At 56.6% G+C, this 102,494-nt stretch overlaps 1 protein-coding gene across 1 annotated transcript; it reads left to right on the plus strand.

Annotated features, from left to right (window-relative positions):
* Positions 1-7,976: 7,976 nt before the first annotated feature.
* On the plus strand, positions 7,977-72,145 carry LOC137457365 (5-hydroxytryptamine receptor 2A-like). The gene is made up of 3 exons (XM_068169257.1): positions 7,977-8,181; positions 55,524-55,724; positions 71,205-72,145. The coding sequence occupies exons 1-3, from the start codon at positions 8,058-8,060 to the stop codon at positions 72,035-72,037; spliced, it is 1,158 nt and encodes a 385-aa protein (XP_068025358.1). The 5' UTR covers positions 7,977-8,057; the 3' UTR covers positions 72,038-72,145.
* Positions 72,146-102,494: the final 30,349 nt, after the last annotated feature.

The raw sequence follows: 102,494 nt of genomic DNA on the forward strand, positions 1-102,494 counted from the left end.
AAGAAGGACATTGAGAGACTTGAAGGTGTCCAGAGAAGGGCAACAAGGCTGGGGAGAGGCCTTGAGCACAGCCCTGTGAGGAGAGGCTGAGGGAGCTGGGGTTGCTTAGCCTGGAGAAGAGGAGGCTCAGGGGAGACCTCATTGCTCTCTGCAACTCCCTGCAGGGAGGTTGGAGCCAGGTGGGGGTTGGTCTCTTCTGCCAGGCAGCCAGCACCAGAACAAGAGGACACAGTCTCAAGCTGTGCCACGGGAAGTTTAGGCTGGAGGTGAGGAGAAAGTTCTTCACAGAGAGTTGTTCGCCATTGGGATGTGCTGCCCAGGGAGGTGGTGGAGTCCCCATCCCTGGAGGTGTTCAAGAGGGGATTGGATGTGGCACTTGGTGCCATGGTCTAGCATTGAGGTCTGTGGTGACAGCTTGGACTCGATGATCTTTGAGGTCTCTTGGTGATCCTGTGATCCTGTGACTCCCAGCCCCATCATTTCCTTGCTGAGAGGGCAGTGATCCAGAGCTGCAGCATCAGCTTCGTGTAGAAAGGGCTTTCACAGAATCACAGAGTGGCTCAGGTTGGAAGGGACCTCAGAGATCATCTACTCCAACCCCCTGCCATGTCAGGGACACCTCCCACCAGCACAGCTTGCTCAAGGCCTCTTCCAGGCTGGCCTTCAACACCTCCAGTCAGGGGACATCCACAACCTGTGCAGCCCCCCTGCTGGGTCAGGCCACTGCCCCCAGGCCTGACTCTTAGAGCATCACTGAGGGGATGCTGTGTGCTCTGCCAGCACACGCTGGGGAGGAGGCTCTGATGGGAGAGCTCTGCTTGCTTGGCAATTCAATGGGAGTTGCACTGATGAGAGGGAGGCCACATGCCCCTTGCTCTGCCTTGCACCAATCTGCTGCTGCCTGCTCCATGCTCTGCAGCCCAGGGCTGAACAGACACCTGGCAAGAGAATCAGAACCTTGGCCTCTCTGCAGCAGATCCCTGTCCCTCCTGAGCTGGGCAGCCCAGAGCTGGATGCAATATTCCAGGGGAGGTCTCAGCAGGGCAGAGCAGAGGGGGACGAGAACCTCCCTGGCTCTGCTGGCCACACTCCTCTCAATGCCCCCAGGACCCCCTTGGCCTTCTTGGCCCCCAGGGCACATTGCTGTGCCCTGCAGACCTTGCTGCCCAGCAGCACTCCCAGCTCCTTTCCTTGGGGCTGCTCTGCAGCAGATCCCCTCCCAGGCTGTGCTGCTGCAGTTGATTCTTCCTGCCCAGCTGCAGGACTCTTCTCCTCTCCTTGGTGAGTCTCAGCAGGTTCCTCTCTGCTCAGCTCTCAGCCTGCCCAAGTCTCAGACAGCCTTCAGGTGTCTCAGCCAAGCCTCCCAGCTTGGTGTCATCAGCAAAGCTGCTGAGCAGCCTCTGTCTGTCTGTCTGTCATTGCCATCAGTGTCATTGATGAAGATGTTGAGCAGGACTGGACCCAGCACTGATCCCTGGGGGACTCCACTGGTGCCAGCTCTCCAGCTGGGCTTGGCCCCACTGAGCACCACCCTTTGGCCTCTCTAGTGCAGGAGTTGCTCTGCTCTTTGCCTGGCACCCAGCTCTGCCCAGGCTGCCACAACAGCCTCCAAAGTGGCACAGCAGCAGCTGCCCCTGAGGGGAGGAACATCTTCCTGCTAATGAGGCAAACTTCTGACTGCTGCTTGGAGAGGATAATTTGCTCTTTTCCCTGGAAATTCATGAGCTGCCTGAGTTCAATGATTAGTCTGTCAGTCTGTCTGTCTGCCTGTCTGCCTGCCTGTCCCCTCATCAATGCCATTGCTACATGGGGGTGTCCCTCACAGCACAGCTCCAGTACCCCCAAGCTGCCTTCCTGCAGGATAGGGGGGTTTGGGAAAGTGCTTAATTGTGTCTGCAGCTGTAAAGCACAGCCCTGGGCTGGACGGAAACCACTCTGAAGCATTTGGAAACTTTTTGCAGGCCTTTTTCTTTGTTGTGGTTTGGTGTTCAGAGCAGCTAAGTTGGAACAACAACTGGCTGCAGTGCCTGCTGCTCATTCATCTGCCTGTGCAGCTGCAGCATTATTTTCTCTGCACATAGTGTGAAACTTCTTCCTAAATAGGAGGTTTAGAGACCCTTGGGGAGCAATTAGCCATCATGCTGAAGCAAATTTGTGCTCTTTGTCTGCACTGCTCTGTGAGGAGCTGGGTTTGTGCACAGAGCCCATTAGTTAGTTTCCAACAGCTCCAGGAACGTTCAATATGTTTTTATTATTATTATTATTGCAGGGCTCTGAGCACTTCTGATTTGACAGGAAGTGTAATGGGATCCCCTGCGCTGCACTCAGCTTCTGTTCCCTGCCCAGCAGCCAGCTGTGCCACCCCCCGGGCCACAGGGCAGCCCAGGGACAAGCTCTGGCTCTTCTTTAGTTATTTTCTCCTGAGAGTGCAAGAAGGGGTTTTGGGGTTTATTCACAAGCTCTCCTGAGCATTGAATAAACCTTCATTAGAATAAACCAAACCAGGTTGGAAGAGACCTTCAAGATCATCGTGTCCAACCCATCAACCAATCCAACCCACCCAAACAGCTAACCCATGGCACCAAGCACCCCAGCAAGTCTCCTCCTGAACACCTCCAATGATGGCGACTCCACCACCTCCCCGGGCAGCCCATCCCAATGGGCAATCACTCTCTCTGTGTAGAACTTCTTCCTAACATCCAGCCTAAACCTCCCCTGGCACAGCTTGAGACTGTGTCCTCTTGTTCTGGTGCTGGCTGCCTGGGAGAAGAGACCATCATCAGCCTGTCTACAACCTCCCTTCAGGGAGTTGGAGAGAGCAAGAAGGTCTCCCCTGAGTCTCCTCTTCTCCAGGCTGAGCAATCCCAGCTCCCTCAGCCTCTCCTCACAGGGCTGCGCTCCAAACCCCTCACCGACTTTGTTGCTCTTCTCTGGACTCGTTCCAGCAAGTCAACCTCCTTCCTAAACTGAGGGGCCCAGAACTGGACACAGGACTCAAGGTGTGGCCTAACCAGTGCAGTGTACAGGGGCAGAATGACCTCCCTGCTCCTGCTGGCCACACTGTTCTTGATGCAGGCCAGGATGCCATTGGCCCTCTTGGCTGCCTGGGCACACTGCATTTCAGAGTGACAGAGCAGCTCTGCTCCTGCACACTGCACACAGAAGCTCAGGCAGTGCTCAAAGTGAATGGCTTGGGTTGGAAGGGACCTTAAAGATCATCAACAGCTTCTTCTTGTCTCATGGATGCAAAGAATGCTTTGGTTTGTGTGGTGCTTTGAGCCTTCACTGGGACTTAAGAGCTCAGATGGGGCCAAGGCTGAGAATCCTTCCCCTGCTCCCCTCTCCTCTTTCCTGATTGAGAGAAGAAAGAAAGGGAAGAGGCAAATCTACCAAGAAAGAGTTTGGAGTTGGTTTGGAAGTAGAGAGGGGAAAAAAGGTCTTTAAACAATACATATATATATAACAGGAAAGGTTCACAAGGGTAAGGAACAAGGATGGTAAGGAACAAGGAAATATGTCTACAAAACCAGTCCCAAAAGAGTCCTTTGAAGAGGTGTGGATGTAGCAGGGAGAAGGAGGAGCAGGCCTGACCACGTGGCAGAGAAGCAGGGAGCCAGCAGCAGTCAGTTTCCCAGGGGGAAACCCCCTCCAGGGTAGAGCAAGGCTCACACAAGCCCTCCTCCCCACTTTCAGGATGTGCATGACCCACCACAGTTTGGAAGGGACCTTCCAGTTCCAAGCCCTGCCATGGGCAGGGACCCCTCCCAGCAGCACAGGCTGCTCAGGGCCTCATCCAGCCTGGCCTTCAACCCCTCCAGGCAGGAGGCAGCCACAGCCTCCCTGGGCAGCCTGTGCCAGAGTCTCCCCAGCCTCACTCTCAACAATTTCTTCCTCATCTCCACGCTCAATCTCTCCTCTCCCAGCTCAAAGCCACTGTCTCTTGTCCTGGCACTCCCAGCCCTTGTCACAAGTCCCTCCCCAGCTCTCCTGGAGCCCCTTGAGATACCTGTAGGCTGCTCTGAGGTCTCCCTGGAGCTTTCTCTTCTGCAGGCTAAACAGCCCCAGCTCTCCTACCAGCATGCTATTGATTTTATTCTATTTGGTTGACTTCCATATGGTTGCTGGAGGTTTTGTTGTTGCTCTACTAACTGCCTTCCTTCTGTGCTTTTAGTCCCCTGCTGTACATGGCTGTTAGGATGCTGACTCTGATGGGATGCAAACACAGAGCAGCTGAAAGCTGCTGTTGCCATCAGTTGTAGTTATTGGCAGCCAAAAGCATTGAGATCCTGAGGAGACAACCCAGCTGGGACTGGGAATACAGGAGCTGCATTTAAGAGTGTGTTTGGGGAGATTGAGATTGGATGTCAGGAAGAAGTTGTTCCCCATGAGGGTGGTGAGAGCCTGGCACAGGTTGCCCAGGGAGGTGGTGGAAGCCTCCTGCCTGGAGGTGTTTGCAGCCAGGCTGGAGGTGGCTGTGAGCAACCTGCTGTGGTGTGAGGTGTCCCTGCCCATGGCAGGGGTTGGGACTGGCTGAGCCTTGAGGTCCCTTCCAACCCTGATGAACAAGAGGACACAGTCAGAAGCTGCACCGGGGGAGGTTTAGGCTGGAGGTGAGGAGAAAGTTCTTCCCAGAGAGAGTTGTTAGCCATTGGAATGTGCTGCCCAGGGAGGTGGTGGAGTCCCCATCCCTGGAGGTGTTCAAGAGGGGATTGGATGTGGCACTTGGTGCCATGGTCTAGTCATGAGGTCTGTGGTGACAGCTTGGACTCGATGAGCTTTGAGGTCTCTTCCAACCTTGTTGATTCTGTGATTCTGTGATCCTTGAGGTCCCTTCCAGCCCTGACAGCTCTGTGATTCTATGATTTGCTGGATGAGGTCAATGTGTGAGGCTGGTGGACTCCTTCAAGGCAGCAGGGTGATGCTTTCCTGCCTGAACCACAGGGCAGGGAGGGGCTGTGACCTGTCCTCGCTGTCAGCTACTCTGTGGTCCCTGGAGATGTTCGAGAATCGTGTGGCCACGGCAGGTTGGGACAGAGTGTGGTGGTGGTGGGCTGAGGGCTGGGCTGGTTCTGTGAGGTCTTCTCCTACCAAGAGAATTCTGTGGTTCTCTGCATCATGTGGGAGACTTGGAGGAAATCTGTGGCTGTGTTGAGGCTGCTGAGACCTGCTGGGCTGTAGTGCTGGGCAGCAGGCTGGGGGCATTGGGCTTACTGGCCCAGCTGTGAGCAGCACAGCAGCACAGCTGCACAAAAATGGATGGAGAGCAGCAGAGACAACTGCTCAGCTGTGATGAGAGTTTGTTCTTTCTCTTCTGTTAAGCCTTTGTTATATGTTTATCATTCAGTGTCACCTAGAACCACAGAGCTGTGGAGGTTCAGAGACCTTTGTGGTCACCAAGTCCAAGCCCACCCAGAGCTCACAATCCACCACTGCTGCTGAGCCACTGCCACTGCACCACAGCCCTCAGCACCACATCCTTGCAGCTCTGAAACACCTCCAGGGATGGGCACTCCAACACCTCCCTGGGCAGCCTGGGACAGTGCCTGAGAACCCTTGATGGGAAGATATTTTTCCTAACATCCAACCTGAACCTCACCTGGCACAGCTTGAGGCTGCTTCCTCTTGCCCTGTCCCTTGTTGCATGTGAGAAGAGACCAGTCCCACCTGCCTCCAGTCTCCTCTCAGGGAGCTGTAGAGAGCAATGAGGTCTCCCCTCAGCCTCCTCTTCTCCAGGCTGAACACCCCCAGCTCCCTCAGCTGTTTAAGACCCTTCCCCAGCTTTGTTGCCTTTCTCTGGACCTGCTCCAGCTCCTCAATGTCCTTCTTGGAGTGAGGGTCCCACACTGAAGTTGGTATCCAAGCTGTGGCCTCACCAGTGCCAATCAGAAGGGGATAATCACATCCCTTGTCCTGCTGCCTACACCACTCCTGATGCAAAGCAGGATGCTGTTGACTTTCTTGGCCTCCTAAGCACACTGCTGGCTCATGTAGAGCTGCCCATCAATGAACACCCCCAGGTCCTTCTCTGCTGAGAGCTCACCAGCCCCTCTGCCCCACACCTGTGCTGCTGCATGGGGTGGTTGTGACCCAAGTGCAGCACTCAGCACTCAGCACTCGATCCTTTCAGATACAGAGAGCTATACAGACACAGACCTATGCATACCTGAGGTACAGTGCATCTTCTGCACCATTGGTCTCCCAGTAACACCCAGCCCAGGGCCCTCATTGCTCTAGGGGAGTGCACCATTAGCATCTGAGGGTTTTGACCACAACTGCTCTGCTTTACAGATTGGATCCATGGCCAGCGTTACCAGGAGGAGCTTCCACAAGGCCAAGTGCCAGGGCCTGCCCTTGGCCACAACAACCCCAAGCAGTGCTCCAGGCCTGGGGCAGTGTGGCTGGAAAGCTGCTGGCAGAAAGGGACCTGGGGTCTCTAAGGGACAAGCAGCTGAACAGGAGCCAGCAGTGTGCCCAGGGGGCCAAGAAAGCCAAAGGCCTCCTGGCTGGGGTCAGCAATGCTGTGTCCAGCAGCAGCAGGGAGGGGATTGTCCCCTGGCACTCAGCTCTGGGCAGGCCACACCTCGAGTGCTGTGGCCAGGTTTGGGCACCTCCAGCCAAGAGAGAGGTGGAGGTGCTGGAGCCAGGGCAGAGCAGGGCAAGGCAGCTGGGAAGGGCCTGGAGAAGAAATCTGATGGAGAGAGAGTGAAGGAGCTGGGGCTGGTTAGTGTGAAAGAGGGGAGGCTGAGGGCAGACCTCCTGGCTGTCTACAGCTCCCTGAAGGGAGGTTGTGGAGAGGCTGCTGCTGGTCTCTGCTCCCAGTAATTAGTGACAGAACAAGAGGGAAGGGCCTCAAGCTGCAGCAGGGCAGGGTTAGGCTGGACAGCAGGAAACATTTCTTCCCATCAGGAGTGGTCAGGGGTTGGAATGTGCTGCCCAGGGAGGTGGTGGAGCCCCCAGGCCTGGCTGTGTTTCAGGGTGGTTTGGATGTGGTGCTTGGGGCTATGGCTCAGGGCTGAGCCTTGCAGGGCAGGGCTCTGGGTTGGACTTGGTGACCCTGGGGCTCTTTTCCAGCCTGAGTGATTCTGTGGTTCTGTTGTTGATCTCAGAGTAGCAAAATGTCCCCAGATGCTGCTTCCATTCCTGGAGCTGCTTTGCAGCTGTGCTCTGGCAGTGCTGTCTGCACTGCTTGGGGTTCCCTGCAGTGCCTCTTGTCCCACAGCAGCAGAATGTCTGTGGAGTGGCTACCAGTTGACACATCCCTGGTGCTCTTCCGGCCTGCTCCTGCAAGCCTCACCCAAAGGTTTACTTAGTGATAATCAGCCTCTGCCCAGCCCCAGCACAGCGGTGGGATGCTCTCCCCCAGAGCTGCAGGCACAGTCTGCACCCATGAGATAAGTGCCTTGCAGCCTGGAGCTGCTCCTAGCCAGCAGGAAGGAAGAGAAGGAGAATGTCATTTGCATGGGCGTGAAGAAGGTGTTGTGTAGCCTGTGAGCTCAGTGAGAAATGCACTTTTCTCTTCCTTTCCCTCGCAGAACCATGGACCTGGGAGCCGGCTGGAGACCGCAGAGCCTCCTTCCCCGCCCGGCCGCTGCCGCGCCGCCGTCCTCCGCCGCAGCCCGCGCCGCCGGGGGAGCCCCGCACTGAGCGCTGCCCGGCTGCTCCGGCTGGCTATGGAAGAGCAAAGGGGCTGCTGGCTCGGGTTCTCTGGAGTCGGGCACCGGCCTGGCACCTGCCCCCGGCCAGGGGCTCGCGGCTGAGGCAGGGCCAGGAGCCCGCGGCGCCAGCCCTGCGCCATGAGCAGCGTCAGCAGCGCCGGGGCAGCGCTCGGCCTCGCCGCCCTGGCGGGCACGCCGGCCCTGGGGCCGCCCGGCGCTGGCCTGATGGCCTGGGCCTTCAGCAGCAACTGGACTCTGAATCACAGCTCGCCTACAGCCGACCCCCTCAATGCCTCCGGGCAGGACGAGCTCTCCCGCCTGGCCGGCAGGGGGAAGAACTGGCCGGCCCTCCTCATCCTCGTGGTCATCCTGCTAACCATTGGGGGCAACATCCTGGTAATTATGGCTGTGTCCCTGGAGAAGAAGTTGCAGAACGCCACCAACTTCTTCCTGATGTCCTTGGCAGTGGCAGACATGCTGGTGGGTATCCTGGTCATGCCCGTGTCCCTCATTACCGTCCTCTATGGTAAGTGCCTGCCCTTCCTCCTTGCCTAGGTGGTTCACAGGGAATGCCCTCGGGCTGCAGCAGGCTGCTGGGCCTCACTTCCCCTCTGCTGGTAGCTGGGGCACGATCAGTGTGGCTGTCGCAGGGCATGTTTCCTGCTCTGTTGGGTGAGGGCGATGCTCTGCTGGGAGCTGAGCTGCTCTCTGAGCTCCTGGCACTGCCCCCTGGGTGCCAGCAGCATCACGTGGGCTACATGATAGCCGAGGCCTCCCAGAGGAACTGTGATAGAGAGGCAGCTTCACACCTCTGGGTTGGAAAGCCCCAGAGTGTCCTGGGACACAACAGCGTGGGGAAAAACTCAGGAGTGTGCTTGTGGCTGATGCAGCTGTAAGGCAGGCCAGAACTGGGCAGCGAGCTCCCACTGCTACCAGAGACCCTGCAGCAGGGATGTGGCTGAGAGAGGAGCTGTGCACTGCAGGATGGGATGTGGTGAAGAGAGGAGCTGTGCACTACAGGATGGGATGTGGTGAAGAGAGGAGCTGTGCACTACAGGATGGGATGTGGTGAAGAGAGGAGCTGTGCACTACAGGATGGGATGTGGCTGAGAGAGGAGCTGTGCACTGCAGGATGGGATGTGGTGAAGAGAGGAGCTGTGCACTACAGGATGGGATGTGGCTGAGAGAGGAGCTGTGCACTACAGGATGGGATGTGGTGAAGAGAGGAGCTGTGCACTACAGGATGGGATGTGGTGAAGAGAGGAGCTGTGCACTACAGGATGGGATGTGGCTGAGAGAGGAGCTGTGCACTACAGGTTGGGATGTGGTGAAGAGAGGAGTTGTGCACTGCAGGATGGGATGTGGCTGAGAGAGGAGCTGTGCACTACAGGATGGGATGTGGCTGAGAGAGGAGCTGTGCACTGCAGGCTGGGATGTGGTGAAGAGAGGAGCTGTGCACTGCAGGCTGGGATGTGGCTGAGAGAGGAGCTGTGCACTACAGGATGGGATGTGGTGAAGAGAGGAGCTGTGCACTGCAGGATGGGATGTGGTGAAGAGAGGAGCTGTGCACTACAGGCTGGGATGTGGTGAAGAGAGGAGCTGTGCACTACAGGATGGGATGTGGTGAAGAGAGGAGCTGTGCACTACAGGATGGGATGTGGCTGAGAGAGGAGCTGTGCACTACAGGGTGGAATGTGGTGAAGAGAGGAGCTGTGCAATACAGGATGGGATGTGGTGAAGAGAGGAGCTGTGCACTACAGGATGGGATGTGGTGAAGAGAGGAGCTGTGCACTGCACGATGGGATGTGGTGAAGAGAGGAGCTGTGCACTACAGGATGGGATGTGGCTGAGAGAGGAGCTGTGCACTACAGGCTGGGATGTGGTGAAGAGAGGAGCTGTGCAATACAGGATGGGATGTGGTGAAGAGAGGAGCTGTGCACTACAGGATGGGATGTGGTGAAGAGAGGAGCTGTGCAATACAGGATGGGATGTGGCTGAGAGAGGAGCTGTGCACTACAGGATGGGATGTGGTGAAGAGAGGAGCTGTGCACTGCAGGATCGGATGTGGCTGAGAGAGGAGCTGTGCACTGCAGGATGGGATGTGGTGAAGAGAGGAGCTGTGCACTACAGGATGGGATGTGGTGAAGAGAGGAGCTGTGCACTACAGGATGGGATGTGGTGAAGAGAGGAGCTGTGCACTACAGGATGGGATGTGGTGAAGAGAGGAGCTGTGCACTACAGGATGGGATGTGGTGAAGAGAGGAGCTGTGCACTGCAGGATGGGATGTGGCTGAGAGAGGAGCTGTGCACTACAGGATGGGATGTGGCTGAGAGAGGAGCTGTGCACTACAGGATGGGATGTGGTGAAGAGAGGAGCTGTGCACTACAGGATGGGATGTGGTGAAGAGAGGAGCTGTGCACTACAGGATGGGATGTGGTGAAGAGAGGAGCTGTGCACTACAGGATGGGATGTGGTGAAGAGAGGAGCTGTGCACTGCAGGATGGGATGTGGCTGAGAGAGGAGCTGTGCACTACAGGATGGGATGTGGCTGAGAGGGGAGCTGTGCACTGCAGGATGGGATGTGGTGAAGAGAGGAGCTGTGCACTACAGGATGGGATGTGGTGAAGAGAGGAGCTGTGCATTACAGGATGGGATGTGGCTGAGAGAGGAGCTGTGCACTACAGGATGGGATGTGGTGAAGAGAGGAGCTGTGCACTACAGGATGGGATGTGGTGAAGAGAGGAGCTGTGCACTACAGGATGGGATGTGGCTGAGAGAGGAGCTGTGCACTGCAGGATCGGATGTGGCTGAGAGAGGAGCTGTGCACTACAGGATGGGATGTGGTGAAGAGAGGAGCTGTGCACTACAGGATGGGATGTGGTGAAGAGAGGAGCTGTGCACTGCAGGATGGGATGTGGCTGAGAGAGGAGCTGTGCACTACAGGATGGGATGTGGCTGAGAGAGGAGCTGTGCACTACAGGATGGGATGTGGCTGAGAGAGGAGCTGTGCACTACAGGATGGGATGTGGTGAAGAGAGGAGCTGTGCAATACAGGATGGGATGTGGTGAAGAGAGGAGCTGTGCACTACAGGATGGGATGTGGTGAAGAGAGGAGCTGTGCACTGCAGGATGGGATGTGGCTGAGAGAGGAGCTGTGCACTGCAGGATGGGATGTGGTGAAGAGAGGAGCTGTGCACGGCAGGATGGGATGTGGTGAAGAGAGGAGCTGTGCACTACAGGATGGGATGTGGCTGAGAGAGGAGCTGTGCACTGCAGGATGGGATGTGGTGAAGAGAGGAGCTGTGCAATACAGGATGGGATGTGGTGAAGAGAGGAGCTGTGCACTACAGGATGGGATGTGGTGAAGAGAGGAGCTGTGCACTACAGGATGGGATGTGGTGAAGAGAGGAGCTGTGCACTGCAGGATGGGATGTGGCTGAGAGAGGAGCTGTGCACTGCAGGATGGGATGTGGTGAAGAGAGGAGCTGTGCACGGCAGGATGGGATGTGGTGAAGAGAGGAGCTGTGCACTACAGGATGGGATGTGGTGAAGAGAGGAGCTGTGCAATACAGGATGGGATGTGGTGAAGAGAGGAGCTGTGCACTACAGGATGGGATGTGGTGAAGAGAGGAGCTGTGCACTGCAGGATGGGATGTGGCTGAGAGAGGAGCTGTGCACTGCAGGATGGGATGTGGTGAAGAGAGGAGCTGTGCACGGCAGGATGGGATGTGGTGAAGAGAGGAGCTGTGCACTACAGGATGGGATGTGGTGAAGAGAGGAGCTGTGCACTGCAGGATGGGATGTGGCTGAGAGAGGAGCTGTGCACTGCAGGATGGGATGTGGTGAAGAGAGGAGCTGTGCACGGCAGGATGGGATGTGGTGAAGAGAGGAGCTGTGCACTACAGGATGGGATGTGGCTGAGAGAGGAGCTGTGCACTGCAGGATGGGATGTGGTGAAGAGAGGAGCTGTGCAATACAGGATGGGATGTGGTGAAGAGAGGAGCTGTGCACTACAGGATGGGATGTGGTGAAGAGAGGAGCTGTGCAATACAGGATGGGATGTGGCTGAGAGAGGAGCTGTGCACTACAGGATGGGATGTGGTGAAGAGAGGAGCTGTGCACTACAGGATGGGATGTGGTGAAGAGAGGAGCTGTGCAATACAGGATGGGATGTGGCTGAGAGAGGAGCTGTGCACTACAGGATGGGATGTGGTGAAGAGAGGAGCTGTGCAATACAGGATGGGATGTGGCTGAGAGAGGAGCTGTGCACTACAGGATGGGATGTGGCTGAGAGAGGAGCTGTGCACTACAGGATGGGATGTGGCTGAGAGAGGAGCTGTGCACTACAGGATGGGATGTGGTGAAGAGAGGAGCTGTGCACTGCAGGATGGGATGTGGCTGAGAGAGGAGCTGTGCACTACAGGATGGGATGTGGCTGAGAGAGGAGCTGTGCACTGCAGGATGGGATGTGGCTGAGAGAGGAGCTGTGCACTACAGGATGGGATGTGGCTGAGAGAGGAGCTGTGCACTACAGGATGGGATGTGGTGAAGAGAGGAGCTGTGCACTACAGGATGGGATGTGGCTGAGAGAGGAGCTGTGCACTACAGGATGGGATGTGGCTGAGAGAGGAGCTGTGCACTACAGGATGGGATGTGGTGAAGAGAGGAGCTGTGCACTGCAGGATGGGATGTGGCTGAGAGAGGAGCTGTGCACTACAGGATCGGATGTGGTGAAGAGAGGAGCTGTGCACTACAGGCTGGGATGTGGTGAAGAGAGGAGCTGTGCACTACAGGATGGGATGTGGCTGAGAGAGGAGCTGTGCACTACAGGATGGGATGTGGCTGAGAGAGGAGCTGTGCACTACAGGATCGGATGTGGCTGAGAGAGGAGCTGTGCACTACAGGATGGGATGTGGCTGAGAGAGGAGCTGTGCACTACAGGATGGGATGTGGTGAAGAGAGGAGCTGTGCACTACAGGATGGGATGTGGTGAAGAGAGGAGCTGTGCACTACAGGATGGGATGTGGTGAAGAGAGGAGCTGTGCACTGCAGGATGGGATGTGGTGAAGAGAGGAGCTGTGCACTGCACGATGGGATGTGGTGAAGAGAGGAGCTGTGCACTGCAGGATGGGATGTGGTGAAGAGAGGAGCTGTGCACTGCACGATGGGATGTGGTGAAGAGAGGAGCTGTGCACTGCAGGATGGGATGTGGTGAAGAGAGGAGCTGTGCACTGCAGGATGGGATGTGGTGAAGAGAGGAGCTGTGCACTACAGGATGGGATGTGGCTGAGAGAGGAGCTGTGCACTACAGGATGGGATGTGGCTGAGAGAGGAGCTGTGCAATACAGGATGGGATGTGGTGAAGAGAGGAGCTGTGCACTACAGGATGGGATGTGGCTGAGAGAGGAGCTGTGCACTACAGGATCGGATGTGGCTGAGAGAGGAGCTGTGCACTACAGGATCGGATGTGGTGAAGAGAGGAGCTGTGCACTACAGGATGGGATGTGGTGAAGAGAGGAGCTGTGCACTACAGGCTGGGATGTGGTGAAGAGAGGAGCTGTGCACTGCAGGATGGGATGTGGTGAAGAGAGGAGCTGTGCACTACAGGCTGGGATGTGGTGAAGAGAGGAGCTGTGCACTGCAGGATGGGATGTGGCTGAGAGAGGAGCTGTGCACTGCAGGATGGGATGTGGCTGAGAGAGGAGCTGTGCACTACAGGATGGGATGTGGCTGAGAGAGGAGCTGTGCACTACAGGATGGGATGTGGCTGAGAGAGGAGCTGTGCACTACAGGATGGGATGTGGTGAAGAGAGGAGCTGTGCACTACAGGATGGGATGTGGTGAAGAGAGGAGCTGTGCACTGCAGGATGGGATGTGGCTGAGAGAGGAGCTGTGCACTGCAGGATTGGATGTGGCTGAGAGAGGAGCTGTGCACTGCAGGATGGGATGTGGCTGAGAGAGGAGCTGTGCACTACAGGATTGGATGTGGCTGAGAGAGGAGCTGTGCACTGCAGGATGGGATGTGGTGAAGAGAGGAGCTGTGCACTACAGGATGGGATGTGGTGAAGAGAGGAGCTGTGCACTACAGGATGGGATGTGGTGAAGAGAGGAGCTGTGCACTGCAGGATGGGATGTGGTGAAGAGAGGAGCTGTGCACTACAGGATGGGATGTGGCTGAGAGAGGAGCTGTGCACTACAGGATGGGATGTGGTGAAGAGAGGAGCTGTGCACTGCAGGATGGGATGTGGTGAAGAGAGGAGCTGTGCACTACAGGATGGGATGTGGTGAAGAGAGGAGCTGTGCACTACAGGATGGGATGTGGTGAAGAGAGGAGCTGTGCACTGCAGGATGGGATGTGGTGAAGAGAGGAGCTGTGCACTACAGGATGGGATGTGGCTGAGAGAGGAGCTGTGCACTACAGGATGGGATGTGGCTGAGAGAGGAGCTGTGCACTACAGGATGGGATGTGGTGAAGAGAGGAGCTGTGCACTACAGGATGGGATGTGGTGAAGAGAGGAGCTGTGCACTACAGGATGGGATGTGGTGAAGAGAGGAGCTGTGCACTGCAGGATGGGATGTGGTGAAGAGAGGAGCTGTGCACCAGTGGATTTGTGTTTCAAACCAAAGCCTTCATTCGTGGCTCTTATCCCTCCACCTGCCTCGTGCCTCTTGGGGGCATTTTGCCTTTCTGTGGCTCTGTTTCTCACTCTCTCACCTGAGGAAATCCCTTCCCTTCTAAACCCACTTCTGATCTGTCTGGGATTGTTTCTCCTGCACCACCCCAGGGGCGGTTTGCTTGAGCTGAAGTGAGGACTTGCTCCTTCCTCCCAGTGCTGGCACTTCAAAGGAGTGAAACTGCTATCAAGGCCTGAGTTCTGAGGGGCTGAGTTCTCAGGATGTCATTTCTGAGAGGCTGAGTTCTCAGGGGCTGATTGCTCAGGGTCTCATTTCTGAGGGGCTGAATTCGCAGGAGCTGAGTTCTCAGGGTCTCATTTCTGAGGGGCTGAGTTCCCAGGAGCTGAGTTCTCAGGGTCTCATTTCTGAGGGGCTGAGTTCCCAGGAGCTGAGTTCTCAGGATCTCATTTCTGAGGGGCTGAGTTCTCAGGGGCTGATTGCTCAGGGGCTGAGTTCTCAGGAGCTGATTGGTCAGGGGCTGGGATCTCAGGGGCTGATTGCTCAGGGGCTGGGATCTCAGGGGGTCTGTTTCTCATCATGATTCTAGGAGTCCATCCCTGGATGTTACAGAGAAGCTTTGCCTGCCCCCCTGAGTCTCTGCCCATCAGTGGTCTCCTATCAGTGCAATGCATGCACTTAACAGGCAACAATGAATCAGTTTTGAAGGCTGCTCTCAGATTTTCCCAGGGAAATGTTTGGGTATTGATATTTCTTGGAAAGCAATAATGCTGTTTGCTCCCAGATTTGATTAGCTATCGGTTTGCTGTCCCTTCAAGTCAAATGTAAGGGTATTTATGGGACTTCTTCACTTCCCCAGATGATTCAGTTGGACAGAGATTAATTTCTAAGAGACATTGATCAAGCATCCATCACTCCAAGGCTTATGGAAGTTGTCTGCAGGGGGTTAAATTGATCTGTGATTTAGGTCCAGGTCTGGCCATTGAGGTTGCATGCAGAAAGCCTTCTGTTGGAGGCTGCCAGCCTTGGTCCAGCTCTAAATCCTCTGCTTATTCCAAAGTGTGGGGTTCATTTTTAGCCTTTTGCTGCCATTCCCTGGAGCTTGAAAGGGAGCCTGGAGGTCACTTGCATGGTCTGACTGACCTGCACTGGCATAAATCCTGGCTTAGCCTGTGACTCTAAACAGCTGGATTTGTGAGAGCCTTCTTCCTACAGACAGACTTTTCTGAGGCCCTGGAAGCTGATGGGAAGGGATTTCTTGGGGCTGTTGGAAGGTGTAAAACATGTGGCATATTTAGAGGCAAATAAATGTCATTGATCTGAGGAGGAACTGCTGTTCTTCCTCTTTTCCTGTCAGAGCACCAGGAGGAGCTGTTGGTGGTCTTCAACACAGGGAACTGGCACTGAAGAGATTTGTGGTCAAAGTGCTAATTCCAGAGCAGGCATGGAAGATTTGTGGCAATAGCTGCTGGGGAGGATGCAGGATCCCTGCTGGCTGTTGGCACTGCTCCCCTGGGCTGTCCTGGTGGCCAAAGCAGGCATGATGGCTTCAGGCTTTGTAAGGGAAGGAGGAGAAATTCCACTTGGGAAAAACAGAGCATCAGAGGAACTGGAGCTGGGGCAGAGGAGCCTGAGGGTGACCTCATGGCTGGGGATAAAGATGTGCAGGGCTGGAGCCAGGCTCTGCTCAGGGATGGCCAAGCACAGCACAAGGGGCACTGGGGGCAAGCTGGAGCAGAGGAGGTGCCAGGGGAACAGGAGGGAAACCTTTGTCCCTGTGAGGCTGCTGAGCCCTGGAGCAGGCTGCCCAGAGAGGTTGTGGAGTCTCCTGCTCTGGAGCCTTTCCATCCCCCCTGGATGTGTTCTGTGTGCCCTGCCCTGGGTGACCCTGCTCTGGCAGGGGCTTGGGCTGGGTGAGCTCTGGAGGTCCCTTCCAGCCCCTAAGGTTCTGTGGTTCTATGATCCTTGCTGTAACTGAGAGCTTCCAGAGCTGCATCACTTATTCCTGAGGCTGTTTCAGCTGCTGTGCTAAGGAGCATCTCCTCACACTGGGCCTGAGGACAGATCTGACCTTTGGGGGCTTCTTGACTCAAATTCCTCCCAGCTACAGTTCTTGGAGAAATGGTTCTGCACAGGGCAGCCTGCCAGCACTCTGGGGGGCTATGAGCAGTGGGACAGTGGACTTGGACTTGGTTTTTGAGAGCTAGAGGTCAGGAAATCCAACCAGACAGAGATGTCTGAGGAGCTTTGCTGTTCCCTTTGAGGTGGGCGCACACAAAGCAGTACCAGTGAGGGAGGAGACCTCAACAGGCTGGAGAGATGGGCAGACTCCAAGGGCAGGAGATTGAACACATCCAAGTGCCAGGTGCTGCACATTGGCCACAACAACCCCAGGCAGTGCTACAGGCTGGGGTCAGAGTGGCTGAGAGCAGCCAGGCAGAGAGGGACCTGGGGATGCTGGTTGATGGTAAGCTGAACATGAGCCAGCAGTGTGCCCAGGCAGCCAGGAGGGCCAATGGCATCCTGGCCTGCATCAGGAACAGTGTGGCCAGCAGGAGCAGGGAGGTCATTCTGCCCCTGTACACTGCACTGGTTAGGCCACACCTTGAGTCCTGTGTCCAGTTCTGGGCTCACCAGGTTAGGAAGGAGGTTGAGCTGCTGGAAGGTGTCCAGAGAAGGGCAACAAAGCTGGGGAGGGGTCTGGAGCACAGCCCTGTGAGGAGAGGCTGAGGGAGCTGGGGTTGCTTAGCCTGGAGAAGAGGAGGCTCAGGGGAGACCTTCTTGCTCTCTCCAACTCCCTGAAGGGAGGTTGTAGCCAGGTGGGGGTTGGTCTCTTCTCCCAGGCACCCAGCACCAGAACAAGAGGACACAGTCTCAGGCTGTGCCAGGGGATGTTCAGGCTGGAAGTTAGGAAGAAGTTCTACAGAGAGAGAGTGATTGCCCATTGGAATGGGCTGCCTGGGGAGGTGGTGGGGTCGCCATCACTGGAGGTGTTCAGGAGGAGACTTGATGGGGTGCTTGGTGCCATGGGTTAGTTGATTAGGTGGTGTTGGGTGATAGGTTGGACTTGGTGATCTTGAAGGTCTCTTCCAACCTGGTCTGGTCTGGTCTGGTCTGGTCTATTCTATTCTATTCTATTCTATTCTATTCTATTCTATTCTATTCTATTCTGTATTCACACAGCAGCAGAGTTCTGCTGGTAGTAACTGAGAGTCACAGCCAGGGACTGAGCAGGCAGAGCCTTGCTGCTTGGAGATGGAATTGGGAGTGCTCAGGCAGTTGTGCTCTGTGTATTTTACCCTCTCTGTACTCTCCACTTCACACATCCCAAGGCTGGGCTGTTGCAGGAGCTGGCAGGTGCTGCATGGAGCACATCACTTCCACCTCTGTAGGAGCTACTTCTGATTTATGTCACCAGAAAGGAACCTTTAACCAAAGCCCACATGTAGAAAAGGTGCTGTCAAGTTTGGCCCTCAGCTGCCTGAGCCCCACTGACACACTTTAGCTTGTGGAGTAGGTCCTGCTCCTCACTTTGTGGCTAATGAGGAGGATAGAATCAGAGAACAGAGGTTCCTGCTTTAGGTGATGTAATTCATGGCAGAGAAGCAGAGAATTGTCTGGGTTGGAAAAGGCCTCTGAGCTCACCCAGTCCAACCAGCAGCCCAGCCCCACCATGGCCACCAAACCATGGCCCCAGGTGCCATAGCCACAGGGTTCTGGAACAATTCCAGGCATGGGGACTCCACCACCTCCCTGGGCAGCCTCTGCCAGGCCCTGACCACTCTTGCACCAAAGACATTTTTCCTCCTCTCCAACCTATGAACAATGAGGTCTCCCTCAGCCTCCTCTGCTCCACACTCAACACCCCCAGCTCCCTCAGCTGCTCCTCCCCAGCCCTCTTCTCCAGACCCATCCCCAGCTTGGTTGCCCTTCTCTGGCCCTGCTTCAGCCTCTCAATGTCCTTGTGGGAGTGAGAAGCCCACAACTGAGCCCAGGACCCAAGGTGTGGCCACCCCAGCGTTGGGTGGAGATGGAGCAGATTCCACTTCAAGCATAAGCAGAAGACTGGAGAGAAGCCTCCACAAAGGCCTCTGCTTTACTTAATGCAAAGGAGGAGCAATGAAGCTGTCAGTGCTTGGAGGCTCTCACTGCAAAGGCAGTGATGAGAGGATGGATTCTTCAGCAGTTAGTCAGCACTTTGATATATTTATCAATTAGGCTTTCTTAGATGTCTTGGACTAATCAATGAGTTCCACTGGAGACCTTGGGGCATTAGCCATGGCCTGCAGGTTCTTCAAGAAGGAAACAAATCAGCATGCTAATTACTAACCATGGATTAGGGTGAGCAAATGAGACATTAAGGCCTTGTTTAATCTCAGGGGAGAAACTTCTGATTAATTAAGTACTCATCTGCTAGGGCACCAGGTATTCTGCAAGCCAGGCAGCCTCTGCCAGCATCTGGAGCTTGCTCCCTGGCCCGGGAGCCTTGCAGCAGGCAGGGCTGGCTTTGCATGCTGCCTGGTGGCCAAGGGCAGGAGGGAGAAGGCTGCTCTCTGGCTGCTAGGAGCAGGGAAAGAGTGCAAGAGACTGACCAGCTGGTGAGTGGAAACCACAGAAGGTGTGAAGCTTCCTTCATTCTAGTGAAATGGCTTCACAGCTACCAACAAGATGCCAGAGAGTGGCCAGCAAGTGGCCAGCACACTCCTCTGAGACCCCAGGTGCCCAGGCTGCTCTCTTGCTGCACTTGGGTCACAGCAACCCCAAGCAATGCTACAGGCTTGGGGCAGAGGGGCTGGAAAGCAGACTGGTGGAAAAGATCTGGAGGTGTTGGTGGACAGCAGCTGAAGGTGAGCCAGCAGTGTGCCCAGGTGCCCAAGAAGGCCACCAGCATCCTGGCCTGGAGCAAGAAGAGTGTGTCCAGCAGGAGTAGGGAGGTGACTGTGCCACTGTGCGTGGTCCTGGTGAGGCCACAGCTTCAGTGCTGGGTTCAAATCTGGGCACCACAACATAAGAAAGACCTTGAGGTGCTGGAGGCTGTCCAGAGAACAGCACTGAGGCTGGTGAAGGCTCTAGAGACCATCATACAAGGAGCAGCTGAGGGAGCTGGGGGTGCTCAGTGTGGAGCAGAGGAGGCTGAGGGAGACCTCATTGCTCTCTGCAGCTCCTGAGAGGAGGCTGCAGTGAGCTGGGGTTGGGCTCTGCTCCCCAGTCTCAGGTGATGGAAGGAGAGGAACTGGCCTGAAACTGTGCCAGGGGAGGCTGAGGTTGGAGAGGAGGAGAAATGTCTTTGGTGCAGAGTGGTCAGGACCTGGCAGAGGCTGCCCAGGGAGGTGGTGGAGTCCCCATGCCTGGAGGTGCACTTGGGGCCATGGCTTGGGGGCCATGGTGAGCTTAGGTGGATGGTTGGACTCGAGGCCCTTAGAGGGCTTTTCCCACCTTGATGAGGACAGGCTGAAGGAGTTGGGGCTGTTCAGTCTGCAGAAGAGAAGGCTCCCAGGTGACCTCATTGTGGCCTTCCAGGATCTGCAGGGGGCTACAGGAAGGCTGGGGAGGGACTGCTCAGGATCTCAGGCAGTGATAGGACTAGGGGGAATGGAATGAAGCTGGAGGTGGGGAGATTCAGGCTGGAGGTGAGGAGGAAGTTCTTCCCCATGAGAGTGGTGAGACCCTGGAATAGGTTGTCCAGGGAGGTGGTTGGGGCCCTGTCCCTGGAGGTGTTTAAGCCCAGGCTGGATGAGGCTCAGGGCAGCCTGCTCTAGTGTGGGGTGTCCCTGCCCATGGCAGGGGGGTTGGAACTAGGTGATCCTTGTGGTCCCTTCCAACCCTGACCGATTCTATGACACTGATACTATTCTCTGATCCTTCTGGAGCTCCAGCAAAGCACTGTGGTGCTGCTGGCCTGGTGCAGCTCCCAGGAAGGTTGCTGTTAGATGCAGCACTCATCATGCTCAGTGCTGGAGTGGCTTTACAGCCAGATTATTGTTATTACTGTTAATTACCATCATTATTATGTGGTGACAGGGATGGGCTGAGTGCTCACAGCACACTCTGCTCTTTATTCCCCCTGCAGAGGGGGGGTGCAGTAAGAGCTGCCACTCAAACAGCTCCTGCTGCAGTCTCGTGTTCCCTGACCCTGCTTTCCCCTTCCAGGGTGACCCTTTCACTGCACTGAAAGTCCTGCAGAGGCCTGATCAGGTGAAATGAACTTCAGCAAGCTCCCACACATGGGTCAGGGCACTCTGAAGAACAAATCCAGGAGTGGCTGAAGGCCTTGGGGGTGACAAAGAGCCCAGGAGCCAGCACTGGTCCCTGGCAGCCCAGAGCCAGCTGAGTGCTGAGCTGCAGCCAGAGCAGGCAGAGCAGCAGCACAGGGAGGGGATTCTGCCCCTCTGCTCTGCTCTGCTCAGAGCCCACCTGCAGCACTGCCTCCAGCTCTGGGCCCCAGCACAAGAAGGACCTGGGGCTGCTGGAGAGGCTCCAGAGGAGGCCACCAAGATGAGCAGAGGCTGCAGAACCTCCCCTGTGGGGCCAGGCTGGGGGAGTTGGGGCTGTGCAGCCTGGAGAAGAGAAGGCTCCAGGGAGACCTCAGAGCAGCCTGCCAGGACCTGAAGGGCTCCAGGAGAGCTGGGGAGGGACTTGTGACAAGGGCTGGGAGTGCCAGGCTGAGGAACAATGGCTTTGAGCTGGGAGAGGAGAGATTGAGCCTGGAGATGAGGAAGAAATTGTTGAGAGTGAGGCTGGGGAGACTCTGGCACAGGCTGCCCAGGGAGGCTGTGGCTGCCTCCTGCCTGGGGGTGTTGAAGGCCAGGCTGGATGAGGCCTTGAGCAGCCTGTGCTGGTGGGAGGGGTCCCTGCCCATGGCAGGGGGCTGGAGCTGGAAGGTCTCTTCCAACCCAACCCTTTCAGTGCATCTCTGAGGCAGGAGTGAGGTGTGGATGGGCAGAGCCAGCAGCTGAGCAGACAGCCAGAGGGTGCCTGGGGGGCTTGTACTGCAGTGTCCCAGCAGTGCCAGGGAGTGCTGCACCCCTCCAGGTGCTCCCTAAGCTGCAGGGAGGAGCAGGCTGCTCTCTGAACAGCTGGGGACAGCTGCTCTGCCTGCTTGAGTCACTTCTGACTCCTACTGCTCTCTAGCAATCACTCTCCAGGTACAGCTTTGCGTTTCGTGCTGCCAAACAGCTCCACTGCTCCCAGATGCTGTGTGGGAAGCACACCAGGGTTAGATGCAGCTGCTTTGTAACCCTTCCTTCTCAAAGCAACAGAGAGGCTTCTGAGACCTCTTGTGCTACTCTTACACTCAGCACTGGGAGGCCACACCTTCAGTCCTGGGCTCAGTTTTGGGTCCCTCACTCCAAGAAGGACATTGAGGAGCTGGAGCAGGTCCAGAGAAGGGCAACAGAGCTGGGGCAGGGTCTGGAGAAGAGGGCTGGGGAGGAGCAGCTGAGGGAGCTGGGGGTGCTGAGCCTGGAGCAGGGGACAGCATGGAGTGAGCATAAGCAGGGTCTCACTGCCTAGTTCCCTTCACCTGATATTGTGATTCACACAGCATCAGAATCTCCTGCCCAAGGGTTCAGCCTGAGAGCCTCTGACAGGGCAAGGCTCTGAGGAACACAGCACTGCTTCACTGGAGGAGCTCCTGGGGGTGTTCAGCCTGGAGCAGAGGAGGCTGAGGGAGACCTCATGGCTCTCTGCAGCTCCCTGGGAGGAGGTTGGAGCCAGCTGGGGGCTGGGCTCTGCTCCCTTGTGTCAAGGAGGAATCATAGAATTACAGAACTCTCAGGGCTGGAAGGGACCTCAAAGCTCATCCAGCTCCAGCCCCCTGCCATGGGCAGGGACCCCTCCCACCAGCACAGGCTGCCCAAGGCCTCATCCAGCCTGGCCTTCAACACCTCCAGGCAGGAGGCAGCCACAGCCTCCCTGGGCAGCCTGTGCCAGAGCCTCCCCAGCCTCATGGTGAAAAACTTCTTCCTGCCATCCAAGCTGACTCTACCCACTCCCAGTTTTGTTCCATGTCCTCAGGCTGTCCCAGGGGAGGTTCAGGTTGGACATTAGAAGAAACTTCTTCACTGGAAGGGTTCTCCAAGCCTGGCCCAGGCTGCCCAGGGGGTGGCTGAATCCCCCCAGGCCTGGAGGTGTTTCCAGGAGGCAGAGCTGTGGTGCTGAGGGCCAGGGCTTAGCCCCAGCCTTGCAGAGAAGGGTTGGGCTGGGTGCTGCAGGATGCTGTGGCTCTGTGGTGCTTCCTGCCCTCTCTTAGGGCAGTGATGGCTGTGAGGTAATTGACTGCAGCCACATCTGTGTGTGAGTGATCCCTCCAGCTGGAGCCATGAGGTCTCCCTTCTGACAGCCTCCTGGCTTGGCCTCTGCTTGCTTGTTGATAGCCTAGACAGTGTCTTGTGCTTGCCACAGTGACCTGCTGACATCACCCTGCCCTCAGCACCCATCAGATAAGTGCCTTGCAGCCTGGAGCTGCTCCGAGCCAGCAGGAAGGAAGAGAAGGAGATTGTGCTGCTTGGGGATATCACAGTATCACAGTATCACTTAGGTTGGAAAGGACCTCGAGGATCATCGAGTCCAACCTATCAACACAGACCCCATGACTAGACCATGGCACCAAGTGCCACGTCCAATCTCCCCTTGAACGCCTCCAGGGTCAATGACTCAACCACCTCCCTGGGCAGCACATTCCAATGCCGAATGACTCGCTCGGTGAAGAACTTCCTCCTCACCTCGAGTCTGAACCTCCCCTGGTGCAGCTTGAGACTGTGTCCTCTTGTTCTGGTGCTGGTTGCCTGGGAGAAGAGGTCAACCCCTTCCTGGCTACAACCACCCCTCAGGTAGTTGTAGAGGGCAATGAGGTCACCCCGAGCCTCCTCTTCTCCAGGCTAAGCAACCCCAGCTCCCTCAGCCTCTCCTCACAGGGCTGTGCTCAAGGCCTCTCCCCAGCCTTGTTGCCCTTCTCTGGACACCTTCAAGTCTCTCAATGTCCTTCTTAAACTGAGGGGCCCAGAACTGGACACAGGACTCAAGGTGTGGCCTAACCAAAGCAGAGTACAGGGGCACTATGACCTCCCTGCTCCTGCTGGCCACACTATTCCTGATGCAGGCCAGGATGCCCTTGGCCTTCTTGGCCACCTGGGCACACTGCTGGCTCATGTTTAGGTGGCTGTCAATCAGCACCCCCAGGTCCCTCTCTGTTTGGCAGCTCTCAGCCACTCTGACCCCAGCCTGTAGCTCTGCATGGGGTTGTTGTGGCCAAAGTGCAGCCCCTGGCACTTGGACTTGTTGAATGCCATCCTGTTGGCCTCTGCCCATCTGTCCAGTCGGTCAAGGTCCCTCTGCAGAGCCCTTCTGTCCTCTAACTGACCAACATCTGCTCCCAGCTTGGTGTCATCTGCAAACTTGCTGATGACTGACTCAATGCCCTCATCCAGATCATCAATGAAGATGTTAAAGAGCACAGGGCCCAGCACTGATCCCTGGGGCACAGCACTGGTGCCTGGCTGCCAGCTGGCTGTGGCACCATTCACCACCACTCTCTGGGCTCAGCCTCCAGCCAGTTCCTAACCCAGCACAGAGTGTAATGGTCCAATCCACAAGCTGACAGCTTAGTCAGCAGTTTGCTATGGGGGACAGTGTCAAAGGCCTTGCTGCAGTCCAGGTAGACCACATCCACAGCCTGCCCCACATCCACCAGGCAGTCACCTGGGCATGGAAGGAGATCAGGCTGGAGAGGCAGGACCTGCCCTTCCTAAATCCATGCTGGCTGGACCTGAGCCCTTGGCCATCCTTCAGGTGCAGTTATTGCCCCCAGGATAATCTGCTCCATCACTTTCCCTGGCACTGAGGTCAGGCTGCCAGGCCTGGAGTTTCCAGGTTCCTCCATCCGACCCTTCTTGTGGATGGGGACCACCTTGGCCAGTTTCAGTCACCTGGGACCTCTCCAGTGAGCCAGGACTGGAGGAAAATGATGGAGAGTGGCCTAGCTAGCACATCCGCCAGCTCTCTCAGCACCCTAGGATGGATCCCATCTGGTCCTATGGACTTGTGAATATCCAAGTGGCTCAGCAGGTCCCCAACTAACTCCTCATGGATTTCCAGGGTATTACTCTGCTCCCCGACCCCAACGCCCAGCTCCGGAGGCCACTCAGGGGTGACTCTTGTAGAGCAGGGTCAGTGGCTGGACTTGGGGATCCTGAGGCTCTGTTCCAGCCTGAGTGATCGTGTGGTTCAGTTCTGGGATGCCTGCTGTGCCCTTGCACACCTCAGGGCCCCTCCTTGCTGCTGCCTGCCCTCTCCCTGCTGGCTCAACTGCCAGTGGCAGCCTCTGCGCCGTGCTCAGCTCTGCTGCTGGTGGAGCCAGCTGAAATGTTCAGTGTTGTGGGACTGTGGAGCCCTCCAGCCTGGCTGATGGGCAGAGTGGTGCCTGGAGCCCAGGCCTGGCAGCACGGCAGAGGAGAGCAGCAGCCCTGTGTTGACAAAGGAGTGCAAACAAGCACAGCATCAGCGTGGCTCAGTCCCCAGCCAGCACCAGCAGCCTCTTCCAGCACAGTGGAAGCTCGAGGAGCTCTTTAACATCAATATTTATCAGGCTTAGTGTTTGGGCCCCTCTAGGGCTGCACAGATACTTGCTAATTGCCTCTCTCAGTGCTGGAGGGAGGCTTTAAATATTTATATGGTTGGTATTAAGTCTTAAGGTGATTACTGTCAGGAGGCAGGTGAAATCTCACCTTGTTAAAACAATGCCCTTACAAACAGTGCCAGGGGTACAACACCTTCACTCCACAGCAGGTCCCTTGTGCTGCCTCTGATCAGTGAGCTGGGCTGGTGCAAGGAGCAGAGAGAAACCAGCTTGCTATGGCTCATGAGTCAACACCCTGGGAGAGCAGCAAAACCCTTAGGGGCTTGGGGAAAACTGTGGGGTGAGCCAGTGCCAGCTGAGCCTCCCAGAGCCTGAAGAGCATCCACCCCTGCTCTGAAGAAAGCTCCATTGCAACTGCAGCTCAGGTGAGATTAGAAGGAAATTGGTTTTAGGGAGGCAGATGTGTCCTGGAGCAGGGCCAGGGAAGGGCAGCAAAGCTGGGGAAGGGTCTGGAGAAGAGGGCTGGGGAGGAGCAGCTGAGGGAGCTGGGGGTGTTGAGTGTGGAGCAGAGGAGGCTGAGGGAGACCTCATTGCTCTCTACAGCTCCCTGAGAGAAGGCTGCAGTGAGCTGGGGGTTGGGCTCTGCTCCCCAGTCTCAGGTAATAGAAGAGGGAATGTCCTGAAACTGTGCCAGGGGAGGCTTAGGTTGGAGAGGAGGAAAAATGTCTTTGGTGCCAGAGTGGTCAGGGATTGGCAGAGGCTGCTCTGAGGTCTCCCTGGAGCCTTCTCTTCTCCAGGCTGCACAGCCCCAACTCTCCCAGCCTGGCCCCACAGGGGAGGTTCTGCAGCCTCTGCTCATCTTGGTGGCCTCCTCTGGAGCCTCTCCAGCAGCTCCAGGTCCTTCCTGTGCTGGGGCCCAGAGCTGGAGGCAGTGCTTCAGGTGGGCTCTGAGCAGAGCAGAGCAGAGGGGCAGAATCCCCTCCCTGTGCTGCTGCTCTCCCTGCTCTGGCTGCAGCTCAGCACTCAGCTGGCTCTGGGCTGCCAGGGCCCACTGCTGGCTCCTGGGGAGTTATCTTTACCACCAGTGCAATCCATTGGCTGCTGTGAGCTTACCCAGCACCACTGATTCTCTTTGAAAGTCCTCACAGCTTTCTTGAGCCCTCAGCTAACCTAAACAGCTCTGTGAAATCAAAAGCACTGTTGCTCAGCCTCTTTCCAGGCTATCAGATGTGTGGAAAACTGCAATCCACATCCTGGGAATCCTGCTGCTGAATTTCCTCCACATGAGTAACTGCCTGCCTGCCTAAAATACAGCTGGGATTAACTCTGTGGCACATTTATGTTGCTGTTGGGAAAGGAAACAGGGTCTGGTGTGCCCTGAACCCCTGTAAAAGCTGCCCTGCTGCCACCCAGCCCTTAAATTGTGCTTAGAGTGAGAGGGGAGGCCATCAAACTGCCCCTTGGATGCTCTCCATATCCTGTAGAGTACAGGGGCCTGGTTGCAAAGCCTTTTTCAGCAGCTGAATGTTAACTTGCAGGATTTCCCAGAGCCCCTGAAAACTCTGACTGCAGTCTGCTTCCATCCCACTCATAGGATCACACAACCACACAAAGGCTCTGCTTGGAAGGGACCTCAAAGGCCAGCCATGGGCAGGGACCCCTCCCACCAGCACAGGCTGCTCAAGGCCTCATCCAGCCTGGCCTTCAACACCTCCAGGCAGGAGGCAGCCACAGCCTCCCTGGGCAGCCTGTGCCAGAGTCTCCCCAGCCTCACTCTCATCACTTTCTTCCTCATCTCTACTCTCACTCTCCCCTCTCCCAGCTCAAAGCCATTGTTCCTCATCCTGGCACTCCCAGCCCTTGTCACAAGTCCCTCCCCAGCTCTCCTGGAGCCCTTCACAGCCCCAACTCTCCCAGCCTGTCCCCACAGCAGAGGTTCTCCAGCACTGTGGTGGTCTTGGTGGCCTCCTCTGGATCCTTTCCTACAGTTCCATGTCTCACACCCCCAGGTGCTGCTGTTCCTCCTTTCAGAGGAGGCTGAATCTGGCTGTGGCAAGCATTAGCTGTCGTCATTTCATTTCTTATCTCAGGGCCAGGGAGCTGCTGAGGGCACTGCAACAGCTCTCAGCTGAGGAGAGGCTGAGAGAGCTGGGGCTGCTTAGCCTGGGCAAGAGGAGGCTGAGGGGGATCTGATCAATGCTTACAGATAGCTGAGGGCTGGGGGTCAGGGAGCTGGGGCCAGGCTCTGCTCAGTGGTGCCCTGGGACAGGACAGGAGGCAGTGGGCACAAAGTTGAACAGAGGAAGCTCTGACCATGAGGAGCAACTTCTTGGGTGTGAGGCTGCTGAGCCCTGGAGCAGGCTGCCCAGAGAGGTTGTGGAGTCTCCTGCTCTGGAGCCTTCCCAGCCCCAGCTGGATGTGTTCTGAGTGCCCTGCCCTGGCTGACCCTGCTCTGGCAGGGGCTGGACTGGATCTGCAGAATCATAGAATCAACAAGGTTGGAAAAGACCTCAAGGATCACCAAGTCCAACCCTTCCCAGCCCTCCCATTCTGTGGTTCACTGGAAAGCAGCAAAGTTATCACTTCCTCATCCCAGGATTTTTCTTTTTATCTACAACAATTCCTCTTTCCTCCTTTCTGGTACCCATCTGTGCTTTGCTGCCCTGCACTTCTCAGGTAACTCACCAAAGCTAACTACAACGAGGCAAGGCACTGGCCAAGCTGCTCCTGGACCTGGCAGGGCTACTGGCATGAGAACTGAAAATGATCCCTGCATCTGAAAGCAGATTTAGCTTCCCTGATCTAGAAGCTAATTGGGCATGAGAAGACTGCAGCACTGACAGCACTGAAGTTGTTGCTGTGGTTAAACTGACATCAGTTCTCCTGTAAAACAGCAGTGGAGACACACAAGCTCCAGGACCTTGAGCCCTCCCATTCCCAGGGAATTAAAACCCTGCTGCAGCTTCCCACAGTGGCACAGCAAAAGCAGGAAAGAAAAATAATCATAGGAGTATCACAGAATCAGTCAGGGTTGGAAGGGACCACAAGGATCACCTAGTTCCAACCCCCCTGCCATGGGCAGGGACACCCCACACTAGATCAGCCTGGCCAGAGCCTCATCCAGCCTGGGCTTAAACACCTCCAGGGCTGGGGCCTCAACCACCTCCCAGGACAACCCATTCCAGGGCTTCACCACTCTCATGGGGAAGAACCTCCTCCTCACCTCCAGCCTGAATCTCCCCACCTCCAGCTTCATTCCATTCCCCCTAGTCCTATCACTCCCTGAGATCCTGAGCAGTCCTTCCCCAGCCTTCCTGGAGCCCCCTGCAGATCCTGGAAGGCCACAATGAGGTCACCTGGGAGCCTTCTCTTCTGCAGACTGAACAGCCCCAACTCCTTCAGTCTGTCCTCACAGGAGAGGTGCTCCAGCCCTCTGCTCATCCTCCTGGCCCTGCTCTGGACACCTTCCAGCACCTCCACATCCCTCTTTTAATAGGGGCTCCAGAACTGGAGGCAGGACTCCAGGTGGGGTCTCCCCAGAGCTGAGCAGAGGGGGAGGATCACCTCCCTTGCCCTGCTGGCCACACTTCTCCTGATGCAGCCCAGGATCTGATTGGCTTTGTGGGCTGCAAGTGCACACTGAGAGCTCCTGGTGAGCTTTTTGTCCCTCAGCACCCCCAAGTCTCTCTCCTCAGGGCTGCTTTCCAGCTAGTCCCTGCCCAGCCTGTAGTTGTGCCAGGGATTGCCTCCACCCAGCTGCAGGACCCTGCCCTTGCTCTTGTTGAACCTCCTGAGGTTGGCTTGTGCCCACCTCTCCAGCCTGTCCAGCTCCCTCTGGATGGATCCCTTCCCTCCAGCCTGTCTGCTGCACCACACAGCTTGGTGTCATCAGCAACCTTGCTGAGGGTGCACTCAACTAATTCTTCATTTGCATTAACTACCAGCAGGGTTGCAGGAGACACCAAGCTGTGTGGTTCTGCTGACAGCTGGAGGGAAGGATCCATCCAGAGGCACCTGGACAGCCTGCAGAGCTGGGCCCAGGACAACCTCAGGAGGTTCAACAAGACCAAGGGCAAGGTCCTGCAGCTGGGGCAGGGCAATCCCAGGCACTGACACAGGCTGGGCAGGGACTGGCTGGAGAGCAGCCCTGGAGAAAAGGCCTTGGGGGTGCTGGGGGAGGAGAAGCTCAGCAGGAGCCTGCAGGGAGCACTTGCAGCCCAGAGAGCCAAGCAGAGCCTGGGCTGCAGCAAGAGAAGTGTGGCCAGCAGGGCCAGGGAGGGGATTCTGCCCCTCTGCTCCACTCTGCTGAGACCACAGCTGGAGCTCTGGGGCCAGCTCTGGAGCCTCTGTGCCAGGAAGGCTCTGGAGGGGCTGGAAGGTGTCCAGAGCAGGGCCACGAGGAGGAGCAGGAATATGAGAGAAACAAAACCACCTGGACAGCATCAGCCAAGCCAGAAGGGAGCTGAACTCCTTTTCCAGCAGCAAACCCAGAGCAAAGGAGAAGTCTCCTAGGGACAGCCAGCCCCACAGAGCCAACACAAAGGCACTCACCAGCAGCTCCTCATCCCAGGCCACAGGAAGCAGCAGATCTGCACTGAATGCATTCCATGCTGAAGTGCTGCAAGGGCTGGGAGCAGAGCTCAGCACCAGCTCATCTTCCTAAGACCAATGCCAGCTCAGTCCTCTTCAGCTGCAGCTACCATAACACTTTGTCAGGAGTGGGTCCTGCTTTGGAGGCTGGGGCTGACCCCTAAGGAACAGCAGTTGCATGAAGGGAGCTGCATTGCAGCTGCAGAAGAGATTTCCTTAGCCTGAGAGGAGAGCAGGAAAACATCTGGGAACCTTCTAGAGGTAGGCTGCTGCCATGGCCATGCCAAGAGCCACAGTCATAACCAGGCAGCAGGAGTGTAAAGAGGGTTGGAGGAGAAAGCAGTGCTCCAGCAGAGCCTGGCTGCCTGTGTTCCCCCTGCCCTGAGCACACCCTGGCCTGCTTTGTAGGAAGGCATTGCAGAGAGGAGAAAGAGAGCATCACATTGTGTGAGCTAGCTGCAGCCTGCTGCCACTGACCAAAGCAGAGGAGAGAGCCACACACTCAGGAGCCAGAGCCTGGGGTGTTGCTCAGCACTCCTCCCTCTGCATTCTCAACATTACAAAGGGAAAAACAAAGTAAGAAAAGGAGAGAAGAGACTTCCCTTTCCCAGCTGCCAGCTCCTCTTTGATCTCAGCCACAGGGATTCAGGCCTCCAGGCTGCACTTTCCACACTAGCACACCCACTTGTGTCCCAGGCCCTTCTGCAAGAGGCTGAGCCCATGACAAAGCCTCTCAAAGCCACAGGGTAAGGGAGGAGGCTCTGCAGCATCCCTCTCAGGCCTTGGAACTTGGGCCACAAGGATGAGCTTTCAGCCTGGCGGTGCTGGAAGGGATGTGACTGCTGAACACTGCACCTGTGGCTTGCTCACCCCTGACACCCACCAGAGCCTAGCTGGCAGACTGGCACAGCTTGGCTGAGACACCTGAAGGCTGTGTGAGACTTGGGCAGGCTGAGAGCTGGGCAGAGAGGAACCTGCTGAGGCTCACCAAGGAGAGGAGCAGAGTCCTGCAGCTGGGCAGGAAGAATCAACTGCAGCAGCACAGCCTGGGAGGGGATCTGCTGCAGAGCAGCCCCAAGAAGAAGGAGCTGGGAGTGCTGCTGGGCAGCAAGGTCTGCAGGGCACAGCAATGTGCCCTGGGGGCCAAGAAGGCCAAGGGGGTCCTGGGGGCATTGAGAGGAGTGTGGCCAGCAGAGCCAGGGAGGTTCTCCTCCCCCTCTGCTCTGCCCTGCTGAGACCTCCCCTGGAATATTGCATCCAGCTCTGGGCTGCCCAGCTCAGGGGGGACAGGGATCTGCTGCAGAGAGGCCAAGGGAGGCTCCAGGGATGCTGAAGGGGTTGCAGCAGTGCCTGGGGAGGAGAGACTGAGAGCCCTGGGGCTGTCCAGTCTGGAGAGGAGAAGGCTGAGAGGGATCTGATCAATGTCTATCAATAGCTGAGGGCTGGGGGTCAGGAAGGAAGGGACAGGGACAGGCTCTGCTCAGCTGCACCCTGGGATAGGCCAAGGGGCAGGGGATGGAAACTGCAGCACAGGAGGTTCCAGCTCAGCAGGAGGAGGAACTTCTGCACTGTGAGGCTCCCAGAGGCCTGGAGCAGGCTGCCCAGAGAGGTTGTGGAGTCTCCTGCTCTGGAGCCTTCCCAGCCCTGTCTGAATGTGCTCCTGTGTGACCTGTGCTGGATTCTTTGCTCCTGCTCTGGCAGGGGGTTGGCCTGGAAGCTCTCCAGAGGTCCCTTCCAACCCCTGACATCCTGTGAGCCTGCCCCATCAGTGTGCACCCTCCTCTGAAGTGCATCCCCAGGGATGCTGTTATCCCCTGGACCCCTCTGGAAGGGGTCAGTTAAAGCCAGCCCAGGCTGCCTGGAAGGATGTGCCATCAATAGATGGCCTAGCAGCAAGAGGAAGCAGCTGTGCAGCACTGTCCATCACCAGCCCTCCCGAGGGAAGCTGCCAAGAGTGGGAGCTGTTGGAAGAGTTTGTGCTGTGCTCATCTGTGCTGGACTGAGCAGCCTGAGCTCCTTGTGCAACAGGACCACCCCCAGCAGGTACAGGCTGAAGGCTGCATGACCCCCAGCAGCCACAGGAACAAAGCACAACATTGACAGGTGTGAAACGTGTGCCCTCCTCTGCTGTCTGCTCTGAAGCTTCCACACTGAGGAGATGTTCTTGCCAGGGGCAATGAACACAGCAAGGGTAATAAAAGACTCCCTGGCCTGCATGTGAAACTGTTGGAGTGAGGCCAGAGGAGGCCACAGGGATGCTCCCAGGGCTGCAGCAGCTCTGCTTTGAGCACAGGCTGAGGGAGCTGGGGCTGTGCAGCCTGGACAGGAGAAGGCTCCAGGGGGACCTCAGAGCTGTTGCCAGGAGCTGAAGGGATCCTGCAGGAAGCTGCAGAGAGACTTTTGCTGAGGGGGTCTGGAGCCAGGCCAAGGGGGAAGGGTTTGGAGCTGAGGCAGAGCAGGGTTAGAGTGGAGCTGAGGAGGAAGTTTTTGAGAGTGAGGCTGGGGAGACTCTGGCACAGGCTGCCCAGGGAGGCTGTGGCTGCCTCCTGCCTGGGGATGTTGAAGGCCAGGCTGGATGAGGCCTTGGGCAACCTGTGCTGGTGGGAGGGGTCCCTGCCCATGGCAGGGGCTGGAGCAGATGATCTCTGAGGTCCCTTCCAACCTGAAGCATTCTGTGAATCAGAGCTGGATGCTGCCCAGGGAGCTCAGAGTGAACAACAATAAAGAAGCAGGTAGTAAAAAGAAAAAACGAATCCAGTGGCAGCAGCTGCAGCTCTGTACCTAACAGCAGAACTGGTCCTCAGAGTCCCATCAGCTGAGGCTCCAAATATGGATTACAGCTGAGCTCAAATGAGTCCCAACAAGGCAGCACAGAGCTGCCAGGCCCTGCCCCTAGCAGGTAAGAAAGGAGTAACTAAACTCTCTTAAGGCTGATGCTGATTGCTCTGGGGAGATCCTCTGTGCCTCAGCAAACTTTGCTCCACCATCCAGAGCTGAGCAGCACAGGAAGCAGGATTGGAGACCTGGGGCAGTGGTCCCTGCTCCAAAGAGGCCTTGCCCTGTGCAGCTGAACCCAAGCAGTGCTGAAGCAGTGGGCAAGAAGCTTGGAGGGAGCAGTAAGATGTGAACTGTTGCATGGAGGAGAAGGCCCTGGGGGTGTCAGGTGGTGACAGAGCCCCAGGAGCCAGCACTGGGCCCTGGCAGCCCAGAGCCAGCTGAGTGCTGAGCTGCAGCCAGAGCAGGGAGAGCAGCAGCACAGGGAGGGGATTCTGCCCCTCTGCTCTGCTCTGCTCAGAGCCCACCTGCAGCACTGCCTCCAGCTCTGGGCCCCCAGCACAAGAAGGACCTGGAGCTGCTGGAGAGGCTCCAGAGGAGGCCACCAAGATGAGCAGAGGCTGCAGAACCTCCCCTGTGGGGCCAGGCTGGGAGAGTTGGGGCTGTGCAGCCTGGAGAAGAGAAGGCTCCAGGGAGAGCTCAGAGCAGCCTGCCAGGACCTGAAGGGCTCCAGGAGAGCTGGGGAGGGACTTGTGACAAGGGCTGGGAGTGCCAGGCTGAGGAACAATGGCTTTGAGCTGGGAGAGGAGAGATTGAGAGTGGAGATGAGGAAGAAATTGTTGAGAGTGAGGCTGGGGAGACTCTGGCACAGGCTGCCCAGGGAGGCTGTGGCTGCCTCCTGCCTGGAGGTGTTGAAGGCCAGGCTGGATGAGGCCTTGAGCAGCCTGTGCTGGTGGGAGGGGTCCCTGCCCATGGCAGGGGGTGGAGCAGATGATCTCTGAGGTCCCTTCCAACCCAACCCATTCTGTGGCTCTGTGAGAGTGTGCCCTGCCTGCCCAACCATGACACTAAGCCTGCTGCTTAAGAAGCAGCTCCTCAGCGAGCCAGGCAGCTGCCTGGGCACTGACCTCTGGTTCCCTTGATTTCTGTCAGGAGTGGGGATTACAATGAAAAAGAAAGGGGGATAAAAGAGGGAGCAGGAAAGGCCAGGGAATGGCAGAGCAGGAAGGATAGCAGCTGCCCTTGAGCTTCACCTCATCATTCAGGGAACTCCCTTTGGAGTCAGAGAATCAGAGAATGCAGCTGCTTTGCAGCTCCCTTCCAGCCCAGCTCCCTGCAGGCAGCAGGGACATCCTCCATGGGAGCCGGCTGCCCAGAGCCCTCTCCAGCCTCACCTGCAATAGCTCCAGGCATGGAGCCTCAACCACCTCCCTGGGCAGCCTGCTGCAGTGTTCCAGCAGCCTCCTGGGGCAGAACTTGTTCCTCACATCCAATCTCAATCTGCTCTGCTCTCATCTCAAACCATTGCCCCTGGGGCTGTCCCAGCAGGCCTTTGGGAACAGTCCCTCTGCATCCTGCATGGAGCCCCTGCAGGGGTTTCAAACACAGCTGATGCCACAGCAGCCCTGCCTGAGCTGTGGCAGTGCCTTCCTCACCACCTTCTACCAGTCATTAATGTCACTTCTGCTCTCCATCCTCCACCCCAGCTCTTCCTTCCCCTCCTAGAAGGTTCTTGCAGCTAAATCTAGCCACACTTTCACACCCAAGATCTAGGCTGCATTACCTCATGCTGAGAACTTGCTATCTCCTCTCACTCAGCCCAGCAGAGTGAAACTGGGCTGGGGAAGTAGCTGGGAGCAAGTGGTGCTCAGCCCTTGCCAAGGAGCACTGAGCATTTCCAGGAGCAGAGCTTCCTGGAGGCTCTGTGCACAATAACATATGGCTCACTCTCCTCTCTGCTGCACAGCAGACAACCTCAGAACTCTCCTGCTTGGGAAACACCTTCAAGATCATCCACTCCAAGCCTTCTCTAACTCTACCAAGGCTTGGGCTAAGCCATGCCCCCATACCACATCTCTGTCTCTTTGAAACACTCCCAGGGGTGGGGGTTCAGCCCCCCCTGGGCAGGCTGGGCCAGGCTTGGAGAACCCTTCCAGTCAAGAAGTTTCTTCTAATGTCCAACCTGAACCTCCCCTGGGACAGCCTGAGGCCACATCACCTGAGACTGGGGAGCAGAGCCCAGCCCCCAGCTGGCTCCAACCTCCTCCCAGGGAGCTGCAGAGAGTCATGAGGTCTCCCTCAGCCTCCTCTGCTCCAGGCTGAACACCCCCAGGAGCTCCTCCAATGAAGCAGTGCTGTGTTCCTCAGAGCCTTGCCCTGTCAGAGGCTCTCAGGCTGAACCCTTGGGCAGGAGATTCTGATGCTGTGTGAATCACAATATCAGGTGAAGGGAACTAGGCACTGAGACCCTGCTTATGCTCACTCCATGCTGTCCCCTGCTCCAGGCTCAGCACCCCCAGCTCCCTCAGCTGCTCCTCCCCAGCCCTCTTCTCCAGACCCTGCCCCAGCTCTGTTGCCCTTCTCTGGACCTGCTCCAGCTCCTCAATGTCCTTCTTGGGGTGAGGGACCCAAAACTGAGCCCAGGACTGAAGGTGTGGCCTCCCAGTGCTGAGTGTAAGAGTAGCACAAGAGGTCTCAGAAGGCTCTCTGTTGCTTTGAGAAGGAAGGGTTACAAAGCAGCTGCATCTAACCCTGGTGTGCTTCCCACACAGCATCTGGGAGCAGTGGAGCTGTTTGGCAGCACGAAACACAAAGCTGTACCTGGAGAGTGATTGCTAGAGAGCAGTAGGTGTCAGAAGTGACTCAAGCAGGCAGAGCAGCTGTCCCCAGCTGTTCAGAGAGCAGCCTGCTCCTCCCTGCAGCTTAGGGAGCACCTGGAGGGGTGCAGCACTCCCTGGCACTGCTGGGACACTGCAGTACAAGCCCCCCAGGCACCCTCTGGCTGTCTGCTCAGCTGCTGGCTCTGCCCATCCACACCTCACTCCTGTCTCAGAGATGCACTGAAAGGGTTGGGTTGGAAGGGACCTTCCAGCTCCAGCCCCCAGCCATGGGCAGGGACCCCTCCCACCAGCACAGGCTGCTCAAGGCCTCATCCAGCCTGGCCTTCAACACCTCCAGGCAGGACTCAAGCTGTGGCCTCCCCAGAGGTGAGTCCAGGAGGGCAATCCCTGCCCTGCCCCTGCTGCCCACAGCATTGCTGCTCCAGGCCAGGCTGCTGGTGGCCTCCTTGCCCCCCTGGGCAGATGGTGTCTGTGGATCAGCACCCCCAGGCCTGTTGTGAGGGACAGCATGGAGTGAGCATAAGCAGGGTCTCAGTGCCTAGTTCCCTTCACCTGATATTGTGATTCACACAGCATCAGAATCTCCTGCCCAAGGGTTCAGGCTGAGAGCCTCTGACAGGGCAAGGCTCTGAGGAACACAGCACTGCTTCACTGGAGGAGCTCCTGGGGGTGTTCAGCCTGGAGCAGAGGAGGCTGAGGGAGAGCTCATGGCTCTCTGCAGCTCCCTGGGAGGAGGTTGGAGCCAGCTGAGGGCTGGGCTCTGCTCCCTAGTTTCCATTGATAGGATGACCTGGCCTGAAACTGTGCCAGGGGAGGGTTAGGTGAGGAATGAAGGATGAGGAGACATGTCATTGCTGCAAGAGTGGTCAGGGACTGGCAGAGGCTGCCCAGGGAGGTGATGGAGTCCCCATGCCTGGAAGTGCTCAGAAGATATGGGATGGACCAAGCCAGCTTTTGAGCTGAGAAGTATGGGGAGAGTCCCTGCCTCAATGGCAGCCCAGAGGTGTGCAGACACCTGCCCTGCTCAGCAGGGCATGAAATACAGGGAGGCAAGGAGAACCCTCTGAAAAGCTGCTAGATGGAGCCCAAGACAAATATCCCAGAGCAGCAGATCAGTTTGAATTATGCATGATTGCAGGATTGGGTCAATTAACTCAGAATTAATTCACATTTTTCTTCTCCTTCCCTTCACATCTGGCTGCTGAAATGCTCTCATTAAATTCCACTCAGCAAATGGGGGGGTTTATGTCTCCCTCCAATTCCCATGACATATTCCTTGTAGCTCTGCTGCTGGAGCTGTCTAATGTTCATTAAAACCTGTGCAGCCCCCCTGCTGGGTCAGGCCACTGCCCCCAGGCCTGACTCTTAGAGCATCACTGAGGGGATGCTGTGTGCTCTGCCAGCACACGCTGGGGAGGAGGCTCTGATGGGAGAGCTCTGCTTGCTTGGCAATTCAATGGGAGTTGCACTGATGGGAGGGAGGCCACATGCCCCTTGCTCTGCCTTGCACCAATCTGCTGCTGCCTGCTCCATGCTCTGCAGCCCAGGGCTGAACAGACACCTGGCAAGAGAATCAGAACCACAGAATGGCTGAAGGTGGAAGGGACCTCAGAGGTTGTCTGCTCCAAGCCTCCTGCCACGGGCAGGGAAACCTCTCACCTGGTTGCTCAAGGCCTCATCCAGCCTGGCCTTCAACACCCCCAGGCAGGAGGCAGCCACAGCCTCCCTGGGCAGCCTGTGCCAGAGTCTCCCCAGCCTCACTCTCAAGAACTTCTTCCTCAGCTCCACTCTAACCCTGCTCTGCCTCAGCTCCAAACCATTCCCCCTTGGCCTGGCTCCAGACCCCCTCAGCAAAAGTCTCTCTGCAGCTTCCTGCAGGATCCCTTCAGGTCCTGGCAGCAGCTCTGAGGTCTCCCTGGAGCCTTCTCTTCTCCAGGCTGCACAGCCCCAACTCTCCCAGCCTGGCCCCACAGGGGAGGTTCTGCAGCCTCTGCTCATCTTGGTGGCCTCCTCTGGAGCCTCTCCAGCAGCTCCAGGTCCTTCTTGTGCTGGGGGCCCAGAGCTGGAGGCAGTGCTGCAGGTGGGCTCTGAGCAGAGCAGAGCAGAGGGGCAGAATCCCCTCCCTGTGCTGCTGCTCTCCCTGCTCTGGCTGCAGCTCAGCACTCAGCTGGCTCTGGGCTCTGCTGTAGTTCTACATGGTTTCAATCAAGGTCTAGCCCCACTGCTGGCACTGTGCTCACAGGGGCTCTGAGAAGTGGTGAAGTTCCCTTCAGATAAGTCCTACTGCTTCCAGAAACCTTGGAGGAGGCTGGAAGCACAGAATATGTGTGGAAACTCATGGAGGAACCCCAAATACTCCTGGCACAGATGGGAAGGCACAGCCTAGGCTCTGTGCAGCCTCATGGGCAAGTTCCCCTCTGCTCATTAGCTTCTTTAATTAGGATTCAGTAGAAGAGAAAGTGGGGATCCAGCAGGCAGCTGTGTGCTGGGCTGCAGCCAGAGCAGGGTGGGCAGCAGGGCAGCAGAGGGGATTCTGCCCCTGGGCTCTGCTCTGCCCAGACCTCACCTCCAATCCTGCCTCCAGTTCTGGTGTCCCCAGCAGAAGGACACAGAGCTGCTGGAGAGAGGCCACAAGGATGATCCAAGGGCTGGAGCAGCTCTGCTGTGAGCACAGGCTGAGGGAGCTGCTGAGGCTGAGGGAGTTGGAACCCACTCTGAAGCACCCCCTTTGAGTCCCCTTCCAACCCAACCCCATTCTGTGACTCTCCCTTGTGCCTCTGCTGACCCCTAGGGAGGAGACTCTGTGGGCACAGCAGGGTGGCAGATAAGGTTCTGTTGATTCCCTGTTGCTTTCCAGGCAGTTTGAGTAAGGAAGGAGGTCTCCACCATGGGGGTGGTGGAACAGCAGAGCAGGTTGCACAGAGCAGTGCTGGAAGCTCCAACCCTGGAGGCATTGGTTGTCAAATGTGATGGGGCTGGGAGGAACCAGCTCGAGCTGGAGGTGTCCCTGCTGCCTGCAGGGAGATTGGGCAAGGTGACCTTTGAGGGCCACTTCCAGCCCAATGCCTCCTGTGATTCTATGGTTTCCACTGCTGTTGGCAGGCTGGCAGCAGACTCTTCTCTGGGACAGCCCAGGTGTGACCCTCACCAATCCACTTCTACCTTCTGATGTATCCTTCCCCCCCAGTCTATTCATTTGAGGTGAGTTTGGGGTGCTTTGCTGGTCTCTAAATGTGTATTTCCCTCCATCAGAGGCAGCAGCTGCAGGAAGAGGTCATTCTGGTGAGCTATGGAAGTGCCAGGACAGGCAGCTCCCCTCCTATGTGGCACCCACTGGGATGCAGAAGGCTTTCAAAGGATTTCTGACACCTATGAATATTGATGGCTGGGTTTAGGAGAGAGCAGAGCCCTGCCTCTGTGTCTGCTCTGCATGATAAGTGCTGCCCAGGCCACTGGTAGCACTTGGAGCTGCTGGGTAAAGTGTGTTCAGCCTTAGCTGATTCCTTCTGAGCAGCTGAGCAGAAGTGCATGGGGAGAGACTGCACTGTAAGGCAGAGCCAAAGGCCAGGACTCCTCCTGGCAGTTAAAGACATAGAATCCTGGGGGTTGGAAGGGACCTTAGAGCTCATCCAGCTCCAGCCCCCTGCCATGGGCAGGGACCCCTCCCACCAGCACAGGCTGTCAAGGCCTCATCCAGCCTGGCCTTCAACACCTCCAGGCAGGAGGCAGCCACAGCCTCCCTGGGCAGCCTGTGCCAGAGTCTCCCCAGCCTCACTCTCAACAATTTCTTCCTCATCTCCAGGTTCAGTCTCTCCTCTCCCAGCTCAAAGCCATTGTTCCTCATCCTGACACTCCCAGCCCTTGTCACAAGTCCCTCCCCAGCTCTCCTGGAGCCCTTCAGGTCCTGGCAGGCTGCTCTGAGGTCTCCCTGCAGCCTTCTCTTCTCCAGGCTGCACAGCCCCAACTCTCCCAGCCTGGCTCATCTCATTAGAAGCCTGCTGCTATAAGCAGAGACATCTCCTGCTACAGCAGGTTGCTCAAGGCTCCATCCAATCTGGCTGTGAACACTTCCAGGCTTGGAGCATGCACACATCCCTGGGCAACCTGTCCCAGAGCCTCACCACCCTCCTGGGGAAGAATCTCCTCCTGGTGTGTAAACATTCCAGCTCTGTGTCTCCCCCCAAGATGCACCAGGGCAGAGGGAGCTTCCTGGTCTGAAGCAAGGTGGTGAGTTGATGCTGACAAGCATGGGGACAGGAAAGACTACTTCCAGGATGAAGTCTCTCAAACAAAGCCTTTATCTGTAGGTTCCTCTGCTTTCCATAGTTTTTTCCAAGCTTCTTCAATTCCATACTGGGATAAGAAAACACTAAGGGGGAAACACTGCAGCAGGCTGCCCAGGGAGGTGGTTGAGGCTCCATCCCTGGAGCTATTGCAGGTGAGGCTGGAGAGGGCTCTGGGTGACCTGCTCCAGTGGAGGATGTCCCTGCTGCCTGTAGGGGGCTGGGCTGGGTGAGCTTTGGAGCTCCCTTCTGGCCTGGACCATTCTGATTCTGTGACCTCAGAGCTGCCTGCCAGGAGCTGAAGGGATCCTGCAGGAAGCTGCAGAGAGACTTTGCTGAGGGGAGCTGGAGCCAGGCCAAGGAGGAAGGGTTTGGAGCTGAGACAGAGCAGGGTCAGAGTGGAGCTGAGGAAGAAGTTCTTGAGAGTGAGGCTGGGGAGACTCTGGCACAGGCTGCCCAGGGAGGCTGTGGCTGCCTCCTGCCTGGGAGTGTTGAAGGCCAGGCTGGATGAGGCCTTGAGCAACCTGGGCTAGTTGAGAGGTGTCCCCTGCCATGGCAGGGGTTGGAATTGGATGATCCTTGGGGTCCCTTCCAGCCCTGACAATTCTGTGATTCTGTAAGTCTAGCTGAGAGGTGTCCCTGGCCATGGGAGGGGTTGGAGTAGATGATCCCTGAGGTCCCTTCCCACCTGAGCCATTCTGTGACTCTGGCAATTCCCTCTTGTGTCTGGGCAGTAAGCAGCTCTGCCATGGCACCCATGGGGCTCACCCACATTTGGTAAGCCTGCAGCAACACTGAGAATCAGAGAGTCACAGAATGGGCTGGGCTGGAAGGGAGCTCCAGAGTTCAACCCCCTGCAAGGCAGCAGGGACATCCTCCACTGGAGCAGGTTGCCCAGAGCCCTCTCCAGCCTCACCTGGAGGCTCTCCAGGGATGGGGCCCCAGTCACCTCTCTCCTGCTCTGCTGGTGGTTCTGTCAAGCTGTTATTACCTTGGTTCCCACTGGGTCTGACTGGTCCTCAGCCCAGGAATGCACTCCAGCAGTGGTGTGAGCACCATGGCACAGTGATGCTGCACTGGATCACAAAGCACACCCAAGTCCATCCAATCCCCCAGTGATACAGTTGAACTAAATGGACTACTTGTTTAGTCTCCTTTTGCACCTCCTGAGGCCACTGCAATTAGCTGGGCAGCAGTCTGCTTTCTGATCCCCCAGCACACCCACACTTCATTTAGACAGAGCAAAGTCATCTCCTGCTCCCTATGAATGGAGCTTACAGAGGGCCCCCAGCCACTGCCAGGCTGCAAAACAACAAGAGAGGTACAGCTCTGCCCAGCTGTGGCACAGCTGCAGCTGCACCTTGCCTCCCAGGGTAGCTCTCTGCAATGCATTCCCCATGCTGCAGGATCCAGGAGCATTGTGCTCTGCATTCTGCTGTTCAGCACAGACCACAGCTTCACAGACTGCACTGGGATGGGAGGCAGCCTCCAAGGCATCGTGTCCAACCCCCTGCAGGCAGCAGGGACAGCTCCAGCCAGAGCAGGCTGCACAGGGACACAGCCAGGCTGAGCTTGGATGGCTCCAGGCATGGAGCCTCAAGCACCTCCCTGGGCAGCCTGTGCCAGTGTCTCACCACCCTCCCTCTGCAGAGCTTCCTCCTGATGGCCAACCTACCTCTGCCCTGCTCCACTTTCAAACCCTTGTCCCTTGTCCTATCCCCACAGCCCCTTCTGAACAGTCCCTCCCCAGCTGCCTGCAGCTGCCCTGCAGGTATTGAACTGCAGCTCTGAGGTCTGGAGCTGAGATGGGGCAGGTTGGTTCCAGCTAGGCTGAATGCAGCCAGTTCCACAGGAGGGCCAGGAGCTGCCTCTCAGCCATAGCAGTGGCTGCTCCTGAGCTGAGGACAGAAGCAGCCTGCAGGCCTCTGAGATGAGCCAGAAGGAATCACTGCAATGTGCTGAAGTGAAGTCCAGAGCCTTCTTCCCTTGGAGACACAGTGCAGAGAGATCCCCAGCCTGTGATCTGCTACTTCCCAGCAGAGAGCTTTGATTGAACATCAGCCTCCCAAGTCCCCAGTTTGTAGTGGTGCTGGAAGTGGAGCAGATCACCCCAGGGGCTCCCCACTCAGCTCTGTGCCCTGCAGCTGCCTGTGCTGTGGAGGACAGCCAGCAGGCACCACCCTGTCCCCCTTACTGCTCACTGAAACTTCCAGCTCTGGCCCTGCTGTGGCAAATCATTGCCAAAGCCTCTGAAAAGAGTCCTTGAGGTCCCTACAGCCTGGTAAGTTGGGAGGATAGCTAAGTACTGTGGGGTGTTGGTGCTTGAGAGCAGCTGAGCTCAAATGAGTCCCAACAAGGCAGCACAGAGCTGCCAGGCAGGTAAGAAAGGAGTAACTAAACTCTCTTAAGGCTGATGCTGATTGCTCTGGGGAGATCCTCTGTGCCTCAGCAAACTTTGCTCCACCATCCAGAGCTGAGCAGCACAGGAAGCAGGATTGGAGACCTGGGGCAGTGGTCCCTGCTCCAAAGAGGCCTTGCCCTGTGCAGCTGAACCCAAGCAGTGCTGAAGCAGTGGGCAAGAAGCTTGGAGGGAGCAGTAAGATGTGAACTGTTGCATGGAGGAGAAGGCCTTGGGGCTGTCAGGTGGTGACAGAGTGCCCAGGAGCCAGCAGTGCTCCCTGGCAGCCCAGAGCCAGCTGAGTGCTGAGCTGCAGCCAGAGCAGGGAGAGCAGCAGCACAGGGAGGGGATTCTGCCCCTCTGCTCTGCTCTGCTCAGAGCCCACCTGCAGCACTGCCTCCAGCTCTGGGCCCCCAGCACAAGAAGGACCTGGAGCTGCTGGAGAGGCTCCAGAGGAGGCCACCAAGATGAGCAGAGGCTGCAGAACCTCCCCTGTGGGGCCAGGCTGGGAGAGTTGGGGCTGTGCAGCCTGGAGAAGAGAAGGCTCCAGGGAGACCTCAGAGCAGCCTGCCAGGACCTGAAGGGCTCCAGGAGAGCTGGGGAGGGACTTGTGACAAGGGCTGGGAGTGCCAGGCTGAGGAACAATGGCTTTGAGCTGGGAGAGGGGAGATTGAGCCTGGAGATGAGGAAGAAATTGTTGAGAGTGAGGCTGGGGAGACTCTGGCACAGGCTGCCCAGGGAGGCTGTGGCTGCCTCCTGCCTGGAGGTGTTGAAGGCCAGGCTGGATGAGGCCTTGAGCAGCCTGTGCTGGTGGGAGGGGTCCCTGCCCATGGCAGGGGGCTGGAGCTGCACGAGCTTGAAAGTCCCTTCCAACCCAACCAACTCCATGACTGAGTTAGTGCCAGACTGCACCAGCACTGTGGGACACCTCCCCAGATGAAGAGCTGCTGCTCTGGGAAGGCTTTTGGGGCTGTTTGCTTCCAAGCAGAGATCCCACTTCAGCAGCAGGCTTTTTTTTAGCATCCTGTGTGTTAAAGCTGACACCTTGCAATTAAAATATGACTTAGATGATATTTAACCAATCTTTCCCTCCATCACATAATTGCATCCATTCTGGCTCTAAATCTGCTTCTTCCTTCAGGTCCTGTCAAGGCTGCAAGGCAGTAATGGAGAGAAAACAAAATTTACAGTTCCTGGAAGGAAGTTCCAGAGCCAGCTGAGCTGGAGCAGTTGTTTACTTGCAGGCACATCACCTAACTGCTGCAGCTTGAGAGGCAGGAACCAAGGGAACTTTGGAGGCACATCCAGCTCCATCAAGGTTTCCCTCAATGGCAGGGGGTCGCCAAAGCCATCCAGAGGCACCTGGGCAGGCTGCAGAGGAGGCTGAGGAGAACCTCAGGAGGTTCAACAATGCAAAGGGCAAGGTCCTGCCCCTGGGTCAGGGCAACCCTCGGTCCCAACCCAGGCTGGGGGTGGAGAGATTGAGAGCAGCCCTGCAGAGAAGGCCTTGGGGGTGCTGGGGGGGGAGAAGCTGGGCAGGAGCCAGCACTGGGCACTGGCTGCACAGAAGGCCAAGGGCAGCCTGGGCTGCATCCAAAGCAGAGATGGAGAGAGGGGATCCTGCCCCTCTGCTCTGCTCTGGAGAGACCTCACCTGCAGGGCTGTGTCCAGCTGTGGAGCCCAAACACAAGAAGGGCTTGGAGCTGATGGAGAGGATCCAGAGGAGGCAATGAAGATGCTCAGAGGGCTGCAGAACCTCTGCTATGGGGACAGGCTGGAAGGGTTGTGGCTGTTCAGCCTGGAGAACAGAAGGCTCCAGGGAGACCTCAGAGCTGCATTTCACTATCTGCAGGGGAGCTGCAGGCAGCTGGGGAGGGACTGTTCAGAAGGGGCTGTGGGGATAGGACAAGGGACAAGGGTTTGAAAGTGGAGCAGGGCAGAGGTAGGTTGGCCATCCGGAGGAAGCTCTGCAGAGGGAGGGTGGTGAGACACTGGCACAGGCTGCCCAGGGAGGTGCTTGAGGCTCCATGCCTGGAGCCATCCAAGCTCAGCCTGGCTGTGTCCCTGTGCAGCCTGCTCTGGCTGGAGGTGTCCCTGCTGCCTGCAGGGCTTGGTTAGGATGCCCTTGCAGGCTCCCTTCCAAGCCAATGCCTGTGTGAGTCTGTGTTCTGTGCTCATTGCTGGCTGCTCCCCACCCCAAGCCCACTTGTACCGTGACAGCTCCATGTGTGAAGAAGTCCCTCAGAGGAGGAGTGAGGCTCAGGAGTGGTGGCACAGCTGGGTTTGGGTGTGATCAGGGGCATGGACTCAAGTAAATCCTTTGTGGGGCTGTTAGACTGGCAAAATGACCTCCTCCTTGTGCAGATGTTAGTCAAGGGCAAGGTCTCACCAACACTGGCTCTGGACACAGGATCAACCTCTTTGTCTTGGTGTTTTTTCCACCCTCTCACATCACCTGAGAGCCCATCCTCTGCTGAGCATCTGCTGGGGACCCAAGCCCTCTGGCATTGGCAGCATTCATGATACAAACCCTTCTACTCCATTCTCTGTGTGCAGACTGTGTGCCATGCTTGGCTGTGCTGGGTGCATCCTCCTTAAGGGGCCTGGATAGCTTTAGAGTGGCTGGGGTTTGCCCTTAGCAAAAGGCAGGCTAGAGACTTAAAGGTCAGATTAATTTCTCCTGTAAGCCAGGGGCCAGGAGGTCAAGATGCCAGAAAAGCATTGAATTCTGCCCTGCTGCTGGTAAATCAGGAGCATTGGCACTGCTGCCCTGGGGGCCAGCTCTTCCTCTGCAGCTTGGCTGCAGGTCCACAAGAGGGCCATGAAAATGAGGGGACTGAAACACCTCTGCTAGCAGGGCAGGCTGGGAGAGCTGGGGCTGTGCAGCCTGCAGAAGAGAAGGCTGCAGGGAGACCTCAGAGCAGCCTGCCAGGACCTGAAGGGCTCCAGGAGAGCTGGGGAGGGACTTGTGACAAGGGCTGGGAGTGCCAGGCTGAGGAACAATGGCTTTGAGCTGGGAGAGGGGAGGGTGAGAGTGGAGATGAGGAAGAAATTGTTGAGAGTGAGGCTGGGGAGACTCTGGCACAGGCTGCCCAGGGAGGCTGTGGCTGCCTCCTGCCTGGAGGTAAGCATTAAGTAAGGTCCCTCCCAACCCAGACCATTCTATGAGTCTCAAGTATGGAGTACAGGCTGTCCCTCCCTCCTTCTTACATATTGCATGCTCTGGGGAGACCTCCCCTGCAGGGCTGGGTCCAGCTCTGGAGCCCCCAACCCAGGAAGGACCTGGAGCTGATGGAGAGGGTCCAGAGGAGAGCCATGAAAATGCTCAGAGGGCTGGAGAGCCTCTGCTCTGGGGACAGGCTGAGGGAGCTGGGGGTGTTCAGCCTGGAGAAGAGAAGGCTCCAGGCAGACCTAAGAGCAACGTTCCGGTCCCTGCAGGGGCTCCAAGAAGGCTGCAGAGAGACTGTTCCCAAAGGCCTGCAGGGACAGCCCCAGGGGCAATGCTTTGAAATGAGAGCAGAGCAGATTGAGATTGGATGTGAGGAACAAGTTCTGCCCCAGGAGGCTGCTGGAACACTGCAGCAGGCTGCCCAGGGAGGTGGTTGAGGCTCCATGCCTGGAGCTGTTGCAGGTGAGGCTGGAGAGGGCTCTGGGTGACCTGCTCCAGTGGAGGATGTCCCTGCTGGGTGCAAGGGGTTGGGCTGGGTGAGCTCTGGAGCTCCCTTCTGGCCTGGACCATTCTGTGATTCTCTGATTCTATGTCTCCTGTGACACCAGGAGTGATCAGCATCCAACCCATTCCATGGCTCTCTGATCCCCTCTGTGGGCATGCTGGTAGCCAGTGAGGCCTGGGGGGGTCAGCAGGAGGTTGTGTTCTGCTCAGGCCTGGTTGGGATGCTGAGCACTGTGGTCTGTGTGCCTCTCAGGGTGACATGGATGTCTCCCAGCCCTTTGTCTATGGAAAGCTGAAGGAAATAAAGGAGCTCAGAAGAGATAACATGGCTTTACACTCACTGATGTGGTATTTCAGGCTGAGGAAATGCTTTAATTCCTAGATAAGAGAGAGCAAAGAGAATGATTTAAATTCCTGGCCAGCTCCCCTGGGGATGATGCAGTGCAGAGATGTTCAAGCACTCTGTAATTGCTTTCTATTTTGGTAAAGCCTGTGGCAGCTACACAGCTTTAAAGGGAGCACTGGAGAGGCTGGGTCCTGTCAAATGCTCCAGCTGCAGTGCTGCCATGGCCATGAAAGGCTTCCAGCAGCACCCCCAGCCCACAGCAGAGGAGCTCCCCAGGATGGGGCAAAGAATCTTCAGAAGATGCAAAATCTGTGGGGCAGAGACAGCAGCTGGGCTCCTGCTGAGCACTGTCTGCACACTGCTCTGAGTCACCCCACACCTGGGCCTGGCTTGGAAGGGACCTCAGAGCTCAGCCATGGGCAGGGACCCCTCCCACCAGCACAGGCTGCTCAAGGCCTCATCCAGCCTGGCCTTCAACACCTCCAGGCAGGAGGCAGCCACAGCCTCCCTGGGCAGCCTGTGCCAGAGTCTCCCCAGCCTCACCCTCAGCAATTTCTTCCTCAGCTCCACTCTCAATCTCCCCTCTCCCAGCTCAAAGCCATTGTTCCTCAGCCTGGCACTCCCAGCCCTTGTCACAAGTCCCTCCCCAGCTCTCCTGGAGCCCTTCAGGTCCTGGCAGGCTGCTCTGAGGTCTGCCTGCAGCCTTCTCTTCTGCAGGCTGCACAGCCCCAACTCTCCCAGCCTGGCCCCACAGGGGAGGTTCTGCAGCCTCTGCTCATCTTGGTGGCCTCCTCTGGAGCCTCTCCAGCAGCTCCAGGTCCTTCTTGTGCTGGGGGCCCAGAGCTGGATACAGAAAGGAAACCTCAGCAAATGCTGCTCTGAAGTGTCACCATCTTCAGTGTTTGAAAAGCCTCATCCTGATTGCTTAGCTGAGGCCTCTCCTGTCTGTTTGACTCTGAGCTTTGTGAGAGTCAGAGCTCTACACAGAGCAGCAGATCAATACATGACCTGGAACAGATCCATGGCAGGATCAAGAGGTGCTTCCAGCATGTGCTGTGTGCCCAGCTTGAGTACTGAGGACTTGTGCTTTCTGCTGGGGCTTTGTGCCTTCTCCTGGGGTTGAGAGTCACTCAAAGCCCATGATCCTGCCTGGATCTGTGGAAGAATTCTTCAGTAGGAGGCTGGTGAGCCCCTGAGCAGCTGAGTCTGGTGGAGAGGTGCCTCTGCCCATGGGGGAGGGTTGCAGCAGATGATCTCTCAGATCCCCTCCCTCCTGAGCCACTCTGGCATTCTTGCATTCCCTACCTCTTCCACTGCATCTTATTCCAAGGCCTGTCAGTAGCTAAAGCAAAATGTGAACACAGATAACAGCAGAGCCCCAAAGGAGGGCTTTAGGCCAATCCACTGAGCAATGGCAAAAGAGGCTGAGTGTGACCAGCTAACCCTCCCTAGCTCCTGCTCTGCTCCTCCCAGCTCTTATACACAGCTACACACAGCTCTATGAAGGCATCTATCTGTGTGTGCATGTGTATATACATACAGAATGTCATGAGCCTGAGAGACAGAGCAGGCAGTGAAAGCTGCCTAGGAGAGGGAATCTCCAACCTGCCTCCAGCTCTGCTGTCCCCAGCAGAAGGAGGACACAGAGCTGCTGGAGTGAGGCCAGAGGAGGCCACAAGGATGATCCAAGGGCTGCAGCAGCTCTGCTGTGAGGCCAGGCTGAGGGAGCTGGGGCTGTGCAGCCTGGAGAGGAGAAGGCTCCAGGGGGACCTCAGAGCTGCCTGCCAGGAGCTGAAGGGATCCTGCAGGAAGCTGCAGAGAGACTTTTGCTGAGGGGGTCTGGAGCCAGGCCAAGGGGGAAGGGTTTGGAGCTGAGGCAGAGCAGGGTTAGAGTGGAGCTGAGGAAGAAGTTCTTGAGAGTGAGGCTGGGGAGACTCTGGCACAGGCTGCCCAGGGAGGCTGTGGCTGCCTCCTGCCTGGGGGTGTTGAAGGCCAGGCTGGATGAGGCCTTGAGCAGCCTGTGCTGGTGGAAGGGGTCTCTGCCCATGGCAGGGGCTTGGAGCAGATGATCTCTGAGGTGCTTTCCAACCTAAACCATTCCATGCTCCTGTGACTGATTCTTCTGCTGTGATTTTGAAGGGTACTCTTTCCCCTTTCATCCCTCCTGCTGGATAGGAAGCCCTGGGCAAACACAACAAATGTGTGCTGAAGCCTTGCCCAAATTCCTGTCCATGACTGGAAAGGAGATGATTGCTGCAGCTCCCTCTGAGTTTGCCATGAACAACCTCTGAAGCTGGGAGGAATTTTACATAACTCTGCTTTACTGTGCTCTAAGCAGCTCTTTTGTCAGCTTTATGCCAGCTTTGTCCCAGCTGTCATACTGCATGTTGTCAGGTGGGCAAGGAGAGCACCAGCAGCCAGCCTGGAGCAGCAGTGGTGTGGGCAGCAGGAGCAGGGCAGGGACTGCCCCTGGACTGGGCACTGCTGAGGCCACAGCTTGAGTCCTGGGTTCAGTTTTGGGCCCCCAAGAAGGAAATTGAGGAGCTGGAGCAGGTCCAGAGAAGGGCAACCAAGCTGGGGAAGGGTCTGGAGAAGAGGGCTGGGGAGGAGCAGCTGAGGGAGCTGGGGGTGCTGAGTGTGGAGCAGAGGAGGCTGAGGGAGACCTCATTGCTCTCTGCAGCTCCCTGAGAGGAGGCTGCAGTGGGGTGGGGGTTGGGCTCTGCTCCCTAGGCTCAGGAGAGAGGAGGAGAGGAAATGTCCTGAAGGGAGGCTGTAGCCAGGTGGGGGTTGGTCTCTTCTGCAAGGCACCCAGCACCAGAACAAGAGGACACAGTCTCAAGCTGTGCCAGGGGAGGTTTAGGCTGGAGGTGAGGAGAAAGTTCTTCCCAGCAAGAGAGATTGGCCATTGGGATGTGCTGCCCAGGGAGGTGGTGGAGTCCCCATCCCTGGAGGTGTTCAAGAGGGGATTGGATGTGGCACTTGGAGCCATGGTTTAGTTGTCAGGAGGTGTTAGGTCATAGGTTGGACTTGATGATCTCTGAGGTCTTTTCCAACCTGGTTGATTCTGTGATTCTAATCATGGAGTTCTGCTGCTCTGGAAGTCCTCCATCAGGCAAGCAGCTTTGCTCTCTGCACCTTGCTGGAGGGAGGCTGCAGTGAGCTGGGGTTGGGCTCTGCTCCCTACTCTTAGAACAGAACAGAACAGAACAGAACAGAACAGAACAGAACAGAACAGAACAGAACAGAATAGAATACAGCAGGTTGGAAGAGACCTTCAAGATCGTTGTGTCTAATCTATCGACCTCAGTTGCTAGAAGGAGAGGAACTGGCCTGAAACTGTGCCAGGGGAGGGTTAGGTTGGAGAGGAGGGAAAATGTCTTTGGTGCCAGAGTGGTCAGGGCCTGGCAGAGGCTGCCCAGGGAGGTGGTGGAGTCCCCATGCCTGGAGGTGTTCCAGAACCCTGTGGTTTGGTGGCCATGGTGGGGCTGGGCTGCTGGTTAGACTAGGTGAGCTCAGAGGCCTTTTCCAGGCAAAATAGAGAGAATCATGGAACCAGAGAATTGTTTGGGTTGGAAAAGCCTTCTGAGACCAACCATCAACCCAACACCACCATAACCATCCAACCATGCCCCCAGGTGCCATGGCCACAGGTTTCTTGAACACCTCCAGAAGGAGGCATCCACAACCTCTCTGGGCAGCCTATTCCAGAGCCTCACCACCCTCCTACTGAAGAACTTACTTGCTGCCTTCTTGATGCTCTGCAGCCCTGGACAGAACAGACATCTGGCAAGAGAAACAGAACCACAGAATGGCTGAAGTTGGAAGGACCTCAGAGATAATATGCTCCAATCCCCTGCCATGGGCAGGATGCCTCTCAACTAGCCCAGGTTGCCCAAGGCCTCATCCAGCCTGGCCTTCAACACCTCCAGGCAGGAGGCAGCCACAGCCTCCCTGGGCAGCCTGTGCCAGAGTCTCCCCAGCCTCACTCTCAACAACTTCTTCCTCAGCTCCACTCTAACCCTGCTCTGCCTCAGCTCCAAACCCTTCCCCCTTGGCCTGGCTCCAGACCCCCTCAGCAAAAGTCTCTCTGCAGCTTCCTGCAGGATCCCTTCAGCTCCTGGCAGGCAGCTCTGAGGTCCCCCTGGAGCCTTCTCCTCTCCAGGCTGCACAGCCCCAGCTCCCTCAGCCTGGCCTCACAGCAGAGCTGCTGCAGCCCTTGGAGCATCTTTGTGGCCTCCTCTGGCCTCACTCCAGCAGCTCTGTGTCCTCCTGCTGCTGGGGACACCAGAACTGGAGGCAGGGTTGGAGGTGAGGTCTGGGCAGAGCAGAGCCCAGGGGCAGAATCCCCTCTGCTGCCCTGCTGCCCACCCTGCTCTGGCTGCAGCCCAGCACACAGCTGCCTGCTGGGCAGCAGGAGGCACTGCTGGCTCCTGGGGAGCTGCTCAGCACCCAGCACCCCCAAGGCTTTTTCTGCAGGGCTGCTCTCAGCCCACTCTGCACCCAGCCTGGGCTGGTGCCTGGGTTGGCCTGACCCAGGTGCTTGCCCAGCTGTTTGCACTGTTCCATGCTTTCTGGAGCCAAGCTGCAGCCAAGACACACGTTTGCCATTGGAAATGGAACTGCTAAAGCTTCGAAGTGCTGGAGTCCAAGATGCACTTAACTTAGTCATCTGCACTTGTAAATGCATGGTAATTGCTGTTCTTTGTGTGGGAAGGCAGAGAAAATAGAACCAGGGAGAGAAATGTTGCTTGCTCCAGAGGGAGTGTCAGTGAGGGGAAGATGGTTTGAAAAGTATAACATCAATTACAGAGTTGTTTGCTTAATCCCTGTTTGAATCCTGGCACAGTCCCAGGGCATGTTTGCTGGGGGCTGTATTGCTCTTAAAGACATATTAATAGTGATTAATAATGATAATAGTATAGGGAGGGGAAGGGGAAGGGGAAGGAGAAGAAGGAAGAGAAGGAGGAGGAGGAGGAGGAGAAGGAGAAGGAGAAGGAGGATGAGAAGGAGAAGGAGGAGGAGAAGGAGAAGGAGAAGGAGAAGGAGAAGGAGAAGGAGAAGGAGAAGGAGAAGGAGAAGGAGAAGGAGAAGGAGAAGGAGAAGGAGAAGGAGAAGGAGAAGGAGAAGGAGAAGGAGGAGAAGGAGAAGGAGGAGAAGGAGGAGGAGAAGGAGGAGGAGAAGGAGGAGAAGGAGGAGGAGGAGGAGGAGGAGGAGGAGGAGGAGGAGGAGAAGGAGGAGGAGGAGGAGGAGGAGGAGGAGGAGGAGGAGGAGGAGAAGGAGGAGGAGAAGGAGGAGGAGGAGGAGGAGGAGGAGGAGGAGGAGGAGAAGGAGGAGGAGAAGGAGGAGGAGGAGAAGGAGGAGGAGGAGGAGGAGGAGGAGGAGGAGGAGGAGAAGGAGGAGGAGAAGGAGGAGGAGAAGGAGGAGGAGAAGGAGGAGGAGAAAGTGAAGAAGGAGAAGGAGAAAAGGAATAACAATAACAGCCATAACTATTTGTTAGTGTTGTTGTTACTGTTATTGTTGCTGTTCCTTTGCTGGGTAGGTGCTTTGCAAATGCACACCTGGGGGTGTTGGTTGGCACTCACTGACCATGAGCCAGCAGTGCCCAGGGGGCCAAGAAAGCCAATGCATCCTGGATTGAGTCAGAAGCAGGGTGGGCAGCAGGGCCAGGAGGTGACCATCCCCCTGTGCTCAGCACTGGGGAGGCCACAGCTCGAGTGCTGTGCTCAGCTCTGGGCCCTCACTGCAGGAAGCACATTGAGGGGCTGGAGCCTGTCCAGAGAAGGGCAAAGAGGGGCTGGAGCCCCTGGGCTAGAGGAGGGCTGAGGGAGCTGGGGGTGCTCACTGCCTCCAGGGAGGAGAAGGGGAGCAAAGAGAGCGAGCTGGCCTTGCAGCCAGCTTGTAAAGAGAGAGCAGAATTGTGAGACTGACTAACACAAATCACAGTGACAGTGTCCTGGGTCCACCTCCTGGACCCTTCTGCTCCTCCTGGAGGACTCAGCTCTATGTTTTCCTTAAGAAAGAAGCCTCCTCAAACCATGACACAGATCCTGCCAGTGTCAACCATCACATTGCCCCCACTGCAACCCCACAGGTCAGGCTGCAACTGCTCCACCACACAGGGAGCCTGGGGGCCTGGTGTCCCCTTCTGGAGAGACTGAAGTTTCCCTGGCTGTCTGCCTGCTGGGGGGCACCAGCTGTCACCAGCAGTGTGCCCTGTGCAGAGACTGCTGAACACCCATGGAGTTGTCAGGCCTGGAAGGGACCTCAAGGCCCAGCCAGTCCCAACCCCCTGCCATGGGCAGGGACACCTCACACCACAGCAGGTTGCTCACAGCCACCTCCAGCCTGGCTGCAAACACCTCCAGGCAGGAGGCTTCCACCACCTCCCTGGGCAACCTGTGCCAGGCTCTCACCACCCTCATGGGCAACAACTTCTTCCTCACAGCCAAGCTCAATCTCCCCACTTCTAGTTCTGCTCCATCCCCCCCCAGTCCTATCCCTCCCTGACACCCTCAAAAGTCCCTCCCCAGCTTTCTTGGAGCCCCCTGCAGATCCTGGAAGGCCACAATTAGGTCTCCTGGGAGCCTTCTCCTCTCCAGCCTGTACAACCCCAACTCTCTCAGGCTGTCTCCAGAGCAGAGCAGCTCCAGCCCTCTGCTCCTCCTCGTGGCCCTGCTCTGGACACCTTCCAGCCCCTCCAGATCCATGAGCAGCCTATGCACAGGGACCAGGCTCCCTGGGGCTCTTCTCCAGGCCTTGTGCTCATGGCAGGAAGCTGCCTCTGGCTCCTCAGCAGCAGCAAGCAGGGATGAAAAGTGTCCTAATGCACTTTAGCTTGGGCTGGCAGCAGAAGCCTGGGGATGGCAGCAAAACCACAGGGCTGCAGTGGGGGCAAGGGTCCCTCTTGAAGGAGGTCAAACTTGTTCCTCCCAAAAGCATCATCAAAGAGCCTGGAGAAGAGGAGGCTCAGGGGAGACCTTCTTGTTCTCTCCAACTCCCTGAAGGGAGGTTGTAGCCAGGTGGGGGTTGGTCTCTTCTCCCAGGCACCCAGCAGCAGAACAAGAGGACACAGTCTCAAGCTGTGCCAGGGGAGGTTTGGGCTGGAGGTGAGGAAGAAATTAATCACAGCAAGAGAGATTGGCCATGAGAATGTGCTGCCCAGGGAGGTGGTGGAGTCCCCATCCCTGGAGGTGTTTAGGAAGAGCCTGGCTGAGGCCCTTGGTGCCATGGTTTGGTTGATCAGATGGTGCTGGGGGGTAGGTTGGACTGGATGATCTCTGAGGTCCTTTCCAACCTGTTTAGTTCTGTACTCTGCCCACATCAGCACATCAGAGATGTGCAGAGCTGGAGCTGTGAGCTCAACTGCAGGTCAGTGTCAGTGCTGTGCTAAGCTACTGCAAGGTGTGAACAAGAGCAGGAGGCACAGAATTTGATTTGTGAGCCTCATAAAGGGCCTGAGTCATAACTGACCCAAGCCCAAGTCCTGTGCAGCAGAGCTGCCCCCAGAGTGCTGCAGCTGCAGCCAGGAAGGGCTTTGCTCAGCTCCCGTGGGTCAGGGCCTCTGCAGTGGATCTCAGGTCTCTCACAGTCCACCCAGCAGCAGCAGTGCACACTTGCTGCAATAAATGGTTTCTCTGCCCACAGCTGGAGGTTTCACGAGGCACTTAGCACTTCTTCTGTGGGTTATGCCCTGCTAGAGTGAGCTACTGTGTCCACCTCCTCCTGCTCTGCTCCTGCTGAAGGGCTCCTGGGCTGCCCTGCCACAGCTCAGAGTAGTTCCATGGAATCACAGCCTGGGCTGGGCTGGAAGGGAGCTCCAGAGGGCATCCAGCCCAACCCCCTGCACCCAGCAGGGACATCCTCCACTGGAGCAGGTCACCCAGAGCCCTCTCCAGCCTCACCTGCAACAGCTCCAGGGATGGAGCCTCAACCACCTCCCTGGGCAGCCTGCTGCAGTGTTCCAGCAGCCTCCTGGGCAGAACTTGTTCCTCACATCCAATCTCAATCTGCTCTGCTCTCATCTCAAACCATTGCCCCTGGGGCTGTCCCTGCAGGCCTTTGGGAACAGTCCCCCTGCAGCCTTCTTGGAGCCCATTCAGGTCCTGGCAGGCTGCTCTGAGGTCTGCCTGGAGCCTTCTCCTCTCCAGGCTGAACAGCCCCAGCTCCCTCAGCCTGTCCCCAGAGCAGAGCTGCTCCAACCCCCTGAGCATTTTCCTGCTCTGCCCTGGACCCTCTCCATCAGGACCTTCCTGGGTTGGGGGTTCCAGACCTGGATGCAGTACTCCAGGTGAGGTCTGCCCAGAGCAGAGCAGGGGGGCAGGATCCCTCACTCCATGTTGGCCACACTGCTTTGGATGCAGCCCAGGCTGCCTACAGAGCTCAGTGCTTGCACATTGCAGCCACTCCATCCCAGCTGCTGTGCAGGAGGCAAGCAGCCCTCTGCTGTAAGGCACACTGCCTGGGGAGGGGCTCAGGGGAAGCAGTGCTGTTCAGGTAGCTGACAGACTGGGCAGAAAACTGTCTGCTGCCTTTCTCTTCAGCAGGCAGCAGCTGAGAAGTGCTGGGCTGCATTGAGAGTGTGGCCAGCAGGTCCTCCTGCCCCTCTACTCTGTCCTCATGAAGACACATCTGGAGGACTGTGTCCAGTTCTGGGCTCCCCAGATCAGGAGGGACAGGGATAGACTAGAGAGCATCCAATGGAGGCTCTGAGGATGATGGCACATCTGTCTGGTGAGGAGAGGCTGAGAGGCCTGGGGATGTTTAGCCTGCAGAGGAGAAGGCTGGGAGGGATCTGATCAATGGTTATAATGTCTGAGGGGTGGGGGGCAAGGGGCAGGGCCCAGGCTCTGCTCAGTGCTGTCCTGTGACAGGACAAGGAGCAATGGACACAAACTGAGCAGAAACTTCTTTGGTGTGAAGGTGCTGGAGCCCTGGAGCAGGCTGCCCAGAGAGCTGTGGAGTCTCCTTCTGTGCAGGCTTTCAGAGCCCAGCTGGGTGCACTCCTGTGGGACCTGCCCTGGGTGACCCTGCTCCAGAGGTCCCTTCCAACACCTCCTGTCCTGTGACTGCCTCACTCCTGAATGTGCCCTTGAAGGTGTCCAGAGAAGGGCAACCAGGCTGGGGAGGGGTCTGGAGCACAGCCCTGTGAGGAGAGGCTGAGGGAGCTGGGGTTGCTTAGCCTGGAGAAGAGGAGGCTCAGGGCAGACCTTATTGCTCTCTACAGCTCCCTGAAGGGAGGTTGTAGCCAGGTGGGGGTTGGTCTCTTTTCCCAGGCAAGCAGCACCAGAACAAGAGGACACAGTCTCAGGCTGCACCAGGGGAGGTTTAGGCTGGAGGTGAGGAGAAAGTTCTTCACTGAGGGAGTTGTTAGCCATTGGGATGTGCTGCCCAGGGAGGTGGTGGAGTTCCCATCCCTGGAGGTGTTCAAGAGGGGATTGGATGTGGCACTTGGTGCCATGGTCTAGCCATGAGGTCTGTGGTGACAGCTTGGACTCGATGAGCTTTGAGCTCTCTTCCAACCTTGGTGATACTGTGATAGTGTGACACCACACATTTCAGCCCTCCCTGGAGCTCCTCAGCCCTCCCTAGAGCTCTTCAGCCCTCTCTAGAGCTCCTCATCCCTCCCTAGGCTTCCTGGCCCCCCCAGGCTCTCTGGCCCCCTGGCCTCCCCCCTGCCTCCTTCCCTTTTCTTTCTCTTGGTTTTTCCCTTTCTTTCTTTTTTTTCCTTTCATTTCTTTTCTCTCTATGTTTCAGATTATGCTTGGCCTTTGCCTAACCAGTTGTGCCCTATCTGGATTTCCCTAGATGTGCTCTTTTCCACTGCCTCTATCATGCACCTGTGTGCCATCTCTCTTGACCGGTACGTAGCAATCCGCAACCCCATAGAGCACAGCCGCTTCAACTCCCGCACCAAGGCCATCATGAAGATCGCTGCCGTCTGGACCATATCCATAGGTAAGCCAACAGCCCCAGCATCTTCCCTCTGGCTCAGGGAGGCTGCTCTCCCTCCCCTTTTGCTCAGTGAGGGTCTGACTCGTTCAAGAGGATGCTCAAACTGCCTCTCCCCTGACTGGCCTGCGGTGTAACAAATCCTTGCTGGGAAGCAGAAGGCTTTGGCTGGGGCTCGGTCTGTGACCTCACCAAGGAGGCGTCTGACAGGCTGCCACCCCTCTCAGAGCTCAGAGCTCACTGCTGTGGGACATAGCAACATGCCAATACCAGCAGTAATGCCGACAGAGGGTGCCATAAAGCTGCTGAGCAAACGGCATCAGAAAGGGCTGTGGAGCACTGTGAGGTTCAGTGAGGCAAAGGGCAAGGTCCTGCCCCTGGGACAGAGCAGTCCTCAGAATCAGACCAGGCTGGGGGTGGAGAGATTGAGAGCAGCCCTGCAGAGAAGGCCTTGGGGGTGCTGGGCGGGGAGAAGCTGGGCAGGAGCCAGCACTGGGCACTGGCAGCACAGAAGGCCAAGGGCAGCCTGGGCTGCACCCAAAGCAGTGTGGCCAGAGCTGGAGAGAGGATCCTGCCCCTCTGCTCTGCTCTGGGGAGACCTCACCTGCAGGGCTGGGGCCAGCTGTGGGGGCCCTAACATGTGAGGGGCATTGAACTGCTGGAGCAAGCCCAAAGGAGGCCACAAAGGTGATGGAGAGAGGGATGGAGAACCTCTCCTGGGAGAGCTGGGGTTGTTCAGCCTGGAGAAGAGAAGGCTCCAGGGAGACCTCAGAGCTGCTCAGAAGGGTCTGTAGGCATAGGTTGAAGGGCAATGGCTTGAAAGTGGAGCAGGGCAGAGGTAGGTTGGCCATCAGGAGGAAGCTCTGCAGAGGGAGGGTGGTGAGACACTGGCACAGGCTGCCCAGGGAGGTGCTTGAGGCTCCATGCCTGGAGCCATCCAAGCTCAGCCTGGCTGTGTCCCTGTGCAGCCTGCTCTGGCTGGAGCTGTCCCTGCTGCCTGCAGGGGGTTGGATCAGCTGACCTCGGAGGTTCCCTTCCAAGCCAGTGCAGCCTGTGAAGCTGTGTGAGAAAACTTTTCTATATGCCTTGCAAAAAGGACATCTAGGCAGGGCAGCCCCTGCAGGGCCACTGCCCTCTGCTGCATTGCCTTTTACAGCCTGGGAACTGCAGTCTTACAAAGGTTTAACATTCAACATTCATCAAGTGCTGTGCAGTGCTGTACTGCAAGGAAAATCCCCATCCCCATGGTCCAGGACCTGAAGGGCTCCAGGAGAGCTGGGGAGGGACTTGTGACAAGGGCTGGGAGTGCCAGGATGAGGAACAATGGCTTTGAGCTGGGAGAGGGGAGATTGAGCCTGGAGATGAGGAAGAAATTGTTGAGAGTGAGGCTGGGGAGACTCTGGCACAGGCTGCCCAGGGAGGCTGTGGCTGCCTCCTGCCTGGAGGTGTTGAAGGCCAGGCTGGATGAGGCCTTGAGCAGCCTGTGCTGGTGGGAGGGGTCCCTGCCCATGGCAGGGGGCTGGAGCTGGATGAGCTTTGAGGTCCCTTCCAACCCAACCCATTCTGTGGTTCTGTGATGGTTGAATCCCCATCCCATCAGAGAGGCAGAGGTGTGGTGCTGGGCGACATGGTTTAGCACCAGGCTTGGTAGAGCTAGCAAATGCTTGGCCTTGGTGATCCTAAAGATCTTCTCCACCAGACATTGCTTCATGGTTCCCTGAGCAGCATGGCTCAGGGGCCTGCAGCTCTCCTGGCTCGTTCCTGACCCAGCAGTTGGAAGAGGCTGTTGGATGTCTGGCTGCTGCAGGGCAGAAGTTTGTCAGTGGAAAACCCTGTGGAAAAAAGGCCAAAAATCAAACAATGGGAAAAGATCATTTCTCTCCTCATGCACAGAATACAGCTCTCTCTTGGAAACCAGTTCCCTGCTGTGCCACAGGCCTGCTGCCCTTCCCCCAGGGAGTACAGCCCAGGGTGACCTCAGCTAGCTGCCCGAGCAGCATGGAGCTGGTGCTCAGGGACAGGGTTTGGTGCTGAGCCTGCAGGGCTGGGGTCAGGGCTGGGCTGGGTGAGCTTGGAGGCCTCTTCCAAGTGGATGTGTTCTGTGATTCTGTGAACTGGGAGTGTTCAGCCTGGAGAGGAGGAGGCTGAGGGGAGCCCCCATTGCTCTCTACAGCTCCCTAGTATCAGGATGAGAGGAAATGGCCTCAAGTTGCCCCAGGGGAGTTGGGCCCGGGGTTGGACTTGATGAGCTTGGAGGTCTCTTCCAACAGGATGTGTTCTGTGCTTCTGTACTTCTGTAGCTCTGATTCTGTGCTTCTGTGGCATCCAGCTTGGTTTAGCATCACCATTTTTGCTTCATAACTCAATTTAGAGATGTGACAGAGGCAGGAGTAACCTGGACATGAAGTGAAGCAGAACACTCCTGGCTTGCAGCTGTCTTACAGCTCTGCCCCACCAGCCACTTGGAAGGGCCTGATGAAATCCAAGGCATTGTCAAGGGGATGAAAGAGGTGAAGTGAATGAATCCTCCCCTCAGGAGTTTGTTATTTCTGGTCAGGATGGAGCAGGGGCACTGAAGAAACTTTTAACTGCATCCCATGCAAAGCCTCCTGAACTCAGCTCTAAATCAGGACAGAAAATGGGAAGCAAAACAATCCCAGAGCATGTCATTGATCTTAATTTAGCAGCTTTTGCTTTCCATATCCCTGACAGCAAAGCACAGCACAGAGAGTCTTTGCTCATCCAGCTCTGGACTTGGCAGGTTGCAGAAGCCTAAACCTGTGATTAGGCTTTTAATGAGGAGCATAGCAGAGCCCTCCTGGCTGCTGACAATTGCTTTGTGGTTGGGTCTCCTCCAAAGTCCTCTTTGTTCCACATTCAAGGACACCACAGCCACTTGTCCTGTGCTGTAGCAAATGTAACCTGAGCAAGAGGGTCTTGTGTTCAGCTGGAGGGAAAAAGTGGGGGCTGGAAAGTTCTGGGTGGGCTTGTGAGGAGGAGTTCTGTGAGAGAGAGGACTGTGCTGAGGCTGGGGACAGAAATGTAGGCAACAGAAATAGCCACACAGTTGAGAATGAAACAATCCTCATTATCAACCCAGGCTGGGGGTGGAGAGATTGAGAGCAGCCCTGCAGAGAAGGCCTTGGGGGTGCTGGGGGGGAGAAGCTGGGCAGGAGCCAGCACTGGGCACTGGCTGCACAGAAGGCCAAGGGCAGCCTGGGCTGCACCCAAAGCAGTGTGGCCAGAGCTGGAGAGAGGATCCTGCCCCTCTGCTCTGCTCTGGGGAGACCTCACCTGCAGGCCTGGGGGACTGGACAAGATGAGCCTTGCAGGTCCCTTCCAGTGTGGGGCAAGCTATGAGTCTGTAAATGCTCCTCTCATTAAGTGGTTTTGGGGAGGAACAGCCCAGGCACCAGGGCAGGCTGGGGGTTGTCCTGCTGGGAAGCAGCTCCATGGAGAAAGACCTTGGAGTGCTGGTGGGCAGCAAGTTCTGCATGGGGCAGCCATGTGCCCTGGGGGCCAAGAGAGCCAATGGGGTCCTGAGGGGCAGCAAGAGAAGTGTGGAGCAGGGCTGGGGAGGTTCTGCTGCCCCTCTGCTCTGCCCTGCTGAGACCACAGCTGCAATCCTGTGCCCAGTGCTGGGCTCCCCAGGTCCAGAGAGACAGAGACCTGCTGCAGAGAGTCCAAGGGAGAGCCAGGAGGATGCTTAGGGGACTTGAGCATCTGCCCTGTGAAGAGAGACTGAGAGCCCTGGGGCTGTTTAGTCTGGAGAGGAGAAGGCTGAGAGGGATCTGATCAATGTCTCTCAATAGCTGAGGGCTGAGGGTCAGGAGGAAGGGGCCAGGCCCTTTTTGGTGGTGCTCAGTGATAGGACAAGGATCAAGGGGTACAAGCTGGAACCCAGGAAGTTCTACCTCAACATGAGGAGAAACTTCTTAGGTGTGAGGCTGCTGAGCCCTGGAGCAGGCTGCCCAGAGAGGCTGTGGAGTCTCCTGCTCTGGAGCCTTTCCAACCCCCCTGGATGTGTTCTGAGTGCCCTGCCCTGGCTGACCCTGCTCTGGCAGGGGCTTGAACTGAGTGGCTCCAGAGGTCCCTTCCAGCCCCTCCCATGTTCTGATTCTCTGATCTTTTGTCTAACAGCTTTTTCCTTCAGCCCTGGGTGTTCCTCCCTCACCCAGGCTGAGCAGCTCCATGGATCCCAAGCATGCTGCCTTTGCAGAGTCTCCAGGTACCAGTCAAGCCTTGCCCTGCCTCACTGAGGATAATCCCAGGGGAAGTGACTCTTAGTTTGAGGAACATGCTTGGAATGGCACCACTGAGACTGAAAGGAACTGTAGCCTCCTTACAGGCTACAGAGAGGTTGGCATGGGGAGGCTGGAGGTGTTCACACAGCCTCCCTCGGGGTTCTCCAGCATGTCTGGGGGGGGTTGGGGTGCTTCCCAAGCCAGAGCTGTGTCTCTGGGATCAGGGAATACCTCACAAGGCATTTGCTTGCTCCCATGCTGTGCTGGCTGGATGAGGTCTGTTTGACCCTCAGCACCCTCTGCCTGATGCAGGGCAGAAGTTGTTCCTGAGAGCTGGAGCTCTGGGACAGGAGCACAGCCCCAGCAATTTCTGGGCAGGCTTCAACAAACCTTTGGGCACATTTCATGGGGAAAAAAAGGCTAAAAGCTAAAAGCCTTTGGAAGAGGCTGCAGAGCTGGGCCCAGGACAACCTCAGGAGGTTCAAGAAGACCAAGGGCAAGGTCCTGCAGCTGGGGCAGGGCAATCCCAGGCACTGACACAGGCTGGGCAGGGACTGGCTGGAGAGCAGCCCTGGAGAAAAGGCCTTGGGGGTGCTGGGGGAGGAGAAGCTCAGCAGGAGCCTGCAGGGAGCACTTGCAGCCCAGAGAGCCAAGCAGAGCCTGGGCTGCAGCAAGAGAAGTGTGGCCAGCAGGGCCAGGGAGGGGATTCTGCCCCTCTGCTCCACTCTGCTGAGACCACAGCTGGAGCTCTGGGGCCAGCTCTGGAGCCTCTGTGCCAGGAAGGCTCTGGAGGGGCTGGAAGGTGTCCAGAGCAGGGCCACGAGGAGGAGCAGAGGGCTGGAGCTGCTCTGCTCTGGAGACAGCCTGAGAGAGTTGGGCTTGTGCAGGCTGGAGAGGAGAAGGCTCCCAGGAGACCTTCTGGTGGCCTTGCAGGATCTGCAGGGGGCTCCAAGAAAGCTGGGGAGGGACTTTTGAGGGTGTCAGGGAGGGATAGGACTGGGGGGAATGGAGCAGAACTAGAAGTGGGGAGATTGAGATTGGATGTGAGGAAGAAGTTGTTGCCCATGAGGGTGGTGAGAGCCTGGCACAGGCTGCCCAGGGAGGTGGTGGAAGCCTCCTGCCTGGAGGTGTTTGCAGCCAGGCTGGAGGTGGCTGTGAGCAACCTGCTGTGGTGTGAGGTGTCCCTGCCCATGGCAGGGGCTTGGGACTGGCTGAGCCTTGAGGTCCCTACACCCCTGATGATTCTATGATAATTCTTCTCTCATGAGTCCCTGATGCTTTCTGTAGCCAGAGGTGGTGCCCTGAAGGCCATCCTGATCATCTGGCCCTAAGTGAGCACCAAGGTGCAGCTGGCATTGCCAGCCAGGCTAATGCCTGCTTCTGGTGGAGCAGCACAGCAGCTCTGTGCTCATGAACTCTTTTCAGGCCTGTGGGTGAGACAGAAACCTTTGCTGTGTGGCCAAGAGCATCACACTAAGACTTTTTCTGCCTTCATTTCCCATTCACAGGCTCACAGGATATTAGGGGGTGGAAGTGACCTCTGGAGAGCTTCCAGGCCAACCCTCTGCCAGAGCAGGAGCAGAGAATCCAGCACAGGTCACACAGGAACACATCCAGACAGGGCTGGGAAGGCTCCAGAGCAGGAGACTCCACAACCTCTCTGGGCAGCCTGCTCCAGGCCTCTGGGAGCCTCACAGTGCAGAAGTTCCTCCTCATGTTCAGGTGGAACCTCCTGTGCTGCAGTTTCCATCCCCTGCCCCTTGGCCTATCCCAGGGTGCAGCTGAGCAGAGCCTGTCCCTGTCCCTGTCCCTGTCCCTGTCCCTGACCCCTTCCTCCTGACCCCCAGCCCTCAGCTATTGATAGGCATTGATCAGATCCCTCTCAGCCTTCTCCTCTCCAGACTGAACAGCCCCAGGGCTCTCAGCCTCTCCTCCCCAGGCACTGCTGCAGTCCCTTCAGCATCCCTGGAGCCTCCCTTGGCCTCTCTGCAGCAGATCCCTGTCCCTCCTGAGCTGGGGACTCCATTCATTTAGGTTGGCCACAAGGTTATGGTTTTCTGAAGCCATTCTTTTGCCTGAGGGCCTGTGCCATGACTCCTGAGAGGGATGTTGATGGCACATGGGGAAGAATTTTCAAGGGGAGGAAGATCAGAGCAGATGAATACAAGATGAACTCCTAACAAGGGAACTCCCTGGGGATTCCAGGCATGGTAGCCTGGGTTGCCTTGATTTTGCCATCAGAGTCATAGAATCACAGGATGGTTTGGCTTGGAAGGGGCCTCAAAGCTCATCCAGTTCCAACCCCTGGCAGGGACCCCTCCCACCAGCACAGGCTGCTCAAGGCCTCATCCAGCCTGGCCTTCAACACCTCCAGGCAGGAGGCAGCCACAGCCTCCCTGGGCAGCCTGTGCCAGAGTCTCCCCAGCCTCACTCTCAACAATTTCTTCCTCATCTCCAGGCTCAATCTCTCCTCTCCCAGCTCAAAGCCATTGTCCTCATCCTGGCACTCCCAGCCCTTGTCACAAGTCCCTCCCCAGCTCTCCTGGAGCCCTTCAGGTCCTGGCAGGCTGCTCTGAGGTCTGCCTGGAGCCTTCTCTTCTCCAGGCTGAACAGGCTGGGCTCAGGCTGTGCAGTGCTCTCCCAAGGCTGAAGTGAAGCTTGCCCAGGCTCAGCCACTGCTCACCCTCCTCTGTTTGCAGCTCTGCTCCTTGCAGGCAGGGAGATCCTGCACAGTTCACCCCCTTCAACCAACTCAAGGCTGCTGCTGCTGTTTCATCAGAACAGAACCAGAGCTGATCCTGCCCTGAGGGTGCATTGCTGTTGAGTTAGAACATGAAATGCAACAGGCTGCTGACAGAAGGGGAAGATGTGGAATGCTCCTGCCTCTGATCACTTCAGAGGCCCACATCCTTCCCTGTGCCTCTGATCTGAAGAGCTTTGCTTCCTGAAGCTGCTACCTTCTCTTCCTCAGTGCAAGTCAGGAGGCTGCTGCCTGCTGGGATTTGCTCCTCACTGTGTGTTAGCTGTTGTCAGACACATGTACAAGCACTTCACCAGGCACTTGGGTTGAGAAAACAAACAGATTTGATTTAGTTTCCAGCTCTGATTGCCTCTAACTGACTTTCATGCCAGCTGCATGGCTACCAGAGAACACAGAATTAACCAGGTTGGAAAAGACCTCAGAGCTCATCCAGTCCAACCTCTCACCCAGCACCATCTGATCAACTAAACCATGGCACCAAGGGCCTCCTCCAGGCTCTTCCTAAACACCTCCAGGGATGGGGACTCCACCACCTCCCTGGGCAGCACATTCCCATGGCCAGTCTCTCTTGCTGTGATTAATTTCTTCCTCACCTCCAGCCCAAATCTCCCCTGGCACAGCTTGAGACTGTGTCCTCTCCTTCTGTCACAGGACCACAGCTGCCAACCCCCAGGTGAATATCTCTCCAAGCTGTAACCCATGTGTGTTTTGTATCATAATGACTAGGAGGCTAAAGATAAGGGTTTAAACACACAACATGGAGAGCAACATTCTTTGGTTCCCAGTGCAGACTGCTTCTGGGGCAGCTGTAGGCTTAGAATCACAGAATCATAGAATTGTATTGGCTGGAAAAGACCTCTGAGGTCATCGAGTCCAACCATCAACCCAACCCCACCACAGCCACCAGTCATAGAATCACAGAATCATAGAAGGGAGCTCCAGAGCTCACCCAGCCCAACCCCCTGCACTCAGCAGGGACATCCTCCACTGGAGCAGGTTGCCCAGAGCCCCACCAAGCCTGACCTGGAGTATCTCCAGGGATGGAGCCTCAACCATCTCCCTGGGCAGCCTGCTGCAGTGTTCCAGCAGCCTCCTGCTGCAGAACTTGTTCCTCACATCCAAGCTCAATCTGCTCTGCTCTCATCTCAAACCATTGCCCCTGGGGCTGTCCCTGCAGGCCTTTGGGAACAGTCCCTCTGCAGCCTGCTTGGAGCCCCTGCAGGGACTGGAACGTTGCTATTAGGTCTCCCTGGAGCCTTCTCCTCTCCAGGCTGAAGACCCCCAGCTCCCTCAGCCTGTCCCCACAGCAGAGGCTCTCCAGCCCTCTGAGCATTTTCATGGCTCTCCTCTGGACCCTTTCCATCAGCTCCAGGTCCTTCCTGCATGGAGGGCTCCAGAGCTGAGCACAGCACTGCAGATGAGTTCTTGCCAGAGCAGTCTCCCCCCAGCCTTGCTTGGCACCCAGCTGTCAGCTTTTCCTCTGTTTTCTAGGGGATTTATTGTGTACAAAGGCCATAGGATGGTAGAGAGGTCCAAAGCCCACAGGAGTCACTTGAGCCCTTGCCCTGGGCCGCAGGGGACTTTGTATCCCTTGGTGAATCAAGGAGGTAGCCCTCAGCAGTGCCAGGCAGCAGAATGTGACCCTTCCCGTGCTCAGCCCTGGGAATCCCACACGTGGAGGGACAGAGTAAACCCTCAGGCAAGCCTCTGCTTTCCTTAGTGAGATTCTTGTCCCTGGAGGCAGTGAAATCTCTCTTGCATGAGAATGTGGTGAGAAAGGATGGAAATTGCTTCCTCTCTTAGTGGGAATCACCACCAAAGACTTCATCTTCCCAGTAACCTCTGTCAGCCTCCTGGGATTTTGCCAAAGAACAGCAGAGATGAAACAGGGAAAGAGGATATTAAAAAAAAGGGGAAAAAGATCTGAAACAGAACAAGAAGATATTAAAAAATTAATATTAACCAGGAAAAAAGCAACTCTTGAGCAGAGGAAGAAGGGACTGCAAAGAAAAAGAGGCTATTGAGTGACAGAAACATTAATCTGACACAGAAGATTGAAACAGGAAAAGAAGATCTTAAACAGGATCAATGGCTCCATGTCCCGGTGGAGGCCAGGGACAAGCAGAGTCCCTCAGGGATCAGTCCTGGGACCTGTCTTGTTCAACATCTCTGTGGGTGCCATGGACAGTGGCATTGAGTGCACCCTCAGCAAGGTTGCTGATGACACCAAGCTGTGTGGTGCAGCAGACAGGCTGGAGGGAAGGGATCCATCCAGAGGGACCTGGACAGGCTGGAGAGGTGGGCACAAGCCAACCTCAGGAGGTTCAACAAGAGCAAGGGCAGGGTCCTGCAGCTGGGTGGAGGCAATCCCAGGCACAAATCCAGGCTGGGCAGGGACTGGCTGGAAAGCAGCCCTGAGGAGAGAGACTTGGGGGTGCTGGGGGAGGAGAAGCTCACCAGGAGCTCTCAATGTGCACTTGCAGCCCGCAAAGCCAATCAGATCCTGGGCTGCATCAGGAGAAGTGTGGCCAGCAGGTCGAGGGAGGTGATCCTCCCCTTCTACTCAGCCCTGGTGAGACCCCACCTGGAGTACTGTGTCCAGTTCTGGAGCCCCTATTACAAGAGGGATGTGGAGGTGCTGGAAGGTGTCCAGAGAAGGGCCACAAGGATGATCAGAGGGCTGGAGCACCTCTCCTATGAGGACAGACTGAAGGAGTTGGGGCTGTTCAGTCTGCAGAAGAGAAGGCTCCCAGGTGACCTAATTGTGGCCTTCCAGGATCTGAAGGGGGCTCCAGGAAGGCTGGGGAGGGACTGCTCAGGATCTCAGGGAGTGATAGGACTAGGGGGAATGGAATGAAGCTGGAGGTGGGGAGATTGAGGCTGGAGGTGAGGAGGAAGTTCTTCCCCATGAGAGTGGTGAAGCCCTGGAATGGGTTGTGCAGGGAGGTGGTTGGGGCCCTGTCCCTGGAGGTGTTTAAGCCCAGGCTGGATGAGGCTCTGGGCAGCCTGATCTAGTGTGGGGTGTCCCTGCCCATGGCAGGGGGGTTGGAACTAGGTGATCCTTGTGGTCCCTCCCAACCCTGACTGATACTGTGATACTATGATATGAGGATAAGAAGACCTTAGACATAAAAAGAAGATATTGGACAGAAAAGGAGGATATTAAGCAAAAATACTAAACAGAAAAGGAAGATCTTGAACAGAAAACAAGAAGCTATTAAACAAAACATAAAACCAGAAGAGGCAGCACTTAAACAGGAAAAGAAGATCTTAAACAGCATAAGAAGCTCTCAACCAGGATAAGAAGATATTAGAGAGGAAAAAAGAAGCTATTAAACAAACAAATAACTAAAACCCCTCACAAGATATTAGACAAACCCAACCCCATGAGAATGGTAAAAAGAAAGAGAAGCTATTAGACTGCAAAGGAAGATAGAATAGAATGGAATAGATCATCAATAGAATGCACTGTCACAAGCAAGATCTCCCCTTAGGTCCATCCCTACAAACCTGCCATGTCTCTTGTTTAGCCTGGAGAAGAGGAGGCTCAGGGGAGACCTTATTGCTGTGTACAACTCCCTGCAGGGAGGTTGTAGCCCGGTGGGGGTTGGTCTCTTCTCCCAGGCAAGCAGCAGAACAAGAGGACACAGTCTCAAGCTGTGCCAGGGGAGGTTTAGACTCGAGGTGAGGAGAAAGTTCTTCACTGAGAGAGTTGTTAGCCATTGGGATGTGCTGCCCAGGGAGGTGGTGGAGTCCCCATGCCTGGAGGTGTTCAAGAGGGGATTGGATGTGGCACTTGGTGCCATGGTCTAGCCATGAGGTCTGTGGTGACAGGTTGGACTCAATGATCCTGGAGGTCTCTTCCAGCCTTGGTGTTACTGTGACACTATGATACTGTGTGACAGATTTGGTTCCCTCTAGGGCTGGGATGTGGGGTGGCTCAGGCATAAATCTCTTACTGAAGAAGGAGTTAGAGAGCAGAAGTGAGAGGTGGAGCCACGGGCTGCCCCTGAGAGCAAGGCTGCCCACTCAGCAGTGCTGCAGGCTTGCTGTCAGCTGAATGAATGTGTGCTGGCAGCTCCTCCAGCAGCATCCTTCTTGCTGCTGAGGTTAATGAGGGGATTTGCCTGGATGGGAGACAAGAGCAATCAAAGGCCTGGTGCAGCCTCTCTCCTGTGCTTTCTGTTTGAAATCTCCACTTTGTTAGGAGGGAGGTCAGGGACACCCCCAGAGCAGCAGCTCCCTCCTCTCTGCTCATTAGCAGAGCTGAGGTCTCTCACACTCAGGCAGTTTGAAGCTGCCATCAGTGCTCTTGATTTGTACATTCCTCCTGTCCCAGAACTAGGTTATTCTCCCCAAATGTACAGTGAAGATATCTCCAATCCTGATTTGATTTCCCTGGGCTAAAGCAGGAACATAAAGTCGAGGAGGGCTGCTGCAGGACTGCCACTTGCTGGGATTTATTGCACAGACTGTGCTATGGGGAGCTCTAAAGCACAAACCCTTCCATGCAGATAGGACCCCAGGGGGATGCCACTGATCTCATTCAGAGTTCTTTGTGTCCTTCTCCCAACACTGCCCCAGTGCCTGTGGGTTGGTGGAGCCAAGGCATTAAAGAGATGTCTCTGATGATAAAGAGTCAATGACTTGATGGGGTGAAGGCTATTGCAGATCCAGAGCTTTGGCACAGGCAGGGCAATAGCTCAGCAGATCAGAAAGGAGGCAGCAGCATTGCCAAGGGTGCTGGATAAACATCAGCCTCTAGAGGGGAAGGAAACCAAATCCTAGAGCCACAGAGTCATAGAATGCTTTGGGTTGGAAGGGACCTTAGAGCTCATCCAGCTCCAGCCCCCTGCCATGGGCAGGGACCCCTCCCACCAGCACAGGCTGCTCAAGGCCTCATCCAGCCTGGCCTTCAACACCTCCAGGCAGGAGGCAGCCACAGCCTCCCTGGGCAGCCTGTGCCAGAGTCTCCCCAGCCTCACTCTCAACAATTTCTTCCTCATCTCCAGGCTCAATCTCTCCTCTCCCAGCTCAAAGCCATTGTTCCTCAGCCTGGCACTCCCAGCCCTTGTCACAAGTCCCTCCCCAGCTCTCCTGGAGCCCTTCAGGTCCTGGCAGGCTGCTCTGAGGTCTCCCTGGAGCCTTCTCTTCTCCAGGCTGCACAGCCCCAACTCTCCCAGCCTGGCCCCACAGGGGAGGTTCTGCAGCCTCTGCTCTTCTTGGTGGCCTCCTCTGGAGCCTCTCCAGCAGCTCCAGGTCCTTCTTGTGCTGGGGCCCCAGAGCTGGGTGCACAAGAGGAACATGGAACTGCTGGAGCAGGCCCAGAGAAGGGCCATGAAGATGATGTGAATCCTGGAACTGTCACTTGCATGAGGACACACAATGGCAGCAGACATTTGTAATTATCACTTTCCAGAAGCAATCCTTTCTCAAGGTTACTGCTGAACGGCAGTTTGATGTTAGTGACAAGCTGCAGATGTATTCTCCAGAACTCTGTGGAATCACAGAGTCACAGCATGCCAGGGGCTGGAAGGGACCTCCAGAGATCACCCAGTCCAAGCCCCTGCCAGGGCAGGGTCACCCAGGGCAGCTCACACAGAACACAGCCTGAGGGGCCCAGAACTGGACACAAGATTCCAGCTGTGGCCTCAGCAGGGCAGAGCAGAGGGGGAGGAGAACCTCTCTGACCTACTGACCACAGCCCTTCTGATCCACCCCAGGCTGCCCTTGGCCTCCTTGGCCGCCAGAGCTCATTGCTGGCTCATGGTCAACCTCCAGGACCCCCAGATCCTTTCCCCCTTCACTGCTCTCCAACAGGTCAGACCCCAGCCTCTCCTGCTCCATGGGGTTGTTCTTTCCCAGGTGCAGGACTCTCCCCTTGCCCTTGTTGAATTTAATTCAGTATCTCCCTGCCCAGCTCTCAGCCTGTCCAGCTCTGGCTGAATGGCAGCACAACCCTTCTGTGTCAGCCACAGCTCCCAGTTTGGTGCCATCAGCACAGCTGCTGGCAGTGCTGCAATGGGAAACATAGAATCATAGTATCATAGAATCAGTCAGGGTTGGAAGGGACCACAAGGATCAGCTAGTTCCAACCCCCCTGCCATGGGCAGGGACAGCCCACACTAGATCAGCCTGGCCACAGCCTCATCCAGCCTGGCCTTAAGCACCTCCAGGGCTGGGGCCTCAACCACCTCCCTGGACAACCCATTCCAGGGCTTCACCACTCTTATGGGGAAGAACTTCCTCCTCCCCTCCAGCCTGAATCTCCCCACCTCCAGCTTCATTCCATTCCCCCTAGTCCTGTCACTCCCTGAGATCCTGAGCAGTCCCTCCCCAGCCTTCCTGTAGCCCCCTTCAGATCCTGGAAGGCCACAATGAGGTCACCTGGGAGCCTTCTCTTCTGCAGACTGAACAGCCCCAACTCCTTCAGTCTGTCCTCACAGCAGAGGTGCTCCAGCCCTCTGCTCATCCTCGTTCTTAATCTCTTCTGTGCCATGAAGTCCATGACTAGAAAAAGTGCTGTGCCTCCAGGGCAGAAGAGCTTTGGCAGATGCTGTGCTTCCTGAGGCTGGGTAGCCTGTGTTGAGCTGAGGAGAAGCTGGCAGCTGTGCTCCAGTTGTTATTACTATAATTGAGTCATTTAAGTCTTCCTCCCTTTCAGCTGGAGGGCTTGGAGCTGGGCTTCTGATTTCAGCCTCTCATCTCAATCTGATTCCCATTTTAGTTGTGTCTTTTTCTGCTCTCCTGTAGCCTGCTGTTCAGCTTTTCAGCCCTGGATTCAAGTCAGGGGGTAGGAATCAGGTGGCTGCGTGCTGCAGACTTCCCATCTAGCTGTCTCACTGGCTCCTCCAAGAAATGGAGCAAGGCTGTCTCTGGGCTCCCTCTCAGTTTCACACTGCTTGTGGGGACGTTCCTGGGCAGCAGAACTTGCAGAGACCACCCTCTGCTTGCACTGAGATAGCTGAGAAGGGGCCACAAAGGCAGGAGCCAGTGGCTGGATAACGCATTGGCTGGATAAGGCATTGGCTGGATGGCTGCACTCAGCTGCAATCAACGTCTCAGTGTCCAAAAGGAGGCCAGTGACAAGTGGCATCTCTCAGCTGCTCTCTCAGGAGTTATGTCCTGGAGCTGCTCTCTCAGGAATTGTTCACATCCTGGAGCTGCTCCCTCAGTTGTTGCTCACATCCTGGAGTTGCTCTCTCACTTGTTGCTCACGTCCTGGAGCTGCTCCCTCAGTTGCTCACGTCCTGGAGCTGCTCCCTCAGGAGTCGCTCACGCCCTGGAGTTGCTCTCTCACTTGTTGCTCACATCCTGGAGTTGCTCTCTCACTTGTTGCTCACATCCTGGAGTTGCTCTCTCACTTTTTGTTCACGTCCTGGAGCTGCTCTCTCAGGAGTTGCTCACATCCTGGAGTTGCTCTCTCACTTGTTGCTCACGTCCTGGAGCTGCTCCCTCAGTTGCTCACGTCCTGGAGCTGCTCCCTCAGGAGTTGCTCACATCCTGGAGCTGCTCTCTCACTTGTTGCTCACGTCCTGGAGCTGCTCTCTCACTTGTTGCTCACATCCTGGAGTTGCTCTCTCACTTGTTGCTCACGTCCTGGAGCTGCTCTCTCAGGAGTTGCTCACATCCTGGAGTTGCTCTCTCACTTGTTGCTCACATCCTGGAGTTGCTCTCTCACTTGTTGCTCACGTCCTGGAGCTGCTCTCTCAGGAGTTGCTCACATCCTGGAGTTGCTCTCTCACTTGTTGCTCACATCCTGGAGTTGCTCTCTCACTTGTTGCTCACGTCCTGGAGCTGCTCTCTCAGGAGTTGCTCACATCCTGGAGTTGCTCTCTCACTTGTTGCTCACATCCTGGAGTTGCTCTCTCACTTGTTGCTCACATCCTGGAGTTGCTCTCTCACTTGTTGCTCACATCCTGGAGCTGCTCCCTCAGTTGCTCACATCCTGGAGTTGCTCTCTCTCTTGTTGCTCACATCCTGGAGTTGCTCTCTCACTTGTTGCTCACGTCCTGGAGCTGCTCTCTCAGGAGTTGCTCACATCCTGGAGTTGCTCTCTCACTTGTTGCTCACATCCTGGAGTTGCTCTCTCACTTGTTGCTCACATCCTGGAGCTGCTCCCTCAGTTGCTCACATCCTGGAGTTGCTCTCTCACTTGTTGCTCACATCCTGGAGCTGCTCTCTCAGTTGTTGCTCACGTCCTGGAGTTGCTCTCTCACTTGTTGCTCACGTCCTGGAGCTGCTCTCTCAGGAGTTGCTCATGTCATGGAGCTGCTCTCTCAGTTGTTGCTCACATCCTGGAGCTGCTCTCTCAGGAGTGCTGTTGGGTGAGGCTGATCCCTTCCAGCTGGGAGCAGTACCTTCTCTCTGGCAGCTTTGGTCAGCAGGGCGATTGCATGCCGGACCTGCAGCAGCCCTGCTCCCCCTTTGGGGCCCCCAGCCATGCAGGTAACCCTTTCTTTTCTGGTCTCCTTCTTCTAGGAATATCTATGCCCATTCCGGTTATTGGTTTGCAGGATGACTCCAGGGTGTTTGTCAACGGGACCTGTGTCCTCAACGACGAGAACTTCGTCCTCATCGGCTCCTTCATGGCCTTCTTCATCCCCCTCATCATCATGGTGATCACCTACTGCCTGACGGTGCAGGTGCTGCAGAGGCAGGCGTCGGTGTTCCTGTGCGGGGAGGTGTCCAAGCAGAGGAGGAGCAGCGTCAACTGCCTCAAGAAGGAGAACAACCCCGAGCACGTCTCCATGCTGCAGAACCACGAGGGAGCCTCGCACCTGAACTCCCCGGCCAGCAGGGAGGCCGTGCTCTTCCGCAAGGGGACCATGCAGTCCATCAACAACGAGCGCAGGGCCTCCAAGGTCCTGGGCATCGTCTTCTTCCTCTTCCTCGTCATGTGGTGCCCCTTCTTCATCACCAACGTCATGTCCGTGCTCTGCAAGGAGGCCTGCGACAGGGACCTGCTGGGGGAGCTGCTGGACGTCTTTGTGTGGGTGGGGTACGTGTGCTCGGGGGTGAACCCTTTGGTCTACACCCTCTTCAACAAGACCTACCGCAGGGCTTTCTCCAGCTACATCCGCTGCCACTACCGCGGCGCCCACAGAGCCGCCCCCAGGCACAACCAGTGCCTGAACGTGGCCTCCACGGCCCTGTGCGGCAAGGACCTGACCCTCACCAGCTACCGCAACGGCAACGAGTTCAACAGCGTGGAGCTGGAGGAGGCCGAGGAGGGGCTGGAGCTGCGGCCAGGGACCTCCGAGCTCTCTATAAACAGCTGCAATGTTGTGAGCGAGAGGGTGAGCTGCGTGTGAGCCTGGCTCCAGAGGGGGTGAGCTGCCAGTCAGCCTGGCTCCAGAGAGGCTGAGCTGCCTGTGAGCCCTGCTCCAGAGGGGCTGAGCCGCCTGTGAGCCTGGCTCCAGAGGGGGTGAGCTGCCAGTCAGCCTGGCTCCAGAGAGGCTGAGCTGCCTGTGAGCCCTGCTCCAGAGGGGCTGAGCCGCCTGTGAGCCTGGCTCCAGAGGGGGTGAGCTGCCAGTCAGCCTGGCTCCAGAGAGGCTGAGCTGCCTGTGAGCCCGGCTCCAGAGGGGCTGAGCTGCCTGTGAGCCTGGCTCCAGAGGGGCTGAGCTGCCTGTGAGCCTGGATCCAGAGGGGCTGAGCTGCCTGTGAGCCTGGCTCCAGAGGGGCTGAGCTGTCTGTCAGACTGGATCCAGAGGGGCTGAGCTGCCTGTGAGCCTGGCTCCAGAGGGGCTGAGCTGTCTGTCAGACTGGCTCCAGAGGGGCTGAGCTACCTGTGAGCCTGGCTCCAGAGGGGCTGAGCTGCCTGTGAGCCTGGCTCCAGAGGGGGTGAGCTGCCTGTGAGCCTGGCTCCAGAGGGGCTGAGCTACCTGTGAGCCTGGCTCCAGAGGGGCTGAGCCGCCTGTGAGCCTGGCTCCAGAGAGGCTGAGCCGCCTGTGAGCCTGGCTCCAGAGGGGCTGAGCCGCCTGTGAGCCTGGCTCCAGAGGGGCTGAGCCGCCTGTGAGCCTGGCTCCAGAGAGGCTGAGCTGCCTGTGAGCCTGGCTCCTGAGAGGCTGAGCTGCCTGTGAGCCTGGCTCCAGAGGGACTGAGCTACCTGTGAGCCCGGCTTCTGAGGGGCTGAGCTACCTGTGAGCCCGGCTCCTGAGGGGCTGAGCTGCCTGTGAGCCTGGCTCCTGAGGGGCTGAGCTGCCTGTCAGCCTGGCTCCAGAGGGGCTGAGCTGCCTGTCAGCCTGGCTCCTGAGGGGCTGAGCTGTCTGTCAGCCTGGCTCCTCCCCGGGCAGCCGGAGGCGCTCTGGTGGCCTGGCTGAGGTCTGCCTGCGGATGAGGTGGCATGGTGTAAACGTGTACGTGTTGGGCCCAGGACGATGTAAATATTGCACTCTCAACAAAGCCTCTTGCTTCTCTCTTCCTTTCATTTATTCGTTTCCTTATTTCTGGTTTCCCTTTTTTTCCTCCTTTTTTCATTTTTTCCCCCTTTTTTCATTTTTTCCCCTTTTTTTTTTTTTTTTTTTCTCCTTTTTTCTGTTTTTCCCTTTTTCCTTTTTTTTCTTTCCCCCTTTTTTCTTTTTCCTTTTTTCTTTTTTACCTTTTTTTTCTTTTTCTTTTCCTATTTTTTCCTGTTTTCCTTTCTTCTTTTTTCCTTTTTTTCCTTTTTTCCTTTTCCCCCTTTTTTTTTCCTTTTTTCCCCCTTTTTCCTTTTTTCCTTTTTTTTTCTGTTTTTCCTTTTTCCTTTCTTCTTTTTCCCCTTTTTTCCTTTTTCTTTCTTTTTTTCTTTTTTATTTCTTTTTTCCCTTTTTTCTGTTTTTCTTTTTTTTTTTTTCTTTTTCCCCTTGTTTCTTTTTTCCTTTTTTCTTTTCTTCCCTTTTTTCTGGTTTTTCCCTTTATCCTTTATTTTCTTTTCCCCTTCTTTCTTTTTTCCTATTTTCTTTTCCCCTTTTCTCTGTTTTCCTTTCTTCTATTTTTCCCTTTTTCCTTCTTTTGCTTTTTTTCTGTTTTCCACTTTTTTCTTTTTTCTTTTTTCTTTTTCCCCTTTTTTCTGATTTCCTTTCTTCTTTTTTCCCCTTTTTCATTATTTCCTTTTTTCTTTTTCCCCCTTTTTTCTTTTTTCCTTTTTACTTTTCCCTTTTTTTTTTTTTTCTGTTTTTCCTTTTTCCTTTCTTCTTTCCCCCTTTTTTTCTCTTTTCTTTTTTCTTGTGTTTCTTTTTCCCCCTTTTTTCTGTTTTTCCTTTTTTTCTTTTCCCCTTTTGTCTGTTTTCCTTTTTCCTTTTTTCTTTTCCCTCCCTTTTTTCTCTTTTGTTTTTTCTTTTTTTTTTCTTTTTCCTTTTTTCTTTTTTCTTGTCTTTTTTTTCTCTTAAGGGAAAACCCCCACCAAACCCAAAGGAATTGTCCTTCCAGTTCAGTACTGAGAATCCTCTCTCTGACTATACTTTACTGTTTTATAATTTACTGTTCCTACTGGATCAGAGCTATCAGTTACTTTGCCTAATGTCATGGACAAAAGAAAAACAAAAGTGTTTGAATTCTTCTTCCAGTGCATGAGCAAAGCAAACAAACAAACAAACAAGTAAAAAAAACCCTCCTCCTCCTAATGCTGAATCTTTATCTCAGGTGGCACTTGCTGGTGTCCAGAGTGGCACGACAATAGCTAGCTAGAGAATACCTGCTCCTAAGTCTTCTGGGCCAGTAGACCTTTCTTTTCTCAAGTTGACAGTAAATATATACTTTAAATCCTCACCTTGGTCCACACCATGGCAGGGCTGCACAGGAAGCTGGCAGAAAGGCAGCAGCAGCCTGGTGGCTCTGCAGGCACCTAGCCAGACGTGGCCTGGGATGGGCAGTGGCTTGCCGGCGAGCTGGGGTAACCTTGCCCTGCAAGGGATCTCTGCTAGAGCTTGACTCCCTCTCCAGTCCTCTTCATTTCATTCCAAGGGACCTCATTGAGATTTTGATTCCCTCTCCCATCCTCCTGTGATCTTTCCAAGGGATCTCAGCTAGACCTTGATTCTCTCTTCAATCCTCTTGTTTCTTTTCCAATGGACATCTGCTAGTATTTGATTCCCTCTCCAGCCCTCTTGTGTTATTTGCAAGGGATCTCAGCTAGACCTTCATACCCACTCCAATCCTACTGTTTTCTTTCCAAAGGACCTCAGCTAGATTTTGACTCCCTCTCCAATCCTCTTGTTTGCTTTCAATTCCCCAGGAGTCTCCAGCTCCCCTCAGGAAGATGGGGAATTCAGTTGTGGTGTGGTTTTGTGCTCCTGGCTGGGATCACTTGCACCCTTGGAGAAGCAGCATGAGAAGCCCCAGTGGCCTCCTTCAACCACCTTACAGATGGAAGGGCCTCTGACTTATGGGAAGCCCTCCTGGGATCTCACAGTTAAGCATCAGCTCTGGGAAGGAGCAAGCTGTGCTCAGTGTGAATGGCACTGCCTTCACAGGTTGCTCAGATGATCAGGGTCTTTGGTTGACCTGGAGAAAAACAAGGGCTCAGTCCTCACATCTATTTATTCCTTAGCTTCTTTAGCATTTGCTTTTAGTTTTCAACCTTTTGGGACTTGCAGTGCAATGATGAACTGCTGCTGTGTGTGGTGAGCAGGGGCTGCTGTGCAGGTGGTGCTGGCTGGGGCTGTGAGCTGAAGCACACAGGAGAGAGGCCCAAACAAAGGCCCCTGCTCCTTTCTTCTGCCTCGGGATGGGGAGGGCATAGTATGGGACCAGAACAATTAGCTGGTGATGAGGGTGAAAAGCAAACAATGGCCAGGGACAGGAGGGAAGCAGACCTGGAGCTGGTCTACATGGAAGATTAATCTGATTGAAGTGTTAAATGTGATACAGCCCATTTGAGTCCCCAGGTAAATGATAGGACATCTCATTAATGCCACTTACATCTCAACCAGAGCACCCATAGTAGCATTTAATGCAGCTTAAGTAATCTGCTTTTAATGCACACCATGGATAATCTGAACTGATCCTCCCCTCTGCCTTCAAGGCAGCACGTCTGGCTGGCACTGTGCCTCTAGGGTGATGCCTTCCATGTAGTTCTCCTTGTGTGGAGTATTGTCTACAAGTGTTTGCCATCTTCATTCACTAACCCAGATGCTGCAGTGGATGCATTGAGCATCGCTGTCTGTGAAAGTCTTCAGAACAGCAAAGCTTTCTCTGGGCATGGAGAAATTGCCTTTTCCTGACAGGAACTGCCTGTGCCCTAAGCTGGTTGTGTTCATCCCACCAGACTTGCAGAAGAAATGGGAAATCCTGCTGAGTGTCTGAGTGTGCTGCACTGTGAGCAGCAGCCTCTGAGGATGCTATCAGAATGCAGCACAGGGGCTGCATCTGCTGCTGGGTGGCTGCCAGCATGATGCATTGGGCCACCCAGAGAAGAGGGCTGGAGCTGCTCTGCTCTGGAGACAGCCTGAGAGAGTTGGGGTTGTGCAGGCTGCAGAGGAGAAGGCTCCCAGGAGACCTTCTGGTGGCCTTGCAGGATCTGCAGGGGGCTCCAAGAAAGCTGGGGAGGGACTTTTGAGGGTGTCAGGGAGGGATAGGACTGGGGGGGGGGGAGGGGGAATGGAGCAAAACTAGAAGTGGGGAGACTGAGATTGGCTGTGAGGAAGAAGTTGTTGCCCATGAGGGTGGTGAGAGCCTGGCAGAGGTTGCCCAGGGAGGTGGTGGAAGCCTCCTGCCTGGAGGTGTTTGCAGCCAGGCTGGAGGTGGCTGTGAGCAGCCTGCTGTAGTGTGAGGTGTCCCTGCCCACGGCAGGGGCTTGGGACTGGCTGAGCCTTGAGCTCCCTTCCAGCCCTGACAATTCTGTGAGTCTATGACTGAAGCTGATAGTCCTTCCTTCTTCCTCATCTCTTCCTGGGACTACTTCCATGCAGGCAGGAGGGCTGTCCCAGTGTGGAGCCTCCCTTCCCCCGTGCAGAAGGCAGCAGATACACACCATGTGCCCCTCTGCTGATACCACCACAGGCTGGAGTGCTTGGGAACCCTCCTGCCTCTCCAAAGAGGGCTGGGAACCAGTAGGAAAAGGACTGGCCAGAGACACAAATTTGTGCCTTCAGCAACTGCCCTTTGCACTGAACCAGATTTGGCTGCCTCAAAGGGTGAAGAAAACTCAGAAAGGATCCACATTGCTTTGGAGGCCTTGGTTCACCTTGGTTCACTGAAATCACAGAACCACAGAATCAGTCAGGCTGGGAAAGAGCCTCAGGATAACCAAGCCCAACCCAGAGCCCTGCCCTGCAAGGCTCAGCCCTGAGCCATAGCCCCAGGCACCACATCCAAACCACCTTGAAACACAGCCAGGCCTGGGGACTCCACCACCTCCCTGGGCAGCACATTCCAACCCCTGACCACTCCTGATGGGAAGAAATGTTTCCTGCTGTCCAGCCTAACCCTGCCCTGCTGCAGCTTGAGGCCCTTCCCTCTTGTTCTGTCACTAATTACTGGGAGCAGAGACCAGCAGCAGCCTCTCCACAACCTCCCTTCAGGGAGCTGTAGACAGCCAGGAGGTCTGCCCTCAGCCTCCCCTCTTTCACACTAACCAGCCCCAGCTCCTTCACTCTCTCTCCATCAGATTTCTTCTCCAGGCCCTTCCCAGCTGCCTTGCCCTGCTCTGCCCTGGCTCCAGCTCCCAGGCTCCTGGCTCTCCTCTGCCAGAGCTGTATATGTGTGTGTATATGTGTGAGGCTGTACATATATATACATATATATCTCTCTCTACGTCTTGAAAAGCCAACCACAGGCTTGGAAAGCATTTAGCAATAAGCTGAACTAGAGTAACTTCTGGCACAGGTGGGAACAGGGTCAGGTGGGAACAGATTCATTGTCCACAGCATCTCCCAGCTCAGCAGAAGGCCACAGGCAGGCATCACCTCTGCCTAGGAGCCTCCAGGTCCTCCCCTTGCTGGTTGTGTTGGGTGGGCAAACAGGGAGCCTGCTCTGTCTGGATGTAAATAATGGGAGCTGAACAGAGACCTTACAGAGTTTTTATCAATGTTTTTAACAAATTCCAGGCCAGACCTGTCAATAGCTGGACTGTGGATGCTCAGCTGGACCCATACTGACCTGCATCACTTGTCTGGACAGACAGACAGACAAGGGCACTGCCTTCTGGCCCCTGCCTTCTCTCCTGGCCAGCCAGTGAGGAGGTTTCTGGCATGGTTGAATAACTGTCACTTACCCAAGCTCCTCTGGGCCATTTCACATCAGGGGTTTTGTGATGCTGCTATTAATTTATTAAAGGAAGTTTGTTGGTTTAATCACTCTTCATTTCTTGTCCATGGCCTGTGAGAAAATAAATGACTGAATGTGCCCTCTCTTGCTTTCATCTGTCCCCAGTGAAAAGCTTTCCTGAAGGAAAAGAACCTGTCCTGACCAAAAACACCCAACCAAAACCAAAACAAAGCATTGAGCATGAGGACAACTTTCACTTCTCCCCCACACTTCAGGCATCCCAACTCTTCCACCCCCCAAAACCTGTTCAATAGGAGGTGGGGATGGAGCTGTTCCCCCTCTTCTGCCTGGTGCCTCCAAGAAGAAGTGTCAGAAACCAAACAAAACCACATGTTTGCATTACCTCAGCTCCAAGAACCCATTTTGTTCTCTGCAATTCAGCCCAAGTCAGGCTGTCCCCACAGCAGCTTGGTTCTCCTGAGCTGCAGCCATGAACCATGGCAGTGCCTCGGGAAGCCCTTCCCTAAGACTGCCCTGCTGGGAGCCCCTGCTGGAAGCTGCTTGTGGGTCCTCAAAGGTCAGCTCAGGTATGGTTCTGTCTTCTGAACAGCATGTGGTGGTGGTTTGGCTCGAGCTGGGACTGAAGAAGTGAGAACAGTTCCTGGGAAATGGTGCTGGGGGCTGGGAGTGTGGGTTGCTTTGTTTCCCAAACCAGATGGGACACGAGCAGGCTGCCAGCAAGGCGCAGCGTGCACAGCGGCGCTCCACGCCAGCAGCCAGACCAGTCTGCTGCCTCTGCTGGGGAACATACTCATGGGGCCAGCCCCTCAACCTTCCTCAGCTACAAGGGCTTACAGCCCTCCCCACCACAGCCAGAAGCAAGGCTGGCAGGGTTTGCTCAGCCACAAAGCCTTGAGGCTTCACGGATTCCAGATCTGAGCTGGCTCATCTAGCACAGGTCCAGGCTGGGTGAGGAGTGGCTCAAGAGCAGCCTTGAGAAGAAGGCCTTGGGGGTGTCAGGTGGTGACAAAGTCCCCAGGAGCCAGCAGTGGTCCCTGGCAGCCCAGAGCCAGCTGAGTGCTGAGCTGCAGCCAGAGCAGGGAGAGCAGCAGCACAGGGAGGGGATTCTGCCCCTCTGCTCTGCTCTGCTCAGAGCCCACCTGCAGCACTGCCTCCAGCTCTGGGCCCCCAGCACAAGAAGGACCTGGAGCTGCTGGAGAGGCTCCAGAGGAGGCCACCAAGATGAGCAGAGGCTGCAGAACCTCCCCTGTGGGGCCAGGCTGGGAGAGTTGGGGCTGTGCAGCCTGCAGAAGAGAAGCTCCAGGGAGACCTCAGAGCAGCCTGGCAGGACCTGAAGGGCTCCAGGAGAGCTGGGGAGGGACTTGTGACAAGGGCTGGGAGTGCCAGGCTGAGGAACAATGGCTTTGAGCTGGGAGAGGGGAGATTGAGAGTGGAGAGGAGGAAGAAATAGTTGAGAGTGAGGCTGGGGAGACTCTGGCACAGGCTGCCCAGGGAGGCTGTGGCTGCCTCCTGCCTGGAGGTGTTGAAGGCCAGGCTGGATGAGGCCTTGAGCAGCCTGTGCTGGTGGGAGGGGTCCCTGCCCATGGCAGGGGGCTGGAGCTGGATGAGCTTTGAGGTCCCTGCCAACCCAACCCAATCTGTGGTTCTATGCTCTACATCTGTGACATGTTGCAGCACACAGTGAAGCCTGGAATGCCAGAGCTGGTGTCTCTGAGGACCTCTGAGGGGCTCAAAGGCTCCCCTTGGAGGCCATGTGCCTGCTCCTTCAGTTCTGTGCTCAGTGAAGATAAGAACAGCTACCCAGAGGCTTTGAGGAGGAGATACAGTTCAGAGGCAATGCCTCAAGGCATCTCCCCTCAGCATGGCTCTGCTTGGTTTAGTGGCTGTAAGCCTGCAATAGATTTTGCCCCAGTGCTGATGTGAAGCTACTGATTTGATCTGCTGTGTGAGCAGGGAGGTTAGTGCCTCACATCAGCCACACAGAGAAAGGCCAGGAGGAGGAGCAGAGGGCTGGAGCTGCTCTGCTCTGGAGACAGCCTGAGAGAGTTGGGGTTGTGCAGGCTGGAGAGGAGAAGGCTCCCAGGAGACCTTCTGGTGGCCTTGCAGGATCTGCAGGGGGCTGCAAGAAAGCTGGGGAGGGACTTTTGAGGGTGTCAGGGAGGGATAGGACTGGGGGGGTGGAGCAAAGCTAGAAGTGGGGAGATTGAGCTTGGCTGTGAGGAAGAAGTTGTTGGCCAGGAGGGTGGTGAGAGCCTGGCACAGGTTGCCCAGGGAGGTGGTGGAAGCCTCCTGCCTGGAGGTGTTTGCAGCCAGGCTGGAGGTGGCTGTGAGCAACCTGCTGTGGTGTGAGGTGTCCCTGCCCATGGCAGGGGCTTGGGACTGGCTGAGCCTTGAGGTCCCTCCCAGGCCTGACAATTCTGTGGTTCTGTGATCATAGTATCATAGTAGTATCGTAGTATCGTAGTATCAGTCAGGGTTGGGAGGGACCACAAGGATCATCTAGTTCCAACCCCCCTGCCATGGGCAGGGACACCCCACACTAGATCAGCCTGGCCACAGCCTCATCCAGCCTGGGCTTAAACACCTCCAGGGACAGGGCCCCAACCACCTCCCTGCACAACCCATTCCAGGGCTTCACCACTCTCATGGGGAAGAACTTCCTCCTCACCTCCAGCCTGATCAGTGTCAATAGAATGGAATGGAATGGAATGGAATGGAATAGACCAGACCAGGTTGAAAGAGAACTTCAAGATCACCAAGTCCAACCTATCATCCAACACCACCTAATCAACTAACCCATGGCACCAAGCACCCTGTCAAGTCTCCTCCTGAGCAGCTCCACTGATGGTGACTCCACCACCTCCCCAGGCAGCCCATTCCAATGGGCAATCACTCTCTCTGTGTAGAACTTCTTCCTAACCTCCAGCCTAATCCTCCCCTGGCATAGCCTGAGACTGTGTCCTCTTGTTCTGGTGCTGGCTGCCTGGGAGAAGAGACCAACCCCCACCTGGCTACAACCTCATTTCAGGGAGTTGGAGAGAGCAATGAGGTCTCCCCTGAGCCTCCTCTTCTCCAGGCTAAGCAACCCCAGCTCCCTCAGCCTCTCCTCACAGGGCTGTGCCCCAGACCCCTCCCCAGCTTTCTTGCCCTTCTCTGGACACCTTCCAGCAGCTCAACATCTTTCCTGACCTGAGGAGCCCAGAAATCTGGACAGCCCTGCCCAGAGCTACAGCACTGCTGTGGAGCCTGGCCAGTGCTCTTCCCTTCCCAGTCAGCAGGCTGCCTGCAGTCAGCTGGAGTGCTGGAGCCATCAGCAGAGCCCTGGACATCCAGACCCAAATTCCCAAAGAAAAACTGTTTTTAAAAGGGGGAGATAAAATCAAAGGCAGGGGAGGGGGGGAAGGCAAAGCACCAGCAGCTCTTCAGGGCTGTCGTCAGCTTCAAGCTAATGAAGGGTGTCTGATGCCAGCTCCACCTTCCCAAAGCACTGTCCAGCATGTGCTAAAGATGCAGATGCCTCCTGGATGGATTTCCTCCCTGGGTCCTGAGGAAAGCTTCAAGCCAAGAGCTGCACTTGGCTTGGACTCCACTGCAGACTGGGGTGGAAAATGCAACAGAAGCTTTTTGCTGGGGAAACAAGCACACAAACACACACCCCTTCCCCCCAAAGAAAAGCTTAGGAGGAGCACCAAGCCTGGGCAGAAGCAGAGAGGTGCACAGATGGACACTGGCTTTGGCACCCCAGAGCCCCCTGGGAGCAACAGGAGATGTCAGAATGCTTCAGCTTCCCCTTGGAAAGATGGGCAGAGCTGAAGAGCTGAGCAGGAGAGCTGTGCTGGGGAGATCAGCTGGAGCTGTGGGTGTCACTGACGTGTGGACTGCTCCAGTGCCAGGGTAGAGCTGGGGGTGCAAGTGCCAAAAGAAGCTTTTCGTTGTTCCTTCTGGCTGTGACATTGGCAGTGGCTGCTCTGCCTCACACTCCTTTCCCTTCAAGTCCCAGCTCCTCTGCTGGCTTGCTTGCACCCACCCCAGCACTCGTGCTCTGGAGCTGGCAGCAGCTGACACAGTGCCTCCATGCTGCCTTGTTCCCTCAGCTCTGCAGGGATGCTGCAGGCCCAGGGCAAGGAGGAGGTGGAGAGCCTGCAGGTGAGGGACGGCACAGGGAGGGACAGCCAGGGCAGCCAGGGCTGCTGGCCAGCTGCAGAGCCACGCCAGGAGGGCTCTGCCACACTGGGTGTAGGTTTAGCTTGGAGATGAGGAAAAACGTGGTCAGGGATTGGCACAGGCTACCCAAGGAGGTGGTGGAGTCCCATGCCTGGAGGTGTTGAAGAACCCTGTGGGCATGGCACCTGGGGCCATGGTTTGGTAGCCATGGTGGGGTTGGGCTGATGTTGGACTGGGTGAGCTCAGAGGGCTTTGCCAACCCAAACCAATGGAAATAAATTGCTGGAAACTCTGCTGAACCTTGGGTTGTGCTGCTGGCAGGAGGGGTGCAGGTACAGGCCCAGGGGGGCACCCTGCTCCAGGCTCCTTCTGCATGCTCCCTGGGCAGGGTCTTGCTTTAGGACCTAACAAAGCATGCCCTGGCACCCTGCCCTGGGGATCTGCTCCACTCTGTGCTGAGCAGGGAAAAGGTTGCTAAAGCCTGGCCTCCTAGGTGCTGGCTTTCCAAAGGGACCTACAAGAAAGCTGGAAAGGGAATTTTTACAAGAGCTTGTAGTGATAGGATGGAAGGGAATGGACTGAAGTGTGACGAGGGGAGATTGAGACTGGAGATGAGGAAGAAATCCTTGACAGTGAGGGTGGAGAGACTCTGGCACAGGGTCCAGAGGAGGCCACCAAGATGAGCAGAGGCTGCAGAACCTCCCCTGTGGGGCCAGGCTGGGAGAGTTGGGACTGTTGGAGAATAGAAAGCTCCAGGGAGACCTCAGAGCAGCCTGCCAGGACCTGAAGGGCTCCAGGAGAGTTGGGGAGGGACTTGTGACAAGGGCTGGGAGTGCCAGGATGAGGAACAATGGCTTTGAGCTGGGAGAGGGGAGAGTGAGAGTGGAGATGAGGAAGAAATTGTTGAGAGTGAGGCTGGGGAGACTCTGGCACAGGCTGCCCAGGGAGGCTGTGGCTGCCTCCTGCCTGGAGGTGTTGAAGGCCAGGCTGGATGAGGCCTTGAGCAGCCTGTGCTGGTGGGAGGGGTCCCTGCCCATGGCAGGGGGCTGGAGCTGGATGAGCTTTGAGGTCTCTGCTAACCCAACCCATTCTCTGAATACAATTTCCAGGGCCTCAGGGGTCAGTCACTCTGAGCTGCAGATCCTCTCTGAAGACATTTTGAGACCTGAACTGTTGGTGCCTCCAGGGCAGGCACCCTCACCACAGCCAAGCCCTCTGCTGGGCTTCCCCAGTTACCTGTTTACTGGGAGGGGTCCCTGCCCATGGCAGGGGGCTGGAAGTGGACGAGCTTTGAGGTCCCTTCTAACCCAACCCATTCTGTGGTTCTATGAACTTCAAAGATTTGAGGAGGGGCCCAGCAAGACACAAAGGTGATGAAGCAAACTCTGAGTGCTCTGTGGTGGGGAAAGCAGAACTCCACACCCTGCTCACGAGGGCCAGTGGGTGAACAGTGATCGAATCATAGCATCCTAGAATGGCTCAGGCTGGAAAGGACCTCAGGGAGCCTCTACTCCAAGCCCCTGCCATGGGCAGGACACCTCTCAACTAAACTTGGTTGCCCAAGGCCTCATCCAGCCTGGCCTTCAACACCCCCAGGCAGGAGGCAGCCACAGCCTCCCTGGGCAGCCTGTGCCAGAGTCTCCCCAGCCTCACTCTCAAGAACTTCTTCCTCAGCTCCACTCTAACCCTGCTATGCCTCAGCTCCAAACCCTTCCCCCTTGGCCTGGCTCCAGACCCCCTCAGCAAAAGTCTCTCTGCAGCTTCCTGCAGGATCCCTTCAGCTCCTGGCAGCAGCTCTGAGGTCCCCCTGGAGCCTTCTCCTCACAGCAGAGCTGCTCCAGCCCTTGGAGCATCCTTGTGGCCTCCCCTGTCCTGTTACTGTGGAAACCCTTGGTGCATGTGACACCTCTCATGGATGCTGCCTCATGTTCTACTTCCCCAAGCTTCCTTCAGCACAGAAACACCATTTCCCCAGCAGTTTCCTGCCCACAGTTTGCTGCCCCTCCACCCTGGTGAAGTGACTTGGAAAATGCCTCCTGCAGCATCAGGCAGGGGGTGTTAAATCCCCTGTTCTGAACTTAGAATCACAGAGCTGTCAGGGCTGGAAGGGACCTCAAGGCTCAGCCAGTCCCAAGCCCCTGCCATGGGCAGGGACACCTCACACCACAGCAGGTTGCTCACAGCCACCTCCAGCCTGGCTGCAAACACCTCCAGGCAGGAGGATTCCACCACCCCCCTGGGCAACCTGTGCCAGGCTCTCACCACCCTCCTGGGCAACAACTTCTTCCTCACATGCAAGGAAGAAATTCTTCACCTTCCTTCACAGATGCCTTGTGGTGGAATTGTAATTAGCTCAACAAATTGGATCAACTGGTGTTTAATTAAACCCAGCCTCATTAGCCACCATATGCTTTTAGCAGGGTCTAATTGTGGCATTTTGAGTTATTTCAGATGCTGACACACAAAGAGCCATCTGCAGGCTGCCTCTTAGAGACCACTGCCTGCTTTCCTTTGCTCACATTCAGAGCAGTTCTTCCCTCGCCTGTGCTGCTGCTGGTGTCTCATCCTGCAGAAGGAGCAGGCAGGTCCTGCTGCTGGGTGCTCATCACAGCCCCTGCAGATTTTAGTCAGAGCCCTTCTCTCAAGGCTAGGCCAGGGTGAGCTCTTCTGCAGCTTCTTGGGGAGGAAGACTTCAGTGCCCCTCCTGCAGAGCCCACAGCCCCCAAGGGTCAGGACCCTGCTCAGTAAACAGGTAACTGGGGAAGCCCAGCAGAGGGCTTGGCTGTGGTGAGGGTGCCTGCCCTGGAGGCACCAACAGTTCAGGTCTCAAAATGTCTTCAGAGAGGATCTGCAGCTCAGAGTGACTGACCCCTGAGGCCCTGGAGATTGTATTCAGAGAATGGGTTGGGTTGGGAGGGACCTCAAAGCTCCTCCAGCTCCAGCCCCCTGCCATGGGCAGGGACCCCTCCCACCAGCACAGGCTGCTCAAGGCCTCATCCAGCCTGGCCTTCAACACCTCCAGGCAGGAGGCAGCCACAGCCTCCCTGGGCAGCCTGTGCCAGAGTCTCCCCAGCCTCACTCTCAACAATTCCTTCCTCATCTCCAGGCTCAATCTCTCCTCTCCCAGCTCAAAGCCATTGTTCCTCATCCTGGCACTCCCAGCCCTTGTCACAAGTCCCTCCCCAGCTCTCCTGGAGCCCTTCAGGTCCTGGCAGGCTGCTCTGAGGTCTCCCTGGAGCCTTCTCTTCTCCAGGCTGCACAGCCCCAACTCTCCCAGCCTGGCCCCACAGGGGAGGTTCTGCAGCCTCTGCTCATCTTGGTGGCCTCCTCTGGAGCCTCTCCAGCAGCTCCAGGTCCTTCTTGTGCTGGGGGCCCAGAGCTGGAGGCAGTGCTGCAGGTGGGCTCTGAGCAGAGCAGCTGCCCTGGTGATAGGCATGGTGGGGGGACACAAGTCTAAGCAGGGGCATAGAGAGCTCCTTTAATGAGAAGAGAGCAGAAGGCTTAGCTTCTTCCTAGCAGCCAAGAGGCATGAAGAAAGCTCTCCAGCAGGACACCAGGGAGTGCTTGTTCTTAGCAGAAGAGGATCTGCTTAGGCTAAAGTGAAAAACAACCCCCCACGAGCCACTGACACACAAAAGGGGCCAGAAATAAGGCAGCAATTGGAAGCAGGTTTCTTACCAGTGCAGGGTTCCAGGCCTGCACTTCCTGATGAGCCACAGTAACAGCAAGCAGAGAGCTGCTTGAGGGCTCAGCTCTGGCACTCAGCAGGAGTTGCTGCTACAGGGGCACAGTAGGAGGGCACAGCTCAGCCCTTCTGTCCTCAGCCTCCTGCCTGGCAGAGCTCAGGCACCAAGCCAGCCCATCTGCACCACAGCACCCCTGACCTCCCTGCTGCTGTGTCCCAGAGTGGGGAGGAACAAAGAGCTCCAAGCAGGAGCACTAATTGTGTGCTCTGCTCCTTCCCAGCCCCAGCCAAGCCATCCCAGATGCCAGGGCTCTGGAGGAGGGCTGGCAATGCCATCCCAGGGCAGCACAGCTCCCATGGGCAGCACAATGTGAAGGCTGGAGTGGGTCCAGAGCAGAGTGACCAGACTGGGAAAGGAATGGGGGGAATATCTGATGAGGAGAGGCTGATAGAACTGGGCTTGATTAGCCTGGAGAGGAGGAAACTCAGGAAAGGCCTTATCACACTCTACAGCTCACTGTGTCACAGTACCTTAGAGGCTGGACCAGAGACCATCCCCTGCAACCCCCCCTGCCAGAGCAGCATCACCCAGGGGAGTCCACCCAGGAATGCCTCCAGGTGGGTTTTGAATGTGTCCAGAGACTCCACAACCTCTCTGGGCAGCCTGCTCCAGGGCCCTGTGACCCTCACTGTAAAGAAGTTTCTCCTCATGATGAGGTTGAAGGGAAGCAGTAGTCAGGTGTGGGTCAGGCTCTTCTCCCAGGCACCTTCTGACCAGAGGAAAGGGCATGGCCTGGAGCTGTGCCAGAAGAGGATTAGGCTGGATGTTGGGAAGCAATTCCTCATGGAAAGGGCAATCAGACACTGGGATGTGCTGCCCAGGGGGTTGGTGAAGTCCCCATCCCTGGGGGTGTTCAAGGAAGGCCTGGAGGTGGCACTCAGTGCCGAGGTCTGGTGGTGCTGTTGGGTCCTGGGCTGGAACTGATGGTCTCAGAGGTCTGCTCCAGCCTCAGTGATTCTGTGATTCAAGGATCATGCACACTGTGTGTTCCCAGCCCCACACTGCATGAAGCCAGACTTGAGCTGCATTCTCAGCAGCATCCACAGCCAGCCAGCCCAGGGCTGGCTGCCTGCAGTCACACCTCTGAGTTTTACTGACTCACAGCAGCCTTCTTGTGGACTTGGAGGACTGTGGGAGCCAGGCACAGTCTGCTCTGGGGGCTGCAGCACTGAGGTAACGTCCTGCTGGTGCTGGTGCTGTTGAAAGGACAGCTTGAAGGGCTGGGAGCCTCCTCAGTGCTTGCACTGTCTGGCTTTTAAACACTTCTGTGCTGTGTTTCCAGCTGGCAGCCAGCACCTTCATGCCCCTGCTTCAGAGCAACAAACCACGGTGCTGGTCTCCTCAGCTCTGCTGCTGAGAGTGGACTCAGCTGCAGCTGGCAGGCAGCAAGGTGGTTGTGGTCTCAGCAGGAGTGCTTCAGACTTCTGGGCACCCTCCAGCCAAGACCAGTTTGAGAACTGGGAACTGGGGTTCTTTAGTCTTCAGTAGAGGAGGCTGAAGGAGACATCATCTCCCCCTGCAGCTTCCTCAAAGGAGGCTTCAGCCAGGTGGGGATCTGTCCCTTGTCACAAGCAACAAGTGACAGAATAAGAGGAAATGGCCTTGAGCTGTGCCAGGGGAGGTTCAGGTTGGATGGTAGCAAAAGTATCTTCCCAGCAAGGGCTCTCAGGCACTGTCCCAGGGAGGTGCTGGAGTCACCATCCCTGGAGGGGTTTCAAAGCTGCATGGATGTGGTGCTGAGGGCTGTGGTGCAGGGGCAGTGGCTCAGCAGCAGTGGTGGCACTGTGAGCTCTGGCTGAGCTTGGACTTGGTGATCTCAGAGGTCTCTTCCAGCCTCAGCAGCTCTGTGGCTCTATGGCAAGCCCCAGAGACTGAAGCCTATTTCCAGTCCAATAGTCCTGGGTTAGAACATCAGATAAAAGCAGGGACGATGCTCTCCTGGGCTTTATGAGTCAGAGGGACTCCTCTGGGTGGGAGAGAGGCTCTCACAGGTTCCCCTGAGCAGCACCAGCTCTGCAGTCAGACCCTGGGAAGGCACAAAGGATGTCCAGGTGCCTAGAGGAGGGATGGGAAGCTGCCTCTGGTGTCTCTGGTTTCTTCTGTGTGCATTTCCTGCAGCCATTCCATGCAGGAAGCTGATCAGAGAATCCTAGAGGGGGTTGGGTTGGAAGGGACCTTCAAGACCATCTGGTTCCAACCCCCTGCCATGGGCAGGGACCCCTCCCACCAGCACAGGCTGCTCAAGGCCTCATCCAGCCTGGCCTTCAACACCTCCAGGCAGGAGGCAGCCACAGCCTCCCTGGGCAGCCTGTGCCAGAGTCTCCCCAGCCTCACTCTCAACAATTCCTTCCTCATCTCCAGGCTCAATCTCTCCTCTCCCAGCTCAAAGCCATTGTTCCTCACCCTGGCACTCCCAGCCCTTGTCACAAGTCCCTCCCTTCCCCTCCCCTGACCCACACAGTCCTGTGCCATGTCTGGATGAGGATCCACTGCAGGAGGCAGGCAGCCCAGGATGGCAGGGAGGCGAGGGGTGGGGTTTGGTGCCAAGCTTGCTGTGGCTCTCATTCCTCAGCTGGCACCCTGGGAAGAGCATCTTGCCACAGGCAGGGGCAGAGCTGTGCCAGCTGCTCAGCCCCAGTGTGGTGCTCCAGACCTGCTCCTAAGCACATGCAGCAGCTCCATTGTTTGCCTTGCAGCTATGAGAGCCACAGACCCCTCGAGAAAGTTCTGCTTCTGCCTACACTTCAGGAGCTTGACAGTGCCCTCAAATGCCCCCTGAGGCACAAGGCAGTGAGCTGCAAACCTGCTGGGCCCATCAGGCTCCTCAGATGTTTCATTATGTCATTATTTACTGTGCTCCCAAGGCATTGGCATCTGGAAGCTGAAGCCTAAAGGCTTGTGCTACCCTTTCAAGATCCAGGTCCTCCCTAGAGAGCAGCGGCTTGGGGATGGGTGCTGAGACCCAGGGTGGCTCAGGGATGCAGGGGCAGATGCCAGAGTGAGGCACAGACATAGAGCAGAGGGCAGCACCAGCTTGGCCAAGCTCATAGCTTAGAATCACAGATTGCATTGGGTTGGAAGGCAGCCTCCAAGGGCATCCTCTCCAACCCCTGCAGGCAGCAGGGACAGCTCCAGCCAGAGCAGGCTGCACAGGGACACAGCCAGGCTGAGCTTGGATGGCTCCAGGGATGGAGCCTCAAGCACCTCCCTGGGCAGCCTGTGCCAGTGTCTCACCACCCTCCCTCTGCAGAGCTTCCTCCTGATGCCCAGCCTAACTCTGCCCTCTTCCAGCTCAAAGCCACTGTCCCTCATCCTGTCACTACAAGCCCTTCTGAACAGTCCTTCCATAGCTCTCCTGTAGCTCCCCTCAGGCACAGGAAGGCTGCTCTGAGGTCTCCCTGGAGCCTTCTCTTCTCCAGCCTTAACAATTCCAATTCCTTCAGCCTGTCCCCACAGCAGAGGTTCTGCAGCCTCTGGTCATTTTCTGGCCTCCTCTGGACCACAGAACGATTACAGCATCACAGAACTAACCAGGTAGGAGAAGACCTCAGAGATCATCCAGTCCAACCTCTCACCCAGCACCATCTGACCAACCAAACCATGGCACCAAGGGCCTCAGCCAGGCTGTTTTTAAACTTTCCAGGGATGGGGACTCCACCACCACCCTGGGCAGCACATCCCAATGGCCAATCTCTCTTGCTGGGAAAAACTTTCTCCTCACCTCCAGCCTAAACCTCCCCTGGCACAGCTTGAGACTGTGTCCTCTTGTTCTGGTGCTGGGGGCTTGCCAACCCCCACCTGGCTCCACCCTCCCTTCAGGGAGTTGGAGAGAGCAATGAGGTCTCCCCTGAGCCTCCTCTTCTCCAGGCTAAGCAACCCCAGCTCCCTCAGCCTCTCCTCACAGGGCTGTGCTCCAGACCCCTCCCCAGCTTTGTTGCCCTTCTCTGGACACCTTCCAGCAGCTCAGCCTCTTTCCTGACCTGAGGAGCCCAGAACTGGACACAGGACTCAAGGTGTGGCCTAACCAGTGCAGTGTACAGGGGCAGAATGACCTCCCTGCTCCTGCTGGCCACACTCTTCCTGATGCAGGCCAGGATGCCATTGGCCCTCCTGGCCCCCTGGGCACACTGCTGGCTCATGTTCAGCCTACCATCAACCAGCACCCCCAGGTCCCTCTCTGCCTGGCTGCTCTGTTCCATGACAGGTTGGTAGTTCCCAGGCTCCTCCTTCCTGCCCTTTTTACAAGAGGGGTGCTGTGTCCCTTCCAGCCCCCAGGGTCCTCACTGCCTGCCAGGACTGTTCAGGTTCTTTGGCAGTTCCCTCAGGCCTCTGGCATCCATCTCTGCAGGTCCCACAGCCTTGGCTCTGTCAGGTGCCTTCTGGGGGCCACAAACCTTGTCTTCACTCACAGTGGGAAGGACTTTGTAGCCTGGTCCCCATCTTGTGTTCCTTTAACTCAGGAGATGTGAGGAGTGAGGTTGTGCCTGAAGACCAAGGGAAAAAAGTTGTTGAGAGCCTCAGCCTTCTCCTCCTGTTGCTGCCAGCTCTCCATTCTCACTCATCACTGGGGTAGGGTGTCTTCATCCTTCCTTTCCTGCTGCCACACCTGTAGAACCTTTCTTGTAGTGCTTCCCATCCTTTGCCAAGTTCAGCTCCAGCTGCACCCTGGCCTTCCTCACCCCATCCCTACACACCTGGGCAGTGTCCCTGTACCCTTCTCAGGACCTCTGTCCCTGCTTGAGCTGCCTGTGCAGTTCCCTCCTGCCTTCCAGTCTGACCAGCACCTCCTGACTCAGCCAAGCTGGCCTCTTCCCTTCCTTGCCTGATTCCCTGGGGACTGAGAGCTCTTGCACTCCAAGGAACATGCCAGCTCTGCCCTGCTCCCCTGTCCCTGTCCTCTCCCAGGGGTCCTGCTGACTGACTCCATGAAGAGCTGGAAGTTTGCTTTCCTAAGCTTCAGGGTCCTGACTCTGCTCCTTGCCTGACTCCCAGCCCTTAGGACTCCCCCAGTGCGTGGTGACTGCAGCCCAGGCTGCCCTGACCTCAGCAGAGAGCTCACTTGTGATGGGCACCATCAGAGCCAGTGTCACAGCCCCTCGGGCTGGGCTGCCTATGTCCTGGCTGAAGTCATCACTGAGGCACTGCAGGAGTCTCCTGGATGGCCTCCAACTTGCTGTGATGCTTTCCCAGCAGAAGTTGGGGTGGTTGAAGTCCCCCAGCAGGATGAGAGTGTGTGAGAGTGAAGCCTCCTGGAGCTGAAGTAAGAAACTTCACAGAAGTTCCTGGGGAGTGAGGAGGGCAAGGAGGGACTTGGCCTGCTGCCCCCACCATGAACTTGCCTCCAGTGACTCTCTTCACTCAGGCTTCCACTGCTGGCCTGCCAGGGGCAGGGTACAGAGCCCCCTTGATCCCAGGGACTTTCAGCCAGGGGCTCCTGTTTCTGACCTGAGGAGGGCAGAGCCTGGCTCCACCAGACCCTGGCTCCACCAGACCCTCTCTCCTTTACCCTCCCTGATGCCCCTTGGCCTTGCCAGCAGGCTGAGCAGGTCCTTGCCCTGCTCACACCACACACAGCTGCCATCCCTGCTGCCCTCTGGGCAGTGCCAGCCTCAGGCACTGCCTGCAGCCAGGGCCCTGGACAGCTGTGTGCCTGCTGGGGCCCTCCCTCCGGGTCCCCAGGTGCTCCTCCCGGGCAGGGAGCTGATGGTGCATCCCCGTGGGTGAGGGCACGGGGGGATGGCAGGCTCAGAGGCTGCTTTTGCTGCCACATGCCACAGGTGAGACAGCTGCAGTGTCACCGCGGGAGGCAGGGCTGTGGTCACCACACCAGGAGGCATGAGGGCTGGCACTGCCCATCGGGCAGCCTGGCACTGGCTGGCTGGCCAAAGGTGGTGGCACCTCTGTGCTTGGCAGGAGGAGGGAGGAGCCTCTTGGGGACAGAGCCATTGTCCCCCACCCGGGATGTTCCTGGACAGAGTGAATCCTGGCGGAGGAGATGCTGCCCCTGCTCCCTCCTCCAGTCCCAGTACAGCTGCTGACACCCAGTGGCCATGGAGCTGCCAGCTCCTGGACCGCTCTGCTCTGCTCTGCTGAGACCTGCCTGGAGCACTGTCTGCAGCTCTGGAGCCCTCGGTACAGGAAGGACCTGGAGCTGATGAAGAGGGTCCAGAGGAGGCCAGGAAAATGCTCAAGGAGTTAGAGCAGCTCTGCTCTGGGGATGGCAACAAAGCTGGGGAGGGGTCTGGAGCACAGCCCTGTGAGGAGAGGCTGAGGGAGCTGGGGTTGCTTAGCCTGGAGAAGAGGAGGCTCAGGGGAGACCTTCTTGCTCTCTCCAACTCCCTGCAGGGAGGCTGTAGCCAGGTGGGAGTTGGTCTCTTCTCCCAGGCACCCAGCACCAGAACAAGAGGACACAGTCTCAAGCTGTGCCAGGGGAGGTTTAGGCTGGAGGTGAGGAGAAAGTTCTTCCAGCAAGAGAGATTGGCCGTTGGAATGTGCTGCCCAGGGAGGTGGTGGAGTCCCCATCCCTGGAGGTGTTCAGGAAGAGCCTGGATGGTCTTGAAGGTCTTTTCCAACCTGGTTAATTCTATTCTATTCTAGGCTGAGGGAGCTGGGGGTGCTCAGCCTGGAGAAGAGAAGGCTCCTGAGAGACCTTAGAGCTGACTGCCAGTACCTGAAAGGGGCTAGAGGAAGGCTGCAGGTAGACTGCAAAGGCCTGCAGGGACAGCCCCAGGGGCAATGGTTTGAAATGAGAGCAGAGCAGATTGAGATTGGATGTGAGGAACAAGTTCTGCCCCAGGAGGCTGCTGGAACACTGCAGCAGGCTGCCCAGGGAGGTGGTTGAGGCTCCATCCCTGGAGCTATTGCAGGTGAGGCTGGAGAGGGCTCTGGGTGACCTGCTCCAGTGGAGGACATGCCTGCTGCCTGCAAGGGGTTGGGCTGGGTGAGCTCTGGAGCTGCCTTCTGGCCTGGACCATTCTGATTCTGTGTGAAAGCCCTCAGCAGAGAGGCCTGGGCTGGGGGCACACAGCTGCTGCCTTTCCACCTCTGCAGGTGCAAGAGGAGTGGAGAGATGCGAGCCTTGCTTTACGTCCTGCAGCCACTGGCAGATGGTAGTGGTTGGAACACTTCAACACCTTGTGTTCAGCCAGGAAAATGAAACAATGTGAGGATGGGAAATGAGGAAAGAGAAGGTAAACTGCTTTGCAATTGACAGCTTGAAAACAGCTCAGGGTGAGAGTGAGGACCACAGAATTCACAGAGTCACAGATTGCATTGGGTTGGAAGGGAGCTCCGAGGTCTTGTCCAAGCCCTGCAGGCAGCAGGGACAGCTCCAGCCAGAGCAGGCTGCACAGGGACACAGCCAGGCTGAGCTTGGATGGCTCCAGGGATGGAGCCTCAAGCACCTCCCTGGGCAGCCTGTGCCAGTATTTCCAGTGGTGGCCACAAAGATGGCTAGAGAGGAGAACTCCTATGGGGACAGGCTGGGAGAGTTGGGGCTGTGCAGCCTGGAGAGGAGAAGGCTCCAGGCAGACCTCAGAGCTGCAGTTCAAGATCTGCAGGGGAGCTGCAGGCAGCTGGGGAGGGACTGTTCAGAAGGGGCTGTGGGGATAGGACAAGGGACAAGGGTTTGAAAGTGGAGCAGGGCAGAGGTAGGTTGGCCATCAGGAGGAAGCTCTGCAGAGGGAGGGTGGTGAGACACTGGCACAGGCTGCCCAGGGAGGTGCTTGAGGCTCCATGCCTGGAGCCATCCAAGCTCAGCCTGGCTGTGTCCCTGTGCAGCCTGCTTAGCTGGAGGCATCCCTGCTGCCTGCAGGGGGTTGGACAAGGTGACCTTTAAAGGTTCCTTCCAGCCCAGTGCAAGCTGTGAAGCTCTGGTTCTGCGATTTCACAGCCCTTGGCATTTGCCTTCCCTGCTCTGCTCCTTGCCCAAAGCAGTTAGGACATGACAGATGCAAACTGATTCTGCCTTTCCCTGCAGCAGGCACAGGATCCTGCTTTGACAATGACATTCACCCTGCCCATGGCAGGGGCTTGGAACTGGATGAGCCTTGAGGTCCCTTCCAACCCTGACCATCCTGTGATTCTCTGCTTCTCTGGGGACAGATCTCTGTAGGAATGGTTGGGGTTTGTTCCCCAGCAAAAGGCTCTGAGACTTTAGCAGGCAAAGAGAGGAGAAACAAAAACAGTCTGCAGGACATGCAGAGGAGGTGGCTTGGCAAAGGCCTGTGGGGCTTAGATGGTAAAAGCCCCAGGGAGCCCAGCCCAAGTAGGGAACAATAAGAGCAGAGGATGCCAAAGGGAGGGGGTTTGAAAGTGCTTCACTGCAAGTATGAACTCTGGAGCACAGCAAATGACTCAAGCACTCTGGAGCAGTACTGTAGGAGAGCTTCTGCATGTGTTGGAAGTCTATAAACATAGGAGGGGGAAAATCAAACTGCTCAGTGATTCATGGATGGGTTTGGGCTGGAAGGGACCTTAAGGATCAGCCAGTTCCAAGCCCCTGCCATGGGCCTGGACACCTCCCACCAGCATCAAGGTTGCTCAAGGCCTCTTTTCCAGCCTGAACAGCCCCAGCTCCCTCAGCCTGTCCCCACAGGGGAGGTGCTCCAGCTCCTGATCATCCTCATGGCCTTCTGCAACAGGAGACTGCAGCACCACTGCCCCAGCTGAGCACCCTGCCAGGTCTCAGCGTGAGCTGCCCAGGGCATCACCAGCTCCTAGCAAGGGTCAGGTTGTTAGCAAGGACTACTGACTGGCTACCTGTCAGAAGTAAACTTTGCACAGGGCATCACAGAATCACAGAATGGTAGAGGCTGGAAGGGACCTCCAGAGCTCACCCAGCCCAAGCCCCTGCCAGAGCAGGGTCACCCAGGGCAGGGCACTCAGAACACATCCGGGGGGTTTGGAAAGGCTCCAGAGCAGGAGACTCCACAACCTCTCTGGGCAGCCTGCTGCAGTTTCTCCTCATGTTGAGGTGGAACCTTCTGTGTTCCAGTTCCTGCTCATTGCACCCACCACATCCTATCACAGGACACCACTGAAAAGGGCCTGGCCCCTTCCTCCTGACCCCCAGCCCTCAGCTATTGAGAGACATTGATCAGATCCCTCTCAGCCTTCTCCTCTCCACACTAAACAGCCCCAGGGCTCTCAGCCTTTCTTCACAGCAGAGATGTTTGATTCCCTTCATCATCCTCACAGCCTCCACTGGACTCTCTCCAGCAGGTCTCTGTCTCTCTGGAGCCCAGCACTGGACACAGGATTGCAGCTGTGGTCTCAGCAGGGCAGAGCAGAGGGGCAGCAGAACCTCCCCAGCCCTGCTGGCCACACTTTCCTTGCTGCATCCCAGGACCCCATCTTTTCAGTTGGAAAAGTTGATCCAATCCAACCCTTTGGCACCACCAAGGCCAGTGCTAAACCACCACCCTCAGCAGTGCTAAACCATCACCCTCAGCACTGCGTCTGTGTGGCTTTGGAAGGCACTGCAGGTGTGATGCCGTGAGAAAGCAGCCGGGGGGTGTCCCTCTGCAGGGGAAGAGCTGGCTGAGGAGGGAGCCCTGCCCCAGGGCCGGGCCCAGCTTGCCTCCTGAGAGCTGCAGCATGCAGACACCACAAGCAGAGGCACCTGATCTATCACTTAGTTACCAGGTAGGTTTCTAGGCAGGCTTCAGCCCAGCTCCTGTGTGTGGTGGTTACTGAAACAGCTCTGACCTTTCTGGGGTGTCCTGGCTGCAGAGGTACAGCACCCATTCCTCTGCCACCCCTTCCCTGCACTCTTCAATTCATCCCTTCTTAATTCTCTTTGGGCAAAAGCAGCCTGGAAACTTTCACTCAGCTGAAAGCCCTCCAGCAGGTCAGGGCTGCCACAGCGTTTGGCCCCCTCCACATGCACATGCCCAGTGCCAGCTGGACCCAGGGCAGCAGGCTGGGCTCCCACTGCCTGCCTCCTTTTGCCCTGAGGGGAGCTTCAGGACACACTCAGGGGTTTAGCAGGTGTCTAAGCTAAGAGGCTGCAGACCATCAGAGCCTTGCAGGAGCTCTTCCCAGTGCTGGCAGAGCTCAGTGGGACTCTTTCCAGCAGTTTTCTCTGGAGCTTTTCACGGTGCTAATCACTATGGACCCTGCAGGAGCTGCTGCCCTGGTGGCAGTTCTGCCAACCCCAAACCCAACTGCTCCCCAGTGCTGGGGGTGCCAAAGTCCTCCAGTTCCTGGACTTGCCTGAAATGCCCTGGGAGGAGCTTGGCTGAGCCTCTCTGCTTGTGCACTGCTGCTGCAGAGCAGGAGAGGCAGGGCCTGCCCTGTCCTGCTGGCCCATCACTGCACACCACCTGCAGAACAAGGCAGAGCCAAGGGTCTGCCCTGTGCCAGCCAGGGGCAACCATGGGCATGGCTTTTGGCACTTGTCCTTCAAAAAGCCTCCTGGAGACCAGAGAGGGCTGGAAGAGAACTCTGCAGCTGGCAGGAGGGCAGCAAGCACAGAGGAGAGAATGATGTCCTGAGCCTCTTGCCTCTGGCCTCCTGCATGAGCTCTGCATTGCCCTGACCTGCTCTGGTGAGTGTGTGTTGGAGATGTCTGCAGGCCTGGGGCTGCTTCTGGGTCAAGACAGCTTTATTCCTGTGTCCTTCCCCCTCTCATGTTCCTATCACAGAAACACAGAATGGTAGAAGTTGAAAGGGACCTCCAGAGGTCATCCAGTCCAAGCCCCTGCCAGAGCAGGGGCACCCAGGGCAGGGCACACAGAACACAGCCAGACAGAGCTTAAAACTCTCCAGAGGAGACTCCACAGCCTCTCTGGGCAGCCTGCTCCAGGGCTCAGCAGCCTCACACCAAAGAAGTTCCAGCTTGTACCCTGGTGTGAGCTGGGGAGGGGTCTGGAGCACAGCCCTGTGAGGAGAGGCTGAGGGAGCTGGGGTTGCTTAGCCTGGAGAAGAGGAGGCTCAGGGGAGACCTTCTTGCTCTCTCCAACTCCCTGAAGGGAGGTTGTAGACAGGAGGGGGTTGGGCTCTTCTGCCAGGCCCCCAGCACCAGAACAAGAGGACACAGTCTCAAGCTGTGCCAGGGGAGGTTTAGGCTGGAGGTGAGGAGAAAGTTCTTCCAGGAAGAGAGATTGGCCATGGGAATGTGCTGCCCAGGGCTGTGGTGGAGTCCCCATCCCTGGCTGAGGCACTGGGTGCCATGGTTTAGCTGCTCAGGTGGTGCTGGGGGTAGGTTGGGCTTGATGAGTCTGTGAAATTCTGTGAGTCTGTATTCTGCATTCTTTGTTCCTTGTCTTATCACTGGGCACCACCAAAACAAGGGCCTGGCCCCTTCCTCCTGACCCCCAGCCCTCAAGTATTGATAGGCATTGATCAGATCCCTCTCAGCCTTCTCCTCTCCAAGACTAAACAGCCCCAGGGCTCTCAGTCTCTCTTCACAGGGCAGATGCTCAAGTCCCCAAAGCATCCTCCTGGCTCTCCCTTGGACTCTCTGCAGCAGGTCTCTGTCTCTCTGGAACTGGGGAGCCCAGCACTGGACACAGGATTGCAGCTGTGGTCTGAGCAGGGCAGAGCAGAGGGGCAGCAGAACCTCCCTTGGCTCACCCCAGGATGCCCTTGGCCCTCTTGCCCACAAGGGCACATTGCTGACCAGTCAGTGCCTTGCCACTCCAGCTCCCTCCCCACAGCCACTGCAGTGCTCCATCCGGGTGAAGCTCAGCGTTGCACTGCCCACTGCCTGCTCACAGCTGCTTCTAGAGTTGAAGCCACCCCATGCTGGCTGCCCAGAAGCCCCAGGAGACAGCAGAGGCTGTGTCTGAAGTCAAGGAACTTCATTTCTGCCCCGGGCTCTGCAGAGGCTTTTTGCTATTGATTTTTCATTGTTGTTCCCTGGGGCTGTCCCACTTTGGTTGCTCCCCAAACACCTTTGGGCTGCTGCCCACCCAGCAGTGGCAGCAGCTGGCTCTGCACCCCAGCAGCGCTCTGCACCCCAGCAGGGCTGTGCACCCCAGCAGCAATCTGCACCCCAGCAGGGCTCTGCACCCCAGCAGCAATCTGCACCCCAGCAGTGCTCTGCACCCCAGCAGTGCTCTGCACCCCAGCAGCAATCTGCACCCCAGCAGCAATCTGCACCCCAGCAGCGCTCTGCACCCCAGCAGCAATCTGCACCCCAGCAGCAATCTGCACCCCAGCAGAGCTCTGCACCCCAGCAGTGCTGTGCACCCCAGCAGGGCTGTGCACCCCAGCAGAGCTCTGCACCCCAGCAGAGCTCTGCACCCCAGCAGCGCTGTGCACCCCAGCAGTGCTCTGCACCCCAGCAGCAATCTGCACCCCAGCAGTGCTGTGCACCCCAGCAGGGCTCTGCACCCCAGCAGTGCTCTGCACCCCAGCAGAGCTCTGCACCCCAGCAGTGCTCTGCACCCCAGCAGCGCTGTGCACCCCAGCAGTGCTCTGCACCCCAGCAGCGCTGTGCACCCCAGCAGCGCTGTGCACCCCAGCAGTGCTCTGCACCCCAGCATCAATCTGCACCCCAGCAGCAATCTGCACCCCAGCAGTGCTCTGCACCCCAGCAGCGCTGTGCACCCCAGCAGTGCTCTGCACCCCAGCAGCAATCTGCACCCCAGCAGCAATCTGCACCCCAGCAGTGCTCTGCACCCCAGCAGCGCTGTGCACCCCAGCAGTGCTCTGCACCCCAGCAGCAATCTGCACCCCAGCAGCGCTGTGCACCCCAGCAGCAATCTGCACCCCAGCAGCAATCTGCACCCCAGCAGTGCTCTGCACCCCAGCAGCAATCTGCACCCCAGCAGCAATCTGCACCCCAGCAGCGCTGTGCACCCCAGCAGCAATCTGCACCCCAGCAGCAATCTGCACCCCAGCAGCAATCTGCACCCCAGCAGCGCTGTGCACCCCAGCAGAGCTCTGCACCCCAGCAGGGCTCTGCACCCCAGTAGCGCTGTGCACCCCAGCAGCGCTGTGCACCCCAGCAGTGCTCTGCACCCCAGCAGAGCTGTGCACCCCAGCAGAGCTCTGCACCCCAGCAGCACTGTGCACCCCAGCAGCGCTGTGCACCCCAGCAGAGCTCTGCACCCCAGCAGTGCTGTGCACCCCAGCAGCAATCTGCACCCCAGCAGAGCTGTGCACCCCAGCAGTGCTCTGCACCCCAGCAGGGCTCTGCACCCCAGCAGCAATCTGCACCCCAGCAGTGCTGTGCACCCCAGCAGTGCTCTGCACCCCAGCAGCGCTCTGCACCCCAGCAGGGCTCTGCACCCCAGCAGTGCTCTGCACCCTAGCAGGGCTGTGCACCCCAGCAGTGCTGTGCACCCCAGCAGAACTGTGCACCCCAGCAGGGCTGTGCACCCCAGCAGTGATCTGCACCCCAGCAGAGCTGTGCTGCCTGGCGCCTGGCTTGGCACAGCTCTGCATGGCTGAGTGAGGCAAACTCTGAGCTCCCACTGGTCACTAGGAACTCACACTCTGACTCCATGCTCCTCCAGGACCATATTTCTCTGTGGGGTTTTTTGTGTGCTTTCTGGGGTCATTTTTATGTTTTCTGGGTCTCTCAGGTGAAATAAAACCACACAGAACCTCGGGGTGGTGTCTGGGTAGTTCTTTGACAAACAAAAACCACCAACCAAACAACAAAACAACCCCAAAGGCAACACAGGATGGGCTTGGAGGACAGTGCCTCCTCTCCAGCTCAAGCCCCCTGAGCTGTCTCCCCAGCTGCAGAAGGACAAAGAGCTCCAGGAGAGAGTCCAGCACAGGGCCAGGGAGCTGCTGAGGGCACTGCAACAGCTCTCAGCTGAGGAGAGGCTGAGAGAGCTGGGGCTGCTTAGCCTGGGCAAGAGGAGGCTGAGGGGGATCTGATCAATGCTTACAGATAGCTGAGGGCTGGGGGTCAGGGAGATGGGGCCAGGCTCTGCTCAGTGGTGCCCTGGCACAGGACAGGAGGCAGTGGGCACAGACTTGAACAGAGGAAGCTCTGACCACGAGGAGCAACTTCTTGAGTGTGAGGCTGCTGAGCCCTGGAGCAGGCTGCCCAGAGAGGTTGTGGAGTCTCCTGCTCTGGAGCCTTCCCAGCCCCAGCTGGATGTGTTCTGTGTGCCCTGCCCTGGCTGACCCTGCTCTGGCAGGGGCTTGGACTGGATCTGCAGAGGTCTCTTCCAACCCCTTCCATTCTGTGATCCTTTGATCTCAGGCCTGGTCCCAGTTTCAGCAGTAATGATGTAGGTTTAGCTGAGTCGAAGCACTGAGGCTAATTAAAGGTCAGGTCATTGCCTGATCTTTGTTTCTTTCTTGGTGAGTTTCTGATGCTCAAGGAGGCAGAACCAGGTCAACTCTTGTTCCTGTGGCTGTCTTTTCAGCTCCAGCAGCTGAGAGAAGTGACTCTCTTTAGCCACCTGCAATGCCAGGCAGGAAGTCTCAGCTCACCTCAGCCATGCCTGGAAGCCCCCAGCCACAACCCTCCCTGCAGGCACCTGGCAGACAATGCACTGCAAGTGCCCAACCTTCTCTGAAGTCCTGCTAAGAGATGCTCAGAGCATGCTGCCAATGTCCTGACAGACAGGGGTTGGCCACTTTTCAACCTCTGCAGAACCAGGTTTGATGTCCAGGGACAGAGCACAGCCCCAGGCTGAAGGCCATTGCCAGGCTATGGGCAGTGGCAGCCTGGGCTACCCTGGGTGCTCCTGCTCTGGGTCACTCCTCCCCTCCCATTCTGTGATTCTGTCTCCTCCAGTGCTGATTTCTTAATTGATTCCTCATCACCACTTTCTCAAACCATCCTTCCTCAAATCTCCTCCAGCAGTTTCATCACCTGAGCAAACAGCCTTGGGTGCTTCCCTCAGCTCTGGCACCAGCACCATCTTCCTGGAGCAGTTGCCACAGTGCCTGTGGCAGAGTGAGCCTTGCTTTTGCCCTGAAGCACCAGGCCTTGGCAGCAGCTCTCCTCAGGACTTCCTACAGCAGGAATGTCTCTCATGGCCTCCCTGCTTCAGCTTTGCCACAGCTCAGCCATCTCTGCTCATGAAGGCATTAGCTCAGGTAGCTCACATCCAGCATTTAGATGCTCTGAGCAGTGGCTGGGGACAAAGGAAGAGGAGGTGAGAGCAAGGTAAGGTACAGTGGCACAAGTTTGTACCCCTCCAGTGCCTGAAGGCTCCAGGAGAGCTGGGGAGGGACTTGTGACAAGGGCTGGGAGTGCCAGGATGAGGAACAATGGCTTTGAGCTGGGAGAGGAGAGATTGAGCCTGGAGATGAGGAAGGAATTGTTGAGAGTGAGGCTGGGGAGACTCTGGCACAGGCTGCCCAGGGAGGCTGTGGCTGCCTCCTGCCTGGAGGGGTTTTCAGCCTGTTTAAGAAACTTATTTGTAAAGTCCCCTGGGTAGCAGCCCTCATGAACCAAGGGGTCCAGAAGGGTTGGACCTACTTCAAAGAGGAGCTCTTGAAGGCACAGGAACTGGCAGTTCCCACGTGCTGAAAGATGAGCCCAGGGGAAGGCTCTGGGCCTGGATGAGCAAGCAGCTCCTGGAGGATTTAAGGGGGAAGAAGAGGCTGTATCACCTTTGGAAGGAGGGGAAGGCTTCTCCAGGTATGTTCAAGGAAGCTGTTAGATTATGTAGGAATAAAATTAGGGAGGCAAAGGCCCAGCTGGAACTGAAGCTGAACAGCTCTGTGAAAGGCAATAAAAAGCATTGTTACAAATACATCAGCACTAAAAAGAAGGGCAGGAAGAACCTCCACTCCCTATTGGACCTGGAGGGGAGCACGGTGACTGCAGAGGAGGAAAAGGCTGAGGCCCTGAACACCTTCTGTGCCTCAGTGTTTAACAGCAAGGCAGGAGGAGTTCAGGAGGAGTGGCCTCCAGAGCTGGGCAATGGGCTCGGGGAGCAGTGTAGTGCCCTGGTAATCCATGAGGAATTAGTTGGGGACCTGCTGAGCCACTTGGACACTCACAAGTCCATGGGACCGGATGGGATCCATCCTAGGGTGCTGAGAGAGCTGGCAGAGGAGCTGCCAAGCCGCTCTCCATCGTTTTCCTCCAGTCCTGGCTCACTGGAGAGGTCCCAGGTGACAGAAACTGGCCAAGGTGGTCCCCATCCACAAGAAGGGTCGGATGGAGGAACCTGGAAACTCCAGGCCTGGCAGCCTGACCTCAGTGCCAGGGAAAGTGATGGAGCAGATTATCCTGGGGGCAATAACTGCACCTGAAGGATGGCCAAGGGCTCAGGTCCAGCCAGCATGGATGTAGGAAGGACAGGTCCTGCCTGACCAACCTGATCTCCTTCCATGCCCAGGTGACTGCCTGGTGGATGTGGGTGGATGCCTGGGGGATGCAGATGTAGTCTGCCTGGACTTCAGCAAGGCCTTTGACACCATCCCCCACAGCAAACTCCAGGCCAAGCTGTCAACCCCTGGCTTGGACAGCAGCTCTCTGAGCTGGGTTAGGAACTGGCTGGAGGCTGAGCCCAGAGAGTGGTGGTGAATGGTGCCACAGCCAGCTGGCAGCCAGGCACCAGTGGTGTGCCCCAGGGATCAGTGCTGGGCCCTGTCCTCTTTAACATCTTCATTGATGATCTGGATGAGGGCATTGAGTCAGTCATCAGCAAGTTTGCAGATGACACCAAGCTGGGAGCAGATGTTGGTCAGTCAGAGGACAGAAGGGCTCTGCAGAGGGACCTTG

Source organism: Melanerpes formicivorus, unplaced genomic scaffold (genome assembly GCF_026170545.1).
Source record: "Melanerpes formicivorus ecotype bairdi unplaced genomic scaffold, bMelFor1.0.p_v2 SCAF_174, whole genome shotgun sequence".
In the NCBI taxonomy this organism is placed as follows: domain Eukaryota; kingdom Metazoa; phylum Chordata; class Aves; order Piciformes; family Picidae; genus Melanerpes; species Melanerpes formicivorus.

What these genes read in the sequence shown, in the direction of transcription:
- LOC137457365 (XM_068169257.1), top strand. Translation starts at nt 8,058, where the DNA reads ATGGCTGTGTCCCTGGAGAAGAAGTTGCAGAACGCCACCAACTTCTTC. An exon ending in CCTCATTACCGTCCTCTATG is followed by an intron (nt 8,182 to 55,523) that starts GTAAGTGCCTGC and finishes TCTATGTTTCAG; the next exon opens with ATTATGCTTGGCCTTTGCCT. An exon ending in CGTCTGGACCATATCCATAG is followed by an intron (nt 55,725 to 71,204) that starts GTAAGCCAACAG and finishes TCCTTCTTCTAG; the next exon opens with GAATATCTATGCCCATTCCG.